The sequence below is a fragment of the Phaethon aethereus genome (genome assembly GCF_964289735.1).
Source record: "Phaethon aethereus genome assembly, chromosome: W".
Taxonomy (NCBI): Eukaryota; Metazoa; Chordata; class Aves; order Phaethontiformes; family Phaethontidae; genus Phaethon; species Phaethon aethereus.
Window position 1 is genome coordinate 3287185 of NC_138581.1, and position 144179 is coordinate 3431363.

The 144179-nt window shown below is 44.9% G+C and overlaps 5 protein-coding genes across 7 annotated transcripts; 1 reads left to right on the plus strand and 4 right to left on the minus strand.

The window, feature by feature from the left end:
* Positions 1-2415: 2415 nt before the first annotated feature.
* LOC309415083 (RNA-binding E3 ubiquitin-protein ligase MEX3C-like) lies at positions 2416-18199 on the plus strand (the record flags this gene model as incomplete). Its single annotated transcript, XM_082012497.1, has 2 exons — positions 2416-3088; positions 16974-18199. The coding sequence occupies 2 exons, from the start codon at positions 2416-2418 to the stop codon at positions 18197-18199; spliced, it is 1899 nt and encodes a 632-aa protein (XP_081868623.1).
* A 13948-nt stretch (positions 18200-32147) lies between these two features.
* LOC309415250 (mothers against decapentaplegic homolog 4) lies at positions 32148-45734 on the minus strand (the record flags this gene model as incomplete). The annotated part of the gene is made up of 11 exons (XM_082012716.1): positions 32148-32359; positions 33495-33633; positions 34890-35058; positions 36030-36213; positions 38118-38168; positions 39980-40090; positions 40222-40341; positions 42155-42370; positions 43963-43992; positions 44416-44590; positions 45486-45734. The coding sequence occupies 11 exons, from the start codon at positions 45732-45734 to the stop codon at positions 32148-32150; spliced, it is 1656 nt and encodes a 551-aa protein (XP_081868842.1).
* A 16229-nt stretch (positions 45735-61963) lies between these two features.
* On the minus strand, positions 61964-65188 carry LOC309415084 (zinc phosphodiesterase ELAC protein 1-like; the record flags this gene model as incomplete). Its single annotated transcript, XM_082012498.1, has 3 exons — positions 61964-62507; positions 63128-63591; positions 65028-65188. The coding sequence occupies 3 exons, from the start codon at positions 65186-65188 to the stop codon at positions 62044-62046; spliced, it is 1089 nt and encodes a 362-aa protein (XP_081868624.1). The 3' UTR covers positions 61964-62043.
* A 7274-nt stretch (positions 65189-72462) lies between these two features.
* Positions 72463-96763, minus strand: LOC309415264 (NAD-dependent malic enzyme, mitochondrial-like; the record flags this gene model as incomplete). Its single annotated transcript, XM_082012731.1, has 15 exons — positions 72463-72612; positions 72974-73072; positions 73796-73866; positions 74487-74589; positions 78028-78170; positions 79249-79363; positions 79502-79615; positions 80676-80773; positions 80883-80992; positions 81326-81429; positions 81959-82120; positions 82906-82981; positions 85445-85594; positions 86997-87130; positions 96656-96763. The coding sequence occupies 15 exons, from the start codon at positions 96761-96763 to the stop codon at positions 72463-72465; spliced, it is 1737 nt and encodes a 578-aa protein (XP_081868857.1).
* Positions 96764-121592: 24829 nt separating this feature from the next.
* On the minus strand, positions 121593-142763 carry LOC309415112 (mitogen-activated protein kinase 4-like; the record flags this gene model as incomplete). Of its 3 annotated transcripts, none has more annotated exons than XM_082012560.1 (5): positions 121593-122280; positions 124124-124325; positions 126496-126651; positions 132480-132624; positions 142218-142763. In XM_082012560.1, the coding sequence occupies 5 exons, from the start codon at positions 142761-142763 to the stop codon at positions 121593-121595; spliced, it is 1737 nt and encodes a 578-aa protein (XP_081868686.1). The 3 variants fall into 3 exon arrangements, with proteins under 3 accessions (XP_081868686.1, XP_081868685.1, XP_081868684.1); XM_082012559.1 differs by having other exon boundaries at positions 126490-126651; XM_082012558.1 differs by having other exon boundaries at positions 126490-126651; positions 132459-132624.
* Positions 142764-144179: the final 1416 nt, after the last annotated feature.

The following is a 144179-nucleotide window of genomic DNA, read 5'->3' on the forward strand; positions in this document are numbered from 1 at the left end:
TATCAAAAAAAGAAAAAAAGCAGCAAGAACATAAAAGCCTGCGTGAGTCTTATCAACAGCTTGGGGTGGATTCATCCCTGCAGCAATGTCTCTATGTTCTCTCTTCCTCAACCCTACTTTCACCTCCCTCATAGCACAAGAACCTCTTCTTATCATAATTAACAATTTAAATTTATGGATTGTTTCAAGCCAATTACAGCAGTCCATTATAGGCAGTTTCACAAAGTTGCATTTATAATTCCAGTAATTTATGCTTGGAAACAAGTGTAAATGCACACGTGGATACAAAAGGGAAAAGGTTACTGGAGGTTTTCAAAATAATCAAAAGTTGTGGTTATCAGCAACGCTTTTGAAATATAACCTGAAGACTAATGGTGGTGTCGGGTAAGTCTTTACTGAGTATTTCTGTAGGTTAATGGAGCAAATGTGAGCAGGGGGAGTTAAAAGCCCCACTCACTGCACCCAGGGTTTTTGGCTGTTACCTCTGACCTGAAGCAGGAATGATGTTTTCTGTCCCCGTTGCTCAAAAAATACCTCCAATAACACTTTTTGTCTTGACCACGGGCTCCAGCGGGCAATTACCTAATCCTTGCTTTTACAGGTATTTTCCACTAGTAGACACCAGGGCTATTATGTTAATTTATCTCTTTGCTAGTTGAAAAGGGGAAATGAAGGCCCCCACTCGTATAGAGCCTAGGGGGGTGCTGTGCCCCCAGGGCGGGTGCTGTGCCCCCAGCACAGTGACCTAGAGAGCATCTCCACGAAGGTCCAGGAGCTCTGTTTGGCTCTGACCTCTGAGGACAATTGTCAGCTCCCACTGATGGAGCGGTTGTAGCAAGGCAATTTGGATTTCAGTCTCACTGCGAGCAGCATTAACCCGAGTGCCAATTAGCACCCCCGGTGATTGCAATGACGTGGACATCTGGCCGTTGAGAACAATGTGTGCTGAGTACAACTGCTGCTGTCTGGAGAGCTTTTCCTCTGGTTCAGAACTAATTTCTTTTAAAATGTCTTCCACTCTGGCACCGTACAGGCTTTGCTGTGCTTAGTGGAGCCATCCTCCTTCTCCTGGACCCATCAGCCATCTGTAGCACCATAAATCGTAGAATCAGGGAATCATGCTCGTCTCTTGGAAATCTCCCCTTCCCTTGCCGTCGGTGCAGAAACTGATCCCTCCACTGCAGACCTCCGCCTTGCTACCCCACCTAAAGATCTACTGACCCTCTCGTATCTCATGGTTGTCTGCCAGCTCACAGCTACATGGTGAATACAGAGCTTTTCATCTCTGCCAGTCCATGCTCTGACCCTGACGTCTCCCTTTGCCAGCACTGGGAATGACACTGGCATTTCTAACCTAGACTGGGACCTTTCCCCAGAATTTTTCCTCAGCATAACGTCTTCAGGGAGTAGCTACCCAACCCCAATTCTTGCTCCAACGTTCATATTTCAACCATTTGCAGGTAGTTTTCCTCGACTATACCAAGAACAACCCTGCTCCGCTCACACCGACCCTGAAGGCTGCTGCTGAACGCCATTTTCTAGTCCGGTGTTGTGAAGGACCATGTCACCCTCTGCTTTGTGTTCCTCCCTGGCACGTGGAACAGGAGCCAGTGGTCTTCGCTTCAGGCCACCGCCACAGGCATGGAACAGCATCGCCGCCATCATGCCCTGAGGATCGTTCGCCCACCCTCTCCCCGCTCAGCATTTCACCTCAGTGTCAATTCATCCTTTCTCGTTTCTGACTCTTCACAGCCGCGTAATCACGTTTCCATACAAGTTTCTTCATGTTTTGCCAGATATTTTCCTCCCATGACTAGAACGTACGTACGCTACTAACTCGCGCGAGTTCCTGCATCAAAGAGCCTTCACCTCAGCGGGGAAGCACACGACAAAACACAGAGGAAGGCCAACACCCGTTAAAGGCTTCTGATTTTTTTTTTTTAATCTTTCCTGGGCTCGCAGCCGTTTCACCCGCGGCTGAGCGCAAGCCCAGCACGGCATGCGCGCTTCCTCCCGCAGCCCCCGCGAGCCGCAGCGGTTCCGCGGCCCAGCGGCTGAGGCAGGGCGAGGGGCAGGGCACGGGCCGCGGACGGCCGCCCGCCTCACGCCCCACCGGCCCCGCCCACCCCCGGGCCCGCCCAGGAACCGGCTCCGCCGCCCAATGGCGCGGCGGCGAGCGCGGGGCGGGGCCGCACCTCCTCCTCCTCCGCGTTCCCCGCCCCCCCGCCTCCCTGCCGCCGCCGCCGCCGCCGCCGCCCGCGGCCGCCGCCGAGGGGAGCGCCATGGGACAAAAGGCGCGCTGAGGAGCGCGGCCCCAGCGCCCAGGCCGTGCCCGCCACGCTCGGTGCCCGCCGCGGTATGGCGGCCCCGCGCCGTTAGGCCCGGCCGGCCCGGCCCCGCAGCGCCTCCCCCGCCATGCCGAGCGGCAGCGCCGCCGCGGCCTCCCCCGCCGCCGAGCCAGCCGAGCCGCCGCGCCTCTCCCCTCCCCACCCGCCGCCGTCGCTGTTGCTGCTCCAGCAGCGCCTCGCCGGCCTCGGCCTCCGTGACCGCGGCCTGCCCGCCGCCGGCGGCGGAGGGGCGGCCCGGCGGCAAGCCCGGCGGCGGCGGGCGGGCTTGGTGCCGCCGCCCGACCCCCCCGGGGAGCCGGGGCCTGGCGGGGCGGAGGAGGAGGAGGAGGCGGTGGTGGCGGGGGACGAGGGAGACCTGGAGCTGGAGGAGGAGGAGGAGGAGCTGCTGGCGGGGGAGGACGAGGAGGAGGAGGACCCGGCCGCGCTGCTGCTGCTCTCCTCGTCCTCCTCACCCTCCCAGCCGCTCCCGCTGCTGCCGGCGCTGGGCTCCGTCCTGCTCTCGCCCTCCTTCGATGCGCCCGAGGCGGCGGCGGCGGCCGGGGCGCTCTGCGGGGCGGACGATCCTCAGGGCATGATGGCGGCGATGCTGTCCCACGCCTACGGCGGCGGCCTGGGCGGCGGGGGAGCGGCGGCCCTGAACGGCGAGCAGGCGGCCCTGCTCCGCCGAAAGAGCGTCAACACCACCGAGTGCGTGCCCGTGCCCAGCTCCGAGCATGTGGCCGAGATCGTGGGTCGTCAGGGTGAGTGGGGGTCCGCGGCAGGGGGACACCCCCGGGCGGGGGGGGGCGGGCGGAGGTGCGCCGGGGCCTGGCCTGGGCTGCGGGGCAGGCCTCTCCCCACACAGTCCCGGGCCGTGCCCGCTCGCAGCCGGCCGGAGGGGCCCCCTCGCCTCGGTAGTAGCGTCGTGCCCCCCTGGAGCCTGCCTCTCCTCTCCCGAAGCTCGGTGTCCCCGCGGGGGGACAGGGTGCTGGCTGGGGCCCTGGCACCAGGCTGGCGCAGCCTGAGAAGCCAAGAGGCGAGAGCGAGCACTGGGCTCGCTCAGACCTTGGGGTTTTGTTAGCCTGAGCTGTGACACGTGGTGTAGAGTCTGCCATGTACAGGTAGGTGTTGGCACAGGCTTTGGTCTTCAGTGACACTGGGCCTGTGGTCTTCAGTAAGAAGCAGCGTTTCACCGTAGGAACTTTGGACCATGTTTTACAGAGACTTCTGGGTGAAGGACTTCAACTTCCTTGCCTTGCAGAGCAGGGTTTGGGCTGACACCGTTCCTACAGCTTTCCACGGCGCTCACCGAGACAATAGTGGGACCTCAGGAGCCAGTGAGATGGAGAAAGGAGCCACGTGCAGCCCTCTTCTGTGTGAAAGCCCTTGTCTGTCTGCTTGGGTTGTGGCTTCCTGTTGATCGCTATTGCTACACTCCATGGGTCTCTATTACGCCGTTAGGATAAGGTCATATCAGTGATGTCACATTTGGTTTTGGCCTTTCATGTGGTCTCTGGGGAGCGGTGCTTGGAGGAGTTAGAAAGACGACGTTTCACGCCAGCTTTCTGGCTGTGAACCCAATCTTAAAAGCACTTTTTATCTATCGAGAGAAGCACTGAGCAGTGTCAAGTGTAGGTGTGGAAACGCAGACAATGAAGTTGCTGCTCTCTTCCTCTTCCCTTTCTGTGTTTTTCTTTTTTGTTTTGGGGGTGGTGTGTCTCGTTTGCTGATCGGCTCTGATAACGAGCAGTTATTTTATTAATGTTGAGTGGTTTTATTAATGTCTCTACATCAGTGTGGCTTTTGTTTCAGGTTGGTGGGGGTTTTTTTGGGTATAGAAGAAATGGTAAAATCAGTCTAAATGCCCACAGCACCACCGATGGTTAGGCAGACTTTTGTTTTCTTTTCCTACGTTTATTTTAGGCTTTTAGCAGTCATGGGTGGGTTTTTTACTGGGTGTGTCAAAGAAGAACCAAAGGCCATGCTGCACAAATTGTTAGGTAGCTTTGTCTGATGCAGACAAGTTCATTCTGTTCAAGCAGACAATATCTTTTCCAAGAAATAGTGTTTGAATGTCTTGAGACTTTGCTCATGTGTCATTGGGGATGGCGAGGGGGGGGGTGTGTGTGTGGAAAACATTGCTATAGTCCTCTAATAGAGAAATGCAAACTAGTGGGCTTCAAGGACCGATTAGGCTGCTGTGTTTATTCTCCACCAGATCAGGATTGTTCTCTGTAGTATATCTTTCAGTGCTTTAAGTCACTTAAAAACAAGATAATGGAGTTTGCATGAAAATAGGATCATTGTTCCTGAAGAGTTCATTTGCTGCTTCTGCTTTTATTTCTTATCTGATGTCGCACTGTTTGGCTTGTGATAAAATATTTAGCCTCGGTGGGGAGGGATTGTGTCATAAAGAGAATTAGGGCTACAAAAGAGGAAGGAGTGGAAGGAGAGCTAAAAAAATTGTTACACAAAGGTTTCATGCAAGTATATTTGGTGAGGAAGTCCTTCAAAATTCTCATTCAAGGGAGACAGCGTAGAGACCGACTTACGTAAGTTGTATTAGTTCCACTAAATATTTGTCAAATTTCTGAGGAATACTAGTCCTTACATCTCCTTTTATGGCCCAGAGCTGTGCCAGCTCATCGCATGGGCTAGAGGCTCTTGCTGTCTCACCCACCTGCTTTGCATGTGTCTGCTGTAGCCCAGCAAGGTGTCATCAGCTGTAGTGCAGCTTGGTCTACCACGAGCAAGGCTGGCCTGAGCCGCATCCTTCACCGAGCGTTCTGCTCTCTCTGAAAATGAAGATGCTGCATATTTTCTTCCTAGCAGACATCGTAACCAGCTGGTTCCATTGTCTTGAACGGATTCAGCTTAAGTTTTATGCCAGACTTCTCTGTGCTGTAATACTTTAACATATAATTATGTAAGGGTGATGCAATTGGAATGTTACTTCTGATGGATTTTCAGAAAGGTTAAGTTTATATTCTTTCTATTGCTGTTTTTGTGAGGTATAAAAAGAACTTGAAATGTCTGCAACCCAAAAACATCAGCTCTGAAATACCAGGAATGCTGAGTTTGATCTAGGCTTTGCTGGAGGCCTCGCTGCTGTGTCTGAAAGCATGTTTATTGTAAGCCCTAACCCCCTAACTGAAAGACTAACCATAACCAAAATTCCATGGTATTCTTTATCCAAATTTAATTTTTTTCAGAGGAAGAGCATTTCTAGACACTGTTTATCAGACCAAAGGAGCCCCTGATTCCCAAGAGAGCTGTAAGCAAGCAAAAACCTTATGATGCTTGCATTTAACATTTTTTTCAATAATGTACAGGTTTCAGAACTAAATATAGCACTTGAGGCAGTGAAGTGGTGCTTCCACAGCCCCACTGTAGGTCGCTGTATTGCAGGTTCTCATGTGGGTAGCTGCGTTTACCAAATCTGTGCTGGTAGCTGTGCACAGATGTGGGATGTCGCAGCTAGAGAAGGTGTGGAGTGCCTGAAATGTGCCTTGTGGTTGATGGTTTTCCTGTGAAGCTACAGTGGAGGCTGCTGGGTTACTGTGACAGTAGTTTAATGTGTTGCTGCTGGAAGCATTTACATCACTGGAAAAGTAAGATTTTTTTTTTTTTAATGAATAGTAGGTGTTCCTTCTTTAAAAAAAAGAAGTCCTGTAGTATTTCTGAAACCTGGTTTTTTGTGCTTTTTTGGTTGTTTTTTCTTTTTTACATTTTAAATGTTCTAAACCTTTTTTTATTCACCCTTACCCCCCAAAAACGAAGCTGACAGACACTGGTTTGGGTAGTGTAATAAAATTCCTTGTAGTCTTTGAAGTGGAAGAATCTCAAAGGTGAACAACAAAGGGAAAGATATTTGTATCCTTTTATTCTTGTTAAGGCATGTGACTGGGAGCCAGGAAAACTAGATTCCATTCATGGCATTGTACAGGCTTCCTGTATGAATTTGAACTAGCTGTTGAATCCAACCTTCAGTAAGTTGGCCAGTCATCATGCTGATCAGAAAAGTGACTTCCTTTGCTGTCAGCAGCTAAAAATCCTGCATGCACAAAGCTACATTAGTTTCAAAAAAAAAGTTAAAGTTGGAAAAAGTGCTCTTGAGAAGTGGTAGCAAGAAAGCTGCATTGCCAGGGAGGTGACCTTGTTTGCCTGAGAAAAGCTGGCATAGGGCGTATACCCAAAATTATATAAGCATGGATACATGCTTATATATGTATAAAAAAACTTCTGGAGATCTAACTTGGGAGGTTTTGTTTTAATCTCTAAATCATGTGAAGGACTTGCAGAAGTCTGCTGTGCATCACCTGGGAACTGTTTCCCATACATAAAGCTGGTGATGGTGATTTTCTGTGACAATCCTGACATGGCCTGGTGGGCCTTGAGGAGGATTTGACAAGTTTACCTGGAGTCTCCAGTGCCCCTGCTACTTTTTTTTTTTACTACACTAAAAAAAGACATGTTTCAACACTAAAAGCTCTTTTGAGTAATGCAAAAAGAGGGGTCGTGTCTGAAGACATGAACAGAAAACCTGAAAGATGCTGGAAGGGCCAAAAGCATCTCTTGTAGAGAGATGCTTCATCCTTGACTATATTAACCGTCTTCAGATAATGATTGTTGGAATATATTTGCTAATGCATTCCAGTGCTGTGACTATCCAAGTAACATGATTTTCCAAGCATTTATATCCTCGATAAAGCTGACAGTGGGGGGGGTCTCCCTAAGATCGCTTGAGTTGGAGCTACTTAACTCTAAAGCCTGATGCTTCTCTTTCTTCAGTAAGAATAGTTTGGATGATGGCTACATAACTTGAAATGGGCAGGGCAGTCTCCAAACCCCAGATGAGTAAGAGGAGGAGGAATGATATCATCCCATTTCACTGATTAAATCGATAATGACAAATCTGCTTTGCATGAGACGGCCTTGCAACTAAAATAACATTTTTATGCATATTTCATGATCTTGGACTTCTTTTTGCTCTTTGCTTTTGAATGTGGGCTCTTGAGGAAATTATTACTTTGCTTAAAATAGTCCTGTAACTTGAAACAAAAATAATTCTGATAAGTTGGTGGCTGATAACTATCTGGCATAGCTGAACAGCCAAATAAAAACAATAGCTATCACTCTCGGAGAGTAGAAGCAGTATGCTAAAACAATCCTGGAGCAAATGCTTGTGCTAGCTGAGTACTGTACATAGATGTCTGTCCTATGACAAGGATGATTATAATCCTTTGAAAAAGAAATACATGTGTGGTTTTATGTCTTGATGTGTTGTGATAATACTGTTACTGAATTACTGGCAATACTTACGTAGCCCTGACTTGTTATTAACTGCTGACCTGTAAAATAGTCAGCATGAGCACAGATAACTAGTCTGAATTACATACTGTGTTTCTTTTTTAAAACTGAATGCTTAAGGTTTCCACTCTCAAGAATAAGTTTAATCTGCATGACTGAAGTCATCACATATCACTGTGCCAGTTGATTGTCACAGACAACAAAGACCACAGGTTCTGCTAACTTACTTCAAGTGAAAGCTGACAAGGCAGTTAGACTTGAAGGTTTTTTTTGCATCTTCTGTAACAAGCAGGTTATTAAATGCTATATTAAATGGTTTGTTCTAAAGCCAGAAAGAAAACTTGAGCTATTTGTTGAAATCCAATATAAAGGCTATTTTTCTGAGAAGCCGAAGTCTCATAGTTTTTGGAGCCTGGAGCTCCAGGAACTGAAACGTGAGCATACCATGGCCTGGCACAGTCTGAAACCGCTGCTGGAGTGTCAGTGGCCTATTGCTCTGGTACTGTGTTAACAAACATAATTTCAGTTCTGCTATTTGTCATTTGTGCTATGCAAAGATCCAACTCGGGTTGCAAAGTGTGTCAGAAGGGTGCAGGTTCTCCAGCTGGGATCGTAAATCTTCAGTCATAAATGCTGCTCTTGTCTGGCGTGTTAGGTGGGAAGCACACCGAACACGGTGCACACTCGAGAGATTTTTCTCTTTGTGCAGTCTGGCAGAAATTCTTTAGATTTTAACGTATGAATACCAGAAGTGAATACCTGCATAAGTAAGACTTTTGGATGAAACTGAAATTAAAATGCTAAAAATCTTCTGACACAAAATGCTAATTTCTAATCTTCTGGTCCTTTCGTTTTGCTTGTAAAATTGCTGTGTTCTAAAAGAGTATGTTTTTTTTAAGTTTCTAACATACACATACAAAAGAAACCTGATTAATGTGCTTCCAAACGGCACTAGGTTAACCTGTCTGTGGCATGAGAAAACTGTGATGAATTTTTTTTTTAAGCTGTTAGTAAAAAGAGCAGATGTTGTGCGTTTCCCTGTCTTAGCCCCCATTTACCCTCTCTTCTAGTACACTGTGGTCTGAATTTCTGGAGGAGAAACTTTGTTCTAAACAAAGTGTTAGATATCTCTAAGATCTCAAATTTGGTTTTGATGCAATACCTCCACCCCACAGGGCCAATTTCCCATTCCAGGCAAAAAATTTAACAGGAATAGGTTTGCAAACTTGCTGTAACAAAAAAAAAAAAAGCTGCTGAGCACTAGAACATTTTTTAACAAAGAAAGGCCAAAAAGCTCTAAATCAAGCATTTGTTTCCAATTTCAGTTACTCTTTAGGAATGTCTTCCTTTTCTCTCTCTTTCAGGTATTCCTTTAAATTCGTGAGATCTTGCCAGCATACAAGATCTCAGTTTCCTTCACTGGTGTGAGTCAGTAGTTCTGTGGTCTGCACCAAGTTCTCTGCTCCTTTGAACAAAGCCACAGTATCTCTTACTTTTTACCTTCTAGTTCATTTTACATTTGACAGTATACTGTGGAATTTTGTGTATAAATACACAGCTATAGCAACGTTTTTGAATTGGGGATTTGGTGTAGATAAAGGTTTGCACAGGTTTTTTGCAATCTTCTGTTTTTTGGCCATCTTGGCATGCCGTGTGGCACGTTGAGTGATGGTTGCTTTTAATATCCTCCTTGTACAGGTCAGCTTTCCCAACACTGTTGCTCACACCAATCTGTTTCATTCACTAGATCAATGTTCGTAATGAAAACTACTTTTTTCCTGTAGCTATTTTATTTGTTGGTCATAATCCCTCTCTTATAACTTTTCTACTACTGTATCTTTCTAATTTTGCTCAGCAGCCGCTACCTTAGTCCTGGTGCTACAGGAGTGCAAGTAATTAATAATAGAAGTTGCTGCCCTCTGGCTCTTCTGCTGCATGTAACTTGTTTACTGAGTTGCCATCTGTCTTGGGAATTGGACTGTTCCTCTGCCGGTGAGATTGCTGATTTGATAGATTGTCCCAGCATGACATATAGAAGGAAACAGTGTGCAGGCTGAGTACTTCATTTGGTGCTGGACTAATATGTAAATTGATTGATAAATTGATACATACCTAAGAAATCTTTAAGAAAGAGTTTGTACACAGTTCTTGAACCAGGGCTTTTCTTTTCCACAAGAGGGAAATGTCCCCAAGAGCTTGTGAACAGCCTTTTCTTGGGAAGCTTGCTCAGCAGCATCAGAGACTCCATAAAGCCCCCCTCTTCCCATCCGTTAGCTTGGCAGCAATCGCGCCAAACAAAGTCCTGCTCCCTGTCATCTGGCACAGCCAAGTGGTTGACCATGATTCCTTGGCTCTGGGTTAAAGTACTTGAGATCTCCAGGTTGTCCTTCCTGGTACCTAAGCAAGCCCAAGCACCAGCTTGAAGTGCTGGTCTGGAAAGTATCTCATCTAAAAACCCTTCTGCAGTTCCAGATGGATGATAAGTCACGTGTCACCTTAGCATTTGTACATGTAAAAAAAACAAAGCGAAGTAAGTGGTCATTTGCTCCTCAGAAATGGGTGAGCATGATGGAATTACGATGGGAGCAGTCTCACACTATATATAGCGTGAGTCACACGGAAATGTTCCACAGGCAGGCACAGGGGTTTGGTAACTGCAGCGTAACTAAAAGCCTTTGGTTGCAGTGGTAAGTTAATGAGGGGGTCAGAAGGCAGGCAAAAGTGTCTTTGGTAGAAAATGCTCTAATTCTTATTTTTTTCTTGAAAGACTTGTATGTCATCTTTCCTTCTCTTGGAATAACTTTATCAGAGTGGCTGTCAGTTGAGTGTTTTCTTTCTCCTCTGTGCTACTCACTAATTTACCTACTTGTAGCATTGCTTAATTGTAGTGTCATTATAGTTAGAAGTGAAAGATGGTTATTGCCCGTGTACAGCACTCCTGAGGTACAGTTGTGGTCTGAACCCATTAAGACAGCCACACTCCAGAGCAGAGAGCCAGAACTTTGTTCCCAAGTTTTGGGTTGTAATGGTATCAGTATTGCATTTTTGGATCGTAAATTTGAGAAGAAACTCTGCTTGATGGGTTCTGACTATGAAGCATCCCTACTGTGATAAAGGGAATATTTCATCTAAAAAACACAACCTGATGAAGAGCGGGAGCACAGGCTAGTGCTTGGGTAGCCTGCAGGAAAAGCCTTTGCCCAAGGACATTAATCTTACAACTCTACATGTGTGCTTTGAGTGGCCACCTCCAAGGAACCACAGCTTGGGTACCACCAGGGAGGAGATTGCTTTGGTTTATTATGTGAACAAAACAGCTGTTGCTTAGTCTGTGTACATCCATGTCCCCATTTAAGCAGTTAGCCTGCTCCTCTCTTTGGGGACCGTCATCTTCTGTTTCCAAACCTGCCAGCGACCTGCCTCGTGAGCTTGAGCAAATCCCAGCTGCAAGCTGTGCCCGTCGCTTGGTATATTCATATCTGTTAGCTCTCTGACATGTATCGTGTCTAGCTGTCACACGGGAGCCCTAATCTTAGTGGCTAATTAACCCAAATAGTGATCAGACTGTTATCTGTACTGTAGAATGCTAATGGGGAGCTCTTAAAGCTGTTGGTGGTTGGTCTAGTCCCATCTTCAGGATGTGCTCTGTGATGAGGGGTGTCGCAGCTTACCTCTGGCTGTAGAGAAAGTTGCATAAAAATAAATGAAAACTTGCTTTCAAAAAATTCTATTTGATAACTATTATCCAAGTTTAGGCTGTCTCTCAAAATTGTTTAAAAATAAAATTTAAAAGCAATATTTTTACAGCCTTCGTTCCTAAAATCAAAATGCTGGAGGAGTGATAAATAGCTGCCTGAGTACATAGATCTATGTTTTTGTGCAGATCAGCATCTTTTGCAAGTGCGGAGAAATTACTTTCTTCGTCTTCCTTGCATCAACTAACTATATTCAACAGCCAGTTGAAAAAAAAATTGTCAGGAGTTGGAATTTTCCAGTCCATGAATTAAAACAAGGTGTGAGATGAATGAATTGATCTTAAGGGAAAGGCGATAGTAACCAGAGTCGGTCTATCAACTGACTAGACAACAGGTAGTATTTCATATGACTTTAATAACCCAGTGAAGTTCCAAAAATGTGCTGGTCTTAATTTCGTTTGTGTAGCCAGCCTGCTTAAGGAGGTTTAGCAATTAAAAATTTAGAATAGGATTTCATTTTCTGTCCCAATGCAGTTTCATTTCTGCTTAATAAATGGGGCATACATCAGTTTTCTACTGTATAATTGCAAACTGCATAGGTACTTTTAGCCATGTCACAACCGAGAGGAAGCACTCCTGTGTTTAAGCAAAAGAATGCAGCTTGTACCACCGGTGGGAATGAACTCTTCTGAAAGATGTGTAGAGCAGTCATTCTTAATGAAGTGGATGAATTTTTCTTTGTTAATCAGGTGGGCAGCATAGCAGACCTAGCAGCCGTTGGCCTTACGGTACATCCAGTGTTTCAGTCTCTGCAAATCCTTTGTTACCTTAGCTGCAGGAGTTCTCACTTTCCAATTAAAAGCTTGTGGCAACCTAGCAATAAAATAAGGGCTGTGCCAGCTTAACAGACTCTACCTTTAAAGCTGTGTCCATACACAACAGTTTCAGGTTCACAGAAAACAAATCCCTGTGCACTCCCCGCTCTCCTTGGCATGCCTGGAAATGCTGTGCTATCCCCTGCGGGGGCTTCCCAGACCCTGCCTTTACTTTCTAGGCAAGAAATTAGCCATGGTTCTACTAGCAGCTTATGGTTCCAGGTTTGATGTCGCTAATTATTCTGTTGCCTCCTTACTTGGTGTCAGCATATTACAAAATCAGTGGTCAGAGTGCTAAAGACCGTATTTAGGGTGGAGGCTGTAATACAGTATTGCCTTTCATCAGATAATGGCAAAGCTACTGAAAAATATAATTTCTCTTTAGTGCTAGCAAGCTGTGGAGGCCAGTCTGTGCGATCGCTGTGCCCACAGTTGCACTGCGACCGATTCAGAGGATGCCAGGTTTGGTCAGGGCTGCTCATCAGCCCTGCCTGCTGCGTAAGGGCTGAGTTGGTGCTAACGCAATTTCACCCTGCTTGCTGCTCGTAACAGCCCAGGCAGTACTGGTGTCTTCCCACAGGATTTGTGTGTCTAAAGAGCTGCAGGAGGTTCTCAGTTTTGACCGCCTATAGCTAAGTACTTGTCAGGAGCAGGGTCACAGAGGAAACTCATATTGTCATTTGATTGTGGTTCACAGGGACTGCTTGCTGAATTTTTACCTACCATAACTTCCAGGCTTCTGTTTATCTAAACTTTTTTCAGTTGGTTCGTGGTTTTTTCCCCCAAAGCCCTATGTAAGTGGGGAGGCGAGGTTAAACAGATATCATGGTAAGAAGGTTGGGGTTCCCGTGCGTGCCTGAACTCCAGTTTCACAGCGCTTGGCAAGAGCTGCAGGAGGAATGTGGGCATGAGGTGTGTGTCCCTGCTTTGACAGGCTGCATTTTGCTAATGTTGATACTGAGAAGCACAAAAGACTCCCTTTCCTTGGTGTAGCTGTTCAGAAGAGACCACGCAACAAAGGGACCCTCATCTGTAAATCGATCCTTGTCCCCTTCCCAGTGTGTGGCACTGAGGTGAACTCAGCAGAAGAAACAAACGGGGGGAAGGATCCATTTCTCCTGGACTACCACCATGGCTGTGCAGAGGAGTCTGTGGGATGCTTTTTCAGGTGGTTCTTGGCTCACGGCAGCAGGTCAGCTGGTGTGGTGCAAGGCAGGCATGCACAGGGTTCCTCCACAGGGTTCCCGCTGCAGTCGCCTGGCTCTTACAGCTCTGTTGGGGAGTTTCCCTCACGGAGTAAATAGCCTGAGACTGGGTTTGATGTACCTCCTCCTGTTTGTGATGATGAAAGGTGAACGTTGGAGTGAAGGCTGAGCTGTCTGTTGCTTGACACTCACTTCAAGAGGAAAAGAAATAATGTGTCTTCCTATCACCTTTTTTTAATAAAGAAGTATTTGATTATTTAAAATTGGTAGTGTATGAGGTAAACAATTTCTTTAGAGCTACCCTTAAGTTTCTTGGGGAGTATAATGTTCACAGTGTGTTTAGAATGGTCACTAAAATAATCCTCTTAAAGGAAAAACAGGGAGGAGGCTTGAGAAGAGTGATACAAATCTGCTAGCACAGGATGAACACTACGTACAGGGCTTGGTACGGGCTTGGCTCCTCATCGGGTGCCTGGGCAGGCAAGTACTAAGTCTTGGCCTAAACAAAAGCAAAAGTAAAGGTCTTTGCTTTTAAGTATGTCAGTATATACTTGTGGCTGAGTGTGCTGTTTAGCAATGCTTATACCGCTGAACCAAGTACAGTGACTTGTATTGAGTAGACTTCCATTATCATACCAAAACTAAAATTACTTTGAAAGGTTTGATTAAATTGGATTTCTAGTCTAGAAGTCCCCTCATCAGGCTTCTTTAATCTCCGTAGTTCAAAATCTTGGATACAGTAATCTGATGATTTATTGCAAAAGTGTGGGGCGGTGTATGTTTTTTTTTTCCTTTGTCTTTCTGTGTTTAAGCTCAGGAGGTTGGGAAACTTCTTGATTCATCTCTTGGCCACATGACTTCATAGCTAGCTGACTTCATGTCATCGTGGCTGCAGCGCCTCTGGATGCTGTGGGTTGTCGGAGAGGGGATGGAATCAGCCGTGCTTCATATTGTCGCCTCGGTAGTGACTAATGGAGGAGGGTGGGAAACCAGAGCAGCTGAGTAAAAGCAAATAGAAAGATCATCCTGCTGGGGTGGTGTGATGGACCACTGACCTTGTGTTTTGACATGACTGACTGTTGTGGGGTTTTCCAGCATTCCTTGCAGACAAAACCCAGCGGGTATCGACTGACTCATTCAGAAATGTTGGGGTTTGTATGTGGTGACTTTCTTTGGTTCTTTCTAACTTTCCAGATAAAGTTTGAGAGTTGACCTTGACGGTCTGTGGAGTCAGCTTTCCATTCAAGCCAGCTTTCCAATGTTTAAAAGTCTTGTTCTATCGCTCCATGGAGTTGAGGCAACGTTCAGCCTCTGCTTTCTAGGTATGTGACTCATACCTTAAAAGAAAAGCTCTGCCCACCTTGGTCTGTGCCATTCTGCAGCCTAAGGAAGAAAGGCGAGAAGGCTTTTCTTCACACCGGAGTGGTTTGGAAATGTGACTCTGGCAAAGCGATCTCTGGGAGATCTATATATACTAGAATTATATATATAGAACTATATATACTTGGGTGAAATGGAGTAAATTAAAGTAATTTGAGTAAACTGGAGGATAACTTATGTGCATCAGGAGGCAGACTTTAGGTTTAGATGTTCCAGTAAAGAGGGCTTGATTGGTGTGAAAACTTCAGCAGCACTGTTTTGGGGATCCTTGTGGGTTTAAGGTTTGGGCCCACCATCTTTTCTGAGTAACTGTGAAAGAATGGGAAGCAGGAATGGGAAGTAAGAGCGGGAGAAACACAAATGAAGAGATGGAGGGAGTAGAGGCAAATTGCCGAAGTGAGGTTCTGCTGTCTGTCACAGAACCACAGCACCAGCAGGGAAGTGGTGTGGCTTCAGAGTAGCTTTGCGATTTCATAAGGCATCTCATGCCTGTGTGTTTGCTTTTTTTATCTAGTAGAGCACTGGTGCCCTTCTCTGTGAGCTGTAGTGGGAGGTTGAGGAGAATGGGTTTATCTCCTGCAGGTGCTTGCTCTTCTGGCCAAACTACTTGTTCAGTTCTTGGGTCTGCATCCCCTCCTTTATGCAGATCTGCCTGTGCCTTGCTCCCTCCCTTGCCGGGAGCCCTCCTGCGCTCCTCCGTGCGTGTTCTCGGAGGCCTTACCTCTACCAGAGCCCTCCTGATGAGCTGTTGGAGATGATGAACTTCCTCTCCAGCTGTGTTCTGGAAACAAAGGGCTGTTGTGTTCAGCCTTTGTGCAGGGGCCCTGCAAGAAGAGGCTCTTCCTTCCCTCTATTCCAACCAGCGTCTGCATATTTGCTCTTTCGTATATTAGTAGATGGGCCTGAATAGAGTGCATCTTTGAGTGGCTTTTGAACTGTAAAATAGTTACTGCTAGTGGTACCTCATGTTTCGTCAGTCCCTTGCACCCTATGTCAAGAGGCCATTTCGTGTACCCAGCCAGTTACGAGATACTTAAACTAAATGTGGAAAATAGGAACAAATTTCATTCTGCAAGTGAAATGATGCTTAAAATGCTTGGTCTGCAAATGTTGCTCATAGCTAGTTGTTTCAAGATGAGGCTTGCTATAAAATGACGTTGACTGCGACATGCTTTTGAATTTGTTTTAATATAGGCTAAATTCAGTTAAGAGCAAATCCAGTAGACTGTCTTGCATGTCATGGACCTACTTGTCTCTCTTAATTTTGCACTGCCTGCTTTTCTGGTCCGGTGATGGGTAAAAGGTGCTTCTGTATGCACCGTGCCAAAATGCCTTAAGCATCTTAGGGAAGAGCCTGCCGCCACTGTGTCCTAGCAAACTTTATAATTCAGTGCCCAGAAATTAAGACAAATGTTCCATTAACTTCTTGCTTCTCTTTCAGACTATATTTACGCAGTTAATGAGAGAAATTCCACACAGGCACATAATACTACATAGTAAACCTGATTTACATGCAATAAACTGCTTGAACTCCTACTTGACATTTCAAGGAGTGGCTCCTTCATCCCACAGGGAAGAGTAAGGTTTAAGTAACACTTATTGATAACAGGAAGCAAACGAAGAGGTCTCAGTAAATCAATCATTTTCTCTATATCCTACACACGTTGTGATACAGACCCTTCTCTCACTTGTAAATGTTTGATTTGCTTTTAGGTCATGCTTCTCAGTGAAAGGCTAGCGTATCAGCAGAGTTTTATGTGTCTGTATGCATGAGCATTTACTCCTTTTTGCAGGATCTTAGAAATAACTGAAGGATACCCAATCAATGGAAAAAATACAGACCAACAGCATTTATGGGATAATCGAGAACGTGGCTGTCATAGAGAAAAAGCCATTCACATTGATTCACTGTCTGATAGCAATTGAGGCTACGATGGGCTAAAGCGGCTCCAAAAACGTTGCTAAAATAGTTTGTGGCTGCAAGTGTCAGAGGTCTGTTTGGAAATAATAGGTAGAAGTTGTTACCGCTTTCTCTAGTGTGGGTTGCAGAGAGAAAAACAGCTGCTTCTGGTTTCACCCTACAGTTTCAAGAAACTCTCAAACAGCTTAAAATAGGTGGCTTTCTTGTGGCTTTCTAAACTTAGATGTCTTGCTAAACTTGCATGTGTTTCCTTTAAACAGGTTGCAAAATAAAAGCACTAAGGGCCAAGACAAACACTTACATTAAGACCCCTGTTCGTGGAGAAGAACCCATCTTTGTTGTCACTGGACGAAAAGAGGACGTAGCCATGGCCAAAAGGGAAATTCTCTCAGCTGCTGAACACTTTTCCATGATCAGAGCATCACGCAACAAGAACGGTCCTGCCCTGGGAGGCTTGCCATGTACCCCCAACCTGCCAGGTCAGACAACAGTCCAAGTCAGGGTGCCTTACCGTGTAGTTGGGCTAGTGGTTGGACCGAAAGGAGCTACAATCAAAAGAATTCAGCAGCAGACCCATACCTACATAGTCACTCCCAGCAGAGACAAGGAGCCTGTCTTCGAAGTTACAGGAATGCCCGAAAACGTCGACCGCGCGCGCGAGGAGATTGAGATGCATATAGCCATGCGTACCGGGAACTACATTGAGCTGAACGAAGAGAACGATTTCCATTACAACGGTACAGATGTGAGCTTTGAAGGAGGCACTCTCGGGTCTGCGTGGCTTGCTTCTAATCCTGTCCCTCCTAGCCGCACCAGAATGATTTCTAATTATAGAAATGACAGCTCCAGCTCCTTGGGAAGTGGCTCCACAGATTCCTATTTTGGAAGCAATAGATTGGCTGACTTCAGCCCAACGAGTCCATTCAGCACAGGCAACTTCTGGTTTGGAGAAACGCTGCCTTCAGTGGGCACAGAAGACCTTGCGGTCGACTCTCCGGCGTACGACTCCTTACCGACGCCTTCCCAAACCATTTGGACTCCTTTTGAACCTGTAAACCCTCTCTCCGGCTTTGGTGGCGACCCTGCTAGTAATGCCAAGCCTCATCGCCGAGGGAGCCAGCCATCTACTCCTCGCCTGTCACCCACATTTCCAGAAAGTCTGGATCACCCACTGGCTAGGAGAGTGAGGAGTGACCCACCTAGCACCGGCCACCAAGCCGGCCTCCCCATATACATCCCCGCTTTCTCCAACGGTACCAACAGCTATTCCTCTTCCAACGGCGGCTCCACGTCCAGCTCGCCCCCCGAGTCGAGACGGAAGCACGACTGCGTGATCTGCTTCGAGAGCGAAGTCATTGCGGCCCTGGTCCCCTGTGGCCACAATCTCTTCTGCATGGAGTGTGCCAACAAAATCTGTGAAAAGGAAACGCCATCGTGTCCCGTTTGCCAGACAGCTGTTACTCAGGCAATCCAAATTCACTCTTAAATATATATGGATATTATTATATATGGACTTTTTAAAACTCTTAAAGGCATGGGTGTAATGGTACCCTCTAGTAAACTTCCTAATGAATTCTGACTGTTGGGCTTTCTTGGGGTTAGGCTGAAGTTGTTAATAAATTTCTACTTTCCAAAAGGCTGCTATGGTAACACTAAACCTAGGTGGTCTCTGTCCGGATCGGTGTCAGCAGATGGCATGTTTAGCGGAGGCATCTGCTGTGACGTTATGGCACAGTGAGGGGAAGTTTTGATCAATTACACAACTGCAAAACAAATTTTACAGGCTTTCTAAAGGATCTCTGTTAAGCGCTTTGACTTCTGTGTGCTGGCAGCAATGAACCTCGTCGCCTGAACGCAGAAGTACTCGTCTGCCATGGAGGGTTTGTGGCATTATCAATATATCAAACAACACTTCCAATGCTGCCTTCTTTACACTGCCAGTTTTGAAAAACAGGTTTGGGGAAATTTTTTTTTTGCTTTGTGCAACAACTTATGCCTAATTCTTCAGCATTGCAAATACCTTTTTTTTTTTTAAAGCGTAGTTTGGTTTCTTGACATGGATGATGTTAATTGGCAGGTTCAGGTAATAAATTACGGTGAGGGCGGGGAGAGAAGTTGCCCGACACACCTCTATTTTGCCCGACGTGTTAAGGGCAGTGTGTTCAGAGGATCAGGAACGTCTGGATTTGTGAATTCCTACCCGCTGCTTTTCTTAATGTAATGTGGAAAAGTCTGGCTGGCTTCATCCCATTTCAGTGAGGGCTTTGGGATGCACATACTTCGACTGATAGTGAGGATGCTGACATTCCGTTTGTTAGTCCGATCAAGCTGTTCTTAAATTACCTTTTTAGTCTACAGTACAAAATGTGAAGCATTTTTATGTTCAATCCATATTTGTCTTGCACATATATAAATATATATTTTATTTTTAGTAAGGAAAAGGAAAAAGGGGGAGTTGCGTACGTGCCCTTGTATTATTCATGACAGCAGCTGTGATGGTGGCCCTGCAATCAGTTTACTTCATTTCAAAACTGTCTTTCCAATCATAAGGAAAAAAAAAAGTGGATTTTGAATGCGCTTCTTACATTTCAACCTGTGGATGTTTCTAGCTTTTTTTCATCCTCAGTACCTTCCCAAATCTGTGCTGGCATATATTAAAACAAAAACAAAAAAAAAAGACACAAAGTGGAGTTCTGGTGGATTTTTCTATTTTTTTTGAAGCATTATTTTCCCAAGACAAGACAAAGCTTTTTTCTCAGTATAATAAAAAGAAATTCTATGTGTATTGAACTAGTAAATATACAGAAAATTTTATTTTTTATTTCCACTTGAAGAGTTACATTTCGTATAAAAGTTTACAAATAACGGTTTTTATTTTATGATTTTCAGTATAAAAGTTGCCTTGATGGCATATTATGTACTGCATAACTTTAATGCTATAATTGCTTGTAGAATAGTTACATGTCAGTATTGAAACCTAATCTCTAGCTGCAGTCTTGTAGATATGAACAAAGGTTCACCGAGCATGTATTTTGTATTTTATTGCATCGTACACGGCAACTAATAAGCCAAGGAATCGACAGACATTAGGTGCGTGTACCATTTCTATAAACCACAAACTAAGAATGATAAACTATCAATATAGTTTAGTATTTGCTAATTTTACTACACTTTTTGTTATGTATATGTAGGGAGGTCATAGGGATTATAAATTCAATTTGAGTAAAGTTTAAAAACCATATATTTTATGATAAAGGGCCTTTAACTTATGATGGCCAAAGCACTGATATTATATATTTGCTGTAAAGAGAATTATAAGAGTTTTATTTTTCTGATATTAAAAGTTACTTAATAAAGACTTGTTTCCATTAACTTCAAGGTTTTGCTGTCTTCATGGTTGTCCCTTGGAGCAGCCTGGGGAGGCTGGGGCTGGCTGACATCTCCCACCCAGGGCCTTCCCCAGTGCTTAATACACCACGGGCCGCACTTGGGTGCGTCTGAGTGACTTCACGTGCGAAGAATCTTGTTTTCTGTTAGTTCCTGCCTTTTAAAAAAGCAACTCGTGGTCTTCCAGAGGGCACAGCCACAGCTTGCCACAATGCTTGGGGCCTCACGTTTCAGAGTCGTTTCAGTGCAGCCGCAAGATAAATTGCATGTGCTCGTACCTGCGAGCATCAACCAGCAGCAGGCATCACAGAACGGTTCGGGTTGGAAGGGACCTTTCAAGGCCATCCAGTCCAACCCCCTGCAGTGAGCAGGGACATCTGCAACCAGAGCAGGGTGCTCAGAGCCCCGTCCAGCCTGACCTGGGGTGTTTCCAGGGATGGGGCATCGACCACCTCTCAGGGCAACCTGGGCCAGGGGTTCATCACCCTCACTGTGAAACATTTCCTCCTTAGATCTAGTCTGAATCTGCCCTCTTTTAGTTTAAAACCATCACCCCTCATCCTATCGCTACAGGCCCTGCTAAAAAGTCTGTCCCCATCTTTCTTCTCAGCCCCTCTCAGCCCTGGCAGCTGCAGGAAGGTCTCCCCGGAGCCTTCTCTGCTCCAGGCTGAGCCCCCCAGCTCTCCCAGCAGAGGGGTTCCAGCCCTCGGAGCGTTGCTGGGGCCTCCTCTGGCCCCGCTCCCATGGAGTGTCACCGAAGGGCCTCTGGACACAGCACTGCACGGCTCTCCTGTTGTGTTCCCCCCAGTCTGATGGCGATTTGCACCCTGTGCTTGGTACAGAGGACTCCATGTCCCCTCTGCCATGAGCTGCCTTCTCTTACCTTGCCTCATTCGACTGGTTTTGCCCCCAGGAGGAGCCCTGCTGCGGTCTCCGTAGGCTAGTGTTGCTGACAGCGTGGTGTATTTGGATACTTAGTGATATTCGTACCCATTTATTATTTATCTTGCTCCCTGCTGAAGCATCCTTCCCCATTCCTTGCCACCGGGGACCTGCCGGAGCGAGCAGTTCCCCTCCGGGCAGGGGGGTTGCAGCAAAGCGGAGCACCGGGACCGCGGGTGGATGCTTCCCTGGGATGGAGGAGAGTGACAGCAGTTAATAGGAAAAGGCATTTTAAGGCCATCTGGCTTCCAAGGTGCATGTTTATAAATACCGCACGTAGCGCTGCCGGAGGCTGGTTCCTGCAGCCTGCTGCTATGGAAGGGGCTGGTGGGGCAGATGCGAGGTTGGTGGCTGCTAAGTTGTTTTTTGCTGAGAACCTATTCCTGATTATTCTTTGGAGGAAAAAAAAAACAAGCTGCTCCTTCCTTGGCAGTACACACAAATGCACCGACTTGAATTTCTCCTGCTTAGCTGAGGGTTTTGGATGCCCAAGGACCGCTTTGCGCGGGGGATGTTTCCTCCCTCCTTCCTCATCAACTGCTCAAACATCCCTGCGGTATACGGAGGTGGCGGAGCCTGCGCATCTGCCTGGGGTCCTCACAGCCACCGCCCCGGAGCTCGTGTCCTCAAATCTAAGCTTTCTGTTCACCTTCTTCAGCAGGACGGAGAGGAGGATATTTCTTTTTAACTGCCTTTTTAATAGTGAGTCTTGGGAAGACATCAGAGAGTACTTAAATTCACTTCACCTGGGTCTTGGGACAGTTTTAGTGCTGCAGCAAGAGGCCTCAGACATAAAACCTCAGGCAGCGGGGACATGTAAGCTCGTTACCTCCAGATGTACATCAACCATCTTAAATCCCAACTCCTCCAACATGTGTTACTTACCAGAGAAAGTAGCACTGTGGTTACTTCTGAGTTGCATAAGACAGGCACGGGCTTCAAAAACCCCAGTTCTCCTCAATTTGCTGTAGTGAATTTATTTTTCCATGCACTTGTGATGGGTGAGTAACCCGCCTGGAATTTTAACTCTTGGTCGTGGAAAGGGAAGCACTCGCCACCAGGCATCGGCATGAGCCGGTCTGCCCCACTGCCAGCCGGGCTGGTTAGAGCTAAACAAATTTAATTTTATTTTATTGCAATGTGAAGTTTTAAGGACGCATTAAGCTTGAATTTTTCCTTTCAGCCCCTGAAGCACCAAGCTGCTTTCCTGGCTGGGTTCGGCGCTGGCCCGGGAGCTCCTGCCAGGCTCTCCCCAGGCAGGGAGGGCTCTGGCGAGGCGGGTTTGGCATCAGGACCTCCATCTCGCGGGGGGACTCCCAGCCCTGCCCTCCTGCAGCAGCATCTTGCTGGTCCGAAAGCCCAGCCCCTGCCCCGGGAAACCTCCTCTGGCTCCTTGTTGGGGGCAAGAGGGAAACAGGGATGGGGAAACCTCTCCCAGCTGCCCAGGCAAGAACTCAGGGTTGTTTTCTGCTTCGTGTTGCAGACATTCCTTGCTGGCAGGCGGATGAACCTCGGCGGGGAGCGGTGCAGGCTGTGCCCGAGACGGCGCGTCCCCGTGCTCAGCATCTCCCGTTGGGTCCTGCCGATCAGCCAGCGTTGGGCTGTTCCTGCTCCGTTGTCCGCAGGGTTCCAACTTGGTGCCGGGGACAGTAGGTGCAGCGCAGGAACTGGCAACCAAATGCTGTAAGTGTAAAAAAAAAAAAAAATTTAAAAATCCCTTTCGTGCTTTGTGGTGTTCTTTCATTTCGGTGGGCTGGCGCACCGGGGCAGGGAGCGGCGCTCGGAACTCCTCTCCCTCCGTGGAACCAAAACTCCCTTCCCCGTGCCTAGCGAGGATGCTGCGTGGGCGTAGCTCTGGCACAGGTAGAAGGGCGATGCTGCCCTTGGGATGAGACCGCTAACGCACCAAGACTCAGGAGCCGAGCTGGCTTTTGGGGTTGGAATGGTTGAAATGGAGAATTGGGAGATGGGATCCCACCCCAGTGCCACAGCGCTCCACCTCTGAAAGAAGTGTAACTAACTGGTCTAAACAGAAAATGAGGGGGTTTATGTTTGGGGTTCTTTTTTTCCAAAATATTCTTGGCCCAATTTTTTCCCAAGGTTGCAGTGCGTTTCCAGGAGCTGCTTGGGTAAAGTTGAAAATAGATAAATGCAAAAGGAGCTGAGGGTGCAGGTTGTTGCGAAGAAAACAGATGGGTTTTAGGCAAATGAGCTGTGCCAAGGGGCTGTGGGAAAACCCACAGGCTGCGGCCGGCAGGTGCCTGCTCCATGGCATGGAGCACAGCACGGGACTGTTAGGGAAGGCAGGGAGGAGGAATGCAAAGCTGCAGAAGCAAAAGGAAAGTCTAAGCTTTGCTCTCCGAACGCAATGCTTGGAGGAGGAGCGACGTGCAAGTGGAGGCTGAGGCCATGGTTCAGCGCAGCCGGGCAGGTCAGGCTGCCTGAAGTCAGTGGAAGAGTCAAATTGGGTCATCAACCAACTCTGTGACCATAATTCAAGGAAAAAAAGTAATATATATAGATAAAGTTGATTGTGGTAACTATCCAGGAGCACCCAGGGGTGATCGCAGAATCACAGAATCACTGAGATTGGAAAAGACCTTTAAGATCATCGAGTCCAACCATCAACCCAGTGCTGCCGAGTCCACCACCGAACCGTGTCCCTAAGCGCCACGTCTACACGTCTGTCTTTGAAATACCTCTGGGGATGACAACTCCCCCACCTCCCTGGGCAGCCCGTTCCAACGCTTGACAACCCTTTCGGTGAAGAAATTTTTCCTAATACCCAGTTTAAACCTCCCCGGCGCAACTCGAGGCCATTTCCTCTCATCCCAGCGCGTGTTACTTGGGATGCTTGATGCCCGCTGCCTTCTTGGCGACTGCTCCACCAACCCATGCTAACCTGAGCGCAGTGTTTTGATGGTGTGTCCCCTCCACCAGCCGCTGCCACCAGCTGCCCGGGTGCCCCCACAGGTCACCACCCACAGCTGCTGTTCCCATCTCTGCCACCGCCATGCCCGGTGTCCTTGGTCACGCCCCTGCACCCGGGGGGAGCAGCCTCACCCCCAGCGCTGCGGTGCCGGCCCCAGCACCCAAATCCATCGCCCTCGGGCCTGAGGTGCAGCCTCCCTGCCCGGGCGTGGCCGTGCTGCATAACGCCACTTTGGCTGCATTTACTGCGAGAAAGAGATTGGCACAGACTCCTCAACCGAACAAAACCACCCCGCATTGTCAGGCCCTGCCCTGGGGTGTCCCCCTCCACTGCTAACATCCTGTGGCCGTGGAGAACGTGACCGAAAGGGGACATGGTCCTCACCGGCTGCGGGATGCTCCCGCTCCCGAAGCTACCGGGTCCCCACGACACCGTCCCCACCGCGAGCCGCCTTGGCCGGGCCCGAGGGGCTGCTGTGGCCCCGGGTGGGCTCGGGCCCCTTCCCCGCAGGCCGCAGACGTTTCCCGCGGCGGCAGACGGAGCACTAAGGACATCTAGCGGCACCCGCCCCGGAGGCCCCGAGGCGTCCGGCACCGCACAGCCGCCCCGAAGCGCCGCGGGGCACGGCCATGGCCCCGCAGCTGCGCCCTGGCCAGGCGCCCGGCATGGCGGCCTTGGGCCCCTCGGGCCACGCCATGGAAAAGCGAACGGCACCCGCACCTGGGCAGGGGCCTGGCACGGGGACGGGGACGTCCCCAGCCCCTCGGGCTGCGCAGAGGCCCTGTTGACCCAGACGTGAGGCACAAAGGGGAGGTGGGCCGGGGCCGTGGCCACCGGGACATCCCCGTGGCCACCGGGACATCCCCACGGAGCTGCAGCGCTTGCCGGCTCGGGATGGCTTCGGCGGCGCCCGTCCCCAGCCCCTCCATGCCAGGGGAGCCCCGGTAGCCGCGGGACCCGCCACGTCCCCTAAAGGCTCCCGAGGGCACCGGCGTGGGACAGCGGCTCCGCACACCCTTCCGCAGGAGCAGCTACGGAGCAGCACCTGCAAGGGGGAAACAAAACCGAACCCCCAAACCCGCAGCAAAACCAACCCCCGAATCCCTTGGGTTTTGCTGGCTTTCCAATTGCCGCAGCTTGCCGTGCCAGGCTGGCACCGTCCTGCCCAAAGCCGGGGCGGGTTGGGGGTTCCCCCTCCGGCTCCTGGGCCCGAGCTGCGGCTCCAGAGCTGCCCAACAGCCCGGGAGGGCGCGGGGGCCTGGCGGCCACCCTGGCCATCTGCTCCCCGTGCCGCCGAGCGCCGGCATGGCGAGGGTGCGAGCCCCATTAGGAAGGGTCGCGGTTCAAGCGCTTGGTGGCATCTGACAGCACAACCGCCCCGGCTTTGCGCGGCTGCGGGCTGCAGCTGGGGAGCGGGGCCGGCCGGGCGTCAGCAGCAAGGCTACGGCCGAGGCTGAAAGGGGGATTTTTGCCGTGGGCACACACTGTACCGGCAGCTGGCAACGGGGCCAGGGCTCAGCTGGGAAAGCCAGGCAGTTTATCCCCAGCGCTGCATCCCCCAACACCATATGGCATCTCCCCGACGCTGGACGGCATCTCCCCGACGCTGGACGGCACGCACGCCATCAGCAGCGGGGAAAAAATCTGCGTTTCCACAACGTTTGTGTGTGCAAGCCAAGGAAAGATTTAAAAACACAACCTAGACTCGTGACCTTTTTGCCAAGAATGGGAAGCCCACACTTCACCCGCAGGTCAGGAGGGGCCGATGCGCAGGCTGAGACTTTTTGGTCCTACTTTAGCTTCGTGGCATTGGTTTAGCCCGAGCCTGCAGCCGCGGGGTCGCGCCAGGGGAGTTAAATGTTCAGCATCTTGTGCCAGGACGTAGTCGCTTGGTCCTCTGGAGCGTAACACCGGTGTGAGAGCCACGACCAGCCAGCAGTTACAAAAGGGTGGCTCACAGTGCCAGGAAAGCTTTCCAGAGGGGCAAGGAGCGAAAACTGGTTTACATGGCTATTGCGGAGCCAACCACGCAACTGAACAGGAGAGTCTTGGCGACAGGAACTGCATCTGCGGGGAGAACTCGAGTAGTTGGTGTTTCCGTGCGTCCAGGAAGATGTTTCAGGGGAAGTATCACCATCTGCATTACAGTTATTAGTCTGGCACCTCAGGACACGTGGTGACTCCCCTCCATCCCTCCACAGCTATCAGCTGCGGACGGAGCGCGCTGCAGCCGCTCTGATGTAGCCGCTCCTGCTCAAACAGGCCACCGGCTCCACGATTGAGACGGAATTTTCTCCCTGCCTCATGCTCGTAAACCATTGGGGTTCAGAGGGTTGTTTTGCCTTTTTTCCCTTTCTCTAACCTCGGGATGCAGTTGCTTACTGAGATCAGCAGAGGCCCAGAGCATTGCAAATGCAAGGATTCAGACTAGATGTAAAGAAGAAATGTTTCACAGTGAGGGTGGTGAAACCCTGGCCCAGGTTGCCCAGAGAGGTAGTGGATGCCCCATCCCTGGAAACATCCCAGGTCAGGCTGGACGGGGCTCTGAGCAACCTGCTCCGGTTGCAGATGTCCCTGCTCACTGCAGGGGGGTTGGACTAGATGGCCTTGAAAGGTCCCTTCCCACCCAAACGATCCTGTGATTCTGTGATTCTATGAAATGCATCACCCATATCCCGCTTTATTCCTGGATCCCATGATTGGTGGTGGCAGCGGGTACATTACTCAGTTACTGGGAGGAGTTCTGCAGCCCAGCAGCTGCAGGAGCAGATGGAGTAGAGGCCTTGTGCACCTTTTAACACAGGATGGCAACCTCTCACCAACACATCGGGCTGCAGAGATCTGGTACTTGCTCCGAGGCCACAACACACACGCAGCTTGGCTGGTGGCCTGAAAGAAATAATTCCCGTTAATATGAGCACCCAGAAAAGTGCTGTGCCACACCAGCTTAAGATGGACTGGGACCCACGTGCCTTCAGGTGCACAGAGAGTCCACCATGCCGGACGCTGCACTTGGGTTTGGGTTCAATGTTGGCTGCACCGAAGTATCTCACACAGGAGACTGGGAGAACAGGACCCTCGGCCACCGCTGTCCTGCCCCAGAGAGCTCTCCTCGCCACGACACAGTTCAAGACTGCAGCAAACAGTCCTGACAGCTGGCCAGAAACAGGGTAAAAGCTCTCCACTGAATGAAATAAAGAAGCCAGAGATTTGAATCTTTACCTTTTTTAATCAAAAACATACTCTGTTACAGAATTTCAGGAAAGTTAACTACAGTGTATTATCCACAAACTAGGTCTAATGAAAAACATACAGTAAGCTACAAAGGAACTACTGGGAATTCTGTTGACCGCTTATCAAAAGGCAACGGCTAAAAGAAGAAATGTAACTAGGCTTTCATGCTCAAAAAACCCTCTCACGGTGAGTTTTGGGTTATGGGTGCTGCGCAGCTCTCAATCCAGCTGAATCACGACTTAGTAGTGCTACCAAACTTCACCAAAAAGACACAGAAAAAGGTACTGGAGCAAGAAAGCACTAGGTGATTTTGGTGAGCTTGAAAGAATCAAGTCCTGTAAATTTAGGAGCGATGTATCACTCACAAGGCACAACAGCAGCCAGCAGTACCAAAACCTCTGGAGATTTTGTCAACAGTAGTTCTGCTTTCCACCAGGTCCCACCAAATGAAACTTCCACGGCGCTGAAGAGTCAAGTCAGTTCTTGGGGACCTCAGCGGCATCATGCGCAGCAGCTTTGCCTCAGCACGGTCGCACCTCCAGATCATTTTCAGAAACACACAATCGAGAACAGCATTTTGGAGGTGGATGGCACAACAAAAGGCTACATTCGGCATCCAGCTCCTGCATGGCTGCTGGATAAGCGCTTTCCATTGGTTTTGTCTCCTTCTCCAGGACCAAAGTGCCAACGAGCCGCATGAGGGGTAGAAGCGACCAGCTTAGTGCTCATGAATAACACAAATGCCCTACACCAGGCAACTTGCAGATCTCAGTCCCACGAACAGCACCATGGTCCTCAAAAACCCATTACCAATCATGGAAACACTCCTGTTGTCAGCAGAACCAGGCAAGAACATCACTTTTAATGTTTAAGTATTACTTTAAAAAAGAAGTAACCTCTCAAAAATTGTGTCCTTAGCAATACCTAACAGCTAAGAATCTTAGAACTTTATGGAGCAGATGTTAAGTAGCATGGGGCCTGACAGGAGAAGGGGGCAGGGAAGAGGATTTCTTAAATGAAGTCTGAATCCCACTTAGAGGAAGACCCATCTGGCTGTCTTTAACTGGTTGCATTAAAAAAATGACCAGCGATCCCAGTCACTGCGTAGCAGAGTAAAAATGCAGATCAAGGAGACAGTCCTTTCTAAAGCGCTTACTCTCCAAAGAAGAGATTAAAGATGTCTCAATAAAGACCACCATCAAGACGTAAACAACATTAGCAGGGTTCAGGGGCAGAAGCCCCCCCTATATACACTGGCATGGGAAATATTTAATGGTTCCTAGTAAAAGAATTGAGGCAGTCGTTCCTGAGCTAGGCAGAGAGGACGCTGTCGTCTTTAGAAGTGTCACAAGTAGTAAGATGGTCTCAAAGGTAAGGCACAGGAGTTGGACACAGGTTCAACGACTACTACTGCTACAGACCTGTTTGGTGACTGGGGGAGCCCACTGTCTCCTTTCTACTTCAGGTCCCTCTCTATAAAGCAGCCAGAATACTTCCTGGGTCTTCAGTACACTGTTGGCGCAGTGACGGGTATCGCAGCTGCGGGCCCAGGTCCCTAAGCGCATCGTTTTCATCAAGCCCAGAAAAGTGATGTAAGGAATAACCGTTTCTAACCAGCGCCGTTTAGCAGTTATGGCTCCTTCCAAGGGATTCCTGTTAGAAATGTTTTTAAGTATTTTTAAACCATTCCAGTGAAAAGGTTTCCTCTCTGACGCCTCCGTGTCAACTTTAAATGCCCTCGCTTTCAAAACTAACAATAACACAGCTAAAGCCGTCCAAACCTTCCGGTACTAATCCCAGCTCTCCAGTACACAAAGTGAAATTACAGAGTACTCCAGCACGATGCTTTTTTTGAGGAGTGCGTAATTGAGGGTGAGAAACACAGGGGTAATTACTTCATCGAAAGAACTAAGCAGAGCAGACATGGGAACAGGATCGCAAGCAAGAGCTTGCTAGCGGAAAAAATACTTGTTGAATTCACCAATTTTGAGACATTCAGAGCTGAAGAGGAGACGCGATTCTGACAACCCTGCCTACAGCGCATATGGGGATCGTCGCAGCCGTCAAGTCGCTGTAGCTCTTTTTTGATTCTCAGAAAAAGACATAAATGTAAGACTGTCAAAGGTTCAATGTGCTGCTGCTGAGCGGTTGCCAATCCATTATGGATTGCCTTTTATGCCCCGTCATAAGAAATCAAAAGTACAAAAATTAAGTTAAAGGCATATTAAAAACAAAGAATGAGATTGCCTCATTTTGCCCTTTAATAGTTACGATTGCATCTTACCGGTAACTGCCTGGTGGGTAAGAGGAATGCCATTTCAGTATTTTTACTGCCTCACATAATTTTCAGATTTCTCCTGATGTGGAGCCTATGATTTCTTGGTTCTGATAAACTCATCTGACATTATTTTATTGTTCTATTCTGAACGTTTTTGGCCATCTAAATACGACATTGGTAGGTATCATCCACTGCAGGTAGAAACTTAAGGAGACTTGCAACACATTGGCAAAAAAACCCTAGTCTTAACAGCTGAATTCTTTCAGACTATAATACAGGTGAGAACACCAACAGGCAGAAGCAGTCTTTCACTATTTTATCAAAGTTTGGCACAATCGAAACGTAAGCAACTGGTACAGAGGGCTTTCTGCGAAGTAGCCATATACAGATCAGTCATCCACCAAGACAAACGCCTTGCAAAGGTGTGAAGTTAAATAAGGCGTAAGCTCACGGACTAACCAAATGGACGGTCTGTTAGAAGCAATTCATCAGTCAGAAGGCTGGACACTCCCCAAAAGCCAAGGCACCTCCAGCCCAGCAGTAAGAACACGGCAGACAATTCAAGAGGGAGGTTGGCAAGAACGTCTAAGTCAGGCTTTTCATTCCTTCCCCCAAATCACGTTTTCTGTTGTGGATGAGGCGTAACCGAGCTGCTGGTTAATAAGCTTCCCTGAGGATACAGTCAGAATCTTCTACTGAAAGTGTTCCTCAAGAATCTGAAGGCTGTTTTTCAGACAAACTAGATCATTAGGAGAAAAAGGAAAAAGGTTTTAAACTAAAGGCCTTGAGAAAAGCAAATACTATCTTTCCAAACATCAAGTTGCCACATAAGAGGAAAAAAAAGCGATCTCATTCGAAGTTCATCTGAAGAAAGCAAGACAATAAAAATACAGAGAAAACTCATCCCTTTCTGGCCATCACTCTGAAGTCATCTGTGTTCTGTGCTTCCATGCCTAAGACAGAAACAGGGACTGTTGATCTCTTTCGTAAGAATTTCAGTGTACGCGGGGAAGCAATACCTAAACGCTGTGTGTCGCAGCTCTCTACATATTCCTGAAACTACGCAAAGAAACTTGGCAAAAAGCTTCTTGAATAATCTCTCCAAGACTTCTCCTTATGTTAACCACTACAGCTGTGCTGTCAGGTCGGCTCAGCACAGCAGACAGATCGAACTGGCAACACTTGAAGGACTTTGGTTGGAGCCTACGTACTTCTACGCCGGTTTAACTAAGCTCCAACTCCCCACACACACGCTGAAAAATAAGGAATTCCTGCTCCCTTCTTCATACCCCATCAAATAGCCAAGAGAGATAATCTCAGGACATGCTTTTATTGAGAAGCCCTGAAAGAAAGAAAAACTGGACTTGCTTCTTGGCAAGTTTAAACCAACAAAAATTCCTACCACTATTGGCTGCTGCTGCTGGTCTTGCGAGGGAAAGTAATCCATCACTCAAGATCAATGGTTTCAAGGTGCAGAATTACATAATAGAAGCAAACTAAATTTATAAAAATCAGGGTTTTGATAATTTTATTTATACTATTAACTAGAGAGAAAGCATACATATTGTATCTGTCATACAGTCAATACATTTGCATTTTTTTCTACTATAAATTCTCTATACAAAGTCATTGCCAATTGATACGGTCATTGATGGCATAGGGCTTAAAATAACCAAGAGGTATAAAAACAAGTTTGCCATCTTGCCCTGAGTGGAAATGGTGAACAGATACAAAAACTGGATCCTCAATATTGATGTAATATTATACATGATTTAATGGCATATGCAAGTAAAAAGAGTCATGCAACTTTTTAAAATACCTGCCAAGTTTTGCTTGAGTAAAATCATAGAAGTCAGTAGTAGTTATGAAAATATGTTCCTGCCATTAGGTACTCATTATGCAATTTCAGTGGCAACTTTGCAGACTGGGTATTTCATGTTACATTTAAATTGAGTGCCAGCACTGAAAGTCTCCATTTCCTTTAGTGTTTTAAAACTCACGTGTCTATATAAATAAAAATCTAAGATATCTTTTTTTAAAAACTAGTGAAGGAAAAGCCACATTTCTTTTCCTCGCTATTTTTAATCAATGCCAACATCGTATGTCTCATCCCTCACTTTTTGGCAGCTTCTATGTTTTAATCTGGAAAAATCATAACAAGATAGTCAACAAAATAAAGAAGTCTTCTGTTAACTATTGTTCCCTAAAAAGAACATCACAAATCAGTTGGAATTTTAAAGTTGCTATAAGGTAAATGTTTACAACTATTAGAAGGAATTTTCAGATATAAATATATATATAATATATATTCTGCATACAAAAGGCTCCTGTGAGGCTTATCACCAAGATGCCATAATAGAGAAGGAAAGTTTCAGAGGGAACAAACCCAATATTGTAAAGTCTCTATAAGGCGTTTACTTTCCACTTTAAGCCCTGAGCCATGTATTATGACAGTTAAGTTCTGAAAATAACTGAAATCCAAATTCTGCATGTTCAGTTTCTTTCTGCTAAGAGCAAGGCGGCAAACACATTTTTAAAACCTGGTTTTTGAAGATTAAGCAGAACAAAAGTAAAATATATCTTCAGGTTATAAACAGAATTGTATTTTACAATCCACCATCCTCACAATGTAATGGCCCACAGCAGTGCAGCAGAGAGATCTCAGTCTAAAGGTTGTGGGTCTGCAATAGGCATGGTATGAAGTACTTCATCTAAAAGCTGGAGGGCACGGTGTAAGTGAATTTCAATCCAGCACGGTGTCTCTTTGATGCTCTGTCTTGGGTAATCGGGTCCCCAACCTTTTACAAAACTCATCCTGAGTATGCATAAGCGGCGAAGGTCATCTACACCAATTCCAGCAGCAGCTGACAAACCTAAACGGGAGAGTTTTCAAGTAAGTGTTCACAGACATGCTCCTTTATCATCTGTTTGTTTAGCCATTCCTGTTTGCTTGGCTCGCTCTTCATGTACAATTCCCTCTCTCCTCTCGCCAAGGCCAATCCAGATTGCTAGATCTATGCTATAGTGAACACACCAATTATTTTGCATTTCTTCCACTACAGTTTTTTTCATAATTCTGCAATCTTGAAAGGGTGTTGAAATATAAAACTCCTTATAATAAAGAGGACATGATGAAACCCAATGTCTTATGTGATAGAACGCATGTAAACCTTACTTAGGAAGTATGGTCAAAAATACTTATTCTTGAGGTTTGCCAAATGCTGCGTTTTCAGCATAAGCACTCAAGACTGATCACCTGCAGGAAGCCAGGTTAACAAATTACACTATTTACATCTAATAAAATAAAAAGATGAACACAGCTGGCAAACTTTGACTCACAAGTATGGCTAAGAGAGAAGTTAAATACATCCCCCAAAATGCCTTCAGCAATTTATAGGATAGCTGGAAAGAGCCATTTGGCAATAGAAGGAACCCAGTAAACACTATGGCACATAAAGCAGGCTGAGACATGTAAGTACTTACACTTTTAAAAGTACCAGAATTTAGTAACTAAGAAAACTCTAGCCTACCTGACACTCTCCTCTTCCTCCTCTCAAGAATCTTAAGTTTCCCTAAACCTACTCAAGGACTTTGTGGCCCAGCAATCCCAACTGTTTTAAGTAACATTTTTACAAGCTTAGATCTCAAAGATCGTTTTTCAAACTTGGGTCTAAGCAGCCAAAAGTATCCCTGTTTAAAGCAACAGAGTTATACTATTTGACCTTGTATATAACACGTTTTCTGTTGTACTGCAACACTTCTTGCAGTACAACAAGAAGCAGCTGCTCCTATATCCCACATCCCCTGAAGACTTAAAAAGAGTGAAAACTGGTGTGTGGAGCAGGTACAAAGTGAATGAATACAGACGTACCACGATGCCATCCCAGCCCCACCTCGCCCCAATCCTGCTACCTGATTCCAAGTTCATTTGTACTGTCGCAGGGGCAGTGGGTGGATGGGTGCTCTTATGAGGGGAAAAAAAGGAGACCAAGCAGTTAATGTACTTACTAATGGCTGGGGCTATTCCACCTACTGATCCTGGGCCAGGGATGTTTCCTGCTACTGCGGCAGCTTGAGCAGCAGCAGCAGCTTGGGCAGTGGCAGCCTGCTGTTGCATCTGACGATGACATTGGCGTAAATCAAACACCTTTAAAAAAAATAACATATATCGAACTATGTGGACTTACTGAAATCAATGAAGGAACGAATTCCTCGACTTCCATCCCCAATAATCTGGACCTCTCTGGTCTCCCAGAGCAACTTCCACAGCTTCACCATACACTGTGGTAAGAGCAAACCTTCCCTGACTAGTTTAATTTCTAACAGAAATAATCCATTAAAGGTGATTCTTAGAGACTCTTCTCATAGGACATTACCACTGGCAATACCAGAACCTGGCTGAGCTGGGCAGGCTAAAGCAGTACCCTGTGCAGAACCAACTGCAGGATCAAAGTCTGAAGGACACCACCAGCCAATGAAATCCTGACTTTTTAGTTAAATCTCAGGATTTCCAGAAAATAGGCATACAAATACAAATGGAAGCCAAGCATAACTTTGTCAGACTTTATTCTTCTTTGCCACTTTACTGAAATGTTAGTCTATTTAAAAGAAATACCATAATTGATAGGCCTGAAGTTTCAGCAGCTAGGTTTCAGGTTGGTGGCATTTTGTATCTTTGTGATCAGGCTTGGCATTAATATATACAGGAACTCTGTTTTCCTAATAGAAAGCTGGTACACAGAGGCCGGTGTGGTTTCTCTCACCTTCATTACACAACCTGCCTGCAAAACCGAGGATTAAAAAAAAAAAACAATCCACTGCAAACTTCAAGCAGTTTATCTCTAATTCACAAATGATTTTTTTTTTTACAAGTGTGACTTGTCCTACATAAAGTTTCAGGCCTGGCAGAGGCATGTCCAAGCAAGAATCTCCTGAAAAGGATTTTGTTTCCATGCAACTTTCTGTGACATTTGGATCACTTCATGTTCATAACACATTAACACACACCTTACTCTTCTACTGTATTTATACATACTTTCCCAACTTTTCTTGTTTGAAGACAGAATAAAGAAATGGATAATCTATGCTAAAAATTTTAGTAGCAGTTAATTTAAAACTGTAAGGCTAGAAATACAAAAAACTGCTAGGGTAAAAATACAAAGAACCGATACCAAGATTGTTTCTGACAAAATACAAAATTAGTTACTTTTGTAGATGTTGCTTTCAGTTTAGAGTCATTTTAAGAAGCCATCTTTAGTGGCCTGTCAAATGGAAATTTTTTTTTAAAGGATAATCAAAAGCAAAGTTACATTTATTTCAGTGTCTCTCAGCTTTCCTAACATCTACCAGAAGCACATGTATGCTATTTCCCCCACAAGTTTCATCCAGGCCCATCAAACCAACCTTTATGTATGCACTTGGGTATATCTTGTGAACGGCATCCCCTGGTGCGCGCCCTGCTTCTCGATCCAGGTAGTAGCTCTGAACGAAGACCGCGTGGTCGCTGAGGCATCTAACCCACACGTCACCTTCTCCTTTGCACTCCAACTGCACTCCTTTACCTATGTGCAACCTTAAAAAGAAAAACAGTCCCAATGCACCTGTGCATACATACTATAAATCAGACCTTTACTAAATACACCATCAACAATTCTCCAGCACTCAGTCATCTGTGGTGCCTTAATTTACACTCCACTCCTACAAGGACTTGAAATTGTAGTTATTATCTTACGTATAAGTTAGTATACAGTTACAGAAAATCTGCAAAGTAAAAAACCATCTGTAATACCATGTAAAAATCTATGGGAAACATAGAATGTAGAAGCAATGACATTTGAGTAGCAACTAATGCACTGACAATACAGAGCTGGGATGCCAAACACATTCAGTTCTGTTCAGAAGTGTAAAATCCCCCAAGTATTCTAGTACAGAAAGGCACTCAAGTACACATACAAAGCCACATTTTAACGCAGAACTGTATGTTCATTTGGATCACGTTATAGCAATCTACCATTTTGATTGTCACACTGCAACATTTTCTGAAGACATGGTATCATTTTGTTCCTTTTCGTTTCAAAGAATAAAAAAAGCTGCAAGATTGCTTCGGTTCTCTATGCTTCCACATCAAAGCCTAGCACACGCACGGTGGGAATGAATGAAAATCCAACTAGCTATCCACCTTCCTTTGCTCCTCTGACAAACCTAGATAATCACAGTTATTCTCACATCACTCTGTGGTGTGGAGAGCTAATATTCAGCTTGCATACATAATGGCACAAGTTGCTAATTTTATCCTTGAAGGCACAGCCTCTTAAAGCAATGAAAAGCAATGTGCTATTGCAAAGCAGTGAAGGTCTTTTGTCACACAGTTCACATTTTGAATGCATTACAGTAGTGGCCTAGAAAGATATACTCTGCTATAGTTAATTCAGTTAAAAGCAGCATACCATACTTGTAATTTCAAAAGGGAGGCACGCACTGAAGGCAAAACAAAGTGTTATCAAATACCACAGACAGCTGGAGCTTTTGGGATCTGCAGAATACCTTGCTCTCTCAATGGCTTCTGTTCTATGCACGTTGGAAAGCTGGCCCAGGCAAAAACGGTCTCCTCCAGAAGGATCCACATATCCATCAACAGTAACAATTGGACAGCTTGAAGGGACCTTAAATGTTTCCCCAACTTGCACGTCCATTTCAAAATATGCGATTGAACACCAGTATTCTGGAGCTAAAGAATATATACAATTAACTGACTGAAAGGCACAACCCCCACCCCCCCGATAAACCCATTCCCGGCAATCAATTAAGCCTTCTGCGGCTGCATTTGTCATTCAGAGTAACAGTGCATTCACATAAGCAAGTTCAGATAGACAAAGACGTGTCTGCTAGCACAGAAAAATACTACATACTGCAACGAACATGGGCTTGTTGTTCTCATTTGGGCACACATCAATGCTAGGGGTTTTTGTAGTTAAGATCATACCAGTCTTACAGAGTTTATAATTCCAGTTACATTTTGTAAACTATCTGCATTCCTGCACCTTACGACTATAGCTTGATTTTGTCCTCCCCTAGCATAACGAAGTAATACATATACACCTATTCATGGCTAAGATGATAGAAATTAACTCTCAGACAGATCTGGCTTAAGACATAAGAGGAACTACCTCCTAGGTGAAATCAGTTCTCTCTATCCTCCCCACAAAGCAAGATGGATTTGGAAAGCAGGGCAATGGAGGAAAAACATCAAAGATCACATACTTCTCTCACCCGCACACAAGAAAGTCAGGCATGGGATAAAACAAAGAAGTATTAAACACGGAAGCAGAACAAAATGGCATGTTTTAATAGCAAAGAGGTGGCTTTGAACTAGTAGTATTTTAAAAAGAAAAACTGGCTACAAAGGAAAGATGGTACTTGGAAGAAGCTACCATGGGAGGAAGGGAAACCCAGACTCTCCAAAGGATGCTACCAAAACCCAAACACTCAAGTAAGCGAGGAAACCTCGCACACAAAGTGATTTTGTACATGTGTATCTGCTGCTTGTGCGCTACCTGCGAGCAACTGGCTTGTCAAGCCCTGGGCACAATTTGTTGTGTGTGCTTACAGCGTTACCGAATTTCTCTCTTCAGACACATTAAAACCTAAAGTTGCCATAAGCTTAAGTCTGTAGGGATTTCAGGGACTCGGCACCCTTGCTGACTATAAGGGCCCGTTTCCACAAACGGGTAACACAGTTGGCACTTCAGCAGCTTGCTGGGTAGGGCAAAGAAAATCAGCACTACAGTGTACTCAAAATAGGGGAAGGAGAAGAGCTACCATGACAGGACCTAAACAGAGCAGCCTGATAAGCCAACAGGAAAGAGAGCTCTCGCAGTGCCCTAAGTGGTACTTATTCATTACAAACTGCGGCATCCAACAGCACACCTACTTATCTCTAAGAAACCGTTGTTCTGGTTTTATTAGAAAAGAATAAACCAAGGTGCCTGGAATTCACTTCAGTTTTTTTATCTTCAAATAAACACTCAAGTCTCAAGGACTGAAGAGGGTGAAAAAGACATACTAGATAATATGAAATACAACTTAGCTACAGTTAAGTTCAGCCAGCAATTATCAACAGTTTTATTTCTGGTACTGATTTAGTCACTGGCCAACGAATAAACAAGTTAAACTTTTAGGCTTTTCAACTATGCAGCTCTCCCTGTGCCGGCAACAGCTTTGCTGTTGTTAAAAACAGAATACCACCACGCACCTGCAATAGTGCTAGCTTGTACCACAACTACAACTTCAGGCACCCTGTAAAGTTTAAGATCAAGGACATTCAGAGTTCAGACACGTCCAGGGTAGGAACCAGCTCAGTGTGGGTTTGAGGGTTGCAATTTTTGACCTGGGCACCCTGGTTAAATTCAGTTTACAGAGTACATCACTATTTCAAAAAAGAGGTCTGAATTCCAAAGACGACTTATCACAAAATGTTTCCTCTCCTTCTTTCCTCCCCTTTTGAAGGTATCTTTCACAAATTGCAGAGCACTCAATTTAAAAAAAAAAAAAAAAAAAAAAAAAAAATCAGACTCAAACCAGAAAGTCATTGGCTTCCACAATACTTAGCATTACATGTTGGATTTTACTCACCAGGATGATTTGATATAGGAGGCTGGAATGCAAGTTCATTGTGAACCGGCCCTTTAAAAGAAAACATGCAATTTGTTTTACACCAGTCAAAATAAGGTCTTCTTTCTTAATTTGTTTTCCTATGAAAAAAAGACTTGTGAGGATGTCAGATGCTATAAACTCCAGTAATTTCTGGATCAATTGGCCAAATCTGACAGGGGAGGAAAATGCCCACAGAAGAATTATACTCTTAGAGGTTTCCTAAAAATTCAGAAGTTGAGTAGAGCACAAAGCTCCATTAGTGTCCCAGGAGGAAAGGCTCCATGCTGTTCAAGCCAGACTCAGCTCCAGGAAAAAGCAGAAACCAGATGTAGCATGGAGATGCAACAGAAATAGGACTTGGGCTTCACATCTGCCCCAAAGTCAGGCAAGGAGAGAATCCTTGTATAGAGGCATGTGATATAAATCTGTCAGAAACGACACTTCATTAGTTTCATCAATCACAGAACAAGTTGCCCAGCATGCTGTGGACTTGACCATTAGAAATGCTCCCTGAACGTGGAAAAAAGCCCTAGAGAACCCATTTTCTAAAGAAAAACAATACTGAATACAGTCTCGGTGACAGTCAGTTTATTTTCTCCACTTTTATAAACTAACTAGGCTCCTAACAGGCAGCAGAGAACAAGAAGGAAAGACTTAAACACAATATTATAAGTAACAGCAGCTTTTGCAACGAGATGTCAAAATAGGCACAACGTTGGTAGGTGTCAAAACATGTGACTTGCTGAAGTGAGAAATGGCAGCAGCCAAGAAAAGCTCTGTGTGGTATCACCAGCCAGTTACAAATATTAATTATGGAAAGATATATGCACTGAGAAACATTTATAGAGTATCTACAGCACCACTAAAGTTTTTACATCCTGGTATTTCTAACCAATAAGATGATAAATGAAGTGAGATCCTAACAGAATAAAATAATAAAACTTAATAACCGTATCTAAACCGCAATTTTCTTGATAGAGACAAGCTGAAAAGTCATTCTAACATCAACACACAGTATATTCTCCCCTCCACTAACTACAACTGCTGCAAACAGGTGATCTGGTCAAGTACTATATTAGGAAATAAAGAATTGTTCTAGCTTTTTGCCACAAAATTTAGAAAAATGTTGATTTGGGTGGGGGTTTTTTGCACTATACTCTTCTAATGCATATACTGTGCTAGACACACTATAAGTTTGATCACTTTTTTTTTTCCTTCCCATCCCATATACCTTAAAACAGGAGGTTGTGGTCCTATTTTGTAGATGAAAAAGATTTTTAAGTTTGTGTGCCAAATGTACTCATGAATCAGGCTGTGGCAAAACCACTTTATTAGCAAGTACTTTTCAAAAGTTCTTCTAAACTGGCTAGTGTACATGGACACACATCTTTCAAAGTTTAATGTGGACTGTTACATTGTTAAGACACGACTTCAAAATTTCTAGAAAACAAAACCAGCCATAAACTTCCAAGTTTTGAAAGAAAAATATCCAAACAACACTTTTTGAATCAGCTTCCTTTTCTGCAAAGGAAATATTTACTACAAGATTGCAAAGCTTTAGAAACAGAGGTTTAGAAAGGAAATGCTCATTTGTTAGGTATAATAAGACATCTGTAATATAGAAGGTATCACTACAGCTATCTGAATTTGTAATTTCTGCTGCTTTAATGGAGCAAAGTCTATCAAGCTCTTGTATTTAACTGTCAGAATATACTGAACACAGTAATGGTAGCTCTATAACCAAAAAAAAGGATTTTGGGGAAAGAATAATCACAAATAAGCCCCCAGCATTCAATGGAATTAAAACCAAGGTAAGCGATTTGAAAATCTGCACTACTTACAGTAATGTCCAGGATGCATAGGTGGGTGATGCTGAAGATGGCCATTCTGGTGGTGAGGTATGGTAGGTGTGTAGGCTGCCGTCCGACTTCCAGTCCAAGTTGTAGTACTATCTAGAAAAAGAAAGGAGCGGTTGGTTTTTAAGGGAGTTTCTCCGCATCTCACTTCTAATCCTCTATTTCTCCTGAACATTTGGAAACTGGTTTTAGAAAACTAAGAAGAGTGCACGTATGTATATACTCACTGTGATGGTAAGTAGCTGGCTGAGCTGTAAACCCATTCTGCTGAGTTCCTGGCTGAGGCCCTGAAGCAATCTGTAAGAGTCCATCACTATGGCTACCTGTCAATATACTGGTAGGTTGACCTGGTAAAAGAACACACTACCTATTCATGAACGTTCCAAGATTTTAATTAAGAAGAGCTCAGCACTACTGGGTAGGAAAATACACCCAACTAAGGGCACTGCAATACACAGTTCCTACGCGTTTGGTTTCAGGATTTTTTTTTTCCACCCACCAGAGTGTCTTAGGAAACCTGAAGCAAGATGCTCTGCATCAGTTAATTTTGACTCTGACACCCTTAATATTTTAGGAGTAGAAGTATGCAGAGAACTCTGTTTATCAACTGCATCTTTGTTCACATCTCATTTTTCAGTTTCAAAGGAAAGAAGAAGAGATGTCCCAGGTTTTACTGAATATAGCATAGCTGGAGTAGATTTGGTATGAATCCAAAGAGGCCAACAACAGGTCCAATAAGTTGCTTATTTTCAGCATGTTACAACTACTGTTCCTAAGGAGGACACTTGCTTCAATTTATGTTCCTCCAAAACATACTGAACAGTATTTTATTTTTAAGAATAGTGCTGGAATAGAGCTGCACACATCACTGGACTCCTTTCTGAGAAAGCTGCTGGGGCTTTTTTTATCCCAAATAAATAGTTCAATAATTGTCTAAGCTGTAAAGTAAAACTACAGATATTTCAGAACAGGTTAATAGAATTTGATTTTTAAAGGCTTCAGCTCAGCCATTAACACTAAACTGATCAGCAGTTTCACAAGTACACTTGCACTCTCAAACTGGTGTGGCTAATAGAATTTAACACATTGAAAACTTGAACTAAAACCTAAAAATGAGGTTTTTTTCCTGTCCATTTGGCTCCAACAATTAGAGCACTGATGAGAAAAAGTTACTGACTATAAACTGTTGTGCAAAGGCAATACAATTAAACTGCCTATCCTTTTTTCTCTGCTGGAGAAAAATACAGACATAGTATCTCAGCTTGGCAAAACCGTCATTAGTTTTACAAAAAAGCTGTCAGTTAAAATTAAAGAACATTATCAAAACACCATGCCACCATAATTCAAATGTGATAACATGAAATCCATTACATTCACACCTCTTTGACATTAAAGTGATGAAAAGTATGCAAAACCACTCCAAACTTCATGGTCTCCCTATGTTAGTGCTGCAGGACGTTGCATACATAACATGCGAACGCTTCACTGTCCTGCTGAAGTGTGAAGTTTGATGTTGGTACACCAGACTCTTCCACTTGTACCAAATACACACAGAAAAGTAAGAAAAACCTCAACACAGCGCCCCAACAGATTCATGAAAATATGAATTAAGGCTGTCACTTTGGTAGTACAGTGGGCCACTATAAAAATAATCAGGTTAAAACTGAAAGACTCATTTTGTGAGCTGTGGAACACTAAAGAATCATCTGGAAACCTCTCAATACTGCCACCTTATAGTATATGTTTGTTGTCCCGCTTGCTGTAATCAAATAATAAAAATTATTCCATTCCTACAACAAGTAGTCCAATAATAGCCATAATGTTCTGTCAGTGGTCAACTGTTTTAAGATTATATCACTGAACCTCTGGCATATCCAAAACAGTCTTGTAACACTCATGTAGTGTCAGTCTCACTGAAAAAAGACTCGGTCACCAGGAAAAGTTACTCGAATTACGCTGCAAGTTAAAACCGTATGTTAACACTTAGGAGACTGCCTAGATCATATACTGCCACACACTTTACCAGTGTAGTGTGGCAGCAGCACATTTCCAATGCAAGACCTACTTAGGCAAAAATCAGTTATCATCTTTGAGCTTTCGCATTTTCATAGTTTAGTATTTATTACATGAACATATTTCATATAATCTCGATGATCTTACTTGTTGAAGCCACAGGAATGTTGGGAAAATTAGTGGTGCTGGTAGTGCTAGCCTCAGTAGGAGCTAACATGGCTGGGGTGCTATAAGGTTCTGTAGATGCCCTGTTACTTGGTGGGTGTTGGATGGTTTGGACTGAATGGCCTTCGGCAGAAGACAATGACGGCTGCCCCTCGTAGTCATGAACGTATTCGTCTTTCACCAACATGCTTGATGGAGCTGTGAAGAAGCAAACGGTTAAACATGCAAAGCACATCTATTTTCAGGATTTAACTACAAACTGCTCTGCTACTTTCAAGCAATAACAATGCTATTAAAACTACTCGGGGGAGGATTTAACCTATATAAACGTTGCTAAAGCACTCCTCTAAATTACAAATAAACACTTCATGCCAGCAGCAGGAAATTTTGAAGCACAACTGGATGGAAAGGCAGACTGTCTATTTTGCTTGCTGCTATCAAACAAGCAGTTTAGTCCCACAGTAGTAGACTCCAACAGCACTTTGTTTTCTAGTCCATCATTGTGTGATTGGACACGGTTAATAAAAGGGAAAAACGTGCTTTTTCTCAAGCACCTAAGTATACGTTAATGAACTTAGCTAACAAACCAATTCCTAATATACAAGTAAGAACATACATAAAGCTCCTACAAAAAATGTAATTCATGAACAGAGCACATAAACTTCATGCATCCCTTAAGTAATTTTAAGCAACTCCCATCCAAATTGACTAGAAACATCAAATTCACAAAGACAATATAACACTACTCTATAGTTAACAACATAGCCCACTAATTCAGAATATTCCACATACTGCATAAGGAAATTACTACCATCACCACTACAAGAATTTATTTCTATATATCCTCTTGAGCATATTCAAGTAAAACTCTTACACTATGTTAGCTCCCATGCTCATTTTTAAAGCAGCCTTAAATATATTAAACCCTGACAGTAATTTTGTTTCCTGCTGAAAAAACAGTAGCACAACAAGGAAACACCTATTATTTATTTAACTGCTGGCTAGTAAGCTTTGATTCTGTACAAAAGGATCATTTTTCAGAAGACACAGGTAACAACGCAAATTAGCAGAGATGAGCACACAAGTTAAAGCTTGGGAAGATAACAATTTGTTGGGCTGTTTGGGTTTATTTTAAGTAATTTTTGCTTGAATACTTCTAATAAAGTACTAAAATCATTAGATTACCCTTAAATTTCCTCCTCTATGAATTTCTTGTGGAAGGAAAAAAAATCAGTTTTGAAATAAAGCAATTATCAGCTGCACAATCTCAGATTTCTGAATAATGTTCATTGGACATTTAATGTCCAATTTCTCTCAAGTTTCAGGGACAGCAAGACTATTAGACTGCTTCATTCAATTGCATATTAATTACAGAGTTTCTATTATTTTCTTGTTAAATTCCTTATTAAATCATAAGCATCTATTATTCCCAATTCAATTAATTAGTATATCACAGGTGCACATGATTTTGGGTCTTTGGTTGGGTTTTTTTTTAATTAGCAGCATTCAACAGTGAGGTTTTTGTTTCTCTTTTTTGTTGCATTTATAAGTGGCAGGCAATGAAAACAGAACATATCTACAAGCTGAGCTGAAGCCTCAATTTAAAGAATTTATCAATACTTGCCTCTCATATGCTACTTAGTTGGTGTTCCAAAACCAGAGAGACAAATGCGTTTCCATCTGCTCTCTATACTCCCTCCCAAAGAGATGTACAGAAATAAACTGTACATACTGAAGAGTTTAACACAGTTTGTGCCTGTAGAAATGCAACAGTAAACAGAACTACTTACCAGAACTCTGTAGTGTCAGTCCTGAGAGATCTTTAAAAAGAAGAAAAAGAAAAGGGGGTGTGGAAGATTATATACAGAGATATCTTCAACAATGTTTGAGCAATAAGTTTATAAGCCTTTACAAATTAATAGTACGGACTCTACATATTATACCCCCTCCACCACAACACAAGTCTCAATGCTAAGTTATTCCTAGGATGCACATTAACTGTAAGAACTATGTGCAAAGCCAACAGAAAGACTTAAACAAAAGCCACAAACTGTTCTTTCACATTTGGAATAAAGGTAAAAGAATAATTCCATTAAGAAGATGGTCAAGAGCATGTAAGAGTAATTTATAATTAGATCATTTAAAGTTAATGTTTCTAATTTAGGCCTGTATTTTCTACACACAAAAGGAAAACATTTACATTTTATTCCTACTGTTCCACTTTAAATCAAGAGTCTACTTACCGATGCCAGGCGATACTACACGCTCATAATGGTAAGGATTTACACAGACACTGTCACATTTTAAGTCAAAAGCATACTGACAATATTTAACATGCTTGAGTTCATTTTTATGAAGATCGGGCCACCTCCAAAGACGAGCGTAAATCACATGAGGGAATCCCTTGCGACCAGCCACCTAAAAAGTTAGACACAAAAGTTGATTGGGAAAGTAGCAAGACATTTCGCTTCACTTAGTGAGGAGCAAAGCTGGAAGAGGACAAACAACAAAACCTCTCTCCATCATCAAAATATGAAAAAAGGGTGGTGTACAGTTTACCCAAGGTTCTGTACTCAACAGAAATAAATTTCTATTAGGGTTTTGCTACAGTTAAGTCAACACTGTGATTCTTATGAAAAAAACTGGATACAAAATGGCAGAAGCAGAATTTGTGCTTAATGTAGTATGTATGGTCACCCTCCCCACCATGGATGATGAAGGAGCTTTGCCCCAGACGAAGAGGAACGAGGCACTAAGCTACACTATAAGGAATTTACAAGTAGAAGAATGCCAATCCATTATACTGAAAAAAAAAAAAAAATTGCTTCTAGGGTAGACAGAAAGCTAGCCAGCAAACATGACATCTGTCCTGGAACAAGGAAATCGCAACCCAAGCTATACAGGTACTGAGTACTGACGATATAAGGCTAACATAAATCCTCAGTGCAGACTCCTTGGAGTACCTTAGCAAGGGATCATAGGTCTTTCTTCACACTGCTGACCAACACAAAGCTAACAGAAGCTTGTAGTGAAAACACCAGGATAAACAGCCGAATTTGTTACGTGACCCTGCTTTTTACTGCCACACACACACTCATTTAGAACGGCTGATCCCACGCCTTCAGCTCCTTTTGAAAAAAAATGATCAACTACTGCAGCAGTCCAGAGCTCCAGCCACAAAACATGCCTACAAATGGGGGTAAAGGGGGACCAAGAGAAGAGCTACTCTTCCTCAACACTCTAGGATCCTGCGTCACTCACTTTTGCTCCAGCTTCACTAGGAGGAAAACATCTGATTTTCACTTGTACTAACCTGAAGCCTCCCATCCAGCGTTCTCTGTATTGTAACACACTTGCTAGGATGAGCTCCATTTGTGGTTATAGCTGTAATCAAAGAATCCAATTCATCTTTTTTCTCCTTTAGCTTTTTAACTAAACTTTCAATTGCGCGTTTTGCAAAAGTTTCACTCTCTCCACCTTGTCGATGGCACATCAAGCTGTGAACAATGCTCAGACAAGCATCATTACTTGTTGGCGTGTTAGTAATAGACATATTGTCCATTTGTCACAGCTTTTTCTTTCAGATCAAATGTCAGTTTTGGGGGCTGTTATGATTTTCAAGCTGATGAACAAGAGATGATCCAAGTTAAGTGTTAGATGTACTGTCTCTTGGTAAAACCTAGGAGGAAAAAATATCTACATTAGAATTGTTTTTAACAAATTGCAGATCATGTTTCTAAGGAAGTCTGTGGCTTTTTGCTTCTTTTATTTTCAAGCTAAGTGCAGGATATTAAAAGCACATGAAAAAACTGCATTGCTTGTCCCATGATAGCTAAAACATGCTTAAGACACTGCTTGCACAGTTTTAGAGATAGGATTATTTTTTTCCCCTAGTAACAGTATTTAAATAAAGATTATAGTTTATATACATGTACACATAGTATGTACATATAGAAAGGCAGGGATTATTAGATGAACAGGCTCTGAATCAGGAAAAAGAGAACGGTGACATAATTTCCTATGTTTTATACTGGTAGGATGAAACCAAGTGAAAATACTGACTGGGAATCGAGGGGCATTGATTTAAACAAAATTTGAATAGTGAAGAAGCATGAATGCACACCAGAATCATCTGTCATCTTTATTTAATAATCCTGTTCAAATAGTTCAGCTATGTTCTGACCTCAGACTAACTCTATTTCTCTTTGCTCATCAGAAAGGCAAAAATTTTATCTGGTCATTAGCTTAATACACATTTATGTAAATTAGTTTTGTGTGTATCTCTATATATGAAAATCCCAACTGGCACATTTGTCTTTACTCACTTGGATCCAGCTTCTTCTGGATCAAGACAAGTCAACTGAAGTCACTAAAAAAAGTGCTTATAAATTGCCTCGAACAGAACTGCCTTAGTTACACTAAATGTAAGATAAGGAATAAGTCCGTCCTAACACATTTGGCTTTTCAACTCCATTTGTTAAGAACCTGCAGTGGTTTCTAGTCATGAAGTCATTCTTCTCAAAGCCAGCAGACCTCATCCTTTTGAAGTTGCCTTTAATTCACAAATTAGAAGAGCTGGCCTCATTTTCTCAATTCTGAATGAGCTAATTACTACACTTTATCTTGCTTTATCCAGAAACATAGGACAGCAGGTTTTGCACACTCACAGAAAAGGAGTCTAACATTGTCAAAAAGCTGCTTTGGTTCTTCATCTGGTTGCAGGTAGTCATCCCACTAACAGCATTCCACCAACTACGTGGTCTGACTAAGACACTGGCAGAAAATACATGTAAGTGATTTTACTACATTTACATTTTCTGAGTAAGATTAAAATATAAGCCTTTCTGAAATGAACATGTTGTTCTCAGCAATGTAAATAGTCTATTTAATTTCAATAGTTAAGGAAAAAGGTTTGTTCACATTATCTGAGGAACACAACTAGTCAAAGACCTGTTACTGCACTGGAATTTTCCATGTTATTAGAGATACAGTAGCCGCAGCTATTTATTGGAAACAAATGCGTTCATTGCACAAAAATAAGAGTGGAATGTTAATTTAGCAAGTTAACGCATCACACAAATTACAGTGTGAATGCACTGTTTCCCTTCTTGTAAAAGGAATATTGTAACACAAATCCAGCACAACTAGAAAAGGAAACAAACTCTTCCCTATTTAATATTTTCTCCAATTTCATCTTGAATACAGCATGCTTTAGTATACTTGGAAAAAAAATGCATCACAAATCCTTCTCCCCCCACTCAATTTTCAATAGTTTTCTTCTTTTGTAAGGATGCTTCTGGATCTAATTTCTCCCAAAGGAAAACAACTACCTAAAGGTTTGAGTAAGATCGTTTTACCTAGCTATTAAAGTTTCTCCCTCAATGCTAGGGTTTTTTTGCACTTCAACTCAATAAGCCTCTTTTAAAAGTCAAGCTTAACCTGCCAGTCATTCTCCATGGCAACCCGCACTCGCATAAATCTGTAAAAGCCTGCCAGCTAAAACAGAATAGAACATCATTTTCCTTAAATATAAAGCAGCATCCCAGATAGATATGCATAAATAATCACAAATAAGTGACTAGCTAAAGCTATTAGCCAAAAGAGCTTTAAATAAAGAGATGCTTAAAATTAGACATGCAGTTCTATCTTCTACGCCCCTAAAACCATGAATGAGAATTTTGCTTGCTGACTTTCAGAAGACAAAGATCAAGCAGATAAATCCTTATTTCAGTGGAATGATCTTCAGAAATGCTGAGTCACCCCTCAGCTGCCACTGCGCTCAATAGGCGCTTCTGACTGTTCAGCACTTTTGAAAGCTGGGCCACTTGTTTAGGATTTTGAATAATGTTACACACTGCTGGTGCGTAATTGCATGGTAATTCGGGAGCCTTCCTTTAGAAGCCCCCTCTACAGAAACCCTGTATTTAATCTCGCAATTTCAACCCCCAGAAAAAGGGGGTGAGGTCAGTGGCTACCAACCTGGCATATATTGATAAATGCTGGGACGTATTTCTTCTGAAGCACCAGAAGCATTAGTGTATTTTGCAGACGAGCCAAGTTTTTACATTCCACGAGTTTAGTTTTTCATGAAATAGCTCTACGAGCCTATCTTTGACTGAGTCACACATTCAAGAGGTGCCTTAACACCTTCTTACTACATTACTTTCATGTGTGCAAATAAAAGCAAAATGCAATCTTAACGCATTGTATTTTTAGAAGATAGCCTTTGAAGATAAGGTTCCAGTATGCCCTCAGACATGAGTACTAGATGTTCTGCACAACAACAGTATGCTTGTGTGATTTAACATTTATTCGATGCGAGTGTGAAACTTCAAAATCGTTCCTTAGCGTGCCCCCTGCCCAAGCAGGTGATCCCACACCACAGCACAAGCTTAGATTTACAGTGGAATAGGCAGGGTCAAATATATTGAGCAAAAATCTTCGTACTTCCCTCTACCCAGGAATTTCATGGACACAGCAATGGGCAAGAGAGTGCTTTGGGGGAAAGGGGCAGAGAGGAAAGACAGGGAACATGAGAAAAGCAGCAGCAAGAGACAGTGCTTGTAGCAAAGCTCTCAGCTTCACCTACTAAGGAGCAAAAAGGTATTTCCCTCCTTTTCGCTATAGTGTGGTGTGAGCAGAACACAGAAGAAAAAAGATGGGACAAGCTAATGTAAAATGCCAAGAAGTTACAAAGTTATAGAGAAGTACCTCATTATGTTATGGAAAGCAATTTATTTCAATAACTTAGTATTAACAGGTATTTTACAAAACAAGTGAACAACTAATGTTCTGCTATAATCTAAGTATTGGAACAAGAATAAGGTCCTCTGAAGAGGAGATAAATCTGAAAGACAAAAGAGGTTAAGATTGCCTGGTAATTAAAAACACCTTTGATGATCTGCAGCAAACACACTACTACCTCAGAGAACTGATAAGTAGCCATTAACTGAAACCCTTCCTTCAAGACTGATGCAGACTTGAACAAATACCATAATTCTTCCGTACATCCTACTTCCCCATGGCTGCCTCGCTGAAGGGTGATGTATCTTTTTAGCCTGTGCAATGAAATTCAAAACATGAAGCAGCTGTCTAAAATTAAAAATGCAACACTGGTGCCACATGCCTCATTTTCATGTCTGTGGGTAATTCTGCCAAAAATGGTTACCTGAACAATATAGATCCTGAAAACATAGGCATCCATAACAGTATGCTACCTCATGTAACTAAAATCAAATACATTATTGACTTATCTACGTGGAAGTAACATTACGGAGCTCTCACAGTAGTGCCCTCATCGCACTTACATTTATCTTATGGGCAGGAAAGCAAAATAAGCACCGTACTGTTCAATCTATTCCACTGTTCTCAGATCAACTGCTACGTTCTCTCTCTCAAAACAGTTATAACTTTACTAGCGTGACTAGCAAGCGGAGACCAGGTTTAATGTTCAGCATCTTCTGTAAAAGCTATGAAAACTCAGTGCTAGCTCAGAGCTCCAGGACAGCATTCTCACTTGTGGAAGCAAGGTGCTCCTGATCAACTGGACAAAACTGAGCAAAGTACAAAAAGCAGAGATGTCACCCAAATCAATGCACTTATGGAACAGAAAATTAATACCCCACCTTTTTTGCCAGTATCTTTTCAGCTGCACCAGCAAGATAATATTATAAGCTAAGATTGCTTAAGAACAAGTGCTTTTACATGCCAAAAAACAAGGGTAACAAAAACAGCGTGAGCCATGACTTCCAGATATTTGCAGCAACTCTTCAGGCAGCATAGTAGGTATTTAAGAGATATGATCATTTGGAAGGCCTCATAGAGTTGCTGAGGTGTATTTCAGTTTGAAATTCTTCATCAAAAAAGCATGCAGACACATACAGATGTAGGCAGACACACACGCATGGTCCGAAGAAGGTACAAGGGTTTCAGGAAAAAATATTTCTGCTTTTCATGGCTAGAAAAAACACATGGACTGGATTTCCTTGCTTTTACAGAGGTATTACTACAGTCGTACAGAAGCCCAACTGAGACATAAGGGTAGAGGCTGGTAAAAAATTGCAAAGACTTCACCTAAACCCTCGTCAATAAGCCATTCAGCCAAGCAAGTTTTGAAATGTCTCCGAAAAATCCCTTCCTCCAACAATTCCCATTTCCAATTCTCTAATGCAGTTGAAATTTGCTGAAAAGCTACGAATCCAGATTTCTTAAAAAGAACTCACATTCTTTTCTACATATTAAGAACAATCTTAAATGAATACTTTTTACACTCACAAGTCACTTATCTTCCCCCTCTCCTCCCACAAAAGCCACACTTTGCAATTTGGGGAGAAACGATCAACCCCAAACAAGAAAAGGAAATAATACACTTACGCAGACAAACCAGGCGGTTATGGATGGAGCTGGAAGTCAGGGACGTAACCCAAAGGAATATGATCCAGGCAATCAGCAATCCAACAGCTTGGGCAAGACGGTTAATCCAGGCCCGATGCTGATATGATACACTACCCTACTCATTTACAGTAGGGTTTAAGCCAATCGCAGCTGTGGCAGGATCAAATTCACCAAGAAACTCAGTCTAAAAATGTGACAGTCCAAATGCCACTGGATAATTACTTTAAGACACGGGCAGAAGGCCAAAACCCCTCCCATGTCACTTTCTTAGCATATATTTTATTCTTTAAGTTTCTACAGCAAACTAGGTATTTTCCAAACAAGAGACAACTTGAGGCTCATGGGGACTTCGCTGTTCGCACGACAAACTACACAAGAAGTAGTGTGATTAGGAGCGATCAAGTAACACTTTGTTTTAAAAACTAACATGCTAATAAGTGTGAAGTGCTGTGTTTAAAGAAAAAAAGGTAAAAAATATAGTACAGCCTTGGCACAACTGGAAAAATGGTTCCTGCAGGTGTCAGGGCAGCAATGGCCCTTTGAAAAGCTTTTGATGGAGAAAGGGAAGCAGTCTTGCAGATCAGTTCAGAAGAGGTTCCAGATACAGAAACGGTGCTGAAGGCGCAGCATAGACTGACACATCAGAAGCAAATGAAGAATGCAAGATGGATTTGCAACGACATGCACAAGAAGCCTGAAACCAACAGTTGTGATAGAAATGCAACCAGTCTGCAAAGTTAAAATCAAAGAAAAAAAAAAAGATTTTACAGGTGCTAAGGATCAGATGACACATTCGGGACTCAGGAAGCCTTTAAAAGAGCAAGGCAGTGAGAGATTCCCCATCTTTTAGTATACAAATTGATCGGACAACAGTCCTGTGTCACCTTAGAACACTTCAAATGATCATCAATACGTGATCCTTGTAGGTCCCTTCCAACTGAACAATTTATTCTAGATAATATGAACACAAGACTTTTAGCAGCAGTTATGCAAAAATGCTCTCTGATGCATATAAATATATAAGCTTGGGCATTTTCAGTATATCTGTGTAAGTGCTGGTGTTACAAACACGTACAGGGATGCTAAAGACGATAACGTAAGGCAAGTAAGCATGTCTAACGGCGTTCACCAGGTACAATACAGCATTTCTATCTACACTATGAATCTTAAGATAACTTGGCCATTATCTATTGTAACATACTGTAGAAGGGTCTAAGCAAGTCAGCAAATTTGCAGGCAGAATATCCTTTGTGATGAGCCATGACTTAAGTGAATACTACCACTATGGTCTTCAAAGAAAAAAAAACCACTCACAATGTCTGAGCTTCCAAGTAAAAAAGAAAATAAAAACTTACATATTGCAGTAACAAAGACAGACCACAAACAGATAAATGGAAAGATGCACAACCTGCAATTCTGGGGAGTCATATACCGGGGGGACGTGAGAAATGAGTTAATGCAAAAAATATCTTAATGACCAAAAACGTTATTTCCAAGTTGCAAATATGAAGGTAATTTTTTGGGAAAAAAAAAAAAAATCTAAGAAAATATAAGAGTTGTTTGCTTGAAGCTGCCACTGATGCTCTGGGAGCATGATTTACCAATAACAGCCATCCCAGTCACAGATTTCCAGCATTTTGATACCAGGCAGTAATGCAATGCTAACGAACTGGCTCATTACAATAGCATTCAAATTGATATCTTGCTAGAACATTTCACACGAATAAAGGACAAGAAAAGCTCTTGCATAAGCTGTTGCCTCCAAAATTAGACAAACACAAAGATGTCAGAAAAGCAGCATCGACATTTGATAGCTTTTAACCACCAAAACATTACTACAGAGTTTTGCTGTTTAATAATGCAGTGGTAGAAGTTTTATGATAAACATGATAAAGAAAAATCCATAAACCAATGAAACAAAAGCCAGCTCGTGATTTGATGAAGACATGAATAAGTGATTAAACTGCAGATACTTTCCAGCACATTAGACTATTATCTACTTGCCCAAAGGGTGAACAGGAACAAAATGTTTGTAGACATAAGAACAATTAACATTAAAGAACAAGAGAAAGAGTACTAAGAAGGTACCGCACTCGCACTGTTCTGTACAGTAAGAGCTAACGTTCCCCAGAATACTATTTTTGTGCGTGTATCTGAATCATCAGTATCAATTCTCCTCATCTCACTGTCAGTAGCTACAAAAATTTAAGACATATGACAGCATAAAAGGAACTGGAGAAGAGTTTTAAGACAACTCTGAGTGGCAACTCTTTCATCTTAACATAAATCCACAGTTAAGTAGTAGAAGCAGCCATTTCTTTGTGGAAGAAACTGATCTGATGTAGTTGCCCAAGTGCAGCTCTCAGCATCTTTATTCCTCTCAGCTTCCACCTGTGCACTTCAACCGCTTTCCAAAAGCGCTTTACAAATGCAACAGACTGATCCCATAAACAGAGCAAACATTTCTGCTGCACACAGTTCCAGCCTTTTATTCTTGTGCAAGAACCTAATACAACAGTAAAAAACACATCCAAACCCTATCTTGTCTGTGAAGGGGGGGGGGGCGGGGTGGTCAGGACATAATGAAAAAGGTAGCACTACTATGCTGACGTGACTATGTACGCACAGATTTTAAATCCCAGAAAGTTGCATTTGTCATTTTGGTTCCCCTTCCCGCTACTTTTTATTTTTGAGACAGCACACAGCTGAAAAAAAAAATCTCTTTTCAATACAGGCTTCTGTAAGGTCAGAGAAGGAAGACCACTGCACATTACACCACGAGAGTGAGAAGGGCAGTAAACTCCTCTACAACTGGATCTATTTCTACAACACAGATCTAGGCAGCAATACTGACACTACCTCACCTCTGAGAGGGCACCCTTCATCTCCCACCAAGCAAGAGGTCATCCCCTCCTCCCTCATCCTAGCATCCATGGGCAAGGAAGGGGATGAAAACCTGGGAACAGCAGGAGAGACCACATTCAGAGAGCAGAAGGTGGTGGAAGTCCTTGCCATAGAATGACAGAGCGAACCTGAACTGAACTCTTCCTCAGACTGTCCTGCAAGACCCACCTTCTTGCAGAAAGCTTCCTTCAACATGGACACACTGCAATTTGTCAAAACCTCACAAACAGAGGAGACAATTGTGGCTATGCCAAGCAATAAAAGGAAGAGTCAAACCTTGCTCAAGTAGAAGTGGTGTGATTTTTCACTTGTACATAACGTTTCGATATCATAGCAATAGGTGTATTAGATAACATCTGTTCTTTATTGTAATCTGCACAGGGCTAATGTTCTCTGCATTTGTTCAAGCTTAAAAAAAAAAAAAATCACCTCTGGGCAAAGCAAGCATGGAAAATTCCAGCCCCAACCAAAAGTGGAGTTTTTCACAAGGTTAACAACATAGGAAAACAGAGTCCTAAAATTCCAGCAGGACCTTAACAACAGCACAGCAAACGCTGCTTCTCACCAGGATCAACTGATCTGCTCTCAGCACCTTTGTTCTCCACTAAATCTGTGGATACCTCTCAAAACTCACATCCCTATTGTGTTAGCTGCGCTTGAATGCATTATGTAAAGAGCCATCTACTTAAAAAAGGAATTGTAATCAGTTTGAGACACTTACTGCTTCTCTCTAGGCTTCAGCTCTTTGAAATAAAGTTTCTATATCAGTATTAAACATGCATGCTTATGCAACGAGCAAATCAAAAGAGGTTCATGAATGCAAAGTGAGAAGAAACCCCTTCCAGTAGCAATCTGGCCAAGATAAGAGGAGGGCCAGAAGGACAAGTTGCCTACTTATCATGACACTGGAGTACAAAAATACATTTAGTTTTTTAGGGCAGCACAACTATTTCAACAACCTTGCATGAAATTACCTACATTACTAACGAAGTAACAACAGTAGAAGAGTCTTACAATTTAAAAGATGACAGCTATTGCAGAGTCTGAAATCACTCTTGCCTGTTGACAGTGGCGCACCATTCTTAACCAAGGTAATTTGGGAAGCGGTGGTAAAAGACACCACGATCCCACTCTGACCGTATGTGTTTGACAACAACTGGTTTGCAGTAGTACAGTTTGGACTCTAAGTAATAACACACCTAACCCACAACTAGATTACCCCGTAAATTAACCAGCCTTCCGTGGTAAAACCTGTAAAACTCAACTATGCAGCAAGTCACAAACCTCCCCCCTAAAAAAACCCAACACCCCCAGAAATGGTGATGGGAAGGAAAAAACAGTCAAGCTGGAATAATCTTTAATTAACACCCTTTGTGCTGAGCAGCCCCGTGCTGTCTGAAAACCAGCCAGAAGCACGGTTCTCTGTTATTGCAATGAAGATGGCAGGTTTCGGAGAACTAAACGCCAAGCGGTTCACACAAAACCATCCAGGGCATTTTCCAGCGTGCGGAAGAGAGCACGAAGAGAGCGGTCTGCGCAACGACAGCGGAGTAAAGTTTTAGCTGCGGACTAAAGGCCGGCTGGAGGGCCTTTGAGAGGGCACCGAGGTTTTTTAAATACTAAAAAGTTTGGGGGCGGCGGCGGGATCGTATCTTTTTTCTCGCTCAGGGAAAGCGGGGGAGCTGGGGAAGGAGCCGGGGAGGGGAACGCAGCGCGGCGGGGCCAAGGAGAAGCCCCCGGGCGAGGGGGGGGCCGCTGCCCCGGCTCCCCGGAGCGGCAGCCGGCACGCCCCCGGCGCGGCTCGGCGGCGCCCGAGGCGGCGGGGGAGGCGAGCGGGAGGAGGGCGCGCGCCGCGGGCGGCCTCGGCGGGCGGGCGGGAGCCGAGAGCGGATGTTACCTGGGCCGCGGGCGGCGGCGGAGCGGCCGCTCTCCGGGCGCGGCCTGCGGCTGTGGTGAGGGGCGGCGGCGGCGGTGAAAGGAAGGAAAAAGGGGGGAGCCTTCTGTCGCCTCAGCCGGCCCCGGTGCGGCGGAGCGGGCCAGGCCTCCGCCCCCCCGCCCTCCCCTCCCCGGGCTGCGGCCGGGCCGGCGGGGCGGCGCTCACAGGCCCGCGGCGCTGGGGAGGGAGGGACCCGGCCGCCCTATGACAGCCGCCCCCGTCGCCGCCACCTTCTTGTTGTTGTTGTTGTTGTTGTTGCCGCGGCTCCGGCCGCTCGCGCTCCGCGACCGCCGCCGACACGTCCAGCCGCCACAGCGCATGCGCGACATCCGGGTAACACACACCCCCCCCGGCGCCGCCGCCGCCACAGCCGAGCGCCTCCGCCACCCGCCGCCACTGCGCCTGCGTGCCCACGGCCCCGCCGGCGGCCGGAGAGCGGGGCGGGCGGGCGCATTCGGGGTTTGTTCCTGTGGTTGGCGTCCGGCGGCGGCGCACCGGGCGGGGCAGACAGCGCTCCTGGAACTGCAAGCACGGCCCCAGAAAAGGACAGCTCCAAAAATGTCGCCCCAACAAATGCACAGGTCCGCAAATGCAACCCCGTCAGTGCAAAAACCCCATAAATACAACCCCCCGTAATTGTAAAACCCCACAAATGCAACCCCCAGAAGCTGAAAGCCCTGCAAATGCAACCTCCAAAAGTGCAAAACGCCATAAATCCAACCCCGAGTGCACCAGGCTGCAAATGCAACTGCCTTTCCCGTTCCTCATCACCTCGGCCAGCAAAAGCAAACTTTCTGAAGGAATTCAGCTGAAAAGATGTTTTTTTAAACTAGAAGGTTACATCTTTCTACCTGTGTGGTGCTGGGCCACCACTAGAACACAGAAGGGAAGAGGTGCACGAAATACCGTACCCACTGCAAAACACAATCTATTTTTGCTAAATAAGTGGGGTGTTTGGCAAGGTGCTGGTGTGCTATTGCAGCTACTCTGATAAGAACTAAGAATGATGGAAATTTTTAAAAATTGTTATATTGCCATACCAAAATTTCCTGCTCACACTATGAAGTCATTTATAGTCACCGGTACATCCTTAAGAAGATCTTAGCAATGAAAAGCGATGTAAAATACTGCTATATTTGACATCTTTTCCTGGGTAGATGTAATTGAAGCCTCTTCATGCCAGGATTTGCTGAGTGTGTTGCAAATTATCTATTTCTAGAGTTCTGGAAGCGTTACGGCGGGGGGATGAGAGCTCCAGTTGAACGGGGAGTGTGTCCCGTGCGGGACTCGTGGACCACGGCGCAGCAAACCCACGTGCTCGCAGGCTGCCTACCCCAGCCTCTCTGCTGGCAAGTGATGCACCAGCGCTTCCCCTCCCTCTTTATTTTTTTTTATAATTAAAAAAAAAAAAAAACATCATTGAATGATTTGCAATTCGTACTCACGGTCTTTTCCCCCTTGTGCTTGCAGAACCAGCTGCAGCCCCTCATCCAGGGAGAGATTTGCTCCAATACGGGGATGAAAGCTGCAAAATGTTAATGCTGAGCACCAAGCAGTATAATTTTCAGATTTCCCATTGGTTGTATAATGGCAAATACTAAGTCTAAATATAATATGTTAGATTTCCTTCCATTGGCAATAGCCCTCTTTTGCTTTCAAGGCATACCATGAACCAGAGCTCATCTAGACCATTGGGATGCAGCAAACTGCCGCTACTGACACCGTGTATTAAACGTCTTTTCAACAGGCAGCCGTCTTTACAGGCAAAAATTTTGGTTTTAGGAATGGAGGTGAAAGGGTGTTGGAAAATTTCGGTGCAATCTTTCGCCGCATTTCACAAGCAGGTGTGAACAACCTGCAAATTCAACAAGGAAATACCCAACAATGACACCGCAGCTGGGTTATGGGGTTATTAATTCGGTTCTACAGCATGTATTAAATCTGAAAGGATCTGAATTAGGTATCTTAAAAGTACTGTACATGTCGTGGTAACTCTTCGTGTTTGTCCATATGTCTGCTTTGAGGTTCATAAAGCAATCATTGCAATGTCCTGTTCAACCGGATGGTGAAACATGGAATTTGGGGGTGCATAAGCCATTGAGCCAGTGCCACCATCGGTCCCCGGTGTCCCAAGCTCAGCACCATGTCCACGAGCTTCCTGTGCGTGGTGGCTGTTGGGGACACGCGGTGAATCCCACCGCAGCCAGCACCAGCACACGAGGAAAGGACTGACCTGGAACTGGGGTGACCACCGAGTAGGTGCTTCACCAGGGGAGATGCTGAGCTGTTGCCCCTATTTATGCAAACCCAAGCAGCTCCAGCAACGATTAGTCCTGGGAAGGACCTTCATAGGCCATTAAGTTGATTTTGAAAGGCTGCAGGGATACCGTGTCCAACAAAATGGTACTTCTAATCACCCAAACTCTTTTAAACTCAAACATTTATCAAATATCAAATGCTGATACTAGCAGGATCAATTTAACATGTTGTGGTTTAGCATCTGTCCCTGCACTCCTCCCCAAAATGTTACTTTGATCAAATTTCTGCAACATGTTCTACCTCAAGATCCCAATCAGTATGTTTTTATTATTAATAAAAAATACATTAAGTTGTTCTAGCAACTGTGTGCCAAACCACTGATTTCAGTGAGACCTGGATCAGTCCTACCACCTCGCCAGAAATTAGATTTCTAGAATGAAGCCATCCGAGGTAAATAATTAATATCCTTTTCCTTATAAATGAACATAATTCAGTAAGAGCAAATTATTTTAGAAGTCTGTTTAAAAAAAAGTTAAAATATTCCCAAATGAAGAGCTTGTTTCTTCGGCATTGACAGATGAAGCGTCCCGCCATGGGCCATGGGGAGTGGTTGATACCAAAGGCTGAACCACCTCTAGCATCAAGGATCCCTTTTCCAGCCGGATTTAAAGCCCAGACTTGATCTCGAGCTCTCCATCCTTGACACAAACTGCACCACGCTCAGAGCAGCAAACCATTTTTGTGCTGCAGGTAACTTATTTCTCAACCTTTTTTTGCAAGCTCATGCAGATCTCAGCAGAAGGAAGATTTACCCTCACTCCCTTTGATCAGCGCTCATCCATTTTCTTTGCAGCTACACGTAAAACGCAGGAACATCTTCACGTCTTACTTCCTCCCTCCTCCTCTCTCCCGTAACATAAAAAGCTGCTTTCGCAGTTTATCAAGTCCCTCCACTAGCACCAGCTAAAAAAGGAACCAAACTTAGAAAACTCTTCCAGGAAAGCAGAGTAATTTTTAAAATAAGTTATCCAAAGCTAAAAAAATGTAAAAACTTCATTTACATACCCAGAACTTGTTAAAACACCCTCCTGGTCCCTACAGGACCAGACCAGAGTCCTTTACCTGCTGTCAGACAAAATACTCTCAGGCAAATATATTTTAATGCAAAGGAATTTTGTTCTCTGGTAATTAACAAATGGTTAGTGGAAAGATAAACTCATTGAGAAAATAGACAATTTATGGTCCAAATTTTTCTGTCCTTACTGGCGCACATGTTCCCATTAATTTAATTCAAGTCTCATTAGCAGTCAGATTTATGAAGTAATTTAGTATCCAGACTGAGAGAGGAGTGGACTGTGGTAAGCAAAGACACATGGGACTGCTAAGAAAGAGACAACTATAACTTGATTACAAATACTAAAATATATTAAATTGAAAATGTAGGAATTTCATACATCTCTGGCACCAAATGTACCCTCTTTCACCAACATACCAAAACGAAACTGTTTTTAAAAATGACAGCCATATAGTTAATCTGGCCTTCAATATAGACCAGGCAACTTGCAGCTTTTCTTCTCAGCTTAGATGAAACGAGCATTTCCTCCCACGATTGTCCATACAGAACAAATTGCCATAAAAAATGCACTAACACATCAACTCTGTGCAACAAAGTCCCCAGACCTAATACTTGAAGAGGACCTGGCTTGCTGCTTCAATGCGATACACTCTTCCCTTTGCTCTTCTTTATCCAAATTGACCCATTCTTATTTAGGATTTAGATCCTAAAACATATTTAGGATATAGCTGTGTGATAGGACCGACCCAATGCATCAGCTCACTACTGCTAAAAAGGGGGGTCCCAAGCAGCTCCCCATTGCTGGCCAAGCACTTCTGCACCCTCCCTCGTTCAGCCCTTGCACAAGTCGTGCAGCAAGACAGCTCATTAATGCAGACAAAAATTAGCCAAGAGGCTGTCTTCTCGCAGGCTAACAAGACCCAGTGGTTATTTAGTCAGGCAAGCACTGGACCAGCACACTGAGCTGGACCACGGGGCACCGGGACTGTGGGGCATGGAGAAGCGAGGCTCCCTCCATGCCGGGAGCCTGCGCCATCACTTCATCTCAGACATCTACCCACACCCTTCATCATTTGAATGGGAACTGAAGATATTCCTGAATTCACAGCAATTAACTAACCACACGAATGCAAAAACATATATACCGCTGGGATGGATAACCCAGTTCTGGAGCAGCACGATCCAGTACCGTGGGGAGAGCTGCAGTGGTGGGCGCACACGTTTCAGGTTGCACAGGCTTGCGGGTTGTCCCTTCTTATTATCTCCATCTTTTGATTTTGTCATTTGCAGGTGGTATCCAGTGCATTTCCACAAAGCCTTGAAGTTGTTCCCTAAACTTTGCATCACAACTCTGAATGGCTTAGAATGAGGAATTTTTGGTTGTTCCAGTGTGGAAGCAGATGTAGCTGAGCAGGTCAGGACAACGAAGAAAGCTATTCTTTCGCTGTATGAAACATAGAACACCTGGAGTCTGCTCAGCTTTTGACTACATAAAGCAGAGTACAATGTCAAGATCTCTGCACCTGCCATTAATTTCCATCTTAGAAAAGAAAAACAATTTATGAGGGAAAGCATATGCCACGGCATGATCTGTAGACTCTGCCTGCTTTACATTTAAGAGAGAAGTCATAGAGATCAGTGAGTTTCTGCTCCAGAAGTTATGTTCTTCAAGTTTGCAACTCCTCCCAATATTTTTTTTTAAATAAATCAAAGACTTTCTCTACATTTGAAGCACAAAATATTAATGTTGGTGTAATTCAGTTCAGAGTTACTGTAACCGCAGGTAAGACAGTCTGTTTGAAGGATGAGGAGAAGACATCGAATTCAATTCAATCCATTTAGTCAAACGCTAGGAAATCACACTCCTTTTCCTTTTCTTTGAAGACTGTTGCTTAATTACAGCCAAGTACACTCTTCATGAAAAAAATGTGAAGAATATAGAAAAATCATCTGCAGGACTTAACCTCCTCATCTCACCAGCCTGGTCTGGGTGAGGATTACCGCTGTACACAAACCACCTTTGAGCGGTGCACCATTTGCAAGGGAGAGCTCTAAAAAGTGCAAGCATGTTCCTTTTTTGGAGGTTTGTTATTCTACATTTAAAGCAGGGAGGGAGATTGTACATTAAAACCGATGCGTCTTCCATTTGTATTACCATCAACTCAACAAAAGTACAAGCACAGGCTCTAGAAGCTGTACTTAAACCTGCCAGAGTTTTCAGTGTTTATTAGGAAGCTATGAAGTGTTTCAGCTTTCAGGAATCCATGCTAGGGGAAAGAGATTTAGGGTAGATTTTTCAAAAACACCGATTTTACTTTTGACACAAAAATTGAGCTACAATTTGGGAAACTCCAACTTCTAGTTTGTTTTGAGGTAGGAAGAAAAGGAGGTAAGTTGGTCTACATGTCCCTTAACTTAAAGACATTGCAGAAACAGACCGAGCTATACATAGGTGAAATTCCTCCCGTAGGGGTATTTCTACAAACACAAATATGCTTGTATCAGGATAATGTCTTTGAAAATGCACTTGGAGGAACACTTTAGGAACGAATACTTGTCACCTGCCCAAAGACTTCCAGAGCATACTTCCAAAACGTTACTCATGCAGGGAATAGGTATGCAAACTTAGGGCTCATGCTTCAGAGCTTTAAATGAATCCAATCGTTAAGAGCGATTCACTTTTGTCAGGAAACCTAAACTATATTTATTTATCCGAAAACTTCATATGCAAAGGGAGAATTATAAGAGCTCCTCAACTTGAGCATAGCAACACCCCCTGTTACAAACACTTGGCAGAGTTATAAATACTTTATTAGCTTCAGTGTTATAGTCCTCTTACATGGAAATCCGTAACAGTTACAGAATACTGTATACAAGTTTGAAATAGATGTTATTCAAATGCTTGTAATAGGCAAGATACCTTAACTTCTGGTGCAGAACACGTACTTTCCTGAGGGCTGTATTAAGCCAAATGACCCAGTGCTCTGCTCTAGGAATCTGCGTTCCAAGGAAGACCCCTGGGCTGTGAAGGGTAGTGGCAGCCTACACATGCAATTTCTGAGGAGGCTAAGTGTCCGAAACCATCACCTACGAATTTATTCCAAGGTCCAGATGTTTCAGTATCCTTTTTTCTTGCTTTACAAAAGCAACGATAACTGTACCTGGTACTTTCTCCAGTTTGCAATGGTTCTCTGCGTGCCGCAGAAGAATACTTATTTGGATACCAGAAACCCTACCATTAAAAGTGCCATCCAACACCTTCCTCCTTTACGTCTTCATACACAGCTTGCTAACACTACTATTTTACTTTTTCATTGGAATTTCTATTGTCATAAAATCCTCAGCTAGCATTACTTCTTGACCATCTAACACCGACTCTGCCTGTCTCTTCAGTTCGGTGACGTCTGCATCTCCCTCCGCTCTCTGAGCAGCTGGTTTATACCGCTGGCTGAAGTGTGTCAAAACCAGTTTCTTAACTTTACACAATTTTGCAAAATTTGATGCCATTTTTGGAGTGCTATGACCATGCTCCCTGGCCTTTTCCTCTTGGGTATCGTCCAATGTGGCTTCATGTATTAGTACATCTGCTTCACAGCAAAGCTTCATGGCCGCATCTCCAACCACCCCTGAACAATCCCCCAAAATGCAAATTTTTCTTCCAGGAATAGGGTCTTCTAACACGTCTGAAGGAGAAATCGTTACTCCATTTTCTAGAACGATTGCCATTCCATTCTTCAGTTTCCCATATAAAGGACCTGGTTGAACTCCTGGTAAATAAAGGCAAAAGAGCCCGTAAGTATTATGATGAGTGTCAGGCTTAAAAAAACCAAAAAATCACTTACAAAGAGATATGCTATATATAGAGCCGTCTCACTGAAAAAATGCAACCTCAATATAAATAGCAATTGATATTTCACATACTCCACACAAATAGTGAGCTTGTAACGTTAGCAGGAAGTGTGTTTGAAGAAAAGCTGCATTCTTCATATTAAAGTAAATAAAGTCATGCAAATACACTGGCCATACCTTTCGTTGAAAGACGTTATGCTTTTTAAACATCTGAACTTGTTAGCTCTTCCCAGTACGAGAATGGTCTGCAATATTAATTGGCACTACTGTTACACACCAATTCAGACTGCTGCATTAGTATGAAGTATTAAAATGTCTTTAACAGAAAATGGAACATTGAATTAAAATGGATTATGGAGAGATACAGCAGCTGTAATTTGATAGAACCCCTGGAAAGGTGGTCATAAAAAGATTTCAACTGCCTGTGAACCTGATTTTGTTGCATTTGCTGAAAATTGGAGTCACTACTCAGCTTGAACAAGTGCCATTTAGGCATTTTAAAAACTACAAAAGATAAAAAATAAGTCAAAGTAGTTACCAAGGTCTTTCAGCTTCTGTACATTGAGTTTACCGGTCCGGGGCTTCTCTTCCACCACAAAGCCAAAGGATGGAATGCGGTGAAATAGGCGAAACGCTTTCAGGACCAGCTGCTCATCCTCAAACAGCAAGTAAGAGTTTTCTACTGGATCCAGGTGGAGTATTCTCCCTTGTGCTCCCTGGGGAGTTCCCTCATCTCTGTCCAAGTAAGAAAATTCTTTAAATTCTTCCGCAGGGCACTGGTCCTGTGTAGGTACCAGCTCATGAACAGTGTAGGGAAACAGAAGTTCGGAGTGGGAGAGCTCCATACTCCTCCATATGAAGCTTCGTAGTCCCAACGGTCCATAAATATCAACAGGTGATTTATTTGGGTCAGGGCTGCTTTGGAGACTAACTGTACACAGCAGGCCAGGAAGTCCAAAAAAGTGGTCACCGTGAAGATGAGTTATGAAAATCTTGGTAATTCTGCCTATTGATTAGAACAACAGGAAAGGAAAAACAAATCAGAAAAAGACAGGACAATAAATGTACACCATAACACCTCAGAAATAATACCTCTTGGCAAGAAGTAGGAAATTAAGGAAGGAGGGAAATGAAAACAAGACGAGTGTTTAAGAAATAAAACGCAAAGCACGAAGTACTTTTTTTCCCACAGCAGTGACCAGGTGCCACACAATGTTTATTTTGGCTTGATTTTTCAAGAAAATATGAAAGTTTTAGTTGCTTCTAAGCAAAACGTGCTACAAGCAGGGAACAGAATCAACTGGTGACATTTGCTACAAGCATGGAACAGAATCAACTGGTAACATCTGCCATATCAAAACACAAAGAAATGCTGGAAAGTGGTTGCGCTTTGATAAGTTACAGGGAAACTGCGGACGCATGAGAAACATAAAGTGGAATTTTTGTTGGTCCTAGTTTTGAATTTATCACATGAAATTATCTTAATTTAAAAAAAAAAAGAAAAAGCAGGTTTGGTTTCAAAGTTTTTTAAAAAGCAAGAACCCTACAGTTCCTGACTGGTTTGTTTTGAACAGATTAAAAGTTGCACTTAAAGACTTGGGCTTTGTTTTGTGTCTGTGTTTGTCTCACTCCAGCTCCCCGGCGCTGGGCCCTGCCCTTGCTAAATTAAAAAAAGCCCAGAATTTTCTCTCATTACAGACGTGTACTTTAATCAGGCTGCCTCAGTCTCCTCTGCTAGCTGAGTTCCCACTTCCTTGTGGTAAGGCATTTTCTCCAGCATCTGTTAGGAACAGGCAATAGGAAGGACAGAATCTCTTTGTTTTGATTTAAGAACAATTTAGTAAAAATTAGTAAATTTAGTAAAAATTAGTCTGTTCACTTGGTGATTAAATTCCCTGATAGCTTCAGATTTTGGAGGAGCAGGAGGTCAGTTTTCTGTTTATAATTGGTAATTCCATCTTTATAACTTGAGAGTCTGAAGTCTGCTCTTGCCGCTGTAGACTGCAAAAGTGCAGCTATTGAAGGTAAGTTTGGTTTCTATTTTATTTGCCAAAATGTAACAGTTACCACCAATACACTCAACTTTACTTGAAAACAAAAACACAACATTTATTGACAGGAAGACTCACAGCAGGTATTGTCTAGAACTGTCTTCAGACAAATACAAACTCTGCCAGTTTAAAGCTGGTCCGTGGCCCATGTTAGAAATTACAAAGCCTAAGAAAATAATTCAGGAGAGTTTGGTTCTCAAACACAATTCCTTACCAGAGGGCAATCAAGGATTACGGCACAGCAGGTTCAGCAACTGCCACCCATACCAGCACCTTCAGATGCTCATGCATGTTTAGCATGTATTTAAATAACACGAGGACAAAGTATTTTGTTTAGATCTCATGAAACTTTTCCCCTTCCCTCATCACAATACCTTCCAACAGCACAAACCTGCTTTGAGACGGCTCTTCATGAATTGTGTTTGAGTTCCCTCTCCACAGTCGAAGAGCCAGCACTCCCCTTCCCTGCGAAGCACTAATGCCGATGCTCCTCTTGTTGGAGAGGGATACGCCGAGCCTGTGCCGAGGAAAGTTATATCCATCGACATTTTAGATCTGTCGGTACGCCACCTGAAAGAGAGATTTTGAGCCGCTGAGCCTATGTATTAATGCTAGGAAAGAAACAAACGTTTCTGCTTTAAATGGAGGCATCCTCCATACTTTATAGTGTGAGGATCAAATTCCTCTTTCCTTAAAAAACAAAACTACCACCTCCCTGGAGTAGGATATGACTTTCAGACAACACAGTATTTACAAGCAGCAGACTTCCTTTTTATGTCAGTGGAAGGTTGCAAAGACGCAGCCCAAACCTGAGATGCAACAGTTGTTCACTACTTAAAGAAACAGCCCCAGCCAGCTGGTAATGCTCTAATCTTTAAACCCACTATTCTTTCTTCTTCATTTTATTTAAACTTTGAATTTTCCTGCATGCGCTTTCCTCTAAAAGCCTTTTCAGAACAACTAACACCAAGCTGTCACCGCTGACATTTAAACGCCGTTACTGGATGTCAGGAGTGGGCAGCCCAGCACTGCAGAGGGGGAAGATTTGCTCCCCTCAAAACAACTTCAGAGACCGCAAGAGGCGGGAGCGCTCCGCCTTGCCTTTGCACCAGCATCCTTGAAAACGATCGACTTACTTCTCATCACCGTTAAGTGAAAAATTAAACGCTACCAAACTTTTATGTAGCCTAAAGGCTGCATGACAGATCATGGGACACCTACTGCAGCAGAGGAATCTATACAATCAGCTGATTGTATACCATACCCCAGTTGTTCATGGATCCGCTGTATTGTCCAGAGGAGGAGCCTGGCTGGTCTGCAGGAGCAGGACAACCCTCAGAAAGCTGCGTTAGGAGCAGAACTGCCACGCGCAGGACTCCGTTGCTGTTCGTCTGACACTTTCTCCAGCTCTAATCTTCCCAGACTTCATTCCTACCTCGTTTTCAGATGTATTTCCACCTCATTGCAAGCTCCAGGTGCCTCAGCAGCTTCAGATACTTTTCAAACAAAAGAATTACCACCTTCTCAGGTTTAACCGCTTTTAGAGGAGCAGCTACGGCTTCTTAAAGGAGAGCAGACCTCTTCCCTGGTGTGCTAGCGGAGTCCTCCCAGGCACACCACGGGGGGCACGGAGGGGTACAGTAAACGTCCTTGGCACGTCCCAAAGAAAGAAATAAACACTTTTGTTTCCTTTTGCTCAGTGGAAAAGCCGATTAACAATGTTCTCAGCTGAACAGGCCTCGGGCCTTAACGCCGTGAACCCGTGTCCGCGGGACCAGCCGTACCGCCGCCGACGCACCGAGGCCTAAACCTCTCCCGAAACACCTCACAGCTGCCCGAGCCCCCGCCCCGCCGCTCCTCCGCCCCCCGGGGCCGCGGCCCGCCGCCGCTCCCCGAGAGCGCTGGCGGCGAGCGGCCCGAGGCAGGGAGGCCGCTGGGCCGCGGCGAGGGGAGGCGGCTCCGCGGCCGGCTGGGGTTAGCCAGGAACCGCGTAACGCACAGGCGCGGCCCCGCTCCCCGGCCTACCGCCCCCGGGCGGCGGCTGGCGCGGCCCTCCCCGGCCCGGCCGCCTCCTCGCCCGCCCAGGCAGCGCTGCCGGCCGCGAAGGGCGGGCGGCGGCCTACGGCGGGCCCGGCCCCGGCCCGGACTCTGCGCCGCGGGGCACCGAGGCGGCGGCGGCCGCCCGGGCGGTGCCAGCCAGAGGGGCCTTGCTCTGCCGGCGGCCGCCCTCAGCCTCAGGTTCTCGTTAGATCTCTGTTAAAATCACGGCTTGTAGAGCCCCACGTCCCTTTTAAAGAGCTCCTTTGCAAGGGTGCTGTAACAGCCGAGTGTGCTGGAAAACTGCTTTTGAGAGAAAACTGTAATTGCTTTACCTACAGCCTAAGTAACTTGTGTTTGCTGATCATCTGCAAGGGACAAGAGAAAAAAAAGGTAACTAATATCGGTGGTTTAGGCAATTGCAGACCAATTCAGTGTACATCAAGCGTTCGTGTTTCAGAATAAACAAAATCAAGTGTGATTTAGGCAAAGGGAATGCATTTTACTAAGAAAATAGAAGACCAGAACACACATTTCAATAGAGTTACAACATTATAACGGAGAAAAAAAACCCCAAAGCAATCAGTTCACATTTAAATACAATTTTAGTTTCAGCTGAGCAATAACCCTCACAGGTAAAGTTAACCCCAGGCAGAGTCAGCTAGAACTGTTCTCACAAGCAGTCCAGTAAACTTCTGCTTATTTGTGTAAATGTTTAAGATAAAAATAAATGTGAATTATTTTGACATTTTCTTTCTTGACAAACTGGCCATCTTACTATGTTTGTGTAGTCCTAGAAGTATTTTTATTTCCATTTTCATAGGAAAGGAGCTACTTAAAGGATGGGTAAGTCAAAGGTACTCAGACATTTCAGTTCAATCCATCATCCACTTCATGCACAGGGAATATAAACGCACACCAGAGGGTTCCTGCACCGCAAGCAAAACATCTGATGCAAGAGAGCTTTCTACACGAGCTGTAGCCATGGTCCACCATGCCACCAGGTACCGGATTCCCCATATACCATCTAGCTGTTAACACATCTCCCTCCGGAGAAGGCACGAGTAAGCTGCATCCTCACAGAGTGCTGCGACTCAGGAAACGATGACAGGAAGCAGAGGCCTAAAGCATGGTAAATTTTCCTTGTGGTTCATCCAGAACATCTGCAGGCTTTCTGATACCATGGTAATGTGTATTTCGGGAGTAGGTAGGTAGGTCAAGGTAGATCCATACAGAATTAGATGTCCCTTCACCAGCGGCAACTGAATTACGGTGCTCAAATTCAGCTGTCAAGTGGGTGCAGTTAGAGCTTTGCTCTAGATTTTCTCCTTGCTCCAGTATTCAATGTAACACCAGTCCCTGCCTATTACATACAGCTGTTATGAAACAGGATAGCAGTATGCATCATCTTAAAAAGAGCTCAAAAACAACAGCAGTGGTCTTAAACTCAGGAACAGCACTTATAGGCGAGACAGAACTGGAGTCCGAAATGTACTGTTCTTACAGTCCAATCCGAGAGTGGCGTAGATAACTTTATCTGAATGACAGAGGTGCACAAATCTGCACCTTTGAAGTCAAAAAGACCCAGAGCAAATGAAAGATGACAACTTGGATTTACTTAGGCCCAGAGTCAGCTGAACTAAAATTCACTGCTGTAGCTGTACACTAGTGATCCCCACTCTCTTACAGGAGCAGTGACTAAATAGGGCTGCTAATGAAAAACTAAAAGGTGTTATCTTTACAGTTACTAGCAGAGGAGTGTGACAGAGTTACTTTACCCTCCTCCTGCAAAACACCATGCTGGAAACAACAGTACAGAGAAGACACCTACCACAGGAAACCTGTTAAACACAGATCTGCACGTGAAGTGTCGCTTTGTTTTAAGCTCGGAAGACAAACACAACATCATGAAACATCACTGTTCACAAACATAACCAAGAACTTACAGGAGGAGTCACATTTGGGCTTTAAAAATCTATCAGACACATTTTAATAGTCTTCCTCTACATGTCAGTTGTTGGCACATGGGCATACACTTCAGGAACATACAAACCTTTGCAACATCTTTCAACAAGAACAGACATATTCAATAAAAAAGGCTGCACTCCCTTAGCTACCTTTCTTCTCCTCCCCTTAAGACATTTCTATACATTGCTGCCAAAAGGTTCAGTCCTGCTCTTGTTCATTTTAAGGAAGCAAGTCTTGGACCAGCCCTAGAAAAGACTGAGCTACTGACCTCGGTGGGAGTTTCCGATCCTGTCAGAAGTGTTTTGTACATCCAGATTAGCATCCTCACAGAAGAGATATGAAAGAGAAACTTCTATACCATTTGGAGGGCAAAAGTCATCGGGGCTGTGTGAAGAGCTAGAACACTAGTCATCCTTTAGGTGATATATTTTTTTAAAGAACTGTATAAGCTTAACTTACACTACACAGCATTGCAAAATGCATCCTGGTGACAGCTTTTTCCCTTTGCATGCTGCATAAGAGAATTTTCTCGATAAAGATCGGTAAATGCTTTTGGATTATCCAGCAAATAAAAAAAATCAGGTTAAGTAGAATATAAAAAAAAGGATACTGTGGTTCCTTACTAAGCAGCAAGATTAGCAGTTGTAATTAATGCAAATTAATTAGATCTGAAGAACACACAAAACCAAAGATGAATCTATATATTTTATAAAAAAAAATAAAATCTAAAAAAGATTAAAGGGAGAGTGAAATGCACTTAAAACTTTGTGAGCTTTGTTGTTATGTTACCTGTTGCTAACCGAAAACAATGGCTGTATATTAAAGGCAAAATTATGCTGTGTCCATATTGCAAGCTATAGATGATCCACAGAACCTGATTAAGCAATGCCACAGGTGTGTAGGCATAGATGAAGTCCAACTGGTACCACTTAGCTGCCGTAACTGGGACAAGTTAGAGTCACAGTCAGGCCTTCTCTACTCTAGAGCTCCGACACATCTGCAGCTCCATCAGGGCAGGGCTGTGTTGTAACTGCAGCCTCTGAGTAGGTTAAAGACTGTTTCTTCCTCACCTGTGCAGTGGGACTTCCAGAAAAATTATGCAGAAACATTTGTACTTGGGAAAATCCCACTGCTGGCCAGTTCTGAACAATCCTTCTTGGCATCTGCTTAAAAACAGCAGGGAGCCCATGCCAGGAAAGGACTGCACTTCACAAAACGAACATCTTCCCTCTGCTTGACAGCAGCCACTGCAAATTTCCTGCGCAGTAGCTCCCTTTGGGAACCGAAACGACTCTTGCCCAAAGCAAGTCTCCTGCTGCATGCAGGTAACGCTATTTTCCCAAGCGCCAGGTTTTCCTGAGTACAAGCAACACCCACTGATTATGGGCCATGACTGACCACTTCTTACCTGAAAAAAAATAATCAGACTGAATAGATGGGTGCAGATCTTTATTTAGTAAGGAGAGAGTCATATTTACGGACCGATTGCCCTGCCTCTGTGATCATTTTCAGCCGGGACACAAGATCAGTGCATGGGATATCTTTGTTATTTGTCTGCCTAACTAGTATGTTGGCAGAAGTGAGGAAGTGTGCGTTCCCAATATACTTGAATCCAATGATGCAGAACTCCACTGACACACTGCAACAGGCTTCAGCTAGAGTTGAATTTTCAGAAGGTAAACATAATTTGTACACTAAATAAATAATTTCTCAGTAAGATCACAAATTTAAATACAATAAAAACCAGGCATAGCAAAAATAGATGAAAAAAGCATTCTTTGTAAAAACATCGTATCTGTGTGTTGGTCTTTTTTGTACATATACTTACATATACAAGTTGCAAACCACGTATGTCGCCCAACTTGGCAACGCAGCATTTCGAGCCCCAGCAGACAGCACTTTACCACAGTTTGAATACGCAGTCTTTTCCCCACATCACTATTTTCTGTGTTTACATAATCAGTCTTCTTCTTTCATTTAGGTAAAGCCTTCCCAAAGTTTATGATTCTTTTTATCTAATACATGAACGTAATTTTTAAATCAGATACTAGGCAGTAAGCAACAGAGAACACGTCCAAGGGGGAACAGAGTCTATTTTCCCTCTTCTATTTTGTATCTGTTCTGTGGAGACTGCATTTTCTAATGTAAATGAGGATACGAGAGAGGTGCTTGCCATGGGTAAATTCTGAGCAAGCTTTACCTCATCTCTTTGGAATCCTGCTTCAAGTTTGGCAGTATAGCCCTTTTACATCTATCTATCTATCTATCTATCTATCTATCTATCTATCTATGTCTTTTTTTTTGCCTTGATGCAGCAAACTATGGAACAGCACATTATCTTTATTTCTGTTCCTGACATACCATTGTTCTTGTTGCAGAGACCAGACCTAGAGAAGTCACAGACTGTAACTATCACTGCGTGTCCTTCCCTGCTAATAGAAAGTAATGGAGGGCACTCAAACCTGATAGGAACAAAATGAAAAGGAATGCACATTGTGGTATCTATAGATCAAATGTGCAGTACTGTTCACTGCAAGGAAAAACTCAACTTGCAATTTTTGTTTTTACACAAATAACCTGACAAATTAAACCTGTAAACAGAGTGAGGAAGATGAAGCGATCAACTTAGAGCTTCTAAGCATTACATCTTTCAAGTCCTGTATTCAAACTGAACTGAATAAACTGGACTAAGACCACAAGAAACGTGCAGTCACGCTTCTGTAAATGTGCGTGTCAATAGCTGCCTGTAACACTTTCTGTTTCAGCTTCATCAGCTGCATGGAGGGGGGGTTGTTCAAAGTGGCAAGTGAGTCCACTTAGGAGTTTTTGAGTCAGCAATGTCATGAAAACGCCACACACAAGTCTTTTTGTGAGAAAAAGGGTATGCAAGGGAGCAAACAATTTAGCTTAGAAGAAACAGAACCTTGGGAAGAAAAAAAAAAAAAAATCCTTTGGTACGTCACCTTGGAGTCCACTGCAGAAAAATCTCCTTGTAAAAATCTCTCCAAGATTTCCGTACATTACTTCAGATCCTGCCTTTATGTGATATAATTTCTAATGCAACAGCGTAGCTTTGTTTTTAAAAGCTATTAAGTGATTAATACTATATTCAGGCTTCCCAAGGATAATTTATCTAGTTCACATTTTTCCCAATAACAGATTTCACCCAATGATGAAAAAATAAAATACAAACATTGCTGCGGGTTCCACATGTGTGCACCACACTGCTCCTCAAAGCACATTCAAAGAAACAGAGCAGCCAATGCCACAAGAAAGCCTGGACATGGGCATCTTTAAACATCAGACAAAACAGAAAGCCCATTAGACTGTTAAATTTGCCTTAAGCTGCCTCTTTTTTTTGGACGAATGCTCTCTGGTGATGTCACAGATAATGCAGTGTGACAACACCAAGACAAGTAGAAGACTGATTATTAAAAGCAGAAAGAAATCATTCTGGAAGTCAACAGTGATGAGAGCGCTATAGTTCATCATCAAACGAACGAAACTAAAACATCATTAATGGAATTCTTTAGTGTGGTGCCGTCTCTAAGCTAGAAATGCAATGTCATTATTTAAATTAATTTTGGAGAGCGCTCTCATTCCTGTGACAGATGCCATCATCCATACAGTTTATCAGGTACTTGGGAGAGCGGGGAGAAATCTACGTCAAGTGAAAAACAGGGTAGAAGGGAAAAAAAAGACAACAAAAGGAGCAAAAATAAATTACAGGACTCAAAGATCATGATTTAAATTGGTCTGAAAAAGGGATCCCTGCAGAGTAGAAGATACTGCCTGAGGAGCACGATCTTCTGATGCATCAGTGAACCTTAGATTCAGGCCAGTCATACACATCTGGCATGAAGGATTCATATTCGTAGGTCCAAACCTTTGATCGAATGTAACGGTTCTTGTCTGCAGGTTCCGGGTAATGGAAAGCCATGTTGTTTGCGTACAAAAATTCCATAACCTGGAAAGTTAAATCACTGTGCAGTTTGTGCCTTTTACTACGTTCACATAATATCCACACTTCCACTGCAATGTTTAGGACTCTCAAGCTGGATACACCAAAGTCTTTTTACAACTCCTGAATGCCTTACCAGGGATCTGAAAACTTAATTTCAGAAATCAAAGGAGCGTAATTTTGGCCCATGATCACTGCCAAACCAAAGCATTCAACAAACTCAAAATTTTTATAAGTGTCTCTTATTAAAGGCACAAAGAACTGGGTATTTTGTGCCCAAGCACCTAGTGTTCAAGGGTCACGCTGTGTAATTCAGCAGGTTAATGTACACATAAAACACTTTTAGTACAGGCCATTTCATACTCACCTTGACAGCAATATAAATAGAAACTTCCCTGATATTAGACAGTGGAGGATAAAGTCTTCCTTGTGCAAGTTCTTCATCAGTCAGCTGTTCTGTCAATGCCTGAGATAGAAAAAGAAACAAGTTTTATTTACTGCACCCCGAAGGGGATCAGTAACATGCTAAAACACCTGAGAGAAACAAGTTGCAGTGTTCTTACTACTAGAGTGCTCCCAAAGCACTAGAATAAGGCTGTCAAAATCTCAAAATTCTCAAGGAACAACTCTGCAACCTGCGCCCGAATCAGCAAATTCTGCTTGTAAGCATTTAGCAAAATAAGATCCTATTTTTTTTAGTGGTTGAACTACCCATAACCATGAAGTTACAAGAGCACAACATGCCTGCAGGACTGCCCGTGTGTTTGGCCAGTTGATTCACTGGCTACTCCAAGATGGTAGGTGCTCCTGCTCCAGAGCGGAAAGGCAGGAAAGGATGGGAGCCTGGGGCCCACATGCACCCCTGACCACACCGCCGGCTGTGGAACTCAGAGTGGGGCAGGAGGAGGAGGCAGGCCTGCTGTCAGACCTACGAGGCTGGGAGGCACTTTACACACGGAGAGATTTCCTACTTGAGTGTTTGGTTTCTGGATGAAAAATTAAATTTGCAATGGAAGCTGGTACTTTTCACAGTTCTGTTTGATGAAAATCTATTTTTTTCCATTGGGGAGGGATAAAACCAACAGAAAACAAACAGGACACCACAGAGCTTCAGCAAGATTTGAGAATTGCTCATCATGTCATCCACCGTCATGTCAGAAGCCACAGCCTACTCTGCTTCCACACTTACCTTAGCAGCCTCTAGGAAAACCTTATCACTAATGTGTCGAACACTGCTGAGGATGACAGCGAGAGCCACACCTACAATAAAATTATTGCCAATTAGGGCCACATCATTTTAAAATATGCAGCTTGCTGCTAAGGAGCTGCAAGTCATCTAGAATGTTATTTTTAAAAATACTCCCATAGCTTTCTCCACACATTCGCAAAACTATTACCATGTGTGCTAGTCATTTACTGTAACAGGTGGCTTTTGACAAGGGGTTACAGCTTAGCAGCTCAGGGAGGAAAGGGAGAGAAATGGGAAGGCAGAGAAATACCCCTAGTGCTTCTTTTGTACCCTCACTTGTGCAGATGGAACTTCAAGAGGAGCGTATTGACACTTATTTGCTCCCCCCACCCCCCAAGCAGAAGACTCCATAATGCAGCAGCTTTCAGCGCCTTTAATAACACCCTTTTGTTTCTTAGAAATATCCAGTTGGGTGAGCTCACTGTGTGCATGTTGCATATGCAGCTGCACATGCCTAACATCCATCCTTAACTGATTTTCTTTCATTCATTCTTCTGACAGATTTCCCAGCTTTAAATGCTGGTAACACCTCTTTATGCTGCTTTGCTAACTGTGCCTAGGAAACCCAAGAAGAGGTGCTAATAGCCTAATTTTAAAGATTAAAAGAAAAAAAAAAGATTTTATTTGTTACCTGGAAAAATGTAAGCATTGTTTCCTTGGCCTGGTTTGAAGGTTCTTCCATCTTTCAGAGTCACCAGCTCGAAGGGACTGCCACTGGCAAACAAGCAACGACCCTATTAAACAAAGAGGAATAATCACAGCCAGGCAGCTCCTAACGAGACAACAGTATGGAGCAACACAGCCATTATGAAATACAGCGACATCAGACTCTTACAGCTCTAGGACTGAGTCAGGAAGGTGCTCGAGCACACAGCCAAATGCAAAAAGGCAAACGGCCCTATGGAGTGCAACTGGATTCAAGCACGTACTTAAATCCCTTGCTGACTCGGTTCCTACAATCCCAGAACGGCAAGAACCAAACCCACCCTTCCAAGGAGAACCTGGAAGAGATACAAGAATCGGTAAGTGTCTGCATGTTTCTGCAACTGCAGAACATGCAATGTTTCTGCAGCAAACATCTGGGAAGCAGAGGCAAGCATACACATTGAATTATGCAGTTTTCTAAGGAATGGAAGCAATCTATTTGTTTTATCATTCATTGTTCTTTAAGATAGCAATGACTTAGAGGAACTACTAACACAAAATAAAGTACTTGTGTCTTAACCATTATTATAACCATAACCGTGTATCAGGAACCATGGCCACAAGCCAGGAGCCACCACTGTAGGGACTGTACAAAGACAGCTGAATAACAGCTACTTCCAAAAGACGACTGAAATAGCAGTACAGTCACAAAAGGTCACTTGTTTACTGATGGGTGGGAGGGTGAAAGGAAGGACTGCTGTATCATACTTTTATTGCCGAGAGCTCCGAGACGAGTGAATAATGCAGTTTACTGATCTTTCCTTTGAAAAGGATTTTAATCATCACGAAATACTAAAACAAATCCAGAGTTTGGAGTGTGAAATATACCCTCCAAATAAAGGACCCTTTCCTCAAGCAGTAAAACCCCTTTAAGCAAAAAATCTTGACTTTCTTTTGAGTAACACGTTTAATAACATTACTTTAAAATATTTAAGGCTCCCCAGGACCCCTACATTTGAGAACTAATTGCCAAAGAAACTAAAAACTCAGGAACTATGTTTGAATGTTAGGGCATACCCATGACAACAGTTTTTTTGTGTAGGGAGCAAAACATACAGATATATTTGAGGACAGAACCAAAAGACAAAGTGAGAATTAAAACACACAAACAGCCCACACAATACACAGTGGCAGAGGGAACTAAAGCATCGTCAGGCTTTTACAGGTGCCATCTAGTGGAAAAAGAATAAGGAATAAAAGGTTAGTGATGATAATCTTTGTTTCCGTACTGACTTCCTAGTTTAGCCTAAGATTTCATGCCAGCCAGGACCAGGCTATTCCCAAGGCCAGGAGAAACATGGGGCTGACAGCTCTAATCGCCTGACAAACTTTGTTAGTTAAACAACATAGTAAGTAAAGTCAGAGAGGATTTTCTAGGTATTTACTGTATCTGAAAGGGAAATATATTATACATTTTGAAGGGTGAACTATAGGGTAAACTGAGTACATTTCAGAGAACTAAAAAGCATTATTAAAACAAACATTAGATATGGAGAAAATTCTAAAGAGCCAGAAACATTACAAAAGGTATTAATAAGTACTGGAACAAAATTATACCTGTTCATTTACGGACGCATAATATTTAATTGTCCAAATAAGCCACGTCTATAAATAATAACTTACAGAAAATCATGCGTAAAAGGACATATGGATCCAGGAAAAAAAAACAAAGATCCTCTCTCCATTTCGCACAAACTTTTTAAATAGCACTACGCTCACACAGCTACTTCAGTAAAGACATGTTACCACACCTGAGACTAACCAGCACCATCTTGCTTCTGCATCTGACAGCGACAACTAGCCTGAGGTCCAACTCCTTGGGACTCAACACACAGCCATGGGGAACAAGTAAGCCTCTTCCCTTAAAACATCTAATGCTCTGTTGATAGTCTATTAAAAGCACTCTCTCTCTAATAGTGCTGCTGGCCTCCTTTGGCCATCAGAAATGCCAGTAGTTTTTTTACATTTATATATGCCAGCTGTATAACTAACTCCTGTTTACTTTCTATCCAAGATATTGGAATTTATTTTTATAAACTGAAACACTGCCCAACTCACTATTCTGGCTAACACAAGATGTCTGAGAGGTATTAAGCCATCTTCATTTAAAAGTGTTCTCATTTACTATTAAAAGCTAAGGTCTAGATTTTGTGCACAGGCTGTTATTCCTGCCTAGGGCTCACTCTGGACCTGCAAATTCCTGTAGTAAGAGCTCCCTCCATGCTGACGGGGCCCAGTAACAAAGAAGAGAATCTGGGGGCCAACTGGAGAAGATGAAGTTCCACCCTTCCCACTGTGAAGCTAACACTGCTGAGGCTGTAATGCTGGAAACTGAGCCAGACTAACAGTGGAAGGAAGAAGTTCATATTTCTGCAGCAAGAAACAAGGAAAGATCTCCACCCACTCATTTTCCCATATGAGTCACTTGATTTGGGACTGTTATTAAAAAAAAAAAAAAAAATCTTTTCACAAGCCCCACCCCTGAAGTCTGCAGGCAGGCCCTGTGGAGAGGGTTGAGATCACAGCAAGCTGGAGCCTACGATGTAAAGGAAAGGCATTACCAGCCGGTTCAAAGTGTTAAACCTAGTGCTCTGTCTGCCTGATGCTGCTCCCTTGCCCGCACGTCCTTCCCCTCAGGCTCTCTTCAAAGATGGTTCGTTTTCTACAAAAAGTTGTGCAGAAGGATAAAAGACTTGCTTCATTAAAGGCAAAACTGAGGTCTGGATGTGCTGGTGATAGTGTTATTAAAAAAAACCACCCCAAAAACCCAACTTGCAAGTTTGGCTCCCACCAAACACCCCACAGTATAACGGCTTTGAGGTAAGAGTGCTGGACGAGACATGTTTATTCTTCGTTCACTCGTTCCAACGTTTGGTGGTGCCAGTGTACGAGACACAAACGTTGCGAGAAGGGAACACAAGGACAGAGGACCACCACAGACTCCTGCACTGGCAGCACAGGTCTTCACAGGTCACTCTTAATGATATGAGTTCTGACCTGCAGACACTAGGAAATGACTGAGTGCAAAGCAGAAATCCTGGCCTGATACCAGGACATCACCTGCTTTAAGGACTTTATTCACAATATGGCAGCCATTACCTTTTAAAGGTTGCACCTAGTATCTATTACAATGTTAACATAAGACATTTCTTAAAAAACAAAATAATTAAAAAGCATGGTGGGAAACAGTTAATTGATCAAAGCTATGAAACAGTACCTAGTGGCCATTCTTTTAAAAAGTAATAAGGTTTAGGCTATTTTAAGCTCTGCAAAATGGCGTTATTTAAAAATCCAGACTTCTTTTCAAATCACCTCCATTTACTTTTGCCAGAAGACAAGACAGATCTGTATTATTATGTCAGTAAGTGCAAGTAACAATAAAATAATTTGAGTTCTTCCATTCTTACACTAGGTAAACAGTTCTATCACTAAGCGACAATAGCTCAACATTTCTAAACATTACGTACCTCTGTTAACGTATATGCTTCCTCTGCTGTGCATTCAGCTTTCACTGTAGGGTTACTTAGGGCAAATATTATGGGTCGCTCATTGATAGAGGCCATTGCTTTGATCACATCCTGAGAGAAGAGCCGCCCAGCTCCTGCAACTCCTGAAGTAAATGGAAACACATAAAAATAGAATCAATACTTGACTGCCTAAGGGCAGCTGACAGCGACTGTAGATTAAGTTCATCTCACCCCTGAAGTCTCCCACTCAGAGCAAAGCATCGCAGGCTTTTCTAGCAGCAGGAGATGGAAACCAGGCACGGCTCTGTTAGTGGCTGCTTAAAATTCTCTTTTTCACAGGAACATCTAATTAATGTGTTCCAAAAGCCTATTTTACTTTTTTTTTTTTTGTATTGATCAGTGTACAGAATGCTTATTGCTGCCCTGGATAAGCAAGCGGGAACTCCAGGTTCTTCACAGATGATTCATCCTAGCTGGGTGTTAACTGTGCAATGCACATTCCCTTGATACAGGTATTTCTGACCACACCCAAAAACATAGGTACATACACATAAAAATAGCGTACGTCTGTACACTGGCTACAAACTTCAGGGTAGCTACTCGGCCAAAATATTTTCTTTCCCAAATAAATCATGTGCAAAGGAAATTGCAGAGTTGTACCAGGAAATACCTGTAATCCCATCTGACCTCTGCAGACCGACAGTTATAAATTAGTATCTACATGTCAGTAACCTAACAGGTATTGGTGATCTGCAGTATGAAACAGCTCCTTCAAGCCATGCTGCTGGCAGATTCTAGCCAGAGAAGCTGACGGGGGAAAGGAAGGCAGGTCAGAAGAAAAAAAAAAAAAAGGTCATATTTTTGTCTTTCTGACTCTTGGTGCCCTTCATTACAGTTTCAGTTCATTGTGGCCATGCAGTCCATGAGAACATGCTCAAGAGTTTTCTAAGAAAGGTCCAACACCAGCTGGACAAGGACTAGAGAAAGCAAGTTAACAAGATGCAGAAGGAGCACCACAGCAGTAATGAAGCATGCACCAAGAGCTAACCCACAGCCCAGTGTATTTTCAAGCAGAAAACTGACCTCACATTTTCATCTTCTTTATCTCACCAGCAGAAGTGTAGGTCACTGTCACCAATCTCCTTTGCAGCCACATTAGCAAATTAAGTGCAGCAAATAACCAAATGATGGAAACACAGAAACAAAAACAACCTTACTTACCAATGATAGCTGAAGGCCGAAGTACGTTCACCGCCTCTACAAATGTCTTTGGTATCTGCTCTGGAGCCTGATGCGTAAATGGTTCTTGATTGGAATCTACTTTTTGTTCTCGGCCCTATAGAGTTATAGAAAATATATTTTTTATATATATCTATAAAAAAAAGTTTTATAAAAGTTGATTCTTTCTGTGAGAAGAACATGGAAAGCACTAGCCATCCATATGGTGGTATTTCAAGGCATGGTGCACCCCTACCTGAACCAGTAACCCGTATTTGTCAAACATCCATATCCTCCTATAGGCTTCCTCAGCAGAAACACCGCTTTCCATCATAGCCATAACAATGAGGTTTGCAATTCCCAGGGCAGCCTTGTGGATAAAAGGACTTTGATTTTTAACAAGTCACAAAAGAGGTCTCTCATCACAAACACCACCCTGTTCCAAGATCCCCACAAAAAATCACTTAGTAAGTCAGCTCTGAAACACAAGCAGTGTTAGCCTAGATGGGGCAGACTGGATCAACAGCGTCACGTCTTCAAGCAAAAGAGAAAGGCAGCTCTTCTGGGTACTCTGACTGTACCAGTTCAGCAGCTACAAAAAAGCAGCCCAACCAGACAACAAGAACAAGTCAGCGCTGCAGCCGTCCTGTCAAGAAACCACGGCATAGCGTTTTGTGCCCGACTGCTTCCTGAACCTCTCTCTGCTCCCTGAACCTCTCTCTGCTCTGGCTGCCTGTGGTACAGGCCTTGCAGACAGAGGGCAGAAAGTGGATGCTGGCAGTGCTTCCCTCCACATCCCTTCTCTTGGCTCCCTGCACATGCTGCTAAGTCTGGCAAGAGAAATAAGGTAGAGGGAAGTGCAGAGCAGGACTCAGTGCTCAGGCAAAACACAACATTGCCCAATTACTGCAATCAGGACCTTCCCCAGCTGGAGAAACTTTCAGCTAATTAAGTTGTTTTGTCAGCACCATAGAAGCAATTTTGCTGATATACCAAGAAGCATGGTACTGGTCCTGACACTGCTGCCCCAGTAACTACTTAGTGTCTGCTGCAAACAGGCACTGATTTAACTTGCTAAGAAAACCACTGTGTACTTCTCTCCAATGCTATAAAAATTAACAAGATGTTCTTACCCTCTTTCTTATTAAACCCTAACTTCATGGCAAATTCCCCTTCAACTACATGTAATTCCCTGATGCTTTTGTCAAGTCCATGTAAGAAAGTGAAAAACTTGAGTCCCTGCAAATGTTCAACACCTTTCAAATAGTCACCTTTAAGCAGGTAGTCCCTTCTGTTAATGTATTTCAGCTGGCCTTATATAAAAAGTTCTGCAATGGAATTCAGAGAATGTGAACCTCCACAAGTCCTACAGAACCAGAAAACATACATTTAAATCTGTTGTTGCTCTAGAGCCCTTAAAAAAACCTCACCTCTCCTGCTCCAAGGAACAGCACTTTCTGCTCTGCAAGTGGTTTACCAGTGGCTTTCTGTGCTGCCAGCAGTCCTGCCAAGGCCACTGAAGCTGTCCCTGTAAAACCAGTACAAATCTAAGGCGAGATGAACAGATCTACATGGCACATTATGGTTTTAGGCAAAGCTTCTGCATATACATTAAAGAACATAAACAAAGGATATACCTTGAATATCATCATTGAAGGTACAGTATTTCTCTCTGTATTTTCTTAAAAACCGAAAAGCATTGTGGTTTCCAAAGTCTTCAAATTGTATAAGTGTGTTCTGGCCATACCTGAAGAACATGGTAAATATTTCTATCACTAGACACATAAAGAAATACAATCCTTTTAAAAGAAATCCTGCACGTAATCAATTATCTTTGGAAAGAGGATGTCCTCAGGCCTTTCACTGCTTAAAACAGTTCCATCTCCATTCTGTGTACATTTAATAGATAACTAACTACAAGTAGCATGTTCCAGGTCACAGAGAAAATCACTACAGAGCCAGGAATACAGCCATGTCTCTTGACTTCTAGTCCTATCCTTATTCCTTAAATGACTGTTTCAAGGGGGTTTTTTGCCAGCAGTTTCGGCCATACTTCCATGCAGAATATTCAGTGTCATACCTGTCTGTAATGGCTTCCATAAATTCATCAATTAGGTCATCATAGACCTGTGAGCGATCCCTTTTTTGGTATAGGCCCATATAAAATGGATCTTTTAAGAGTGTCTGAAAAAGAATAAATCAAAGACAGCAGCAGGATGAATCACTTCCTCAATATACACTTTCCAGAGTTCACAGTAACATATTTCACACCAAAGATACTGCATTTATATAGCCACTGTAACTGCCTCCAGTCTATATCAATGTTCAGTAATTTCGGCTGGCACTTGAGGTTGGTGATGGCTGCTTTTAAAATGGAACAAATCAATACTGGTGAACAATAAACTGCTTTAATAAATCTGATTCACATTTCCAGCTTCTTAAAGTCAGGTCAACCTGACTGTCTGTTTTACAATGTTCCAGCACTCAAATTACCTCTAAAGGCACCATTTCACTGACAAATTAACTGGTCTTTTTCAATCACTGATATGTTACTGTATAGTGAATTCCAAATAATTTACCCTTACATAAAGTATTTGGTCTTATCTTAAATAAAAGTGCTCAAATACAAATCTTCTCTTATACTACTAAATACTCTTAAATAAATACTTCTCATAGGGATAACTTATGTCAGCCAAAGTTCAGTCAAACTCACTGTATTATCAGTTCCAACATCGATGCACACAGGCAAGCATTTATCTGGATGTATTCCTGCACAGGCTGTATAGAGACACAGTTTTCCTACTGGAATTCCCATCCCGTACACACCTAGGTCTCCAAGACCCAGTATTCTTTCTCCATCAGTGACGACAACAGCCTGAAACCAAAAGCAGGTGAAATTATATATTATCAGTGACATTTATAATGTTTAGAGCAATACCAGTTGTGTTTTTTTCCAGGCAAAAATTCAAGTATGTTTGCACAGTCAAACAAAGAATAGATTACAAGGAGTATTTTACTTGAAAGAATAATGCTTAATGTTAGAATCTGCTATGCTCTTTTTTCTGTGCTGAAATCAACTGCCCAAATTCTTGAAAGCTAAGTGGGAAGGATCCAAGCTGCCACGTGGAACTGCAGCTTGTAACTTGGGTTTATGATTTCCACTTGTAAATCCAGTGGGATAAAATGTTTGTATAAGTAACATTCATAAAAATGTTTGTATAAGTAACATTCACCTTATCTCCCTTTGGGGTTCTCAACCCAACTGGATTTAAGCACAAAATCTGAGCCTCCCAAACACCACTTCTGTGTCCTAATCTGAGGACAAGATCACCTCTCCTACTGCTATGTAACACAATAAGTAAGACCCAGAGGTGCATCCCCCAACACCTCTCCTAAAGGTGGAATAATGAAGTAAAACAAATAGTTTGGCAAGTCTATTTCTCATCATCACTGTTTACTCAAACCATAAACGTCACATTTAGGATAAAACGCTGCCTTTCAAGATACACATTATCTTCATCAGCTGTATTTTGCCATCCTCTGCAAACAGGCAAGGATGCATTATTTAGTATTTACATTTCCACTGAATACTAACAAATCTTCAGAAGCTCAACTGAGATTAAATAACAACTAGAATAAAAAATTATACAGTAGCAGTACCTTAACGTCATTCTCTGGCCAGTTGTTCACAATTGACCTTATATGGCCTCTGTCTGAGATAGAAATAAATAATCCTCTGAAAGAAAAAAACAAAGCAGAAACATTTTATAGGTGGCAATTAGAAATTTCACCTTGCTTTGTAAAACTAAATGTCAAAAGGTAAAATTTTCTTAAAATTGAAAGTGTTGCAATCACTTGACATAAATAACTCAAAGGACAATTTCTAATGCACAGGTCTATTCGGCTACTTTGACACGCTAAAATAAGAACACAGAATCACAGAATCATTAAGGTTGGAAAAGACTTTTAAGATCATCAAATCCAACCATCAACCCAACACCACCATGCCCACTAAACCATGTCCCAAAGTGCCACATCTACATGTTTTTTGAACGCTTCCAGTGGTGGTGACTCCACCGACTCCCTGGGCAGCCTGTTCCAATGCTTGACCACTCTCTCACTAAAGAAATTTTTCCTAATATCCAGTCTAAACCTCCCCTGGTGCAACTTGAGGCCGTTTCCTCTCGTCCTGTCGCTGGTTACTTGGGAGAAGAGACCAACACCCACCTCACCACAACCCCCTTTCAGGTAGCTGTAGAGAGCGATGAGGGCTCCCCTCAGCCTCCTCTTCTCCAGACTCAACACCCCCAATTCCCTCAGCCGCTCCTCATCAGACTTGTGCTCCAGACCCCTCACCAGTTCCGTTGCCCTTCTCTGGGCACACTCCAGCACCTCAACGTCCTTCTTGTAGGAAGGGGCCCAAAACTGAACACAGTATTCGAGGTGCAGCCTCACCAGTGCCGAGTACAGGGGCAGAGAAAATACTTTCCATGATGCTACCTGGATTTTACACTACTACAGGTATTCACCTTTAATACTCCTCTAGGGCAAAATACCTCTGCTGTTAGCGTCAGACATGACAGGATCTACACTGCCCTGTAAGGATACAAGAAGGGAACATGATCTTAAGCCTGGCTTTATCTTAGTGAATCTCCATTCACAACATTACATAAGGTGAGGGGAAGGGAAAGAAAGGAAAGACAAGGATGGACCATACTGTCTTCTCCAAGACCACGTGAACACTGCTTCTCGCTCTGTGGGAACATGGGAGGGGAGACAAAGGAGCAGAGGTGAAGAGAAGTGTCCGTATTTATTCTGCTTGAGCAAGCCCTCTGTGGTTAGGAGGAAAAGGGCACAACAGGCTCGGCAGAGGTGGTAATTGAGAAGTTACCAACACTCAGAAAGTGCTGGTTATGGGAAAGAAAGGGGCATATCCTGAGTTCCAGTCCATGCTGCTGTTTCTTCTACAGACAACTTCTAAAGAAGGAGAGTTTTCAAACCAGACTATAATACATACAGAGACATGGAAGAGGAAAGGAAGTATATGAGAACTAGAGTACATCTTTCACATCCCCTGCCCCAGATCAGGAGCAAAACCATGCGTTTCTTACTGTTTTTATCACAGCAGCCACACTATGCAGCCAAGTCCTCATGGCAGCGAAGGATTAGCCCTTCCTCCACCCAGCACTAAAGCCCTCAAGCGAGAGGGCTCTAAAAATACACTTCGAATTGCAGTGAGAGTATCGTGGAAATGAGCTGAAACAATTGCCAGTCTCAACTGGTTTCCTCAACACAGAGCTAATAACCTGAATGATTGTTTTGAAGTCACTGCTGAACCCAAACCAGATTCCAGGCAAGTTTATTTAGTGTGTCAGAATAACTGAAAGCTAGCTCCTGGTAGCATCTGCTTTAATACAGGGTTTAATCTGCACCCAACGGAGTCTGCTGAGCTACCATGAGTCAAGCCTCTCCCTTCCGGCTTTGCCAACACCTCTCCTCACACGCTGCTTGCTGGCCTCTGGTCCTGCACCCAAGGTGTCACACTGTGCTGCTCTGCAGAGCATCGTGAGATTCTGTCCAGCACTGGGATCCTTTGCCATCAGCAGGAACACGTTGGTCACAGCTTCGATTCTGCCAAAGCCACGGTTAGCCTGAGCTTCCTCCAGCAAATCTGCTGTATGGGTGTGCGTGCACTCGTGTTTCTGCCTCTGTGCGGGCTGTGTGCAGGGCTGCACTGGGGAACATATCTAATTAATCTATCTGAAGTCACCCCTCTTGAAGAGAGGGTGAGACCAGACGACCCCCAGAAATCCCTTTCAATCCACACTTCCCCTCAAATGCTCTGTCCTGATACAGATCCTCAGACTCACAGATGTGATTTTGAGAGCTGGAGAAAGACACAGCACTCTCCTCAGAATTAAAGAGCTGTATAGCATCTAGGAAGAGCTGGAAATGGGGCTGAAGCCCTGCACCTGTGGTATTTATGTGATACATTGCCACTTCTGTTTTCAAATGTTCTGCTTTCCAGTATAAACTGGGTCTTGAGATACTATTTAATGAACTTTTATTGCCCTGAATTGGCAGAAGACTTGTGTAGCTGAATCCAAATGAAAATGAAATAAAACATTTCCAAACCTCAGGCAAGTGTACAGAAAAAATGATAATAAAAGTAGCAGCAATATCTATCTATTGTTCTTACTTTGGTCTCCTGAAGATGTGTCCATACTGGGAGCAGGCAAGGCCTACTGTTGGTGTGTATACAATTGGCATTAACCGCTCAATATCATCTTGTAATACCCGATAGAATAGTTTTTCATTTCTCTCTTGGATTCCCATTATGTAGATATACCTGAAATTAAGCAAATGAAAGAAAGCAACCACTTATTGCTTCGCATTTACGCTTATTTAAAACAATGTGAAAAAAGTCAAAGCAAAACCCAAACGTTCTTCACATTATGTCTTCATGAAATTCCTGCTTCCACTCAAGTTGGGCTTGGAGCACTAAAAAAAGTTGGAAAATAGAGAGTAGCAGTACTATAAAGCTGAGATAAAAAAATTGGATATAACATACCATGCATGCTAACAAGTTGATACACAAACATGCACTGTGATAAAAGATAACCCATGGTTTTATTACAGGATGCAGCTGGGAGTCTCATCACTGTTAAAAAAAAATTACCAGTGAAGAATTTTTCATCCAAACCAGTAAGGTCCTGACAGTAAGGTCTTGTTAATCCTAACATTAGAACAGTTATAAAACAAATTACCTCCAAACAAAAAGTTCATTTTGAAAGACTTACCTAGGTGTGTAAATTAAATGTGCATTTTTTCAAATTTACCTAGCAATCTACCGTGTATCAGTTCATATTCAGTCACGCTGACCCGACAACATAAAAATGATGAATTAGGGATTTGTCTTAGGCTACAGCAACCAGGCACTTTGCCAATACAGATGACATGACTGTTTCAGATCAGCAAGTGACATGATGTGGATTTAAAAGTCATCTTTTGGTTTTCATGAGAACAAAAGAGTTTTGATGTGGTCCAGTAAGCCTCAAACCATTCCAATGCTCCTCTCGCCTTTAGAAGACTGTGTATTTTTACATGCAAATATACATAGGCTTATATGAAAACAGTAACAGGGTGCTAAAAATATGCCATTCTAAAAGAAAAAAAAAATCAAAATCCTTCATGTTTTTTTCACCAAACCATTAGGTAAAAAAAAAAAAAAGAAAAAGATTTATAATGAAAAAATAGCCCATTATGAGACTCAAAATTCTAACCCTGTAATTCCTTTGTAGCAGTAACTACTGGATATGATAAACACTGTTTTTCATACCTAATTATCAAACCCTCAATTTACCTTTACTCACATATTTTTCTAGCATGCACTAGCTGCCCCTTTCCCCCCCCCATACTTCTGTGCTCCAAAAACCTGCCACCCAAATCTTACAGAAATACATATCACATGTTACAGCAAGGTTTGCAGCTTTGTTACTGGCTAATTTGTGCACAGTCTTTTTTGTTACCTTATGACTATGGAATATGAAAATAAATGCTCCCCAACTTCATTTAGCCACATGATGAATGCACGGTTGATGAAAGCAGTTTTCTGTGCAAGAGTGAAAATAACCTCCAACAACTGAAAAACCCAGTGGAGGCACAGAAACCTTGTTTGGTTAGCCCCAGGAAATATTTTACAGCAATTTCCATTTACTTGCATGACAAAACAAGGCCAGAGGAGTGCTTACTTTTCCAAGGGGTCAGTCATTTTTGCCAAATTCTTATGGAAGCGTAAGGCTTGAATGTCTTGTGTCTCTATTTTAGGAGGTAGAAGTCCTTGCAACCCAAGCATCTGTCGTTCATGTAATGTAAAGGCCATACCCTGAAAACAAGAGGTGAGAAATGATTAGCAGTTCTTCCTCTAGCCTTTCTATTTATTTGCCATTTCTGACTATCCACTGCATCCTCTTCCAATGGCAGGTGCCACAGCAGGCCGGGTTTGGATATATTTGCCTCTGCTGGGGTTCTCCTCATCCTTTGTGGGTATCCCTTTTGACCACGGCTTTTCCACAGCTCTCAGTCCCCATGCCCTCTGCCAGATTTCATTTGCCTCTGTGAAACTGGAGAACAACTAACAGATCCCACTGCAGACAGGCTAAGGTTTAAGGGTAAAATAACAGCTGCTTCTTGAATTGTTTCATAGGAACGTAAGGTTGACCAGGAACATGCGGGTCACCCAGTTTGGTCCCTACAATTACAGACAGTAACATTTGGTCCACAGAGGGTTATCTGAATTGCTGCTTTTTTCTACATGCTTTTGGTAATCCAGCCAGATCCCAAAGTTACTGAATTGCCCTAATGCTTCTACTGAGATCACAGTTCAACCCAAATCCTTCATTTTTACCTAGGGCTAGAACTAATCTATTCACCTTGAACTGTAGTCATCTACTACCAAAAAACCTCACTGGTAACAAACGAAATTTCAGATTACTCAAACCACAGGAATATCCCACCGTTTTCATTCTTCTCTGTTCCAAGGTGGATGTAGAGTTTAATTTATCGTTATTTAAATACTAATTTGAATTAGTATTTGAATGGCATTCAATAAAACTGGCTTTTCACTTAGTACACAAAACCGCCTTTGGTGAGCTACCTGCTAGTGGCAACTGGCAGGCACCTTTACGGGGTGGGTAACTCCTAGGTGCAACTCCACAAAACGCCAACTGACCCGGGTCCGGATTCACAGCCAACCTCTCTGAAAGTGCTGACCCCATTTCCGACAACAACTGACCCTACTTTAAGTTTGCCGCTTCCAAAAGAGCAATGATAAACTTTCCTTATTTCAGTTTATCCAACTGGGTCAGTTCAGTGAATGATTAAATCAGTATTTGCGAACGCAGGAGCTGAAAACCCAGAGAGACCCTTTGCTGTGCCAAGGCTGTGCATCAACCTGTGAGCAAAAGCAGAATCTGAAAGGGAAAGGTCTGCTACTTGTAATCTTTTGGAAACATCAGTTCTGCTCACAAACAACACTTCCTTTGTTTATTAAAGCAGCTAGATTAAAAACCAAGAACACATTTTCTCAACTGTCGCCATGATGCAAGCAGATTCTTACTGTCAAGTTAAAAAAAAAAGTTTAGAAAAGCTTTCTAAGGTTTGTTTTATGCTTTGTAATTACACTCCAAATTCCCCCTGCAATCAGAACAATCACAAGAAAAAAATAGTATTTTCCCCACTTTAGAATAAAAAAAGTAAATTAAGATTAGAATATACATATTTTCACCTCTGCTTATGTTTTAATAGACTTTCACAGGTGTTTGTAGAAAGTATGGCCATTAACAAAAAATCGCTAATTTAGAGGCTATACTTAGTGTAATTCAGCATAGTTGAATGGTTTATAACCAATATAACTACTCCTTAAAAAAATATATATTTTTTTCTCTTTACTTATTTAAATTACATTTAATGTCACTTGTTTTGACTCCACTGATTTAAGCAGTCCACCTGCTTTTCTGGACTAATTCTATACTATGTTTTAAAGTAATAAAATATTTGAAGAGTTAAAAAAGCAAGCTACTCCAAGAAAAAAAGAATTTAAAACTTCAGTGTGTGAAAAAAAATTGTAAGTATTTAACCCTACAATAGATCGATGCTTTACATTTCTGACAACCTTCCAGGTACTACATTTGACATTCAGTACTAACTCAGTTCATCCTTTTTTCTATTATCTGTGAGTCAGTCGCAAACCATTTTTTCTCAAACCACTGTTATTCTCATAAATTTCAGATGACGGCTTGTTCCTGAACTTTTTACCCTTGCTGCTTGTCTTTTGCTGGGTGTAACAGTCACTTTAGCCACATGATAATTTTTGCTGAAAACTGATTTGAGTAATCCAAAATTTCCACTGAGAACACAACTAGTAAGCAGCACTGCCATGAGAAACAAACCAAGAGCGCACACTGAATGCCTCTTTTTTTTTCCCTATATTGCAAAGGATCTACTTTAGTTTCACTTCTACCTACTTCACAGGAAATATTGAAAGATTCTCTGGGAATGTAAATTCGTCTTCCAAAGTCGCATGGAAGCAAACCACGCAAACACACATCTCTGCTATCCTACCCTGTTCCTTAGCTGCCCCTAAGTTTGTTACCCTTAGCAGTTTATGCCTGTTTAATAAAAACAACCATTTCTCAAAACAAGCTGTACTTGCAGCGCAAATGATTTAGGATATGAAGTTGAGCACAGCTGGTAAACATCTGTAATATTTTGACTGTTAGTTTAGGCACTATAAAAACAAAAATGATGCCAAAAGATTTACCATATTAAGAAGAAGAAGAAGAAAAGAAAAAGACTAGTCTCTTCCCAGAAGATATATGAACACTGGTCAGTAAAGTCACTAATGTCACTAGTTTAAGGCATGTCAAAGGCCAGAATCCCTTCACTGCTACCATACTGGCTACACTGACATTTTACTCTAAACTAGCTGAAACATCTCACTAGCAAAACCTACATCCTCCCCATCAGGAACTCTCAAGTCCTTTAAAAAAAAAGTCTACCTAATTTCTGATTTCCACCATGAGCATGACACTGGGACATGGCTTTTCCTTAATTTCTCTGTACAATAAAATTGGTGACCTTAAGTATCTGGGTTCCTAATAATACCAGATGAGCTCTGAGGTTAGTACTAAGCAGAACAGCTACCCACCTTTACTCAGTTTATTCACATTTTTTCCAGTCTACAGGTAACCTGTTTTTTCAGCTATCCGGAGTTACACTGTGAATCCTTTAAGTGGCATTAAGTACTTGCAACTGTTTATTTACGTGACAATTAGATCTTACCACGTTAAAAGATGCTTTAATTTTTGCCCAGGCCTAACTCAGGAATCTGAATGCCATCAGCCTCCACACAGGAATTTAATCCTCGTTCCAGCTAGAACAAAACAAGTTTAGTCGAGAGCAGCACTATAAAAAGATCCCAGAGCCCTTCCAACACTTGCTGTATTCCCATTCATTATCTCTGTCCATGGCCACCAGCTGCCTCATGTTTTGCATTTGGGATTACAGCTTGTTCCCCATACAGCACCTCGCAGGACAGAGATTTTCCTTGAAGTAGTGTGCCTAGGAGCTGCAACATTACAAATTTTCTAGCCTTTTCCCTCTTTTTGTAAGCCCCAGCACAGTTTGACAGAGCCAGCGATCAGCTCCCAGTGAAATCAGGAGACAGTCAGCAATTCGCAGCAGTGGGACTGATGCTCTCAAAGGCACTTAAGATCCCAGCACCTACTTAAGGGCCAAATTCCCTCTAGTTTCCACTGGGATTAAATCCCTAAATACCATGATGATTTGGGCTTAAGTCACAGGGATCACTTTATGGTTTCCTTTGACCCACAGTGCTAGGTGTCCTTTTTCTGAGTATTATCCACTGACTTGCACATAGATTAATCCTCATTGCAGCTCAGAAAAAAACAGGTGTCCTTTCTAAGATAGTACAGACAAAGCAGTGAGCACATCTAGGAGAAAATGCAGCACACTTCAAAGACCACAAATTAATTAATTAATAGGCATGGACAAATTTATTGCAACAAACCCAGTGTACTGCCATGGGAAAAAAAAAAGGCAAGCAAAATGAAGTGTCGACAGTTTTTTAGTTAAGACAAACTCACATTGAATCACCATGTACTGTGCCTTTAATCCACAAACTATCTGGCACTGGGACCTCACTTTAGCCCTAACAACTGGGCTCTACTACACAACACAAGTGGTGCTATAAATACCAGCATATAAAAATTCTAGCTGCCTACTTTGCATGAAGGTGAACAGGAGACCTGAACCCTGCAAGCGTGATTTTTACAGCACCACTGAGTAAATAAGACTGAGAGGTTTCTAAGAAGAGCAGTACTAGTGGTGATCACTTCTTCCCCACCTGCAAAGTCTTGCAGACATATATATAGGAGGGGATACTTGATACCATAAATACTCTCAAGTATTCTGAAAACCTGTACAGTTTATAACAAATAACCCATTCAAAGCCCCTGATAAAAGATGTAAATGCAGAATATATCCAAACATGGCACTGTTTGGAAAATGAGAGTTAGTCTACTTCACAGGGAAGATTCAATCAAACGGTTTTCATGTAACTTCTAATCATTGTTATAACATATTCAGCAGTATATTGGAGGCTTTGAAGTAGCATCGTAAACATTTTAAAAATAAAGTAGATTTTACATTGGATTGTGGGCTGCTGCTTCTCTTAACTCTGCTTCCTTTTGCTAAATCACAAAGTTCACTATTGCACAACATGTTTCCACTGCAAATTAATAAAGTGCATTCATATGAATCAAAGGTGTATTTGCTATCTCAACCATAGATTCAAAGTTTCTCTGTGTTTATGAGAACAGTGTAGAATATGGAAATGTCCTTTGATTTCTTTCCTCCTTCATTTTTTTAAACTCAATTTCCTATCTTTATTCTACCAGAAACAGCATAGTATATACACTGGAGGGTATGGCTGACACACAGAGCGATCTACTCCCTGCTGAATTCTGAAACGACCTAGACCTTTCGCAGGTTATTAAGCCTTTAAAGACCTTAGTCTCTCTGCAGGCAAAGATGCCACCAGTTCTTGTATCGCCTCTGTATGTGTGGAACCAGATGTAAATCACTCTGGCTGCTGGACCAGACTTAGCTAATCTGCACTAGCTCTCATTTACTAATGGTGTAGCTTCAACTAAAAGCACTCCCCTGCAGAAAATGGGAAAAAGTCAGAAACAGAAAGCCTTTACACACCAGCAAAGAAAGTTATCCAGCCTCTCTAGGGTTTGTCTCCAAGCACCAACAGCTGTGGTAAAGCTGTACATTCCAAATCAGGAGCACAACACCTGAAATGGCTCATTTACACCCCATAGCATCACTGAACACCTCAGAAAGTTTCATTAAACTGCTATTTTTCTAACTGAGTGGATGACATTGCTTTTGTTCTCCTTGAATGGCATTAATCCTACAATTAAAAAAAAGAAACCGAAAAAATTCAAAAACAAGGCAGCTTCCTTCCTTCCTCCACCCACCACTCCAGCAGCTCACGAGTCCTGAGCAGAATAGCTGATCTAAGTTAAATGAGGTGCAATACTACATACCACCTTTGGCACTTATACCACCTTTTCAGACAGATGATAAAAGCTGGTTACAGATTAAACAGTTCCATCTTTCCACATTTAATTCCCTTTAAAAGCATGCAGATCTCAAGGAAGCTGATAGAAGCTGCAAAGGCATGACCATGCAGCTTCCATCCAACAATCCCTCCGTCTCCAAACCAGCTGGGCAGGACACAAAACTTGCGGTGGGACTTTTGGGCTGAACGTGTGCATGTACGCAAAGGAACTACCGGTTTCTATCAGTTTCCTGCTTCCTAGGCTCTTTCTTTACAACCTATCAGAAACTGCTGGTAGTATTTCAACGACTGCATTTCTTAGTGACATGTCAACTACCATTTGCAGTAGATCTCCACATCCTGTTTATCCTGGTTTCCCCAGGAAGGCAGATGGGCATTGCGTATTCTACACCCTGGCTGCTCAAACCAACTGACACAATCTAAGTAGTATTAAAATAAAAGAAATCAATGTGTCCAAAACCAGCATGCTGAGAAAGGGCAGTGGAAGGGGAAGGGAGCATCTGCTTTTAGAGAGTGAAGTTTATACATCTTTCTTCACATTCTCTTGTCCTATCTTATGTATTTTGTCCAACTAGCTTTAATTTTGGGTTGGGGTTTTTTTGTTTGTTTGTTTTTATTCTGAATTGGAAACATCCTCTTCGGATATTTGCCCGAGTCAGAGAGGTCACGTACATCTTTTATTAAGAGAACTGGTTCTTTAAACAATGTTAATCTATCAGAGTTTCTGGAAGTATTCTGTAAGGCATAGATGAGAACAAATCAGGCTGAAAAAGCTGGGAATGAATACAGATGAAACTGTGATTAATGGTCTAGCTAAATACAAGATACGAGAAGATGACCACCCATATGGAAGACAGACGCTGGGGCAGTTCCTCAGGAATTGATCTGGGATTAAACTGTCACTTGTGACACCATCAGTGAATTCTTTTTTTAAAATGTATCCTTTATATACATTTTAAAATGTATATAAAAAATACCCACACACATGTGCCCTGGCATATACATGCATACAAATACATGTGCATGCATGTGTGTTTTTAATGCAATGTCCTAAAGATATCTGCTGAAGCAAAAAATTTGTGAGGCATTGTCAGTACAGGAGAACAATATTAAAGAATGAAACATCCAAAGAATATTTAGGCACAGAGTAATGGAAAAAGGGGTAATGGGATCAACTATACATAATACAGTCATGCACTTAGAGAGTAACAAGAATTGATGCCACAAGGTAGAAAAATCACCAACTAAAATACAGAAAGTGTCACAAATTATTCAGAGTCACAAATTTGTTGCAAGCATGCAGAAAGCAAACATACGAATAATGTTACAGGTCACGTATTTCCAGTGAAGACAAAGACATACACATGCCACTCTACGTGGCAGAACAGACATCGCCAAGGTCAGGGATCACCTACTCATGCATCATTTGTTCTGTGCTGGAAGAAGAAATCCTGGCCCTTGAGTGAGAATCTGAAGCATTACCACAATATAAATAACAACTTAATTGTCAGTACTAAGCAAATGAGATTGTCATAACAGTGTTCTAAGCGCCCAACAAGCTTAAAATGCTGCCTTGGCACAGCAAGGATCTCCAGCAGAATAAAAGATCCTGAAGCTAATTAACTGTGATTTGAATCCCTGCCACAGAGCAGAAATCAAACATCATGGAAGATTGTAAATAGACATGGATGCCAGCAGTGTAGTTACAGTATGTTCTGCAATTGTTTGGAACAGCAAGGTCATTACTGATATAGCTCATGACCTTTTCTGAGCTGCCCTGACAATAAACACTTGAAAGCTGGCCTTCACACATAAAAACCCAAACCAGTTGATGAAGGTGTAGTACACACCTGCAGAAGACAGGTAAGGATGGGAAAGAAAAGAAAAAAACCCAAATAATAAGACAAAAACCTAGAAGAACAGGAGCAGACTAATTGGCACAAGGGGAAGGGGTGGTTTTCTGTTAGTGATGCTGCCATCTTGCAGTTCTTATTTTAGGGCCCACGTGTATTAGAGGAGACCAAATGTCCTGTAGAGTTGATAGGGATTGTAAAAACTAAACATAAGCAACTAAAACACAAGTCATAAAATTACGATCTCAACAAGCTGCCAGTAAGAGATAAAAGTCCTTTAGCTGTGCCTGTATGCATAAGATACATGTATCTGCACATAAGGCACTGTGGTCAAGAAAAGCACAAAGGGTAAAGTACTTTGCATATTTAGTCAATCATTTATTTCTCTGCTGAATTTCCTAAATACATTTCTATACAGATACTGCACCCATCCACCAAGCAGTATCACTTAACTAGCTTACAGATCCATTCAAACGGATGTCGGCTTTAACGACAGAGCTGAACAAATGTGGCAAGTTTTTTTCCTCTCACAAGCATCATTTCTTGGAGACTAACACATTAAAAAAAAAAAAAAAGAACTGCTATTGATAATCAGCTCTCTGCTTTTCCCTCCTCCTCAAAAAAAAACCCTACAAAAAATACTGCATTGTGCTCAGTCCACCAGAGAATTCCAAGCATTTTTAAAAAAAAAAGGTATTACCACTGGAAAAACAGTAAGAAATGACCTATTGTTTTTGTTTCTGAACACTGTTGCATAATCAGCACTTGGAAAAGCTTACAGGGCTTGAAATAATTTCCACTGGCATGTCAAAACATTTATAGCTTGGAAAAGTCTCAAGATAATCTGATCTTGACAAATCACACCAATCTATTCTTTTCTCCTTCCCTGGCAATCCCAATTTCATTTTTGCTGTCAGCCGGTCTCTAACTTCTCTAACTTCTACAGCTCACTCTCTACATATCCAACCTGCATTCATGCAGTATCAAGGCACCCCACACTACGCTGTACTGTACAAGAACTGGTAAGAAACATGACTACACGTCTACATTTTGCCTTCCTTTCTTTTCAGGACACTCGGGAATCACTTTTGCCAAAAGACACACTGGAGCAATTCTCCCTGTAGTTACAGCACACAAGGAAATGGAGCTTGCAGTTCCTAGCTTGATATCCTCCGCAGATTATTTTGAGATCACCAGCCAACTTCTGACAAAAAGAGAGGGACAAAGAAAAGAGAAAAAAAGAAAAAAAAAAAGATTTTGCTGTGCAGAGGAAAGTCAGCCTAGACCTGCTGCTGAGAGAAATGCTTGGGGTTATGCGTCTGGCTTGCCAGCTGGCCAATTTATGGAAGCATGTGCTTCTTTTCATCTAGGAAGTGGCAGGGGAAGGAGCTAAGAATACAGGGGGACAGAAGGAGCCATGGGCAGAAATGGAAGGGAAGGAAATACACAGTGAAGGGGAAATATAAGGCATTACAGGAGGGCAAAAAAATAAAATCAGAGAATGGGGAAGAGGAGAAAAGCCAGACATTAAAAACATAGGATAAAACTATGGAAGCCCAGCTTCCATAGCTCCATTGCTCAGGAAATACCCTGTCAGAGGTAGCTAGATTCGTCACCTTTCTTGGCCACTTTAGACATCTTGGATCAGCTACTAAAAGCCCTCATCTCATTTCTTACTAGTTTTAGTTTACACATTAATTGTTTCAATATTCCTGAAGGCTACTACTACTCTGGGAAAGAAAAGAGATTGGGAATGGGGTTGTGGAAATAGGAAAATTTCCAAAGCCACTTTCTTAGGATAACTTCCTCCCTATGCATGGAATGAACATAACGTCTCTACCTCCCAGCTAGCTCCATTCAAAGCTTATTTTTAAATGCCCTCTGGGCAACCCTCTCTACAGGGATGTTTCTTACCGACATGGCTTGATCCCAATTCACAGTCTTGCAGAAAAAAGCCACAACTAGAACAGAGAGGCTAACACTTTCTATCACTAGCAAGACTGAATTCAGAATTAACTTTTGCAAACTATGAAATAAGACTCTATCTGCTAAAGTTTTTCTTCAATTCAACCAGCCCAAAAACTAAGCCGGTGATCAGCAAGAATCAGTGACTCTTCAATGGCTCAAGGAAGCAGCAGTATTGATTGTGTAAACCACAGCAAACCAGGGGAAGCACAGGCTGACAGAAGCAGAAGGTGTTACTGGAAGTCCTTGTACTGTAGGTGTTCAGGCAGTAAACTTGAAATGATCACTGACTCCTCCATCTTCTGTACCCTTTTTTGGCTGTGGCCCAGTACACCTCCTGGAGGTGGTTTAACCCTGGAACAAGGTCCACTGGACAATTACCAGATGAAGATAAGATATTTGATAATCAGACAAGACCAACCTTGTTTGTTCGTGGGTTTAACATCAGTGGCTTGCCTTTTTCTTTTGTGTGTGCACTGCGACATGCCATCGCACAGGGAGTGGCAGCTACTCGTAGTCGGGAGAGCATTTTTTTTATTTGTATACTGCACCTGGAAAAAGGAAAAGAAAATCATTCGGATACAGAGGCAGCAGAACTAATGTTCATATTTGTAGGCCATCTGTTGTAAAAGAATAGGTACATGCTAGATAAGACTCAAACACCGTGATAATAACGCAGAATTGCCTTGTGGCAGCTGGGAGGAAGGAAAAGAAGGCAGGCTTTACACCAACAAGAGTGCATGAATAAGTGGAGAGAACATACAGGGATACTAATGCGAGCTAGCATTATGCTGTGGGTTGCTGTCAGACAGCATTCACTAGGTATAAACCCAGAGCAGAACTGCCATTAGCAAATATTAACCTTCTGTAGTGACCCACACAACTGGCACCAGTGCAAATACCAGGGAGGATTGAATAACTCGGGCTAATGCAGCAAGAAAATTTAAGCTGGGTTTCTCCAGTTGGTTTCTGACAATGAAATTTTGTAGCCTGGACAACAGAAAGGAAAGAAACTATGTCTATTAGCATAATAAAATTAGATTAGAACAAAACATAGGATTAAAATGGTCAAATATTCACTGAACTCTGGATTCCATGCTTCGATTTTGAAAATTCCAAACCTGAAATAAGGTTATTTTCAGAGAGAATATACCCTTTTCAACAAAGGATGTTTCCTGAACAAAATAAAAACTTTGTTAGTACCACTCAAAAGCTTAGATCTTAATCTCGCCAGGTGATGATAACCACCCTCAGACCCATTTTATTCAACTATTAATTGCCAGCTCTTTGGAGCAGAAATTATCATTTATTACATGCTTGTACAACGCAGTACCAGGGAATGCATACTGGGCTCATCTCTAAACATTATTTCACCCACACAGAGAGACAACAGCAACCACAGCAAGACCTTACACAGGACCACAGCCTGAATGAAGACACATGAAGATGGCAGGCCACAAAGGACAGATGTACACAGCTCGGATGCAATATTGTGCAGAATCCTGACACAGGGAGAGGAAAAAAAGAATCCCTTTAGCCACAGGCCTATAGAGTCAGCGGAGGAAGGCAGAGATCCAGGATCAGCATGGCAGGGAACACTTCTCCCTCTCCATTGCACCTGGTGTGGGTGGGGGACCCCTGCAGCCAGTGCTCCATCGTCCCCTGGCCCAGCTGTATGTTCACATCCACGACACATGCAAGGACAGTAAAGCAGGTATGAGTCATTTTTAAGGGATGAAATGATGCATGGTTTGGATTTTTAATTTCTTCCAGATGGAAGCCAAAATTCAATTAAGGAACAAAATTTCATTATCTTAAATATAGTCTGAATACTTTAGAAGACCATTCTATAATCAAATTTACACATAATCAACTTTTAAGACGGCAGACAGATCTTACAAGTTACAATCTGAGCATTTTCTTCAAAATCTTTCCAAGCATTAAAAGAACATACAAACATTTAATATTTTTCACCACCAGTTATATCAGAGTTTCTCTTCTACCCATTACAAAGCGTAGAGGAAAGCAGCACTGAAATGCAGTGGGATCCCTTTCTCTCGTCCTTTTTTTGTTTGTTTAGGCCTTGCAACTGAAACAAGTTCCACTCAAAACCCATGTGTTTAGTTGTTTCGTGGTAAAGAACATAAATTTACTGTGTGGAGACAGGAGGAATGGAAGCCTTGCCAGCACTACAAACAAATGTTGCTTTTAACATGCTAATTCCTCTCTAAACCAGCTAGCAGTGGACTAAACACAGCTGGTCTGCCAGAACTCAGGGCAGCTGAAAATCAGGGTCAGATAAGCAAAATTAAATTTGTGCTGCAGAACAACCAGCCTTTAGGAATGGCAAATTCAGTCTTAACTGGTTTTAATTCTGATTGCTCATTTGCTATCGTTACACGAGTCCATCTCCTCAGGCACGTGAGGTTAAAAATATGATTACAGTGTCGTAGCAAATCCCAGCCCGCACCCCATCAGTCTGGTGTTAGGGTGCCTTCCATCTGTCATGAGCAAATACCTTAAACAAGGACTTAAAAACTAGGTCAAACACCACACCTTATCTTACTCTAATTAAATTTAAATTACTTCATTGCAATTAATGAGCATTTAAAAACCAAACAAGATTATGGCCCAGATTTCTCCTAATTTCATCAATTAACTCTCTAATCAATAAGAGACAGAGACTCTTCAGGGGTGTGATTCAAATCTTACTTTCTTCTCTCCTCTGAGGTGCCATACAGGCACCTAAAATGATTCTCTTGGTGAAGGCATCTCAGAATCAAGCTTCTTTTTCCATTCAGTCCCTCTGTTTAGATCCAAAAGATACAATCCAAATTAATTTATACCCAGCATAAAACCTGACTGGTTACTCAGTCCTGAGCTCTCCTTCCCCTGCTTTTCTAATTTTTTCCCATTTCTGTTTCCTCCCCCATCTTTCACATGTCCTGTAACCCCTTTGGTTGCAGACTTTTAAACATGTTGTAGCAAGAAGCTGCCTCCAAAACTCACCTTAACATGACTTACCCTGAAACCAGAAAGCAAGCATCCTTCCCCATCCCCTGTCCACACTCCTCTGCAAGAGTGCCAAGAGCTCTGTGCTTTGCCTGTGTGGCCGTGGCCCTCCATGACTCACCTACCCTCTCCTCCCAGCTCTGCTGGCCACCAGCCTCGCAAGAACAAGCCACTCACTTGCCCAGGTCCTTCTGCTTCAAAAAGTCCAAATTCCTCCTCAAGAATACATGCACAGGACAATCCAATACCCCTTACAGTTAAAAATCAAGGCTACACCTGTACATGCCACCAGTGTCTTAATGCTTTTTAAAAGAGAGCTCCCAGGCTGACACCACTCACCCCCCGCCGAGGCTCACAGGATGGCTTGAGCCAGATGCAGCACTGGGGTAGCCATAAAACCAGCTCACACCAGGAGTTTGGGATTACAGCTCACAGCTTCTCAGATGAAAGATGCCACCAGACAATAAAAATATTTTAAATGCAGTATGGTCCAACTGACAGCAAATAAACTGCCCTGGGCAGCACCGCTTCTCCTCTAGCCTTACAGGAAAGCAAGAAGGGACACAAAGCCTCATGGCCAGTGGCTTCGTATTTGGCAGCCCTGTTTCTGGGGAGCACTTCTGGCAAAGCAGCAAGCTGCAAGGACAGGTCTGGAAGAAAGGTCGCCAAACCAATACCTGGTTTCAAGGAGATGAAAGGGTTGGGTCATGCTGCTCTGTGGGGTTTACGATGGGTTTTGTGGAAGAGAGGCCAGGCTTGAGATGGTGGTACTTGAACCGTAAGACAAAGGAGAGATGATTTTGACAGTAAAGGCTGACAGAGAAGGGGGAATGATGTCAACTGAGGGAAAGACGGGGGGTTGCAATGATCTGAAAACAGATTCACAGAGGACTGAGGTTGTGCAATGCCCTGTGAGGAAGAATTAGGAAGAAATCAGAGGAATTGAAAGAGGAATAAAATTCCTGCTAAAAGATGTGTCAGCATAACCAGAACAAGGATTTCTTTTCTTCTTTTAGTACTTGACAATGGTAAGGACTAAACAAGACTGTGGTGCACCACTAGACTTAATCCAACTGGTCATTTTGGACTTATTACCACATACATGCTGTGTCACAATTTAAGAGAATTAAATTCTTCAGCATACCAGATGACAGCTCTCTTCTGTGCCTTATCAGGAGGCATCTGGCCAGGTCAAACTAATTACCAATACTGCACAAGTGCCCTTATCTAGGAGCAAATGTTTTGCTGCTGCAATTATGGATTTGTTAAATTGCAAAAGCTACTTTAAGGGAAAGGTTCATCATACTTTTAAAAGGCACAATTACATTGCTCAGAGAGTCAGGAAGCTCAGCGTCAATTAAAGCAAGGTTTGCTTCAGTTATCGCACAGGCTGGCTGAGTGGTGGATTATACCTTAATACCACAGAGTATCTCTCAGTGGACAGCAACTTGCGCTTGATGACTTTGCAGTCTTCCTTCAGTGTGAAGGACAGCTAAGCATAAATATATTTCAACCCCTCCTGAAATCATGTGGAAAGGAACAGTTCTAGTCTTTCCTTCATGTACAGAAATTATCAAGCCCTGTGTGTTAACAGGAGCTTGTTCTTGATAACACAAGCTGGGAATATTAATTCAAGACCATACACGCCTCAGAGTTTCCAATCTTTCCAGCCTCAACTGGTTTTGGTTTTTAAGGCACCACTGCTCTAGCACCAACAAACATTTTCTCTTATATACCCACAGCAATCTACTCTGTGAGTCTGCATTATCCCAAGTCTGGTGTGGATGCACCATTGCACTCTATTTTTTTTTTTTTTTTAAAGAAACCGACAAGCCTGGCCCACCCAAGCGTGACACAAACCAGGCAGACACTAGCTGGCTTCATCACTTCAGTAATGATAAAGCAGTCTAAAATTATTACACTAGGCAAGTACCAACTATAAATGTGTCTCCCAATGAGACTTTTTCTTTGGGAAAGCAAGGTTTCCCTGCACCCACCACCCTGCAGCGGGTGCTCTGCAGAGCAAGGGGGAAGGAGGGCACTTCCATTTTACATCGGGAGCACCCCGGTGCGTACACGTGCAGGGGAAGGAGCAGAGAGACCAGGCTGGGTGACACAGCAACTCAGCACCTCTGACTCCCTGAGCTCACCAGATGCTGTTAGGGGAAGTTAGCAGAAAACGGTGGTAATAATATCTCATGTTCCTTCCAGCAAAGTCCTGAGCTGTCGTTTTACATTTCATTTCTAAGGTACCTTGAGATCTGCAGATTAAAAGGAGCAATCATACAAGGAGAGGTTAATAAAATGTTTGGCAGTGGTGAGCAGGTAATTTTGGAAGCAGCTCTTTAAACATATTGAAACTACTCTTCTTCCCTCTTATTCTGAGGCAACCAATTCAACACGGAGGAAAGTTAGACGCAAAGCACTTAAGTAGAGTAAGGAAGGTCAAAACTCCAGGCTTGAAACATTAAGCAAATAAAGCACACTTAGGTGAGTTCAAATTAGAGTAATTTCAGAACACACTTGTAAAAAGAGCGTTATGTTCCCTGAATTACTTTAAGTTGCGATATTAGCAAGCTTCTTACAGCACAACTAGAAAATAATACTAAATTGTTTTTTGTTGAAGTCTTGGTTCATAAAAGCTCCTACCACACAACACCAGAGATCTATTTTTTTTTGTACATTAACAGATTTGACCTAAGTATTTTTCCTAAGCATCAGGAAGTCCATTATCTTGTACTGTGGAAGCCACAGCAGCAGTATTTTTGGCCTACTCTGACAAGATGTATTCACATTCTTGCTTTTATTCCATTTGTCTTATGGGGAAGGCTACCAGTGGTAAAGGTAAGCGCATCCACGTATGCGGCACAAAGCCTTCTCCCTTATCCCTGCAGAATCCTCAGAAAGATTGCAGAAATAAACAGAAAGCCACTGTTGCTTTATTCTGGAAGAACTGGTACACAGCTGTATTAGAGTTGTTTGATTCATTTCAAAAACATACGAGGTTTTTTATATAAGTTAAGGGAGAAACACGGATGTTCTCAACAACTGCTGCACACTCATAAAAGGGAATTCCTCCTGGGAGAGTAACTCAGCAATAGGCACGGAGAAACTGCGCTGCTTGCTAATTCAGCACCAACCAGGTGAAGCATAAGCCTGCCAACCACTTATAAACCTTGGTGTGCACTACAGTTGGAACTTTAAAAAAATCCTGCTGAAATTACTGAAGAATCTGAAAAACTACCCATACGCAATTAGTTACCACACCAAGTAACAGCAAAGTGCTCCTTCTGCTGCAATAAAGGCGCTGCCACCCGTAGTAAAGATGAACATTCAATTAGTACTCGCTCAAGCACGGCACACGACCACGCGTTTTGACAGCTTCTTCCTTAGTTTGCAGAAGAAAAAGCTTCAAATCTTGCCTGCACTCACGCTGCTGACTCATAACCCTACCGCACAGGATTACCCGAAGTTTTGTCCTGGGACTGTAATACACACTTTCTCTTAAAATACACGCTCAGACTAAATTTCTAGAGACTTGACCACATCTAATAGAGCCAACAACCACGTTAGACACTGCTGGCTGCACACACGTGGATTGCTTGCAGAGTTTCATATTCTGCCTAGCTCTTTGTATTACTCATGTGTATATACACGTATGTAGAACATTTCCCTTTGCTGTTCACTACTAACTTTTCAGAATTAAGAACACAAAGGTACCAAATAATTAATGGCTTGCTTGGCTGCAAGATTGGCCTTTTTTATCAGCCCTTTCTCAGCCTTGCTGTATGGTTTTGGGTTTCTTCGAGTAGTTACAAGATTCACACCATGGGATAACACACCAAGTTGCCCAGAGATCAGCACGTATCTGGTACCATTTAACGTTATGGTGCAGCGAGGCCAAGAGGAACACGGGACCTGGGATGGTGGCATTTCAAACAGCCACCGACACTTCTTTTAAGAAAACAGTCGAGAGGCAAAACTCAAGCACCACAGAGCCTAGCTCTAAAAATACCAGGCAGCCTGACGGTGTTTCCTCTTCCAATGCCGCACCAGCAGCTCTGCTACTTCCCAACTTTTACTCTCTTAGCTTTCAAGGCCACGCCACAGAAGTTCACTGCAGGCTGAAAGTCGGCGTGGGGACTGTCGGCCAATGCTGAGCTGCTGCAGAAGCCGCTGCGCCCTGAATTTGGGGAGTTTGGGGAAGAGCGTCCTCCCAGGCTTGACCTGAAGAGCTGCTACAAACGAGGGGGTGAGTTGTTCTCGCAGGGTGAATCTGTCACCCGTTTTGACAGCTGGTAAACACGCACCCCTGCATGGCCTCCTGTTTCCTCCGAAGCAGAAGAGCCACCCGTGGTGGCTTCCACCTGCTGCCGGAGCAGGCCGGGCCGAAGGCAGTGGGCCGCGGCGGGCGGGCGGGCTCCGCCGCCCCCGAGGGGCTCCCCGCAGCAGGCCCAGCCTCGGGGCCTCCCAACAAACGGGGCGGGAGGGGTGCGAGCTGCTACTCTGGTGCGTCTTCAACCGGCCCCCGGGGACCGGACCGAGGGACAGGGAGCTCCCTCCATCCCACTCCCCGCTGCCGGGTGGGCCTCGTCCCCCCTCCCGGCCCTCCCGGCCCTGCCCACCGCACACCTCCGGCTACAGCTCGGTGCCACACTCGGCCAGGGCACGAAGCGAACGCCTTCTCCTCACCCTGGCAAACACGCAGGCGGCAGGGCCAGGGGAGAGGTTTCGGAAGGGGGGAAGGCACTCGAGGAGGAAAGGCGGCAAGGGTCGAGGCTCTGGAGAAAACGCCCCTAAGATACGGGTTTGTAAAGAGACAGAGGCCTTTCGTACGCCATTGCAATTGTAAAATTGTTACCAGAACGGGATCTACCTCCTCCTGCGGCTGCCGCCCTCTGAGTGATGCTGGCCGAGGACCTGTTTCTATTGTGCAACAGCAGCTCCCATCCGCCGGAGCTCCGTCGACCTCGGAACCCACCACTGAATGGAGCAAACAGGGAGGCACCAGGGAGGGACACTCCGGAGGGCGGGGCGTTCCCCGTGACTGACAAGCCGAGACAGCCAATGAAAAAGGAAGCCGGCTGACCGGCCGACGGCGGCGCTCGGCCAATGAGCCTCCTTCGCCGGAGATCCCCGCCTTGATAGAGGGGAAACCGGGCCAAGCGCAGCCGGGCGCGGCCTGTTATATGTTAATTAGGTCAGGCGAGACGGCGAATCAGCATGGAGGGGCGGGGCGCCGGGAAGCGGTGTTCCAGAAAGGGCCTGGGGGCTACCGGTTTGTGTGGGGGACCGGGGCCGTGAGGGCTGCCGGGTGGCACCCGGCATGGCGGGGGGCCGCGGGTCCTGAGCGGCGGCATGCTGGGGAGGAGGGCAAGGCAGCAAAGGCAAAGCAGGAGGCAGGTGGCAGAGAGCGGGTGTCTTGGTGGGGGCGGGCCGGGGTCCTCCCGGGTATAGTTACTTGAAGCAAGATGGACGCCCCTTGCCAACGGCCGGCGCCACAGTGCTGGGTTCCCTGTGCTGATTAGGGCTCCTCAAAACATGCCGAGTAACACCACTGAGGAGTTGTTAACCTCGGTCCGTGTGTTGCTGTACAGAGCCTGAAGGGCAGGAGTACCCGCAATGTCCAACACATTGGATTAAAGCAGACGACTTGGCAGAAGATGGCGAGGCAGCTAATGCTGCAGGTCAGCACCAAAATTGCCAGGCCCAGAAAAGAATCGCGATCTGAAAAAGCATCTCTTTTCATAATAGCGTAGGGCTGTTTGTCCTAACGCTGGTCTCACCTTCTTAATAGCAATTACACTCTTTGCTCAGCTAAGCTTTCACAGAATCACAGAATCACTAGGTTGGAAAGGACCTTCAAGATCATCAAGTCCAACCATTAATCCAGCGCCACCATGTCCACTAAACCATGTCCCCAAGTGCCACATCCACACGGTTTTTAAACACTTCCAGAGACAGCGACTCCATCACCTCCCTGGGCAGCCTGTGCCAATGCCTGACCACCCTCTCAGTGAAGAAATTTTTCCTAATATCCAATCTAAACCTCCCCTGGCACAACTTGAGGCCATAACTTTCCCGGTGTTTGGAGGGGGAAGTACGACGGTATGAAACGCGACCGCTCAGCCCATCTGAGACTTCATCCGTCTCTTCTTCCAGCCCAAACTGTGAGACTTTTTCCAGTCTTGCAAATTATGAGGCTGTTAATTGTCTGCTGGCCCTTAAAGTGATTTAAATTGTTTGATGTATGCATGAGCACTGTGCAGTTAAAAGAAGCAGAGTTGCTATAGTAACTAACAAATATATAAACCCCCCTTAATCAAAACCTGCTTTTCTAATCAGGATTTTGAGGCCTGTCATGAAGTCTGTATTCTGCTGCTTTCCCCTCTCCATCAGCATGGCTGTGGTAGCTCTGAGTGATGTGGTGCTGCACCTATAAACAAAGGGGATTGCTAAAATAACATACAAGTTCATGCCTTTGCACCTGGCTAAAAATAGCCCAAATTAAAGGCATTTTAACATACCTGACTTCGTACCCGAATAGCATAAATCAATATTGCTGTAAGCCCACGTCATTTTAGACTGCTTGAGGATCTTGCCCAATATAGCTAATGAACAGTTAATGCCTTGCTGAAATATACTGCATAACGCTTCCTGGTGAAAGAATGACTGTCTTGAAAGCTGTGTTGTAATTAGTCCCAGAAGAGGAAAACCTCCACCCCAGGGAATGGGATTTGGCAGGGCTGCAAGGGTCTGAAACTCCCAGCAACAATTTTTAATGAGAGGGAGAGTTTTCGCTTCCAAACAGCACACCCACTACTTTTGCACCAGCATTTTCTCCCAGCAGCTCTTTGGTATCAGTTAAATTCATTCTCAAATCTAGGCTCCAATCCACCAAACCTTTGTCAAGCTACTGGTTGGTGTGGAGCGGAAGTCTGGACCGTGCTTCATGCCTCAACACAAACCTCAGTCTTGTCGGGGTGGGCAGCAGCATCCTGGAGCAATGTGTCCGGCTACAGCTCAACCCAAACGTGGCTCATCCTCGGGCCATGGAGGTGCTTTATGTCTGACCTATATGGATGGCAATCCCATATAGCGTGGGACCCTACTTTCTTGAGCCTGTTCTTCATCTCATGCTAATACATAGCTACCCAGTGACTGTTACATTTATAGCTAACTCATGCAACCGCCTGTGCTATAGTACAAAAGCAGGAGTCATTTCTTCTTCCTCCTGAGGACTTGTATCACCATATTTGGTCCTCAACACAGAAGAGTTTCTTTTGGCGCGCGTGATGTTGTTGCTTTGCTGTTGCCAAGAGAACAACTGCGAGCCCTTGGCATTCCTCAACGCCTTAAAGCCAACTGTCACGGCTCTGCTATCTCTCCTGGCTGTACAGGACTGGCCGCAGGCAGTTTCACAGCTCACTCGCTACAGGGTGTGAATTCATTCAGAAATTTTTAATACAAGGGGAGAATATTTGATTATCGTAGCAAATTTCCCACACGTACGGGCCATTGCGCTTCACTGGGGTTCCCCTTCAGAGGAAGCCAGTGGTTTGTGAAGTAAAACGCAAAACCATCCGATCTCAGTTTGAAGGTGCACATCAAGGTGTTTCTCTTAAATCACCTCCACTCTCCTAAAACCGTGCTGTTATTTCCCATTTGAGTTTTCCTGAGCTTTTGATCATTTGCTGCTTGTTCTGTCTCTGCTAAATCACAGAGTTGAATACCTCCTGTTTCATTTTTCTCATGATAAACCTTTACTGATGGTAACCAACTCTGTCTGATAAATCAAACAGAAGACTTTTGTTTCCTGTCCTTGAGATAATCTTGTCTCTCCTTTCTGTAACATTTCTAGTTTATCAAATATCCTACTTAAAGCAACACCACCAGAGCTGGACTCGGTGTTCTTGTTTTTTATATCACTGACTGTTAATGTGAATTAAAAAAAAAAAAAAATCACTTCTCTGTTCTACTCACCTAGATCCAGGGCTCTTTTCCTTCCCTCCATAGTGCTGCCTCAAGACCTACACTGTCACTCCCATAAATACACTGATGTTGTAGCTATATATACACAGCTACTGAACGAATAGTTATTTAAGCAGCCATGTTAGTTTTTATCTACCTCCAATCTCAGAAATTTTTACAGCATAGACTGGCAGACAAGCCATCTCTCAGGAAGAAAGTTTCTGCAGCTTGATAAAAACTGGCATCTTCACCTTCCACTCTTTATTTCTATTAAAAAGTGCTGAGGCTTAACTCTAAGTTTAGACTAACCCTCGTATAGAGAGATGACCCTACTGACTCTTCTCATTTACATTACGAGACTATAGCAGGAACTAGGCAGTAAAGATGATCGTTACCTCAAGGCAAGGTTTGTGAAGAAAAACAGTATCTTTTATCAGACCAATTCCACTAAAAGGTATTACTGCTCTCCACAAACCTTGGCTCTTTCACATCTCTAGAGCAACAACACTGCTAATTACCTTTGCATTGTTTCCATTATTTTGATTCTACTTCTGCCTAGTAATTTTTTTGTATCTTTTAAAGTTATTCTGCTTAAAATTTCTCATGTAGCATTTTTGCAATCAAATGTGTCCAGACTATTCTCTGGCTCTGAGATCAGCTCTCATGGGAAGAGGCCACATCCATGCTATTAAAGTGTTTTACCATCCAAACCAACGTTCACATCCAGACTCTATTTTGGGAATAGTGTCTCCCATGCTAATACCCACACTTTTCCCAGCAATTGTTTGGGAATATGCTAGCTGGCCTGATCCAGAACTACGCCTGGGATTGTGCTAACCAGCGTAGATGAGAAAGCTCCAGCTCCTGCGGACATTTTGTAGTACTGTTAAATCTGTCTTGGTCAGGGATGATGTTGCTTAAACATATATCCACACGTGTCTGTAAGTCTTCCCAGTTAGGGAGCTTTGGCATGCGTGGATACAGGTCCTTCCCTTCCCTAGTTCTGATGAATTCCTTTGTCAGTGACTCCTCTAACTGTCGTTACAGGACAGTACATTAATTGTACGTTAACGGGTCTGGCATTTGCAGCTTTTTAATTTATGTTTTACTTTCTCTGCTTTTGATCTGGTGCCTCTTTTTAGGCTGGTGACCCGTTTGACCTCAGATCATTGGTTGCTTCTACTCCGTTGAGCTCCTGAACAGCCAGGGATGTGGTGCCAAAACCTGAGATGGTCTAACCGGGTGGTATTTCATCTTGTTTTTCTGGCTCTTCCGCCGCTTCCTTCAATTTTCAGGTTCTTCAGCCCACCTTCAGCCCTGCCACACGCTACTTTCCTTATCCTGACCAATAACCATCTCTTCCCTCCTCATTTTTGCACCATTGATACAGCCACACAGCCAAGCAGAAGACAGGGTTGCAGTTTGCACAGACTTACCTGTGCTGGACCCGATCTGTCCACCACGGTGAGGCCAGAAGCAAGTGCACTGTGAAGGAAAGGCTGCCCAGCTCCTGCCTTACCACTCGGGGCACAGACCACGGGTACCACGCAGAGCTGCCCTCGCAGGGGGAGGCCGCAGCCTTTTTGGTGCCTTCATCCCTTAATAAATCTACTTTTCTGCTGGGAATCAGAGTAAACCCCTTCCCCTTCTCCACCGCTGCTAGTTGTATTAGTTGCATTAAAAGCAGGTAGATTCATAGGTGCTGTGGTCAGAGCTCTCGGCTCTGGTGCAGGCACACAGTGACCCTTACCTACACCATCCTCATAACTGGGACCTTCCCTCCAGAGAGCATCTGCAGCACCCTACCTCTGCCCTTCTGAATCACCTTCCTTAACATCACGTTTCTTATATTTCTTCTCAAGTGGCTGAGCTCCTTAACTATCTTGATGGAAGGACAGCAGGACACAGGGCCTGAACTGAGGCTGGCAGTTTAGGCTCAGGACAGAAACCTTGTGTCTTTAACGTGCCTCCTTTAACCACAGAAGTAACCAGTTAATTTTCATCGTGAGGCTTGAATGGTTTATCGCTCTTGTCTCCCTTTTGTGTGATTATCCGGGAGGGGGCTGAGCACTAGCGTAACTCTCGCAGACATTCCATGCTTGCAGCTCCGTAGTGAAAATGGCAAGTGGGGTGAAAGTGCAGCTTTGTTGGTAGAATTGTGTTAGCAGTGGGCCCCACTCCAGCGCAGTGATGTCATCCAGGGGTTGCATCTATATCCACATCCCTGACCAGAATAACCAGATCAGCACAAGTCTGTGGCATCAATTTGTGGCTTTGAGGCTGTGAACTCAAGCATGAAGTAGAGCAAGTACAGAGGGGAAGGACTGCCCTCTTCTGATCGCTCAGTATATGTCAAGTTGGGATTATCCTGCCTATATGTGAGCAAAGTGGGTATAAAAAGCACAAAAACTTAACACTAAACTCACTATGAGCTTAGAAGTCCTAAAGTCCCACTGACTTCTGTTAAACTGGAACGAAGTGTTACTCGACCATCTCAGGGGAGAGTTGTAACCCCACCAGTAAGAGTTTGGTGACATTGCATCTGAGTTTCAGCTCTTGAAATCAGCATACAGCGCTTTTCTGTCTCCCAGCTAATACAGCGTGTATGTGTACTGCAGAATGAGAATGGACCTGACAGGGGCTCATCAGAGCCAGTGTTGAGACTTGAAAGTTAAAGGATGAGTCCCATCAGCTTATGCACACTCAATGGCTTGTGCTTCTGCTTTAAACGGATGGACACCACGCTCTCAGCCTGGGCTTCCTGGTGTCTCAGGCTTGAAACTCTCTCTTGAAACAGACAAAAAGAATAGAGAAACCTGCCAAAAAAAGATCCATTAACCTTCACAGGTCTCCAAATTGTACCAGCTTGAGAGGCCAAAGAGTGAATTTTCTGTGCTTGCTAGCACAGCGTCATCATCCCCGCCCGACTTCTCTATAAGGCTAGCAAAGGATAGCATCCTAACCAGGGCAAGTGAGAAAAGAGACTGTGAGCTGAGCAGTAGAGTACCATCTTGGCACTAAAGAGAAACGGCTTTTGCTTTTGGAGCTACCATTTCCTTGTTGAACGTTGCTGAAGGGCAAAGCAATCGGTGGGACTCTGCTAAAGCAGGGTTAGAGCTGCTGACCCGCAACATTACATCTATGTCCTGCTTGGGCTCCTTTGCATTGCGAGTCATTCGACATGTACTCTCACTGGCCACGTATTGTTAGCTGAATCATAAAATCTAACTCTTCCTGCAGGAGAAGGTTGATATTAAAAATATGCTCAAGGAGAAGCAATTACATGATGAGTTTTTACACCTCATACAAACAATAAATCCTTTACATCAATTGTGCGTCGTATCACTTCCCAGAATGCGCAGGCATCTGGATTTGGAAACAGTGTCAGACGTCTTTCTTACGAGATACCCGGATAGAGGGTTATGAGCCAGATGATACAAAACCTCTGCTATAAAGTGATCCTTGGCACTTATTCAGAAGCTCTGCTGTAGTTTAAATTACAGAGAACCTAAGTCCATCAAGATTTCATCAGCACTGCTGGGAATGGAAGTCTCTGATTCTTGACAACTTCCACAAACAAGATTTTTCTCTTTTCTGAGCGCGAGGGAACTTGAGTCTCTTGAAAATTCAGACCTGTTTAGCTAGCAAGTTTTTTTCCAGTTTAGGCTTATTTTCCTCAATCCAAGGATCAAGTGGGCTGAGGCTGAATGAAGCCACTGCCGAAAGGCACTTGAGGATAAAAGACGGCATGACACAGAGGTGCAGAACCAGAGACCTTACCTCTGCTCTGAGCCTGCTGGCCAGAGGTCTAAAGGCAGCGTGCTGAAAGAAGGAGGTCATCACAGAAGGCTGTTAGGAACAATTTAACCTCAGTAAATCGATGTTGGTTGCTCCTGATCGCCTTTATCCACTTCAGGTGCTCGGAAATGCCTTCCAGGAGGATTTGCTCCCTTTTCTTTGCAGGACCTCAGCTTAAGCTGCCTGACCTGCAGGCTGGAGCAATCCCTTCTGTCCTGAGGAGGGTTTTGGGGTCCCTTTGCACCCCTGCTGTTATTTAATGCACTCCCAAGGCTGCTCCTCCACCGCTCCAGGAGGAGAAGTTGAAGACCAGCATTCTCTAATCGGGAAGCTGCCAGCAGAAGCTGTTAGACGCTGTCAGAAGCAAAAGCCTCCAGATGCCAACCCTCACCGCAGCGGTCCTGTGAGTCCCCAGGGAAAGCGTGTGGCCAGGCCTGGACCGCAGTCAGTGTGTATTTTCTGCATGATTGAGCCCAGGAGAGTCAGTTCATTACCCTCCCTCAGTCGCAGCCGTTCCCCACAGCTCCTGCAGGCTGCAAATTGCAGCCATCGGATCGTACTCACAACATACCTGTTGCTTTTTGGATACTTTACTTTCCAGCAGTGCATACAAAGGCCTGAGCCAGAAGACACTGTACTTTTTCAAGCACCAAGTTACTGTTCAGAAAGATTCTGACTTATTTTGAGCTCCCCTCAATAGATCACATGATCTCTGTATGAGAGAAAAAGCAGTCTCCAATGTAACTTTTTAAAATACTGCTGCAAAGCATGAGCCTCTGGGGTTTTAAAAGCCACCTAATTTAACAGGTACATCCATCAGATCGGTCAGAGGTTCTTCCTGCCTTCTTTGTCAGAGGGTGCAGTGAAGAGACCTTCCAAGCTGAAGATGGGAATTTCTGGTTTTTAGACACATTGATGAAATCCGGGTGGCCTCGGTGCCTGCGCAGTGCGGACTCAGGTCACCAAAACCAGTGTAATTTCCTTTTCTGGTCTAACCTCTGTTACTTAAATACCAAGCCAGGCTAACAAAGTGCTTAGCCACACGCATGCACACAACAAAGTGCAAGAGTAATCCCTGTTGTCTTAAATGGCTCTGCCGACGTGCTCGATGATCGTGTGCCGAAATACTTTGCTGAAGAAAACCTACCAGATGCGATTCGGCAAGACAAAGCACCTCCTGGCTTCATTCACAGGAGTGGGGGACGCCCACCACCCTGCAAGCCCAGACCTACAGCCGCTCCTCGCTGCTCACACATATGCCAAATAGGTGTGATCCCATCAGTTCTCCCTGCAGGGGGAAAAGCTTGATGTCAAATCACCAGCGCTGCAGCTCTTCTGCACATCACAGGTACTAGAAAGGGAAGCCTTTTGGAGGATGTAAGGCCACGGTGGGGCTCTCTCCCTGGGTGGTGTCATCAGTCCGAGTCCCCCGTGGGGCTGATCTGGAGGGTTTAATCCAGGCAGTGAATTAGAAAGGCCAGGAACCCCACTTTTATCAGCTCCCCTGCAGAGGGCGGCCCGTCCTCGCCTAAGACAGCTCACAGCTCCAAGAGCTGCACAACTCGCCAGTCAGTCAGACTTCAACCTGGAAACGCAATTCTTCCCACCTGCCCTCCAGAGCAACAGCCCTGGCTTGGGGACATCCTCCCGAAGCAGATCTTTGGCTGGCTGCAGTTCTGCACCCCGGGTGCAAACAGGCCTCCAGTATCTGGTGGGAGTCCCTGAATCCACCACTTCTTCCACCCACCTGCTCAGCTCCCTACCCATGGCTTCCTGTCTCCCAAGGTTTCTCCCTCCACCTCCTCTTTTCTCTATCCATCTCCTCAAAGAGCAGATCCTGGCTCTTCTACGGCTGCTGCTGAGCAAACAGCTCAGTCTGGCAGGAACCTCAGCCAGAAACAGAGTCACATGCTGGGGCGTGTGGGCTCCATGTCTGCCCTTCCCCTGGAGGAGGTGGGTTTCTTGCAGGCTGCCACTCAGCCCATCCGTGACAACTTCACTGCCCTAAACTAGATGATCTTTAAAGGTCCCTTCCAACCCAAACCATTCTGTGGTTCTATAAAAGCTTAATGACTGGAGAAAAAAAACAGAGGATACCTCACTCTTTTCATCAATTTGTCTCAAAGCATTTTTTTGCATCCCCCATTTTACAGATGAGGTTGAGGACGCTCAAGACACAGAGCCGGGGTGAATTTACCCCTGGGCACCCAGCAGACCAGGGAGCAGGCTGCAGAGCGAGTCCCAGAGCAGCGCTCTGCCTTGCTCCTAACCACCGAGTCGGGAAATAAGAGTTGGCTAATGGAAACCCAGTATGTGCACAGTGATGCTCATCTGAAGATGCAGCAGCACAGAGAGACCACACAGCTCCTGGGGGAGCAGCTCAAAGTGGCAGGCGAGAGGATGGAAGACCTTAGCATTTACTGGCAGCTACTGTGTTTGTGGGCTTGGGGAACATCATTTAGAGCAACAAAATACCTGCTGCCGGAACACACCCTCGCCCGGTGGAGAGACGACAAGCAGGTCTTGCCCATGTCTGGTTTTTAATGAGCCAGTTCAGTCAGCGTGAAATGTCAGTTAGTGTCTCTGGAGACAGAGAAGTTGCAGCCAAAAGAATAAACTAAGGCTCCTGCTGTTCAGCCCCTCTGTAAATGGCTCTGTGATTAAATATTTCAGTTTGTTGCTCAGCGGTTCATGGGATGACATTTTTGCCACCATTGCCTTCACTTTCCTGTTTGTTTTCCCATCAGAGACTGAGCGAAGGCACAGCCTGGCTGAGGATTAAGGGGTGACACACAAACAAACTGCCGCTGCCAGCTCTCTGCAGGCGCACGACTCTGCGTGCCAGCACCGTCTCTGTTCCCAGCCAAGCCTGGCCCTCTCCTGAAGCTCACCCACACCAGGAAAGGCCCGTCCAGCTCCGGCAGAACTTAGAAGATGGTGGGGTGCAGCTCCAGAAGCAGATAGCAGGATGAGATGTACAGCAGCCACGGCCGAGAGATGGCATGGGCCACGCACGCGCGACGTGAGCCCGTTTTGCTGCTAATTTTGGCCAGAAAAGCTAATTTCTCTGCATCGTTTTGTAGGAAGAGAATATTATGAGCTATCTCGGTTGGTGGGACCACAGAGGGCTGCAGCTGCTCAGCACACTGAATTAGTGGGAGCAGCACTCAAATGTAAGGCCGTGTTCTGCTGGAGTGACAGCCTTTTCAGGCTGCAATGAATAACCATCATATACCATCTTCTCTGGAGAGAGAGGCTTTTCTTCTTCCTTCCTTTCACAGCTGACAGTTGCATAGGATTACACAGGCAAAATCTGGAGGCCCCTCCAAATCATTTTTGCCCATTTCCAGGACGGCTGTCTCTTATTTCTAGACCTCTCTGGAGACTGTTTATCTACACTGGACAGGCGGTGGGAGTCTGCACGTCCCTCTTGCCTTGCCTAGCCTTCCTTACACCCGGCTGTGCCAAACAGAATCACAGAATCATTAAGGTTGGGAAAGACCTTCAAGATCATCAAGTCCAACCGTCAACCCAACACCACCATGCCCACTAAACCATGTCCTGGATTGACTCTTGAGCCTGAGGAGACCTTCTCTCAGTTGAAGGTCTCCTCCTCCCCAGCAGCGACTGCTTTGGCGACTGATGAATCTTCCTTGGTAGGATGTGAATGCTGGCCATCCACAAACTTGGTTAGGCTCATCAAACTCCTAAAAATATGGGCTACTCACCCAGGGGTGGAATAACTGAAGTATCAACCACCTCCAGCAAGCGCAAAAAGCAGATGATTTGTATGTGGACAGCTCAGCTCCTCTGTGCGTTTGCTTTGTGGTATCCCGCGCTCCTGGTGTTTTTATTCCTCCAACAGTGCCAAGAAGCTCTCATCATGGAGAAGGAATTCATATCTCCAGAGGCGAAGGAGGCTGAAGAGATGTGGCTGAGTTTTGTGATGAGAGAGAAAGCTAGAACTATAAGGACAGAAACAACCCGGAGGCCTGATCCAGAGGCTCCCCTAGGCATTCAGTACATGAAACGTGTGCATTTCTATATGTGCACACATGCACAGAAGATCTGCTGTGCCTGGCTGAGCCCAGTTCGTGCACACTGTGTGTTTCCTTCCACCTTCCACCTCCTGCAAGCTGCTCACCCGGATGACCGGCGGCTTCCCGGCACCCAGCCGCTCATGAGCACAGGTCCCTTGCAGAAGAGAGCAAAAATGCTTTGGGCTGAAACCATTTTCTTCCCTTACTGCGTGCTATTGCTCGTCAGGGGAATTTCATCACCTCTGGATGCTCACGTGCTCTCTTCCCACCCCATCTCCCGTCGGCAGTGTGTTTTCACTGTCCTTCTCTCATGGGGAGATGCAGCACTGAACTTGTGTAGGAGAAGAGGCTTTTCATTGTGGCTCTGTCCTGCGTACTCCTGCTAGCACTGGAGCAGTTAACAGTGGCCAGCAGGATTTGGGGGCAGACAGCGTATATTTTTAAAGGGAATTTTTCTTTATTAAATTGTCATTCCGAAACCTATTTCATCCCATCCATCTGACATCGACCCACCCTATTGTTCCAAGAGCAGTGAGGTGACTGCACGGAAAGATGACGGCACTGCCTGTCCCATGACCCAGCCTCGTTTGCAGCCAGATGGTTATTCATCCTGGAGCTCAACCTCCTTTTATAATTGGCCCTGGCTGAGTTCAAGTTGTTCCATTGATCTTCACTTCCCTCCTGAAGGGCCAGCGGGACTAACGGAAGTGCCCCCAGATTTTGAAATAGTTACCGCAATAACCATGGAGAAGCATCCAGCCTGGCACTGCCTGCTCGGTCCCGGAGCGGCACAGCTCACTGCCGGAGGCACGGCATTCCCAGGGCGGTCGCTAACCCGGCGTTGCCCTTCTTGCACTGAAATGTCAACATGCAGCAGAGGAGAAAAGGCAGGGGGAAAAAAAGTGTGAACACAGTCAGCATTGCACCCACATTCGTTGAGTCAAAAACCCAACTGGTTTGCATGCAATTAGAAATATAGCCCAGCTCCTTTTAAATAGTTGTAAGAATTGCCCAGTGGTGCCTTGCTGGTTTTTGGTGGCAGTTGTGGAAGGAACAGCCATGACAGGCGGCAAGGGATGGAAAAGCACAGACCATGGCAGCAAGATGGGGCATCACCACCAGCTCATTCCCTCCTGCTCCCCGCGCACCCTGGGCAGAGCTGGCAGGCGCTAACGGGTATTTACAGCACTAGAGGGGGTGGTGGCAGCCCTGGGTGCCCGAGCAGCGATGCCAGTGAGGGATGCGAGACAGGAGCGAAGGCTCTGCAGAATTTGAAGATTTTGTAACTTTAGCAGTTGGTTGGTGACGGTGGTTTTAGCCAAGCTGCGAGGTTCAGGCTGCTCCACTGTGGATTGACTTCATTAGACTTGGCACTAGACTTAGGCTGGTCAAATCAGTTTTATAAAGTGTCCTTTTAGTGCAGAGCTGTATAAAAATAAGATATCATGAGAAACTTCTTATTCTTCAAAAAACCCCTGAATAAATCACAGTTCTTCTCTCTGCTATCCCTGATTGATTACAGAGCCAATCCCACACCCTGGTTATTCTTACCTGCTCCATTCTACAAGCCTGGGCTATCAAAGTTTTGCTTGATTACCCCAGATTTTGCCCCTACCAATATGACCTAGGTAGGAATCCCCATGACCTTGAGGACAGAGCTAGAGCCCGAGCACTAAGCGGTCATCAGATGTGCCCCAAGTGGTTCTCACCCATGGACACTGAAGCACAGAGGGTAAGCAGAGAGTTCAAATCACACCTTAAAGCACCTTTACCTACATCTATTGCCATTTTCTGGGAGGAATATTAGGTGTTGCTTAAACTTAAAACAATATACTGTCTGTGTGTACACACAAACACTTCATGCAACAGTGACATATCACAGGAATTAATGATATTTTTAGGTATAGTCTGTCTTGTCAAAGATGTACTTGGGTATATTCTCTCCAAAGCTCAATAAAATTTTATACAGACTTCCTAAAACACCTGCTTATTTTCACTGCACCATTAATCAAAGCAACCCTTTCGAGATCCTTTTGTTGCAACCTATTCTGCCACAACCCAAGAGCTGACAGAATAAGACCCTGGGAGAAAAGGTTGTCTTTCTAAGACAGATTCTTCTTTTTTTTTTTTGACAAATAAAATCCTACTCTTTGAATTTAGCAATGAGATTGTTATAAACCAGCTCCGACAGCGGCCAGATGGCCGTTCAAAATACCGCGGTGAGCATGGTCTCGGAAAGTGACGTTGCACTTTGAAAGGACTACATTCACCCGAGTATTGTACTACTTCAAAATCAAACTCTGCCTTTGAAAATGTCAAAGGCGACTATTCACGGGAAAGCACCATATGGTCTATTTGTCCTCTTCAACTCCTCTTACAATCAATCGAAAAAAAAAGAACATTTCAGACCTGAAATAACTGCAATGCCACATTATACAATGCTTTCACCACAAGCTCTCCAAAATGTTAGATGGTGGCATGAAATTGCTCAAATACGTGTTTGTCTTGGGTTAAAAGGGACAGAAATGATCATTAGCAGTCCAGTCTCCAATAGCTCTGCTTGTAATACTCATTGACACGGTGCTGTGGTTTTACTCTGGGATCCAGGTGTGACTTGCATAGGAAAGTGCAAGACTTCCCAGGATGTCCCTAAAACCATATCTAAAAGTAAGCTGAAGTTGATTTTTTTATGACTCTAACGGTAAAGCTCTGAAGATTTGGTTAAGACAGCTCTGTGATGCTGTAACACCTGCTGAATTCCAACACGATTAAAAATAAACTCCAGTAAATTTGTCACGTATTTGTGACTGGGGAAGAAGAATCACCCGGCCAGCAACTGAACTGCCGGAAGTATCATTTTGACATTTAAAGGTGTTTTTAAGAGCAGCTGAGCAGGCAGCTGCAGCCTCGTCTCCCTGATGGACTCCCAGGCCCCAAACTGTGGCCAGTGCCTGGCTGTAGTGGGAGGACAGACCCTTGCATGGAGGCCACCACGAGCAGCTCCCACAGGTTCAGGGTGGGGAGATGCTGCTCCTTCTGTTCTTCTTCAGATAAAACCATGTAAAAGACCGGCCACAACGGCTGGGACTCACAAGGCACTTATGTACCTGATCACTGGCTTAAATGCCAGCCTCTAGACCTGAGGTCCTCCTCAGCTTGGAGACATCTGCAGTCTCTCTGCTTCTGTCAGTGAAGTCCCCGGCACTGTCATTGCGGCGCCTCTCCACGTCACCAAACAAGACCACATCACTCACTCCCGAGCCTCGGAGGGCACAATGAGCAGCCTCCATCCCTCCTGCCTCTGCTCAGCACATCCACACAGGCACATCTCTACATCCAGGGTGTCCACCCATCCCAGTGCCACGTGGCCTCGGTGGCCCAACACACCATCTCTACTATTAACGATAGCAACGCTCCTTTTTTTTTCTCTTCAGCAAATAAGTAACATCTACAAATTTATTGAAATACCTGATGGTTAACCTTGCACTGAAATGATTCTTCAAGCAACTGCATAATGAAGCAGTTTGCAGAAGTCACTGTGCTGGTGACAAGATCTAAATTCCCTCCCCGTGACCCTGAGCACTCAGATGGACTGCACCAGCCAAAGCAAAGCTCGGTGAAAAGCCACCCAACACCAAATAACCCCAGAAGGCAAATATTCATGCGATACAAGCTCTAATTCAGGTGTTCGTGATCATTCGCAGAAAAAACCTAGATGCGAGCACTGGGATAAACACTTCAAGTCTCATAATAAGCAAAATAATTACACGTTACCAAGCAAGGAAGGCTCAGGCCTTAAACTTTATTGTTGTAGATGAGAAATAAATCTGGCTTGTGATCAGCTGAGCACAGTCAGGTAAGAAATTAAAGCCACCCCTCTCGTTCCCCCCACTCTCCCAGCCTGTGACACCGAGGTTTTGGAACAACGTTATATAACAGCTCACGAACCGAGATGGAAAATCCGGAGCAGCGGCAATGAGCTCCATTCGCTTCTTTTGAAGTTAATGTTAGACTTTAACTGTGGGGCTCCAAGCTCCCACTCCTCCTCAGAAGACAATATTCAAAAGTAAAACTCTTACTTTCACGGCCATACTAAATAGTCCCGCACACCTCTGGAGAAGACGTCCAGGCCAAATGTAACAGCCCACAGAAAATGGCTTCTGGTTTCAGAGGACGTGGCGACTGATGTCCGCTCAGGAAAACGCTGGTGTGGTTTGATCGCTGCCCATTTCACATGTCAGCATGTCTCCGTGTTTAACCCAATGGTAGCAAATAGTTGCTGAATCTATCAGAAAAGAGTTTTAAAAGTCAGCTCTCGCATTGCCGATCTTATCCTTCAGGTTTAAACTCCATCAGCTCCCAAACATCAAATTTTCAGTTGATGCCTCCGTCTGCAGTTTGTGCGTCTCCCATCAGAGCTGGGCGTTATCTGCTCCTCCCCGGCGGCACCACGGAGCGACGGGGCACAACTGCGGCTGCTGCCTCCTCCTCTCTGGGCACACACCCACTTGAGCGCCAGCAATCCCGTTCCCAGCTTTTGGCAGCCGCTGCCGGGTGCACGGCAAAGCTGAGCGGGACCACAGGCGGTGAGTCGTGGGCTGCCAGGGCCGGATTCGGATCTGCTCCGCTGCAGGGGCAGCCACTTCTTCAGCGTCTGAGTTTCTCCCACCGTGAGTAAAAGTGCTGAGCTTTAGTTGAGGTATATCAATAATCTGCAACACACTGGAAACCATCCCTCTGTTTCTCCCTTGTTTCCCCTTTCTAAACTGCTGTGGGGGACATACAAATACTCGAAGCAACGACCAGAGCCCAATGGCTTTGCCTTCCAGATGCTTTCTCCACCTCTGCCCCAGGACTTCCACCCCATCCCACCCATGCAGGCAGCAGCCTTCACACCTGTGCTGCTAATCAGCTGGAGTAACGGCATTTCAATCAGCCTAAGGAGAGATCTTCACAGTAAGAACCAAGTTTTTGGGCTTGTCAAGGCTTTGCACAAGCTCTCCTACAGCTAAACCTGTACCTGATCCCACCAAGAACAGAAATCAGGGTTAATACAGCAAATGCTGCTGTTAGTTATCATCCGGGTCTCAACAAGAGTTTTCTTCACATCTCAGAACATTTAGTAGATTGCTTGTTAAAAGGGTAGAAATAATTCATATAGGAACAGTAGTTAAATATGGACCTTGGAGTTACTAAGTACAGTAGCTTCTCTTTTACAAATGAAAGTAGTGCTGGAGAGCACAGTGACATGATGGCAAGGAAAGCAGAGATTGGCTTTTATGACACTATTTACAGGTTTTCCATTTAAAAAACTGCCAAGTTTGATTAAATACGAGTATAGAACATTTCCTCCACATACAAACTCTTGTTAGCTGATTAATTATTAAGGTGCTCAGAAGTGTGGATGAAAACAGAAGTTACAGTAGATCAGTCGTGTTTGTGTCTATTTACAAAGCATGCTCAGTTGCCTGCTGACACCAGCGTCCTCCAAAGAAGCTGGAAGCAAAGTGGCCAGTTACGAATCTAATGCCACAGGAACTGTTTTCTTCACATCTTTGTCAGAAGGGAAAATAGTAGTATTTTCATTCCTTTTTTATTAGCAAAGGTGGGTGCCTTTGCTGAGTCTGTGCAGCTGGTGGTGCCAGGCAGCATCGCTCCGTGAGACACCCTGTTTCTAGCTCTCGACTCCTGTCCAGCTCTTACCACCAGAATTTGCTGGTCTGCTGGGCAGCTGCCCGAGGCAGGACTCACAGCACTGGGTTGTTACACTGAAATGCACCGTATGTGGCCTCCTAAGTGTTCAGAGAGCTCAGATCTACCCCGTGCAACGAAGAGAGAATTTGTGTGTGAGAAACCAAGCAAGGAGAATGTGCTTTGCAAAAATTTTGTCTTCCCATCAGAAAAAATAAAATAAAATCCCGTGGCCCATATTTTGTATGTTAAATTCCTTCCCCATTAACATTCTTGAAGAGTTATTTTCTGTCTGATGGCCAAACTCTACCTCTAGTTCTATTCTCTGCTGATTGACAGCTGATGGACACTGCCTGGCATCGCTTCTTTCTGTACCGCCTGTACTCACACGGGTGCCTCAGAGGAGCTCAAAGTTTTGGGAACCTGTCAAACCAGGAGGGGATCTGACCATAATGAAAATGCTGATTTTTGTCCTCATCATTTTAAGATGCTATAGAAAAAGAAAGGAAATGAAGTTGTTTTGACTTCTGTTTGTAAACTTATCATGTACTGTCACCTTTCCCTCGTACATTTAAGTTTCAAACAAGTCCCAGAGGTTGCAAGGCAAGAGTGTTAAGGCAGTATAAGAAACTCAGTATTTCATTCACACCTCTTGATTCCCTTAAAGGTATTTCTAAGGCATCAAAAGGGGCATGTGGTTTGTGCTGGCCTTTCAGAAAAAGGCATTCGGTATAGTGTAAAAAAACAGATGCTCAATGACAGATGGAAACCACTCAGCCCCCGGCAATGGCCACACCATCAGAGAGGAACAGGGAGATACAGCGGGGTTTCCCGGGTGTGGGTTCCTCACCATCGCTCTTTCTGGTACACCTCTGTTTGTACAATCTCACCGGGATGCTCAGATATGCAGGCCCCGTTGATGTCATTGAGCTTGTTGTCTGGAAGATCCTCTGGTTTTGTGCAAAGTTTCAGTGCCCTGGAGATGAAGACATCCAAGTCAAATTCAGGGTCTGTTTCACTGTTCACCTCCGTGGGTTCTTTGCGGAGATGGTGAGGAGAAGATGGCAGGCTCCGTTCCTGAATCTCCGGAAGAGGACTGGGACACTCGAGACCCACCTGTGTGCTCTTCACCCACTGAGCAATCTCCAGAAAGAGGTTGGATGGTTCTTCTTCCAACGATAGCTCAGCTGCAGGTGCTATGGTTGCTCTTTTCCAGTGGGATAAATCTAAAATCAGCTTGGGCTCTGAGTAATGATGGGGCTTATTGTCTCTCCACAGCAATTTGTCCAAGTAGGAAGGTGACCCCACTTTGTAATCACACGATTTCCCACAATCGGCATCAAATACTCGGTCCATGGATGAGTGGGATAGCTCCAAGAACCTCTCCGAGCTGCTTTGGGAGTATTTCCGTGGATCAACTTGCGCTTCTTCAGCGATGGATTCAGACCCTGCCCGGGGGTCCCGCTGAACCTCATCCATGTCGTGGTATTTATCGTGTCTCCATTCCAAATCAGAGGAGAGGCTTACGTGATACCTGCAAAAGACGTGCTGCTGTTAGACATGCAGATGATGGCTTTGTTAGAAACAGCAGCGCTCAAACAGATATGCACGCTGCTGCTGCTGTTTTTACCTTTTTCTTGCTAATATAGTGCTTACCTATAGATCTATAAATTCCTGTTAATATTAGAGACCTTTTTCTTGTATTAAAAAGGGCAGAGGGCCGGAGTAATTTATGAGGAGTCTGAGGCTTTCCCAGGATGCATGGACAGCACCAGTAGTGGGAAAAAAAGCCCAACAGCCAAACCAACTGGCCCCTTCATTTAACTGATGGTCACCTTCTCTCCACTTGGGATTAAAACATGATTAACAATATTAATCACCAAATCATCCCTCAGCCCACAGACAAGCACCTGCAGTGTAAGTGCTCGTTGTTTGCTGCCATAAAAATGAAAAAGATGAGCTTAAATCCCCACTGAGATTGGACATCAGCAGTTTACTCTGACGTTGTGGACCAAGAGCATCCCTAAGGGTCACCTTGCTAAGTGATAACTTCTCAAACTAGTCGAACTCCCTTGACTGCAATTACCCAACAACACCCGTGGTTTTCAAAGTGATCTCTAATTTACTGGTTCCTAACCGAGCTGCCTTTAAAAGATGTGTTATCCCAGGTATTGGGGATCGATGTCCCGGCAATCAAATGCTCTTCAGGTGTCCCACAGCACACAGGCAAAATCACTTCCTGTTTCTGACACACTCAGCTTGTGTTGCAAAAGTTTGTGGCCCTATAGCAGATGTCCCCAGATGGGTGGCAGGACCAACAGTCTAGGTCCCAGCTTCTTCCGTCACATCAAGGAAGCCAAGAGATAAAAGGGTGACCAGGTGACCTCCAGCAGCTGATTTGTTGCTTTTGGGACTGTAACTCGCAGGGATGCTGGGGCGGTGGTGATACACTGAAGACGGATATCCTGAGAAAAGCTTCCAGCTTTCCTCCCTACCTAATTTACCTTGTCCTCCCCAGACTCCACCCTGATACTTGTTCACTCAGGCAAAGAGATTAATAATAGCGAAGGCAAGGGATTTCTTTAGAGTATTTTTTCAATGATGGTGAAATACAGTGGATTAAGAAGGCGAGGAGATTTAATTGCTGTGCAGAGGAACAGCGCTGCAGACATCCTCCGCCAGCTCACCCTGCTCAGCTGGAAGGAGCTCCATAGGAAAGTGAACCTAGTTAATTCTTAGATGCTTCTTTCGTCCTTCCTACCTGCTCCGGTACTGGGACTGGCCTAGTAACTGGGGTAATCACATACGACATGAGAGACCTCAGCTCAAGGCTCTTATCTGCCCTAAACTACCTGTATGACTTTCAGCAAACCACTTAAAAGTCAGCACAATTAAGGATTTTTAAAAAGACCCCAGATCTGTGGCCTCTGGGGCTTACACACCTTGGAAAGTGATAAATATAGAGCTCCAAAACAGGCCCAGTCCCCGAAAGGTACAAGAATTACATTACTTTATAACTCGTATCATAGGGACAGAGGACAGAGGGAAGAACCATAGTGTCATTTAAACAGATGTAACTCAAATGAGGACAATATAGGCTGTTAATAAAACCAAGAGCGGAAAGATACTCGGTAACTGGAAGGTGCAGACGCAACATGTGCTCCCTGATGGAATCAGTGACAAACCTCTTGTTGGCTTCAGCAAGGTGCCAGCTTGGGCCAGAATTACAATATGGCACAAAGAAGGAAAAGCAGATGTTCTCCGTGGGTCTGGAGCACGTGTGACTGAACTCAAGCAGGTCAGAGACTCACCAACCAAGTTCTGCCTAAAGAATTTAAGCCAGTATCTGGTCTCTGACCCAGCTCTAGGTACCGTACCTGTCCCAGTTAGACATCTGGCTCTGGTTGGCTTCCATCAGTAAAATATCATCAATCTCATCCTCGATGCGGAACGGGTGCTGAGACACTGGTTCATCCTCGGGGCAGGAATAGGGACTCATGTAAGGATGCTGCAGACCCATCTCAGCCGTTAATCGATCCATAGGGTTAAATGTCAGTATTTTCTCCAGAAAATCAATAGCTGCGAAGCAGAGAGAAACAAGCTCATTAATTCCTTAAAAGCAATACCAGCTTCCTCTCCAGGATGAGCCTTGTGAATGCCCCATAACAAATCCCCTCGAAGTAAGGAAGGAATTAAAGGTCACACCCCGTGTGCATCTAAAATGGGCACTTCTGTCCTGGCTGCATCCATCTTACCCCCACGGGAGCTGTGTGCTTGCAGTGGAGCAATCCTGCAGCCCGCAGGTGTCAGCTCATCTAGCAAGGCAGGAGAAATGACTGTGAGAGCATCACACCTCCACAGGACAGCATATACACGTTATACCTGGTGCTGCGATCCTGGGCCAGAAGGCTAAGCTCCTACCCCAAAAAGACTTTTGGACAGTGTTGGATTTGATTCCACGCTCTCAGAACCATTCGACAGGCACGTTGTGTTTCAGACAACTGATTTCACATCTTTATGTGCAACTGAAGCAGGATTAGATTTAAAGCGCAATTTTTTTTAAGTCTTCTGTGTGATCAACACTATGAAATTATTTTATCCATTAATATTTAAAGAATTCTGAGTGCTTAAAATTATTTTTAAAAGACTGTGGAGCATGAACTCTTTCTACAATGACGAAGGAGGAAATTAAGTGCAATTAAAGTGACTAGAATCAAATCTAAACGTAGAGGGTTTGTTGTGGTTTCTTTGATGATTCCTTTTACTGAGGTTATGTGAAAAAGATCCAATCCTATCATTAAAGATGTTGCTTATTCAGTTGATTCTTGGTACATGGAAAAGACCCTTAGAGTTCAGATGGTACAAATAGGAATATGCCTTTCTTCAGTTATAAATTTTACATTGTACCTTCAGAAATATCCCCACCAAAGATGTAATTGTGGGAATGGGACAGTTTCTTTAGGGGCAAAATCACTCAGCAGAAAGGGCAGGCCATACCTATTGCCTCAGTGCTTAAACATTAACCAATATCCGATTGTCTCCCACGGGATTATTTCATTGCTTGGACTAATTAAGTAGGAAGGAATCAATAGCTTCATAAGGTCACTGACTGCGGGCAAGAGGCATGGTGGAACGATATATTACAAGTTATATATTACGATGCATTACAGGTCAGAGAGGCAGGAAAATGTTGATGAATTATGTAAGGAGCGCAGGTAACCTTTTTTCCCGCAGTAACGACAGGGAATAAATCCATTCCTGCTTGCCGGAGGCTGACGCGGTCCCTGGGTAACCCGGGCCGATGGGTATCGCATTGCCAAGCCCATATAGTGGACGTCTTGTAACGAAGAGTTATGCCAGCAAACATGACGGGCTTGGTCTTGACGTCTTCCCAAAAGCAGGTGGCCAGGTCCAGCAGCCTGGTTTAAGCCTTGGAAGGAGCTCAGAAGAGCTGACATGCCGTGGTCCGCACTGCTCAACTCTGGCTGCCGACCTGCAAGCTCTCACTGCCTACAAAGCTGCTCCAGGCAGAAGTTCAGGTCCAAAAGCCTGTGGTTTGCAGCCCCCTCACAACAACACACTACTGATTTTTTTTAAGCTTTAGCCAAAGGAGGGAAGAGGCTGAAGTGGTATTTGAGCATTGCAGGCTGTGACAGCCCAACACGAGTGATGTCCAAGCCTCAGAGCACTTGGACAACATTTCTGCCTGTAGTTCATGGAGTTCAGATGTTTGTGGAGCAAAAGCATTTATTTTCTTGTACTATAAAATTGTGTTCATCCAAAAAGCAGAGCAAGAAAATTAACAGGGCTTGAAAATAACCTCTGGGCTAAACCCTCACTTGCAGCTCCAGAAGAGGAAAGGGAAGGGAGGGAAGCAAGGCTGGCATGAAGGGGATGTGCCTTGGAAGTGTCTTGGAATAGTCTTGGAAGACTATTTCACTCCTATTTCTGTATGAGCTACCTGTGAGAAAGCTAGTGCATCATGAGTGCTGTCCTGCAGCCCATGCCTTCCCTGGTGGGACGTCAAGCAGGACCCAGAAGGGACAGCAGTGGGGACACCTGAGCTACAGGTGGGACCATGCACTGCAAACCCCCAGATACCTGAATCCCATTCACCAGTGTTCATGCACTTGGCCTTAGAAGACAATTCCTGTGACTCCCTGGGGAAATAGATCCAAAAACACAGCAGCCGGGGTAAGTCCCAGGAGAAGGACATTGCCGAAGCCAGCAGGCACCACGCTACCTTCACTGTCTACTTCAGGGAGCAGCTTGCGCAGTGGCTTCCTCACTTCCCAGGTGCTGTTGATGAACGTGGGCATCACTTTGAGCAGCTCCTCTTTGTCTTCCTCGTGGATAACTGGGATCGTCTCCAGAATAAGCTGCATCTGTTCTAGCTCGTGACCCCCTAAATGGGTAAAAAACAGGCAGTGAGTTGAGACCCACAAGTTAAATTGGGAGGTAGTTGGTATTATTGGCCACCCTCCTGCATGACCACCCCTCTGAATAGAGTCACGTCACCGCAGCGCCGCATCTCCCGTCAGCCCCTCCACGCTGATGCATCCCCGCATTAGCTGCCACTCTTTGCTCCATGGAAAATATGGTGGGACTCCCAGCCAGGCCACTTCTTTTTCAGGCTGAAAGAGTTAACCTAGACAGTCTGATCTCCTACAGTAATCCCCCTGAGACTGTCTGTGCAGCTTTTTGACTAACCTAGACATCTTTTTAAAATGGCTACACAGCAGAAAATGTACCAACTGAAATCACAGGCATGGGAGCTATTATCCATCGGTGGGTCCATGGAGACAAATATCGTCTCTAACGGCCTCAAAACTGACGACCCTCTTTAAGCAATACCGCGGCTGGGTTTGTTCACAGCCCCAGATGAAGCATCCCAGCTCACACGGCTGCAGCCGGGCAGGGCAGCGCCCAACGCCATCTCCACCACGTGTCCCTGCCACATGCTGTGCTATGCTGAGAAGCAAAGTGCCTCTGTGCAGCAGTGACAAAAAGTGCTGCCACAACCCCAATGATAACAAAAAGATCATGAACCCAGCTCCAGGGGTGCCAAAGCTTCATCTTTAAATGAATGCAAGTGCCCAACCTCTGCGCTCTCCCAATGGGAAGGGGGTTTTCTGACCAGGTCCCACCTGGCTGCTGGGCACGACGTCAAGGCTCTGATGGTGACAATTCCCACAACTGCTACGAGCAATCATATATATTTTTAATCCTTTTCCTTCAGGACATATTTATCCATGTATCCCTAAGTCCCAGCTCAGGTCTGGCTACCAGTCAAGGAGAGGAGAGAAGTGGCAGCACCAGCTGAGCAGAGCCAACCGCCTCGTTAATGAACCTTAATCCCATTCTTTAGCGCACTATTAGACACGACCAAGAGCTCCACAGCTGATTTCCAGCTTCCTACGTGTACAGAGAAGCAGGCTGGCAGAAATATTGAGTTGCACTATTGATTTTCTGTCTGCCAGAAACACCGGTTATAAATATTCTGTCATTAGAGGCAGGACTATCCATTAAGACAGTGAGCTGGCTGGGGCAGACAAACCAACGGGGATTTTTGGGCTACCAAGCCCCTTGCTGTCCCACTGATGGATTTCAGGCTGCTTCACCGGCAAGCAGCACCTGGCTGATCCGTAGCAAGAGGAGTGAGCAAGCCTCATTTATGGCACAGCACTTCTGAGTCTGCAGGGAGGGTGGAGAGGCCAATTCGTAGGGGATGGCGGAGACCATTACTGGTATCACGCCCTCAGGCAACCCCATCCCTTCGGGGGTCCCTGGGACCTCGCAGGGGCTGTCCTTCCCAGCCCAGAGCTCCCCGTCTGTCTGCAGGAGGTTTCCAGACTTGCATCCAGGGACCTAACCCTAAACACACCCCTTGGGCAAGGGAAGGTCCAAATGTCAAGGTTGAGAAAGGGTCTCCATCCGTCATGGCCTCATCACTCCAACAAGGTTTGGTAGAATGCAGTTGTGGCCACTTTCATGGCGAATGGCAGAGCTCTGAGCCAGGACATGGCAACGAACTTAAGACAGCCCCAAACCAACACTGACGTTAGCACAGCTGGTCACCATCACAGCACCCGTCTGCTCAGAACAAAGCCTCAGAAGAAGATAGAGCAATAGGAGAAGCAAAAAAGACAGTGGGACACCCTCCTAATATCAATCCTGGGCAAACGAATTCACCTTCCTACAGAAAAACTAATTTTATGACATTTAGAGGTTCACAGCATGGCTCCAGGAGAAACTAAAGATGACCATCAGGAAACAAACACCTTGTTAGTCAGGCTAATTCCCAAATTGTGATCAAAATTACAGGGTATGAAAAGTCACAAAAGCATTGTGGCTCTTCTCAGTGCAGCTCCAGCTACTGCTCACTGAAGGTACCTGGCAGCAAAAGGGCACCGTGTTTAGTCACACAAAGAAGCTGCTAATGCAATGCTGGAAGCATTGAATTATGGCTCTCAGGAACCCAATTCTCCACCACTATCCTCTATTTATGTAATTTCTAGGGACCTTCTGGAAGCATTAATTCCTGAAAAGAAAAACACGAACTACAGACAGAATAAACACAACATGCTGTCGTTACCCAAGGAGAGAACAAGGAGCTCCGCATCATGTCTGGGAAAAGAGAACCCTTCCCCGGGCTTGCAGCCAAGTCCCAGCTGAACACCCAAGCCCTGCTAGCAAATCCTCCAGGAGGAAGCACCGATCCCATGGGAAGAGCCATCGCGCCACCTCCTAGCTCTTGGTCACAGGCACGGCCCCGCTGGTGATCCCCACGGAGAACCATGAGGACAGGCAGCTTTTCTTTTTCTCCTATTTTCTCTTGCTTCCACTGGTGATGCTTTCAGAGATGCTTTGCCAGTAGAGGGTGGAAAAGTCACTGGAGGGAGCTGTAGTCGCTCAGTTATGGATGCTCTTCCCTGTCTTCCATGCTGCTCATGGTGGGGAGCTCTCTAAAGGTCTGTGAGCCAGATTTTAGCTGTTGGAGACGTGCTACGCCCCTGTGAGCTTTGGGTTAGCCAAACTTCTTGTGCCCTCCCGGGGCTCTGCCAAACCCAAAGCTGCTCCTGCCACCGCACTGCCCAGAGATGGGGCTGCAGGGAGGGCGAGGGTCCCTCTCTGCTGGGTGTTCATTAACTTGCATAGGAGAACGAAAGCAGCGAGTGACATCTATTCCTAATAACCGAGCACCTTAATTTAACTGCATTGCTTAAGCACCCCAGATAGACAACTGAGTTAATTATATTGACTTATGCTAAGCACCCAATTTAAATTGTGCCGCTGACGCATACTCAAAAAACAATTTATCCAGCGTAAGGCAATTACTGGAGATTTGCAACTTTCTGGGAACTACGTCGCTGTTATTTGCCACGGGGTGTTTGCTGGTGACCCAGCACTCTCCAAAAGTCTTGTCCTGCAGCAATGGGGGCTGCAGCTGGCTGGGGACAAACTCCTTCTCCCAAGCAAAGAGAAGAAAAGCAAAAGCAAAGATGAACCCATGCTGTCCTGCAAATGTTTGCCAGTTTTAGCTATTCTGAGTGGGGTTTTATTCTCCTCCTCTTTGGCCACCAGCAGATGAAAGACAGTACATGGCATGGGACACCACGGGCACCCTGCCCCACTGCCAAGCTCCCACCCCGGCTCTTCTTTACTTACTGGTATAGGAGGAGGCCAGGAAAACAGGGCACGGGGCCAAGACCTTCCCGTAACAAGTCTACAAACTATTTTTAAAGCAACCCAAAAGGAATATGTATTTTGAGCTTCGGCTTCGATCCCCACCCATTAACTAAGTGTCCTACCTTCAACTGGGATTGCACAGGTCTGAAAGCAGAGGAGCAGGGATGCTCACAGCATGTGTCCAGCTGAGCCCAGTCTGTGATGTGCCAAATCCCGTCTCCTGATCTCTAATCTGCTGTGGACTCTTGGGAACCAACCTGCGAAGTAGGTTCCTGTATGGCTGCTCTGGGGCACCTTGCCCGGCCAGCCTGGACAGGATTGATCTCATCTGTAGCCATGTGCAACACCAGCATGGGCACTTCAGCTTGTTCTCCAGATGCTCTTTATGAGCAGTAGTAGAAAAATAAATATTTCTAAGGCACAATCTCAGCTGAAGGCAGACAGCTAAGAGAGGCCAGACGAATCACATCCTGGAGCTGCCTTTGCTTCTGCCTTGACCATGGAGGGAGCTTTAGGGAGCAGGTTGGACACCTAGGCAGTAGATGGCTGGTGTCAGCCAATGGAGTTTCTATTCCTGGGGTCCTCAAACAGCACAAAAACCAAGCTGGGGCTGAGAGAGGGGTCAAGCAGAGTTTGGAAAACCAGGACAAAGATGAGTGCTGGGGTGCTCTGATGGGGATGGCCAGAGAAGGACCTGGACAAAGCCAGTCTTGTTTTGCTGTTTGACATGAGGAGCAAATATAGGAAAAAAGAGATTGACTTAAGAGTCCAAAAGGATTTTCCTGGGGCTCCAGCTACACCCACTTTAATAAGAGGCGTTGCGCTGCTCTAGTCTGGTGCAACTCCTGGAGGACCAGGACCCTGCCACCTGTGCTGGGATTTGCTTCTGCTGCTTTGGTTTACCTGGGACTAGTTTGGGTCCAGCGCCCTGGACTGGCAAAGCCTTAGCCTTATCGTCCAGTTTGCTTCTACCCAGAAAGCTCAAAGACTCTTGCACGGTGCAAACCACGGCTCGGCAAGGGGAGGCGGCTGGCAGAGCTGTCTCGGGAGCTCACTCATGTGCAGCGTTTCCCAGCAATACCAGAAATGCCCTGTGCCCGCAGGGACAAGCAGCACGTGGAGACGTCCTTGCTCCTGGGATATATCCCAAGGAGGCAGCAGGAACAGCCAGGTCTGATGCATAATTTTTGGAGCTGAAGTCCCTGGATTTGAAAATTTTGGGGAGGGAAGACCGAGAATGAGAGGAAGGCAAAAGAGAGAAGTAATTTCAGTGATCTCTTCGAAATGCTACAGACTGCTTAATTTACAGCTTCCACAAAAGAGATATGGAAGCTGCAAGCAGGAGTGGGGAGGGAGCGACGGAGCAGCTGCAATCAAGCACCGGCTGCAGAGCTCTGCAGTGCACTGAAAGAAGTGTGAAGAAAATGTCCTTCTCCATTATTAATGGGTCTAATTATTTATTTACACAACTCTGCAAACAGCTGCTCACAAAATGCGTTAAACCTTGTCATTCAAAACGCTAATGGGCGAGGGTAGAGACAATCAGGGAGGAGCATCGCTGGCAGACCTCGGGCTCCTTTGATAGCCAGAGAGCAGCTGCTTCATTCTTGCATGAACGGCTCCACGTCCCAGCTTGGGAAGCACAGCTTTGCACCAGACAGTGGCATTTTTGGAATTGTATTAAATAAAGATTTGCTTCTCAAGAACATCAGAGTCAAGCTTCAAATGCTGCACTGATAATTATGTGCTCCTTGCTGGTGCTTTTTTTGTCGTCTTTTCCTTGCACTGCACCTTTACAACTCCAGTACCTGCTTATAGGAAAATCCTGAAAATGGCTGAAAATGGGTAGTGGCACTCAAATGTTTTCCCTCAAAGAAAAGAAATACCTTGAAGACACCAATCACAATTCAAATCCACAGCACAGAGGACAAACCTCTTGGGACAAGGCCACATTATCTTTTGTCCTTATACTCCACCCCATGATATTTTTTTAGCATCTTCCCTCACAACAAGAAGCTCTTATTTTCTATTGGAAACCCAGAAATAGAAAAAGGTTTTGTTGTTTCATCAGAATTGTTCTTTGTTTGGGGTTTTGCTTTTGGCAGCAGACCATCCCTGCCCAGCAAGTCTTGGCACAGAGGCACCGTTGATCCCGGCCAGCCTTGGGCACCCCACCGGCCGGTGGCTTCCCACTGGGTGCCATCCCACCCGTAGCACCCCACGTCCATCCCAGACAAGCGCAATAAGGCAGAGTGAAAATCAAGATGGTAACTCTTCTCCGGCCTCAAAGGCCTGCCTGTACCAGGGAAGTTTGCACCAAACAAGGGACCCTCTAATAGCAGAGGTTGTACAAGTGAAGTTTGCTCTGGAGACAGCTCTCACATCTCATAACCAAGTGCAGGATCCCTGCAGCAATGCTACAAGCGTTGCCTTGGCTGGCAAGGAGAGGGGAATTCCCTCTGCCACACTAAAAAGCCTTCAAATTGGGTTGCGAGGAAGGAGAGAAGAAGAAAAAAAATTAACCAACAGGAGCCAGAAACCTACCAGCGAAGAGCATCCTTCCTGTCAGCATCTCGGCCAGGATGCAGCCGGCTGCCCACATATCGATGGCTTTGGTGTAGTTGTTTGGCGAGAGGAGGAGGCGGGGGGAGCGATACCATTTTGTTACTAAGCCTTCGGAAAGGTAACCCTGAAAAAGCAGAGACAGAGACGTCAGTAACCTTGCAAGGGAGCTCCTTCGCTCCTCCCCAGTCAGCCCTCGCTGCCCACCGTGGCCCCACCATCGGATCCTGCAGAGGAACCTGCCCACCACGCTTGTGCTGCACCTACAGCAGGCTGTGGTTCTCTATCTCGCAGGAAGCAAAGCGGTGAGACATACAATGCTGGAAACAGAAATGCTTTGGTGCTTCAGGAGGCAAAGCACTTGCTGCTCCCAAAAAACTTATTTGCTGTTTGTTACCATGGTATTGCAGCATCTTCTGCAAAGGACAGATGGCTTTAGTAGCACAGACTTGCAGATCGAACCTGCAAAAGTTATTTCAGGTCACTATTAGAAGACTTAGATGTATTACATAAATCCCAATTTGACCATCTGAAACTTTTTGGAAGTTAAGCACGTTATTTAAGTACTTTGCTGGGTCCTAGCTATAACCCACGGGTGCGTGAAGGAAGCCTTTCCCAGCTCAGTACCCGCAAGCACAGTGCTTGGATTTCCAAATGTTATCAGTTTGAAATCTTTTGCTGATTCCATCTCTAGTTAATCTTATATCTATAGTCCCTCCATAGGTACCTAAACCGCTGGCTATGTAAACAGCAAGCTATGTACCGCTGAGTTCCCATGGATCCAACTCCCAGCACTGATGCTGAAAAGGGCAGGACTTCCCAAGGGAGCCCACGAAAGAGCAGCCACCCGTGGGTCAGCACAAACCCACAGCGAGCACCGGAGGACACACGAGCCCAGAGCAGACGTGGCACGGGGAGCGCACAGGGCTCCCGAGCCAGCAGCACCCAGAGGATGCGCTCAGCAGGATCCGGCATTGCACAGAAGCCGGGTGAGTTTGCCGCGCCTGCATCCTCGGGATGCTGCTGCAGTGAACCCCGCTTCCATCTGGGGCACGTGCTGGGAACTGCGGATGAGCCCATGCAGCATCTCACAGGGGTGAGACGTGAGATCTCGTAATAGAGGAGAACAAGGGGACAGGCAGGAAAACAGATTTATGGAGGAGAATCACTACAGCCTGGAAGGAAAGTCTCCTGGACCGGCAGATGTTTTGAAGCATTGCCGAGCAGATAACACAGCCCCGCAAGGGCTCCTAGCCAAGAACTGTTGAAAATAAGATGCCACGGGGTAAGTGGAAAAGCCCTTTCAGGGATGAGCTAGCTCATGAAGAGGGATAGGAAACCCTGCCCATTCTGCACTGAGCCTGAGTCCTGCGTAATAAATCGCCTCCCTCTCTTGTCACCCAGCCGCTGGGGCCCCTGCGTGGGACAGGTCCTCGTCCTCCGTCCTACCTTGCTTACAGTGAGGATGGTCAGTTTGGATGCTTGTCCTGGTTTTAAAGGAGATGCCCTCAGCAGCACCCCATGGGACAAAGACGGAGCGCCATCGTCGCTTCGGACCACAGCCCTTCCCATTCCTGAACTCACCCGGGAGATTTAACACAAGTGCCAAGCGCTCAGCAGCTCCCGCTGAAATCAAGGGGACGCGTTCAATCCTGCAAATAACGCTGGCATCCTAAGGGATGTCCCAGCGCCCCCGGCTTTGTCCGCCGGCCAAGCTCCGGATGCACGGGTGCCACACTGGGGTTGGACATGAATGGTTATTTCACCAGAATAATGTTGGAATATTCCTAAGTGGTATTTTCTACATTAAATATAATGCATTAGGAGAACGAGGTAGATTGAAACACCGTACAAAAGACAAAATAAAATTAAATTATAAAGTTGAACTGCATTTGAAGGCCATGAAGCATTTGGAGAGTATCAAAATGCAATAACAGCATAAATACAGTTCATGCAAAAACTCAGTTAAAAACTCCATCCTAACTGACATAATTTCATAAACTGTTTTCAGTTGCAATACAACTGTGGATGCAGTTATGCTATATAACATCTCCTAGGATATTATAGGATACCTCTCTCAGCCTAGACGCAAGAGTAACGCATCACCACAAACACTACGAGGTTTATAACACTCCTCTTCCCCCAATATGGGTTTTTGTTCCAATTGCCGAACATGCAAGTCATCAAGCTTTTAATCATAAAGGGTTTACTTTTCAAAGAACATTTTAATTTTGGTCTTCTTAAGATAAGTTGTAATGGAGACTGATTAGCTGAGAAGTTTCATTTAATGTTGCTGTATTTTTGCTAATGCTGCTGAATCAGAACGGGCACAAAAGCCCCCAGGCGTTATCCGATCAGATTGCCGCTTTTCAACTACTGAAATTATTCCCAACAACAGAGACATTGGTATTTATTGGAAAGATCCTAAGAAAATAAACTCTGGGGATAGTGATCCAGGGCAATTCCTGGCCAGAGCAATTTCCTCCCTTTCCCAGCAAAGGAATGCCACTTTCCTTACAGGTTTAACGCTCAGTTCATATGTTTCTCCCCTCTGACAGCAAGACGGATTTGAGTTCTCAGGGGGGTGTGCACCATGTAAAATGTATGAGCAATATATTGCAAATATCTATATGTTGCCACAAGCCAAGCCTTCTTTCTCTAGGCATCTTTTACCTATCAGAGAAAACTCCCTCCAAAATCTCAACAAACATTTTGGATACATCTCCAACCCCTCCCCTGCCATGTGAGGTTACTGATGGTAATTAATTAGCAGCGCTTCTCATTGCGCTTCCCTCTTCAGTTACCATCACCATGTATTTGATCGTTGTCTCCCTGCTTTCATCTGCAGCGTAACCCAGACCATTGGGTCACCCACTGCCAAGCCCAGGAAGGACCCATGGAGAGGAGCAACCTACAGCTTCTCTCCATCCCACCAACTCTTGGATCATACAGCTGAACCTCCCCTTGCTTCCCATGGCATCCTACTGCTGGGCTCTAGGTGATCCTTCCTCTTCCTCATGGGGTGTTTGTGTGTGTGTAAATATTGGGAAGGAATGGTGGGAGGTTTGAAAAAATCAAGATTCTTCCCATCTGGCCCATGGTCCTTCGGCAGGAGCAGTTGGGAGCGCTCCTCGGCCGGGCAGCATGGCACCCCAGTCCTCAGTGGCTTATCCAGCCCCAACACCTATGTCTGCTCTGCCTTTCACAGTGGCTAAAACATGGGCTAGATTTTTTTTTTAAATATAAAATACATATTTTATTTTACCTGCAATGCCAAGACTTACACAAGGGCAGCAGCTGTGGCAGGATGGAGAGCCCGAGCACTTCCAGCCATCACACATGCAAGGCATGGGCTTTAGCACAAGAATTTCCCCATTCGTGTAGATTCACCCAGACAGAAGGACCAAGAGCAGAAGCATATTCATCAGTTCCAACTAAGATGGAACATATAACCTTTATGATTCTATGATCTTCATGACAATATTCTGTGGATTCAGCACAGCCCTTTCTGAACTGAAGAACCACTGGAATCTCTTTAAAAACCAATATAACGGAGTCAATTTAAAAACAAAAGTAGTTTCAAGTCCAAAGCTTGCTCTCAAGCCCTCCCATGCTATTTTTTTTTGCAATTTTCAAGTATCATTTTCCTGCTTCTCCTCTGCTCCTGTGGCACGTGCAGGAATGGCTCAAGCAGCCTATAAAGGTGATGAATTCACTACAGGTAGGATAAGCATCAAGTCGTATCAAACCACACAGCAAGGAAACAGAAAAGCAAAGACAAATGAATGCTTTTTCTGATCTCTACAAAACACGGATTTTGGGTGTTGCTTGCAACACCAGAAGGAGAGACAGGCATGCGTGGCTGCTGCTGCATCCCGGTGTCACACTGGTCACTGCATGCTGGACCAGCTGCATCCCGAGCGTGCCGAGGGAAGCTGTCATGGCATGGCACCACGCGGGGAGTGCACCAAGACCCACCAGTGCTCCGAAACAACCGTCACCCAAACCCAGAGCTCCTCCTTGGTGCTGAAGGGACCAAGGGCATGTCTCCTCGAGGTGGATGCTGAAATTCAGGATCCCACCTACTGCAAACCAAGCACCCCCTAACGCTGCAGCCCAAAGCTTCTCCTGAGAGCACTTCACACCCAAATCCATAGCCCTGCACTCAGAAAGCCTCAGAGGTGCAGACCAGGCACGCCTGAAGTGGAAATCCAGCAGGATCCATCCACAGCCCGTGTATCCATGCCTCCATCCACAGCCAGGAATGGGATTTCTGCTGCTGCAGCCGCAGGAGCCGGGTCGGCTCCCGGTGCAGATGGCTGCAGTGCCAAGGGAGGAGCGACTCAAAATAGCTACAACCCCAAGCTTTTGGAATAATCCTGGCACAGCAGCAGGCTGCTGCCTCTTCACAGCATAGTTTTTAACCTTATTTTCTAAAAGGCAGACAGGGCAGTTGTAGGAGGGGCTGAGAAAGATGCCAGATTTGCAGTAACCTTGCTCCATAATAAAATAATAAAACTGTTGTTGTGCGTGGCTCCAGCAACGTGACGTGTGTTCTCATCGTTTTGGGATGACAGAACGCATTTATTTCAGGACCGCAGACTATGACGTGCTTCATCAGAGGACAGAGAAGGAGAATAACCGAGTCGGGGTGACAGTGGGGTGTCAGTGCTGGCTGCATGGGGCCACGGGCAGCTGCCCCAGTGTTGAATGCGGAGGGTGGTCCCCTCCAGCGGAGCAACATCCCATGTCCTCATCTCCTTTGAAGACCTCTTTGTGATGACCCACCTGGGAATTTTATTATTTTACTGGATGAACTGGAAACTATTATGTTTGCACTGATCAGCAAGTACAAAACAAAGGGAGGACTTCAAAGGTTTTTAAGATGTTCTGGAAACTATTTACCATGAGATCTCTCCTTAAAAGGGCTGCTGCACCCTCCTTAGCATGGAATTTCTACCAATTAATTCCGTAATTAAGATAGAAAATGGGCGAAGGGAGAGAGGGTCCCCTGGTAGCCCCATGCAGATGCCCCCAAGCACTTTGGGGCACCAGGCAGAGCCCCCAGACCCCCAGAAGAGGTAACCTGACTATCCTGTACAACATGGGCAGGCTAAGGAGCACCCCACTTTGCTGTCTCGTCACCCGAGTAAAGAGATTCAAGCAAGTCTCCATATCCTCATACAACAGGCATTTCTGATGTCTTCTCCACTGGGTTTATCCCAAATTTTAATGCTTGACTTTGCTATCTCCCTGCTCTCCCATCCCTCCTGCCCAGTACGAGCTGAGGGTGCTCAAGAGAGGACAGCATCTCACTTTTACACCCCCTTCCTCCCCAAACTTGGGGCAGTTCACATCTGGACTCTCACTTGGAGCCAAAGATATTTATTAGGGCATAAGAGTGGGGATGGATGGATAGATGGGCAGCTACACCCACCCAGGCAGCCTCTGAAGAAATGCAGGCAGGGACTGGACCATGGGGGGAAGGCAGCGAGGTGTGGGGCAGGCAGGGCCTCGGGCATTGCAGAGCACTCCGATGGTGAAGGCGAGATGCTTGCATTCAGTAAGGAGGTGGTTTATGAAAATGGAAATGCTCAGCTTTGACTCTTTTGCATAAAAATAAGGAGCTCATGGACGCTGGAGCTGCCCCTTATCTTCATCTCCAGCACTCCTCAGCTCACATTTTGGGCGCTGAGTCGCACAGCAAAGCGTTCAGACCACAAACAGCGGCGACCGGGGAAAAAGGGATTAATGTGGAGAAGTTCTAGAGGGATAAACATCAGGATTAGTGACTCCCAGGGATAAAAAGAGTAGGAAGAAGGAAGAGAAAGGAGCCTGCACAGCTGAATGGCGAGAGCATCGAGGAAGCGACAGGGTGACAGAGAGAGGGGGCACACAGAATCATCTCCCAAGGGTCCTCTCCTGCTAGACCTGACATTCTGTGCCCTGAAGAGGTGTTTGCAAGTATGTAAGCACCCAGGGAGCTTAGAAGTGTGTTTACCTGAGGCAGGGGTAAAGTTTAAGCTGTCAAGTCTAAGCAGCCCGTGAAGGTGCAGACCCAGATCTGGACGTGATCTTGGCAGCTTGAAATTAATCTCATTTGCTCCTGGGAAGTTTCAAACAAACAGATATCCCCATGCTGCTCTTACCACATGGAGAAAGGGATTTGAGCAGCACACACTACCCAAATGGTGGGAGAAACACAGGCGAAGCTGCTCTGCTTCAAAGATGGTGAAGGCCAGCACCCCGCTGTGGTCCAGGGCATCTCTCAGAGTTGGAGAGCTCTCCCTTTCCCACCAAATTCTCTTAATTAAACAGTTGCCTGCTGCAAGTCATGTAAACAAGACACATTGCCAAGTAAGGGCTATTATTTAGACGGTATATGTATTTCTACACTGTGTTTAAAACTCGGCTCACACACCACTGTAGTTATTATTTTCCATTTTAACACTTAGCAGGATGGTTTGGGATTTGAGAAACATCGGGTCAGAAGAGCTGTAACCTTTTAGGTGAATGACAACACGCAACCTGGAATTTTTCATGTTAGCAGATCCCAGCCATCAGTCTAAGCATATTCCAGATACAAAACATCATGAGGGGAAAAAAAATAAATCCAAGTGCTTAAGACAACCCTGCCTCACTGCACAGGCTTGCAAGAAAACGTTACGCTAGAGGTGTAGCTCTGCACTGCCTTCCAGGTTTGGATCTACTGGGTCTTTAGAGCAATTAATTACTCAGGGAGCAGGATTTCATCTGCTTTTGGGGCAGCTCCGCATTAGCATCTGCTGGCAGCACCAAAATTCAGGGCATAAGGATCCCTGATCTGCTCAATGCCGGTCAGCAGCAGGATGGAGGCTCGACAGCTTCGGACACGGTGATGCTCCAGTCCCCTGATGCTTTCTGTGAGAGCAGAGCGCTTATAAATCCGTATGAGTCCTTGAGGAAAGCGGAGGTTGAAAGAGAAATACAGAGAGGAATTGATTTTTCTGAGCCAGCTGAGAAGAGCTGGAAATCAAAGGTGGGACTGACCCAAGCCCCATCCCAGCCCTCCTATCGTACCTCTCTGCCTTTGCAGTGTCTGTCACCCAGCTTCAGCAAACAGAGCTCCCCAGCACCAGGATTTACAAATAACTGACATTATTTGTGGTGCTGGATGCTCACCGCAGCGCTGCTATTTTCAGCTCTGCTCTGGAGCGGTACCCGGGTCTCTGCACAGTGGGGCTCTGCTGGTTTTTTGCACTGATGCTCCAGCCTCCCAGCCCTGGGAAGAATCGGACGATGCTCGTGCAAGGGTATCTTGCAAAGTTACATCCCACCACAAAGCCGCAGCCCTCGACAGCTCTTTCCCACTGCACTGGCTGTTATTAAGGCGATGGAGAATTGCTTAGAAATAACAATAATTCTGCAGCAGACACAGGCAGACAACTCCTACCCTGATCCTGCAGTCTCTGACAAGATGATGCTCCTTAAAATCAGTGACTTTTTGCATTCATGTACCACTACCTTGTTTGCAGGGGTTTTCTCTAGGAGTTACCCTTGGTAAAAGCCTCTGAATGCACCTGACTTTCAAAAAAACCCACACTGAGAAAGCCAGGAGTCTCCTCCTGAGCTGAGTAATAACCAATTGGTGAGGAAGGCAGCGCGGGACGGGGAGGCAGCAGTAACAAGGACCCCGCGCTCACTCCCGGATGTCCCTTGCAACCTTCTTCCTTTCCCCCAGGCTTTCTTTCTCCCCAAACCCCAGACTAGAAACCAGAACAGATCAGGGCTCAGCTTCAGGATCACAACATCATCTTTTCAACATCCTCTTCCCTCTCCCCTTCCCTGCCTTCCTGAGCAAAGCAACGGCACCCAAATCAGAGCTGCGCTGGGCAGAAACCCACGAGTAAATCAAAGCACATTTAAACCTTGGCACAGGGGCGACAGCGGGTCCATGGGGGACACTGAACTCATCCACACAAACGTCCAGCTCAAGAAAACAGATTTTATCTTATCTTACAATACCAAATAGTAACTTTAACCAGAAACCAGGTGCAGACTGCATCACGTCTACTGGTGCAGACCACACAGTACTTTGGTTTCGCCCGGGACCATGTGGGTCTGTGAGCTGATGAAGTCTCCACTGCACCAAACCTCCAGCCTGGATGGCAACCTGCATTAAACATCTGCAACTCCCTCCAAAATCCATTAGCATCAGGACTGCGTGTTACAGAGACTTCTCACCCATTTTCCTCACCTCCCTCCCACACTGCCTGCCCGCTGTCACCACAGCCACTTGCTCCCACCATGAGCTGCTCCACCAGCAATGCCACCGCGAACTGCTTCCAGCTCCAACCTCCCTTTCTCGAGGGCAAGAGAAAGCCTGGAGGTGGCCATGGGATGCCAGGTCCCTCTCCATCCCCCTGTCCCAAGACAGACCAACACATCCAGGGCTACCTCACTGGCAGGGTTTTGCTGCAGGAGACTGCCGCACCGAATTAAGTGTACTAGAAGGAAAATGCAGGTCTTTTAATAGCTGCATTTTTGCTTGAGTACGGAACTGTTTTCAGTATCTTCAATTACTTTGTCAGGGTTTGGCAGCTGCTGGGGAATGCAATTCTTCACGGAGGAGCCCACAGCCCACTGCACACTAACGGCTTGTTAGAAAGTGTCACTTCTGGGGAGTTTCAGCCCTCCTTGGGCTGACAGAGAGAAGTTTGTGACAGCAGCAGGAGAGGAAAACGGAGTCAGTCCCAAAGATCCCCCCAAGGAGGGGACAGATTTCAGATACTCAAGGGCAGGTATTTTGCTTCATTCCTCCTTTTCCTCCTTCTCCATCCCAGACAGACTGCCGCAAGAAGACGTGCGTGGACCAACAGACGGGATCGCAGGGGATGCCCAGTCTGGAGGGCCTGGAGGGCTCTGGGCATCCCCTGCCCTGAGCAGGGCCGCGGTGGGGCACGCCAGGCTGCCCTGGGCTGCACTCGGCCACTCGCAATTATTATTACATTATAATACAGCACGTAAGTACCAAAGAACAAAAACTTTTATACATTATTTGTATCTTGACCTCAAATGAAAGAATATGACTGTATCTCAGAGACCCATCCCTCTTTCCCTACAATTAAATAACCATAATTCAGACAGAGATGGGTTTTTAAGAGGCAGGTTGGCACAGAAGTGAGGACAAAAGGCAAGCAGAGAGGCTGTGGACGAGCCAGGTACCCTTTCCACATGCTTCCACTGTGGGGATGAACAGCAGCTCATTATAAAAGCAGCAAAGCCAGAAACACAGAGCTTAGTCGCTTAAGTAAATAGAACAAATGCACACCTCCGCACAGTCCATTGCTGAGATGGAATAAAATACATAAGTATATATTTGATATATATGATACAATGCAAGGAAAGACACCCAAATGGCACTTGAACCCTTCGTGTGCCCTGCCTGCTGCTTTGCAGTGCTGGAGAGCCCTGGGGCGTGCTCGGCAGAACTCAACCCATGGGCTATCCCCAGGAAACACGTCCTGGTTTGGGGCACGGAGGGTAACCACCACCAGCGACCGCCCCACCAGTGACCACTCCAGTAGGGCGTACAGTTGCCCAAACAGGCTCAAGGACCAGCTTCTCCTGAGAAGATCCACCACAGTCCAACCACTTCACCCTACACGCGTTCAATGCCTCCCTGTGCCGGCCGGCAGCTCACCGAGACAGCACCGGCCTCAGCTATTTGGAATTGCCTACCTTGTGCGAGTAATGCTGATCCACGATTCTGGCCAGCCCGAAGTCACCGATCTTCAGCACCAGGTCCTCCGTGCTGATGAAAATATTGGCTGGCTTGAGGTCGCGGTGGAGGACGTTGGCTGAGTGGATGTACTTCAGCCCCCGCAGCAGCTGGTACATGAAGAGTTTGGTGTGCTCCTCAGCGAGCTTCCCTTGCTCTAGCAGCCGTGCCAGGTCCGTCTCCATGTACTCCTGGACAATGTACACCATATTAAACTTGAAAAAGTCCCCACGCAGGTTGGTCCCCTTTGGCCCCAAAACCTCGTACACCTTCACGATGTTATCGTGGTCCAGGCGGCGGATGATTTTGATCTCCCGGAAAGCGTGCTTCATGCTCCGCGCATCGCCGATGGTGATCTTCTTCACCGCCACTTTGCGACAGCTCTTGCTGTCGAGGGCTGACAGCACCAGCCCGTTGGCCCCGAAGCCCAAGGGGCGAAAATTAACGAAGCGACAGCCCAGGTCGTACCCATACATGCTGGCGATACAGTCGCACTTCTCTGCCATCGCGGGCTCTGTCCTCTTTCAGCTTTTTCCTCTTCGTCACTTGAAAAACTGGGAGAGTCGAAGGGCTTCCAGATCACAAACGTGGTTTGAAATCAAGCACCTCATTATTACTTACAGATGCTTGGGTGGGTCTCGCTCTGAGCCCATCGCTTCAAGATGACATGCAGATGCAGTAAAAAAAGATGCAAGCACACACACAAATAAAACGTTTTAAACTGGGTGAGAAATCAAGGGGTAGAAGAGACTTTCCAAGCAGCGTGGATAAACGCAGCCCAGAGATCTCTAGCAAAACAGAAAGGTCATTTTTTTTGAGACTAAAAGTTCAGTGCTGCTACAGTTTTCAGCCACTTTCTTGTTTTCCTTCTCCGATATCCCCAAGACGATGCTGAAGCGTGGGGCTGGCGGTGCAGCCAGACGCCCAGCCCCGTGTGCCTGGCGTCTCAGTGCCCAGGCAGATGGCTGGCCCCGTCATGGGGCAGAGCCCAGTGCAGCCCCATGGCCCCTCCGCTGCCCCAAACCCTCTCCACCCACAAGTTTTGACAGCGTTTTCCCCACCAGCGAAGCACATCCAGGCACTGGCTGGGCTCCCCAGCCATCAGCAAAGCTTCACCCTTCTTGTCGCTCCCTTTTCGGTACGGGCAGACCCCATCTTCCCCATCAGCAGATAGAAATCCTGACGTGTTGCAGACCAAAACTCACTTTGTCGGCTGCATTCAGCACAGCAAGTTTCCACGTATGCAGTTCCAACACCTTCCCCTTGTATGTCTTTCGCTGGTGAAGCCAAGTGCCATCTGATCTTTGCAGCTTGCTGGAGGAGTTCCCTGCGCGGCGCTGCCCAGCTATCCCTCAGCAGGTCTCAGGCCCGCTCCTGGAAGAAAAGAGGAGATGGATTCGTTTGATAACAGCACTGCCTATGCCCTGCCTACGTAATGGCTTGCTGAAGGTTAGCTGTGAGCAAAACTGTGACCTTTCAGAGACTCATTAGTTATCTCCTCCAAAAGCACGCATCGTTTTTCAGATGGTTAATTTTTCCTTTTCAATTTGTAATACACAAAAAACTGTAACTCTTCCTTTCCCCTTTGCTGTTTTTTTATTTTAATCTGTCTGAAAAAGCCAGAGTGATTTACAGAAGGCAGAGGTTCAATAGCACGCTATGTCTCCGACTGCCCATTGAAACCGCATCGCAAGGAAAGCACGGTAGCAGCCCGCGAGGGTATGAACCTCCCTCCCAAGCAGCTGAGAGCAGGTAGGGCCACAGAGTTTTTCAGCTTATAACGACAAAAATTGCTCAGGCAAATGAGGCGGCGTTACCCTGGACAGTTCTGCAAATAGTCTTAAAAACCAGCTGCGAGGGTGGGACACCCCCTGAATTCGGGGTCCCACAGCAAACCTCAGCAGCAGCCTGGGCATGCTGCT